Consider the following 118,725-nt stretch of genomic DNA (forward strand, 5'->3'; position numbering starts at 1 on the left):
AACCCAATGAAAACAGGTATTGTGTGTTTGGGTATGCACCCAGATGGCTATTATGTTAGTACACATGTATTAAGTTATAACCATTGATAGGTTAGATATGAATAGCATAGATACATATCATGTATAGGAAAAGTGACTTAGATCACAGCCAGAACAAAGTAACTCTTTAAAAAAATGAGAGATTTAAAATAGAATTTTTAGTAACTTGGTATCCAATCAGACGGTCCTACAATAACCTCCTTGCATTTGAAATTACATATTATAACAATAATCAGGACATGGAAGGATTACATCCATGATGGCTATTAATATGTAGCTAATCTTATAAAATGAACAATGACCAGTGTTGATACCGGCATATCCTAGATTCTAACTATAATCATTTATAAACTGTAACTGAGAAAAGATGGAGAATTATTAGATTTATAAAAGTTATGATATTAAAAGAGTTAGAATGAGATATAAAAATAAGACCTGAAACACGCTGAACATTTGCTTGATTGTAATTATTTCTATAGATGTCTCTTTGTTACAGGAATCATTATTTATTTATTATTATAAAACCACGAAAGTTTTTGTGATGTCGCCAGTTTCCTGTAAGGTTATAGTTTAGTTCTAGTGAAAACTTTCCATAGAAATATACCTGTTTCTATATTTCTTTCAGAGAATTAACAACTGCATTTTGAAACAAATATTCCATTAATAAATCCTCATTTTTAATTTAATGTTTTCGAAAGCTAAAAGAATCTCTAATAAAAATTTCAAGCAGTTCTGTATAGCTAAAGGTTAATATTAACAAAGCAATCTATGAAATGACAAATTCAGGGAAACCACTGAGCTGATTAAATATGGAAAGGTAAGGTATATCACATGCTGATTTAAATACAGTCAATGCTTCTTTTGTTTTCTAAAAGCTCTATTGTTGCAATAAGCATTGGCAGTAAAAGTTATGCATATGTAGAACATGAATTTAAATTGTTCAGTAAGGAGCTATGCTATTATGACTCTGCAATGTTAACATATATAAGTGTTTATGTATATATAAATATATATTATATATCAATACAAATTAATAAATATATATATATAATTATGTATATATAATATATATACATAATTAAATATATATATAATTATGTATATATATATATTTACTTAATTATATATATATTTACTAAATATTCTATTTTAAATCTCTCATTTTTTTAAAGATTTACTTTGTTCTGGCTGTGATCTAACTTACTTTTCCTATATATAATTATGTATATATTGGAAAGTCAAATAGCCCTATTTGACTTTCCAATATAAAAGTCAAATAGCAGCTATTTGACTTTCCAATTTATACTGCTCCATCCTATGTTGAGCACTCTGATTTTAGTTTCAAGTAGGATACATTTGAATAATTATGTATATATATATTTTTTTATCTATATATAAAATTGTTTCCTCACCTCGGTTAACCTGTATGGGGGTAAAGTCTGCTCTAACTCGAGTCTCCTACCAGAGACCTGGGAGTTTGAGCACTCACCTAAAGTACTCCCATATCAAATACGTGTTACATCTATGCTAAAGAAGAGTAAGTGTTCAAAAAAAAACAAGTGCAATGAAAAAATTTATTTTTTAGTTTATGAGAAAGTTTACAGTTTTACAATATCCTGCAGGTATAGAAGATGGTAAACTATAACCATATCCAAGACTTGGAAGGGTTATATCCATGATGGCTACTCATTAATATGTAGTTAATCTTATAGATACAGCGATGACCAGCATCGATCCATGTTAATACTATTCACTTGATAGACCAAAGTTCATTTATATTGATCAGAAAATCATGAGAAATATTCATAGACTTACCTATTTTATTCAGTTCCAAGGTAACTGCTGAATTCATATAGTACCAGTGTTATATGTGTAACATGTATTCCTCTAAGTGCTGGCTTAGCTCTAAGAGAACCAAAATGTGCTGATGTTATTGCATGTCTAATGATTCATACACAGACATCTCTAGTAGCAACAGTAAATACTAACTTTAAACAAAGTGTTAGGTAAGGTAGCGAGCAAATTGGTCAGAGGTGTCTTTTTCATTTTTATTGTCTTGCTATAGCCATGACTTTAGTATTTCGATCACACTTTCACACCCATTCTCCTGTTAGAAAATATTGATTTAAGGCGTTATCATATTTGATATACCATAACTACACGCTAATTATTTTAGCAATACGCCTACACGTTACGATGCCTCTGTTAAAATATTGTTGTGTAATGTTCAATTATTATCTATGGAGTCAAGGTCAATTCTTCTCACGCAGACATTTATGGGAAGAGCTTCGACATTCTCTCCGTTCTGTCAGACAAAAACAGTGTGATATATCACTTTTCCATCTGCACTAGTATCGACTGTGTAGTTGTTTTTGTAGTGTTTTGTGTAGTTGAAATAAATTAGGAGAAAACATAAAGACAACTGTAAAGGTTTTCAGACTTTGTCAAACAACTGTAACTCTCAAATTTTATATCATAAAGAAATTATTTTGTGCAAGTCGAATAAATTAAAAAAAATAAAACAGCTATGAAAGGGTTTAGATGTGAAATAATTAGCAATTATAATAGCTAAATTAAGTCTGCTTAGCTATAATTACAATAAAATATTAATTGGTAATAATAAAATTCATGCAAACTGAGAAAATAAAATATAAAATACATGCAAACTGAGAAAACAAAATAAAAGTCCTGAATATGCTTAATTAATAATAACTTTTTTTACATAGAATTGAGCGGAAATAAAAAATTTATTGTTTTACTAAAAGCTATCCATCAAATATTTGAATACGACGATACTGGTAATAATAAGGCCTTTGCATACAAAATTGATTTGTATGTAACGCATAACAACCTTTGCCATTCTCATTTTCAAAATACATATACATGTACCATGAGAAAAGTGTTTTAGGTAGTTGGAATACTTGTTTTCATTGGGTTGAAACATAATAATGTTGGCTGACACCATAAAGTTGTCTTTAAAGTTACCTTTCAACTACCACAGTGACATACATGTAAATATTCTATTATTCTTGACTTAGATATCTGGTTATTAGACTCGAATTTCTTTAACAAGCCACACTTTTTAGCAACAACATAACACAATGTTTCGAATTTATTGTTTGTCAAGCAACTTTCTTTCGGAAACAAATTCTAATATTGTTACTCCAGGCTCTCGTTAAACTTAAAAGCATTTTAAAACTGAGATTTTCTATAATATTTGGCTACAATCGATTTTTACATAGAGTAAAGGGTGTGAATAAATGCAATTATTACATACTGTATATAAAATGTTGAGGGTTACTTCCACATTGTTATTAGATTTTCTGGTTGCGTTTACTTTTGCACCTGTAATATATAAAAAGCTGATTTTATACTGTAGATACAATGATTCATTTCTCCTGACTATTAATTCTAAGGGATTTTTGTCACATTTTATTATTTTAAACATCAGTAAGTATTAGTGAATCAAACTCAGCTAGTAAACTATTTGAGAGAAGAACAAGAGTCTACATAATATTAGTCAGCTTTAAACTAACAAGAATATCGGTCAGACATTTTACTTACACGGTACAACGTAAGTAACTTCTATGCATAACTATATCAATAAAAATATATATAAACTAGACACGCGGATAAGAGTTGAAATACTTCCTAGAGCAATCATCTTATGTACAGACACAATGGGTTTATTAAATCTTGTAACACATACAATCATTGCAGGAATATTTAATAGTAATAGATATACATTCAATATAGAGAAGATTAGTGATTAATAATTGGCTGTCATCGGGGAGTACAGGAAAATCATGCATTACAATCCATACCATTAATTTACTGGTTGCTATGGTAACATACACAGTGTGCTTGTATATATAAAGATAGCTGAAAGTTCTGTCTGTACACAGTCTTAGATTCACTCTAAAGTTGATAACATGAAGTATTTTGCTCTCCTTGTATTACTTGTTGTCGCCATCGGTTACAGTGGTGCAAGTAAGAGATATTTACTGTATAACTCTTTTCAACCGGTATTGTCTATCAATATTTTTTCATGTCAATCTTTGACCTACTAAATCTGTTGTTTAAGAACATATTCAGACTTTTTATACCTCACATTTTTTCACCTATTATAACATATATTATGATATTTGAATTAGAAGTGAATACTGTATTCATGAGATTGTTAAACTGTTTCAGCGAGTCCAGTATATCCGATTAATGATGACCTGAGACTGTGTCCATTTGCTCAGGATTGTGATTTCACACGCTGTCCATTTGGGGCCCAGACAGATAGATTTGGTTGTCCTCTTCAAGGGTGCCCATGCACACAAAACCTCAGTAAGTGCTCTGTGGTTTACTTGTTTTACTCATTATATCTGTTATATGTATTTTCTGGCTTTTGTTTCATTTGAAAAAAAATTTAAAAATAAACAATAAATGATACATAATATTCTGTTTGGTAGTAAAATACACTGAGTGAAAAGTTACATACATGTTACCGACATCTTACAAATACAATCAAAAATTTATTTATTTATTTTAGCGAGTCCAGTTGGTCCATTTAATGGAGACTTGAGACATTGTCCATTTGCTCAAGATTGCGATATCACACGCTGTCCATTTGGGGCCCAGACAGATAGATTTGGTTGCCCTCTTCAAGGGTGCCCATGCACGCAAAACCCTAGTGAGTACACTGTGGTTTCCTTGTTGTACTCATTTTTTGTTTGTGTTATATGCATACTCTGGCTTTTGCTTCAGTTAAAAATTAATTTTAAAATAAATATTAAATGAGGCATAATGTGCAATTTGGTATTTAAATAAACAAAGTAAAAATTTACTAGTTTGTTGCGAACAGCTTAGTAATATAATCAAAAACCTATTAATCAATTTTAGCGAATCCAGTTGGTCCGTTTAATGGAGACTCGAGACGTTGCTCATTCGCTCGAGATTGTGATATCACACGCTGTCCATTTGGAACACAGACAGATAGACTCGGTTGTCCTCTTCAAGGGTGCCCATGTGGACCTGGTTTTAGTGAGTACAGCTTTACATTGTGTCTTTTCTAATATTATATATGGTATCCAAAAATTTATAAAAGTATAATTAAGGCGTTTTACAAAATTGCCGCAGTTTTTTATTTTATACACAGCTTTGCAAACAATTCACACTGATATTAATTAGCATATTCTATGGTGGTTTACTAGCTTTTTTCAGACTGTTCATACTTATATTACTTTTATATTTTTTTTACAGTTCCTCCAGACCTTTTGTGTTTTTGTTACCTTCTGATTTTTTACAGTTCTTCCAGACCTGTCATATTTTTCTTACTTTCTGATACTTTTACAGCTCCTCCAGACCTGTCATGCGTTTGTGCAACAGCTCCATGTAACTGCCCTGTAAGCTGTCCAAGACTATCATGTCCTGTAAACTGTGCTGCAGGAAATGGTTGGGTGATCGGTCCTGATGGTTGCAACACGTGTCAGTGCAGACCTGGTGAGCTATTCACATATTATAACTTTAAGACGATAATGGAGTTTATTATCCATCTACATCGAGTGGATTTGTTGTGTATGTATTATCTTGTTTTAAGAACACATGGTATAATACATAGTTCCATGTCTGTTGTACATCTTTTAATCAGCTCTTACATTTTCACTACATTTCTTCTACAATGATCATATATATGTATTTACTGTAAATCTTCTACGCAGTTCATATGTATTTACCGTATATATTCTACACATATCATATATCACGGTTAAAAAGTTGAGCTTGTTGAAAAAGTGAGGACCACAGGAGATTTTAGACCTAATTAAACATTTAATTTTTAGGACCACTCTCTATCTGCCCAGCATTAGCATGCCCCGCGAACCTACGTTGTCCAAATGGGTTTACAGCGGATGTAAATGGATGTCCTACCTGCCAATGTAGTAAGTATACTGTTTTAGCTGTCATAGTAATGAACAACTTTTCACTTACATTTAAGAGTATAATAATCACATAAATCTATCCATTAACTTCTTAGTCGTAACATCAACCTCAGAACGAATAACTATGGTTACAGACAAATAAACATCACTAAACTTATTCAAATTCACAGTTAGATGACACTCTCTTCAAGTGTTTTATGTCTGTTATTTTAGGACCATCTCCTGTCTGCCCAGCTCTGGTGTGTTCGGTAAACCTTCAATGTTCCAACGGTTTTGCACTTGACCAAACTGGATGTCCAACTTGCCAATGCAGTGAGTATGCTCTTATCATAGAGTTATATTGCTAATAATTAATACCGACATTGTAAATGTTGCCAATTCTTATTACTCAAATTCATTTATAAAGTGTGAGTTCTGATCTTATTCGAATCTTAAACATTGTACTTGTTTAAATCATACTTACTTTGCTAACATATATTGTACGAAGACTGTCATTTTCAAATTTACTCTGAACTAAATAAGTTCAATAACATTTTAGTCAGCAGATTACTGTTCTTATTATTGTTATTCTCTCATAATTATTAAAACTTACCTGTTCCATTTAAATAGAAAATAGCTCCTTTATTAAGAATTTATTTACTTTCATAGCAAACACTCTTAAATTTTAAAAGCATAAAAAATGTGCAGGCTATTATAAACCTGACATTACTTTAATTTCATAGCCTGTGGTTCTAACTTACAGCATTAAATAATCTGTTATTTAAATTATATGAGTCTACCAAGTCTTTTTTATTGTCAAGATGTCAGTCACACCAAACTTTATTGAGTTAATTTGATTAATAACGTAGAGTATAATTGTCTTCTCTTGACATCTTAAATGTTTTAGTACAGAATCTCATTTTGTCTATATACAATATATAAATGTAAATTTTGAGGTTTTGTCTAAATGCGCTGTTATTTTCTCAGGTTTTATGCACTGATTGCAGATCCAACTACCTGTCCTTTGATGAGATGTACTGGTCCGTGTCCTCTTGGTTTCCTCAGTGACCTAAATGGCTGCCAAACCTGCACTTGCAGTGAGTGTCTATTAGATCTTTTCATGGACTTTATCTAAAACTGTTGTTATGCTCCATTACACGTCAAGGAACAGTTTAGGGAACAAAGTATGAGAGAAGACAAATCTTACTATACTGTATGATATACAGACTCTTAATTCTGGTTGATGGTCTCATGCATTACCAACAATGTAGTCATAAGTTGTCCGCTAAATGTTTACCAATCTTTGCTTTAGTCCAAGGAACCAATCAGTGGAATGCTTGGGGACCATGGTCTAGCTGTTTTGGTGCATGCGGGAAAAGAACCAGAAACTGTGTAGGTAATGGATGTCTTGGTAGAGATTTCCAAAGAAGGACATGCAGAAACAGGAGATGTTAAGGTAATATTCTCTATTCTGAGCATAATGTTGTGAAAAAACAGAATCACTTTTTGTGGTAATTTTTGGGTACCTTAAAATCATATTATATTATATCAGAAGTCAGATATATATTTTTTTAATTTTCAATTGTCGAGTCACTGACATGAAAAATAATGTAATTACGCTGTGATACTGAACATTCTTGTGTTTATGATTTTAAACACATCTATATGTATCTCAAATTTCAGAGCTAAACCAATATTCTCTTATTTTGATCATATCAAGTGATGAACAAGTTAGATTAAGATTAATTATTATATTGTTTCCGATTGCCATATTCAAACAGACTGTTACTCTGCATTATTAACTTCTGTTCGCTTCTGGTGTACTTAGTTAAAAAAAATGGTCAAGCTATCTTATTTTATTTTAAAACAGAAGTGTGGTCCAATAGAAAAAAATTATTGTATTTTTGGTTGTAGCTTTCTAAAGAAACATGCTCAAGAAAGTTCCATTGCGCTGTGGTTTATTTTTGCAGGTTTGCTAAGCTCAATCTCTGCAAAATTATCATACAATGAAGATTCAAGCCTAAAGACTTCATCTGTACTATGGAAACCTCAACATGCTATGAACTGTTTGTGCAGCTTCAATAATTTCTATGCTTTCTTCATTTATATACAAAAGATGGCCAGTCATATTTATGAAATATAGAGAAATATGCCACAGTTCGCAGGTTTCATTAATTTTTTGTTAACTGATGCTGGTTGCATGTTGTTAGTTGTTCTCTCCTGTTCTTTGACAGTATGACGCCAGGTCTTTAAAGTCAGCTGTTTCTATTTGTATAATAAATTTGTTACCTTAGATGCATTAAACTACACATACTCTCCAACCAGTTTAAAGTCAATCAACCAGTCTACCACCCTGGACGGGGAGCCAAAGCTACTAGCTGCAAAACTAGTACTATACTTCCTTGAGCTCTAAACATATATATTTCCAAAGAGTTAATTAATCTTAGTAGATTTTATTATAAAGTATAGGTGATTTTCCATGTTTTGGAACTTTTGTTTACGTTTGAGAAAATCAAACTGCCAGGATATTCTAAGATTAAACGGAACAAAACTTGATCACAGTTAAAATGTTCAAAAGCAAAGTATGTGTGGAATGGTATTAAAAAATAGCAATTGCACCAACCAGCCACCATAGAACCGTTTAGATTACTAAAACCGATAGTTATTACTTGCCCTTGACCCCGACTTCTGAGAATCTATATTAGCTCGCTAGAACACCAGAGTACTATTATAAATAATATATAAATACCAGTATGTATTATATTGATAGACACGAGTATATTTTACACGAGTGTATTTGTCTTGCTTTTAAAAGTTTCATTTTATAAAGAAAACATACAATCTTTATAAAATGCTTTTAAAGTATTTAAAAAGATAGTTTTGTACGTGTACATAAGATATAATTATACATGTATATTATAGAAGAAGGCCTAAATTCTGACAAATCCCAAATAATATTGAGATGTTTTATGTAGAGGAAAGTCTCTCCTTTCAGTCAAGCAGAACTCAAACTCTCACTTTACATGTAATTTGTATAAACTCTGCAACACCAACTAAGGTAACACGATGTTGGGTTAGACATCGCATATAGATTTGTATGTATATATAAATGCATAATTTTATATATCAAATGCATGTTACATCAATGCTAGAGCAGAGTAATTCTTTGAGATAAACAAGAATAATAAAGAAATTTGTCTTTAGTTTGTAAGAAAGTTTACAGTTTTACACTATCCTGCATGTATAGAAAGAGATAAACTATAACCATATTCAGGACTTGGAAGGATTATACCCATGATGGCTTTTCATTATTATGTAGTTAATCTTATAGGTAAAGCAATGACCAGCATTGAACCATGTTAATACTATTTACTTGGTAGACCAAAGTTCGTTTATATTGATCAGAAAATCATGAGAAATATTCATAGACTGACACTTTTTTTTCAGCTAGGCGGCAATTGCTGAAATATAAATATAGTAAACCATTATTATATCTAGGTAACTTGAGTGTATTTAGTTGTTATGATCTGCAAAAAAATATAACATTACACTGTACTACTTGCAGTATGTCTTGTGAAAAGTTCTTACCTTCGAAACTTACATGCCATAAACTTTTAAGCTAGATTAAATCAATATAACTTACTAAATTATCTTAGCTAGACCAAGTCTACCTGCTCTGGCAGATGCGGGAAAAGAACCAAGATCCATGTAGATAATTGATGTTGTGGTAAATATTTCTAAAGAAGATCATGCAGAAACAAGAGATGTTAAAGTAATATTCAGTTTTCTGAGCAGAGTTGTCCGTGTACATGGTCTTACCTGCCTCAGCATACGGCTTGACCTGTACTAAGGTTCACATGGCATGGCGGAAAAATCTTATGTAGTAATATAGAAACAATAGTTATTATATAATTCAAACATTCCATGGTCAAAGTAATCTACACTTTATATAAGTGTTGTACATATTCAAAGCTAGTGACGAACTAGTATGTTAACCTTAGTAACTATGCTTACCTACAGAAGTTTTATTGTTTTCAGTATATTTAGTGGCAATGATCAACAAAAAATTTAACATTAAATTATACCCAAAGAGAAACTTTACTCTCAAGACAGACGTACGTATAACATAAATTTTATTTCATTTAATTTTAGTTTAGCTTACTAAACACGCACTTAAAGCTAAGGTTTAGTTTGTACTTTGAACTATTTGACTGAGTTTTAACTTTTTATCACTAAAGTTTTATTACTGTTCAGTTTCGGTCTTCACCTTCGCTTTAACTGTTGGCAGGCCGGTTAAAAAATTGTATAACCTAATTCAGCAAAAAAACCTGAACGATGCTGTTTCCGTAATAAAGTGGATTTTTGTTAGCAAGTTATGAGAAGTTGTCTGACTTTTTGTTTGAAGAAAATGACACTCCAATTTTGCTAGTTGTTTTAAAAGGGATGTAATGGGTTTTACATGCGATAGTTGCTGAGCTGCGAAAAATCAGTCATGTGTTTTTTTAGCCATTGTGAAAACAGTTTCTTCAAAACTTTCTAGTGTCAAGTTATTATTTCACCTATACGAAAATCAGAAATAGTCAACCTTTTAAAGAATGAATGAGATTTTTGTGTATGGGTGCATAAACTGGTTGTGAATTATACAGGAGGTGGCACACAAGGAACATGTCTTCCTCACAATTCATCAAACTAAAATAACAATCGCCCGGGCGCACGAGATTTTGAATGCGAAATAAGTTTGAAATGTTGTGCAGTTACACATGGTTACAGACCAATTTGTTTGTGTCACACCAATATTAGTATTTGACTGTTCGAGTGCCCAATCATCTCATGAAATTTGTTTTGATTATTTTAATATGATTGACTAAGTTCATATTTATATTAGCATATAAACAAACATAATTTTTCTTGCATAATTTTATCTTTATAGTAATATACCAATATAAATACATGTATATGACATTATCCTTATAAAAAAAGTTGTTATAACTTCTATAAATTATATATAGTTTAATATGATTTTAATAACAATTGTAAATGTATAATATGTATTTAAATATAATATATAGGAGTGAATCTAAAAATTGAAAAATATAAAAAATTTGTAACATGTTTTATATAAATATATACCTTAATACATATTTATTAACAAATTAACAAAACATCTATTTTGTACAAGAGGTAGTCTGCTTCTTTGTTACCACTGTTTTAAATGAACAAAAGCAGCGATTAATTGTGATTGTTTTGTAACTAGTAAAGGCTTACTCACTGAGTGGTTACGTACATTTGATGGAAGGAGTGTTTAAAAAGCATTTTAAAAACAGCAGAAACTTTTCTAACATCCAATAGAATTCTACTGTAACTTGCTGCTGCATGGAGCAGCCTGCATTTATAATTAAGAAGAACATTTATGATTTTTAGAAGTGGAATGTAATACCATTGCTCCATACTAATGGTTCTTAACCTGAGTTTGAAAGAACCCTAAGGGCTTGGGAGATTAGTCTCCCAGGTTTAATAGAGGTCTCTCAAAAATAACAGAAAAATTCAAGGGTTATGTTTTTTATAAAAATACATGCAACTTGTTGTGAGTTCATTCACCACATTGGTTTTGTTGTTTGAACAGAGAAGGGCTCAGTAAAAGCGGTAAGATTCAGTGTAGCCAACAAGATTGAGAACCAGCCGTCTAGACAGAGTACAACTTAGAATGTATGTATAGACTACAGAGTATAGGAATAATTAAACCCATTGGTTTTGAGTTGGGTACCAATTATTATTTTTGTAAAATCAGAATACAAGCTTTTTCTAAAAAGGCTTTTTTAATTATTATGTTACTAATTTATCTGATGCAATGTAGATTTTATGATGCAACAAAATGAAATTAATTTAAGCAAACATCTGACATGATCAAAATTAGAGGCACAGAGTAATTGATGCAGCAACACATGTGAATATCTCACTCAATAAACTTGAGAACCGCCTAACATCAAAGGCTCGTTATCCTAATAAAACCCATTGGTTGTTAATTGGGTACCCATCATTGTTTTTGTAAGAATTGAGTGCAATCTCTTTAAAAAGGCTTTTTCAGTTATTCCGTTTCTAGTTTATCTGTTGAAATCAAAACTTTAGTATGCAACAACATGAAGTTAATTTAAGTAAAAATCTGACATGATCAAATTTATTGACACAGAGAAATTGATGCACTGACACGTAGGAATATCTCACTCAATAAACTTGAAAGCCGCCTAACATCAAAGGCTGGTTGTCCTAATAATTTGCCATTAAAATTCAATCAATGAATATGTAAGTTTTCTTAGCATTAGAACATATTTTTTTCAATTTCAGCTCATTTGACCAGCTATAATAAGAATATAGAATACATATTAAAAATAGGAATATCTCATTCACTTGAAAGTTGCCTAAAACTTAAGGTGTGTTATAATGATTTATGAATTTGTGAATTACGCATATGCAAATAATCTCAACTTTAGAATATGTTATTTTAATTTCAGCACATTTGAACAGCTGTAATAAAACTAATCTTTGCTCTCTAAGTAAACTTTTGAACTGGATGGATAAAGATTGACTAAACTTATTTTCAGAGTCTCCAAAGTGCAACCAGTTGATTCAATGCAATGCTTATTTCTTTATTGTATAACTAGCTGTGTTCCGAAGTTGCCCATGTATTAAAAATGAGCTTATAAACAATAAGAAGTAATGAGCGTTGCCTGCCACTTGCTATTAGCCTAGCACATTGCCAATGGAAAATTTTAGTAAGCTTACTAATAAAAGCCAGGGCTTCTAATGGCGTACGCCATGACTGCATCATGGTATTTGCTTCCATATAGCGATATATATGGCTTAGTGAAATGTATATATATATCTCAAAGTTTGTGTATATGTGCGTGTTTCCTTCCAGCTATAGTTATTAATATCTTAGAACAAACAATCTGTACAACAATGCCATACTAATTTGGCCACAGAGATCGACAGACTCACTAAGCCATATATATCGCTATATGGAAGCAAATACCATGACACAGTCATGGCAAATGTCATTAGAAGCCCTAGCTATTATTAGTGAGCTTACTGAAATTTTCCATTAACAATGTGCCAGTGGAAAATATAGATATATATTTATACATATATATCTATTTATATATATATATATAAAATTTATTCATGTAAAACCTTAGATACCTTAGATATCTGGTTGGTTTGCTAGGACATGCTTGTCAGTTCGGATGTAGAAGTCCCAGAGGATCTTAGCGCGGTCATTTTCATTGACCTCACCAGGAGCTTTCCACCAGTGTTGTGGTTTATTAAGGCCATACTCATCACATAGACAATAATTATTCAATTATGTATTATGTATATACAAATAATATATACATAAAACTCAACACCTGCGACATGATTATGCCGCTCAGTGTACGCGTTTCCTGCTAGCTGCTCGCATCCACTGATGATTTGTTGGATGGTCTCAAGTGCATCTTTGCACAGTCTGCATCTAGGATCGTCCCTAGTGTGATAGATTTTCGTTTGCAGTTGCCTTATTGGGAGCACTTGCTCCTGGGCTGCCATGATTAGCGACTCTGTATTGGCCGTTAGGTTTCCTTTGTTCAGCCACATATATGTCTGGTGAAGATTACCAACCTTAAATATTTGTTGGTGGTAAGCACCATGAATTGGTTTCGTGTGCCAGTCAATTTCCTCATCATCAGGGCGTAGGTCCGTTGTAAGAGCAGCCGATTGAAATTCAGCTAGCAACTTATCTGAGATGGCCATGGAGGCTGCATATGCCTTGATGCTTTGCTCCTTTTCTTTCACTGTCTGCTGTACAATTTTGAGTCCCCTACCGCCATCTTTCCTATCAAGATACAATCTAGTAGTATCAGACTTTGGGTGGAGTGCTCTATGCATGGTCAGCAGTTTACGAGTTGCCATATCTGTTTCTTTGATGGCTTCCTCAGTCCACTTTATTATGCCTGCTGAATATTTTGCTACTGGCAGTGCGTAGGTATTTATTGCCATGACTTAGTTCTTGGCATTGAGCTGGCTCCATAAGACTTGCCGAAGGGGTTCTTGTATTCGGTAATGGCTTTGTGACGTACCTCGGCTTCGTGGTTGATGTTGCTTTGCATAATCCCCAAGTACTTGTACCCTTCTTCTATATCTTTGATGGTACCATTTGGCATTCTTAGGCCATCTGTGAGCCTAGAATAGCCTTTTTTAAGAATTAGCCTTCCACATTTCTCAATACCGAAGGTCATTCCGATGTCCTTGCTGTATACCTGAGTGAGGTGTATTAGCCAATCAATGTCCCTTTTCTTGTTAGCGTACAGCTTGATGTCATCCATGTAGAAGAAGTGGTTTATCTTGGTGCCACTCTTAAACTCCAGCATATTGCTTAGAGAGTTTAGGCATATGCAGAAGAGCAGCGGTGATAAGGAGTCACCTTGATAGATGCCTCGCTTAATTTTGACATTCGCCAGCTTTTTGCCATTAGCCTCCAGTTCCGTCTTCCATTTGGTCATTGACATATTGATGAATGCCACAAGAGCAAGATGAACATTGTACATACTGAGGCACTCAAGTATCCAACTATGGGGAATTGAGTCGTAGGCCTTTTTGTAGTCAATCCAAGCCATGGCAAGATTGGTTTGCCTTTTCCTGCTGTCTTGACAGACCGTCTAATCCACCAGTAACTGATGTTGGCTCCTCGGGTGTTGGGTCCAATTCCTTTCTAAGCACTGGTCATATAGTGACTCATGTGCTCTTCCAGTTTGTCTGCAACTATTCCTGAGAGCAGTTTCCAAGTGGTGGGCAAGCACATTATTGGTCGATAGTTTTTGGGAATCGGCGCCTGCTTTTTGCAGGGGCAACTTTTGAGGTTCACTCATAAAGTAGCACTGCATGAGGTCCATGTTATCAGTCCGAGTCCATTTCATCCGTTTTGAACCAGTAGCCCATTTTTCACCGCTTTGTCCTGGTTAGCTACAGGCAGCGCGAACTTTGTTAGACCGGGCGACGTCCGAGCCGGCATGGCTTTGGTTATTGCACTCATCTTAGAGGTTGTAGACGTTATACAAGCAAGGGTCTTGTCCAGAAAAGTGCAGTTGTTGGGGCTTGAACCAAGGACCTAATGATCACGGTCCCGATACCTTACCAACTGCACTATCTGTCCTATATATATAGGACAGATAGCACAGATATAAATATATATAAATATTTTCTTATATTTATATATATATTTATTTCTTTATATTTCTTTTAATGTTGCTAGTGTCGAATCATTGCATGATAAAGAATTATGCTGTGATACTAACCCTTCCTGTTTTATGTTTATAACTTTGAAGAATTTTATATATTGCTGTATTTAAAGTTACAAAAAAAGTTTCATTGATGATCATATTTAAAGAGACTGTCTCTCTGTAGCGTTGATCTCTTTTTACATTTGGTGTACTAAGTTTAGGCAACTGATCAAGCCATCTTGTTTTAATCTAACCTAAGGCACCAAGAACATCAACCAAGGACATGGAAATGTTGTGTGAAAACAGAAAAGTAGCTCAATAGATGACCTTTACTTCATTTATGGTTTTAGCATTCTAAAAAGGTATGCCCAATAAAGTCGTTTTCCTGTATTTTGTAGGTCTGCCAAACATCACTCCTGCAAGGCTATATTAAAACAAGGCAATTAAAACAAGATGGTTTGATCAGTTGCTTAAACTTAGTACACCAAATGTAAAAAGAGATCAACGCTACAGAGAGACAGTCTCTTTAAATATGATCATCAATGAAACTTTTTTGTAACTCTAAATCCAGCAACATATAAAATTCTTCAAAGTTATAAACATAAAACAGGAAGGGTTAGTAACACAGCATAATTCTTTATCATGCAATGATTTGACACTAGCAATATTAGAAGAAATAAAAAATGTTTGTTTAGAGTTTACGAGGAATAATATTTTTATTGTTTGGTTAGCTTTCTTATCCCTTGCAGCAGTATTTTTGCCAATGCCATTGCATTCATATACGCCTTTGCGTGTGTATTATGACAATGTTGCAACATACAGTATTTGCCATTTTCATGTGTTGCTTAGCTTGTTATCTACACAAATATAAAAATCACATCCATCTTATAAAGCAGAGACATGGTAAAGTACACGCTATCCATAATTGGCCATCACAGGGAGTGCTTTGTAATATTGCTGTTTAGTCAATGTTTTAGAGTTGGCTTTTCATGTTATGTCTCCCATGGGTAAAAAATATGTTAGAATGAATGGTTCATGTACTCGAAAAACCCAAAAGACAAACGATGGATATGCCTATTTATACATGTATTTATGTATTATTGAGTATTATTGAGTATTATTTATGTATTATCTATGCATTTATACATGTATTTCCATTATTTTTATCAGGTTGTTATACCCACAGTGATTGCAATGATGATCACCGGATGCAACAAATGTCTAGCAAAAAGAAAATGTGGGTCCCTGTTGGCTAAATGCTCATTAATCAGTTGACTCTATCTTATCCTATGCTACTCACTAATACAGTCCATCCTCGGGTTATGATGTCTCTATTTTTATGGTTTTTTGCCATACGATATGGAACACAATGTTTTTCCATTTCCTCATAACGGTTTTTTCTTCGCTGCACGGCATTAACAGAAATGCTTCTCAAAATTTAACTTTGGCAGCATGCGCTGCATGTGTTGGAGTAAAGAAGATGCCAATATTTTACTTGCTCAATCCCTCCCACAACACCTGAAAGAGATTCGATGATCTTTCTTCCCTCTCAGTTCAACATTCTTACACTCTTCATGTTTTGCAAATGTAAATGTTTTCAAGCTTTTTCAAAGAACTACAGTACAAATTTTAAATTATATATCATGAAAGAAGTTGTTTGTTGAAAAAAATTAGGAAGAAAAATAAAATTGTAAACATGTTTAAATGAAAATTTGAAATCATTAGCAAGGAATAGCTAAATATAATCTGTTTAGCTATGATAACAATCAAAAATTATTTAATAAATATGGTAATAAAAAAGTGTATTTTATTTTTTATATAATTATAATTTAGTATAATTAAGTATAATTTATTTTTCTTCAACATATAACAAAATGCCTGGTAATGCGTAAGCGAAATGAAAATTATCGAAAAGTAAGTGGCAGTGAATCTTTTTTTGTGCTTTTTAGCATTCAATTTAATATTTGTTACAAACTATAATTTAATATACATATATAATTAGATAACTACATACATAACTTTAACTCATTATCTATGGCTTCTTAAATTGATAGCGAAGTTGAATAAAGCAGTTAAAGGGAGAAGGAGAGGACCGGGGAAGAGAGAGAGGGGAAAAGAGGGAAAGGAAAAAGACCGGAGAAGCGAGAGAGGGGAAAAGAGGAAAAGGGAGAGAGGGAGGGAGAGAGAGAGAGGGAGAGGGAGAGAGAGGGAGAAAGAGAGAGGGGGAGAGAGAGAAGAGAAAGGAAGAGGGAGAAAGAGAGAAAGAGAGAGGGGGAGAGAGAGAAGAGAAAGGAAGAGGGAGAAAGAGAGAAAGAGAGAGGGGGAGAGAGAGAAGAGAAAGGATGAGGGAGAAAGAGAAAGAGAGAAAGAGAGAGGGGGAGAGAGAGAAGAGAAAGGAAGAGAGAGGAAGGGAGAGACTTTTTATATCACTTTTTTCTGTCATATAAACATATATATATACATATATATATATATATATATATATATATATATATATATATATATATATATATATATATATATATGTTAACTAAAAGCAAGTGCAAAAGCATATAAAAAGAGAACTCTATACTAAAAACCTAAATGATTATTAGTGGAGTATGAAATATTTGAAAAATTATTGCGAAAAAAGTAAACTTTTAGTATTTGCGTCGCAAATACTAAAAGCTGGAAGAGTAATGAAGCCCATAATACACAATAAGCATAGCTAGTTGTGGCATTGCGCTTGTTGTCATCGTGTAATCATAATCAATTTTTATGGGTAATTAGGTTTTATTCACTTGTTAAAAAATGTAGTTTAATTTTTTTCTTGAAGCTGGCCACTTTCGCTATGTGTTTTATAGTTTTAGAGAATTGGTTCCAAAAATGGCCTGTTGGTAATCGACCCTGCGAGGGCCTGCACGAAAAAAAGATTGTGGGAGATTTAGACGGGAATTTGAGAATTGAGTTTGAAATATTGTGGGAGGGATGTAATTGCAATAAAATTCATGATGGGCTAAAAGTATAATGCAATATGAATAGAGTGAATGGATAGGTAGTATGGATGGTGATTTGAAAAGAGGTTTTGTGTGAGTGAGGTAGAGTTTTTTGTGAATGTTCTTATCATGAGCTTTTAGATTATTATTAAATTTGTAAGATGGGTGAGAGGTTCATTGCCCCATGCCTCAATGCAGTATCAAAGTTTGGAATTAACCATATAATTGCATGATAAAAGCAGAGGTTTGTGGGTAAATATTCAGATTTGCGGTAGAGTAAGCTTGATAAGGGTCTCAGTTGTTTTAGTAAATATTCGATGTGTTTTTTCTAAGTAAGATTAAAATCAATGAAAATACCTAAGAAGTTAGTGCGATCTGTCTGACATATTGGTTTGTTGAAAATGAAAAAGGGATGAGTGTTAGCTAGATGAAATTTATTTTGTTTTTTTTTCAGTAACATGAGTTTAGTCGTATCAACATTTAGCGTGAGTTCGTTAGAAGTGCACCAGTTTTGAACAGCAGGAAGTTCGTTATTTAAACAATCTATGTGCCCGTTGATGTTAGAGGATTAGAAAAAGAGATTAGTGTCATCTGCTTAGAGTAAAGGTGTGAAAAGGTTGGTGACATGTGTTAAATCATTTATGTAAATTCAAAAAAGAGTTGGACCAAGGATGAAACTTTGAGGTACATCACATGTTAAATCTAGTATGGAAGATAAAGTGTTACCAATAATAGTGTGTTGTTTACGTTCGGTTAGATAACTTTTGATCCAGTTAATTGTGGATGTCAAAATTAGGATTGTGGAGTTTTGAGTACAATATGTTATAATCTATTGTGTCAAAGGCTTTACTGAAATCTAGAAAGATGCCAAGAACACATTTACTATCGTTTAAGGATTTTAAAACATTATTAGTCAATTTAATTAGTGCATCCTTAGTGCTGCACTTTCTCCTAAACCATATTGCCCATCGTTAAGCAGTAAGTTACCCTCAAGGTATTCCATAATCTGCTTATTTACTGCTTTTTCAATTATCTTACTTACCACTAATAGCAAACTAATGGGTCTTAGCAATGGTAGCAAACTATATGATACTTATACTATGATAATTACATATTATATATGAGTATCATTATATATAGTGTACCTCCAACTCTCTTGTTACTGGAAGTACTAGGAAGTGTCCAGTCTCATGGGCCTCCTGCTGACATCCATACAAACTAGCAACAGTCTGAAAGGAGAAATCTCATAAGCTTAGAGCTAATACTTGACTTATGTTTTAAGTTTTGATTAGATACATAAACTTACTTACCATTGAAATTGATATAAACGCTCAGAACCATCTAACAAAGCAGTTAAAAATGAATGATTGTTTGGCACGAGATTTAACTGAATGCTGTACTGTTACATTCAAATGCTAACTAATTTTCCACTGTGTAAAACCTAATAAAATTTGCTTTAGAAAGATGAAGATATCTATTTTCTTTAAAATATAATATTTTCCTTTTTCTCTTGTTATTAACAGTTGACTCTAATTTATGTATAAAAGAGAAACATTATATATACGATGTTGACAAGAATACATGCACCTGTGATGTGGGATATACTATGATTCAAAATGGCGCACATGTAGGTAAGTTTATACGTTATAGGCGTTTATGACATCCATGTATAAAAAACTACTCTTTCCAACTGTTTAGCCAATCTAAAGTTGTTCTGTTAACAATAACAGTGGCAGTAAAATGTATGTTCACCATAGAAACAGGAAAGCTCACAATTTCAATGCTACTATATTTCAAACCACATGAAAAAGTCTCCTTTTTACATTTCAATTGTTTGTAAGTCATCATTTGGCTCATTTTGTTTGTCTAACAGTTGACTGTAAGAAAAAATGTTCCGGGCATGCCTACTCTTGTGACAAAGACAGCAACACCTGCAATTGCACAAAATTCTTTGAGATGAATGATGCTGGAGAATGTAAAGGTGAGTGAAAAGTCGCTCTTATTCAACTTTGTAATTATTGTGTCAGCAAAACGTGAAATGAGAGAAAATTTTGAGTAGCTCATCATTAGCTTCTCCTATTTTTCATTTGATGATGTACGGTATATCGCGTTGCATAAGCGCAAACACCAACATCCATTTTTCTATTGTTCCACACAATGCAAAATTTGAAAAAAAATTTTATTTGACTTTACAAAAATAGTTCTCAACAAACGTCATCCAGAATGTCTCAAATCATTGCTTTCTCACTGTATTTTCAATTTTTGGCAGTACGAAAACTGCCAATCATTTAAGGCATACGCAAAAATGCAAAATAGCTGTTTTTGAATGAATCTAGTATAAGTTAGAGTAACTTACTCTACTTACTTCTTTTACTTACTTTACCACTTAATCCAAGCATTACTTCTGCTACACTAACAACCATGCAAAGCAAATCTAAAAACCTGTTTTAGCAGGTTATTACTTTATTAATTTAACTTTTTGGTAAAATTTATATTTTGTATTCTCAACATCAACTTTAAACAGGCATGTAACATTCTTTTATTGTTATATGTAATGAATTAAAGTATATAATAGTTTCATGATTTTGAACGAATTAAAAACGCTACAATGTATCTTTATAAGAATGTTTGTTCCGGCGGTTTTGACACAAGAATCAAATAACAGAATAGAAAAACACTGTATGTTGAAGTTTGATTGTACTATTTTACCCAATCAGTAGCAGTCAGTACAGAATATTGTATCAGTTAAAAACTCAGTGCTGCAGTTCTGTGTTACCGATATTATACAGTTGCACAAAGTATGCTTGTTAAATAATTTAGATGTCTAGCCACATGTAAGAAACACTTAGTAGAGAGTTACCTGCCTATCTACATTACATTTCTTTATGTACAAGACATGTCTCTATTTAATGATTTTAGTTGATGGGCTGACAACACTCGATTTCTTCCTTATTAGAAATATGTACTGACAAAATATATCAGTTACCTGTTCAACTCTAAGATGTTGTTTTACTAGTTGATTGTGACAACAAATGTTCTGGCCATGAATACTCCTGCAATGTCAAGAAAAACACTTGCAATTATGCAAAAAGGTTTACAATGAATGCTGGCGGCATCTGTCAAGGTGAGTTGCTGCATTCTCTATTTGTAACCTTCTACTGAAGGACTAATATAATGGTAGAAAAACCATCATGTTATATAATCCCTGTCACATTATTGGTCACATACACACAATAAACATTTCAACAGTTAATAGTTAAAAAATCTTCAAAGTTCTCTTGTCTAGAGATCATATTAATATATTCACAATTCTACTATATTGACAAATAAAACTTGTGCTGTTTATATTTCTTCTTTTTCCTTAAAGTCATTCACTGAGTCAGAAAAGTCAAATGTATAGAGAAGGGAACCTTATTAATGTCCATTCTGCTATTGTGTACTGTGTATATACATATGAATTCTAAACACAAATTAAAGGTACAAAAGATACAACATCAAAGAGTACAATAGCTGTAGAGGTAAAACGAGCCAAATATATCTGCTAAAATCAGGAACTTGCTAGCTTCTTTTAGATATGGACATAGAATGCGATCAAACTAGTTTTACTAAGTTGAGAACGCCTACATGTAATTTTATTGATTTCAAATATGCTTTGAAGAAAGTAGTATATTTACTAAATGTGAAAACACGCCAAGTGTTTTTATGACTATGAATACTTTGCTGGATCATCAGAGTTTTTTTATTAAGCCGTTTGTGTTTTGCGTACATACTCGTACAAATATTAGTTGGATGAGATATACTCTTTCTTAGACTCCTGTAATCCAACATGTGTTGAAACTTTGGAGACCTGTCAGGCTAGAAAGTGTAATTGTAAGAATAGTTACGCGCGAATTACAGAAGACAGTAAATGTACACAAGCCATCAGTACGTAGAAGGTTCCTTTTCTATCACTGCTTCACATTAGTACAGTGAGGAGAGTATACATTAATACAAATAATTTTTTATATTGTTAGATACAACCACTTCACGTGGCTGCTTATAACAAGGAAAAATTTCTTCATGTTTTTTCTTTTAGAGCCAGAAGAAAGCATAACTAAAGATACGGTTACAGAAGGTAAGAGTATTGATTCATCTCTACTGCAGAACTCTCTAGGGAGGAGAGTATACATTCGTAAAAATAGTGCATTATGTAGTAGATAAGGGTGTGCTACAAAATGGTATACCGAGCAAGAAGAGTACTAAAAGCAAGGGCGACTAGATAGTGTCGTGCGACAAGTGTACTATGATGATAAAAAAGGTAAAGAAATTTTTAAGTATATGTAGAATATAAACAGTATAGTTATGATGAACTGGGATACATGTTTTGGTTATAACAAATGCTGCACACAAGTCATGAATATCATATGGTTTATATCAAGTCAGCAGTCACAGCGTGCTGTGTTTAGACATAGTAGCTAGGTTAGGTTCTGGACAACAGCTACACTGGAAAGTGTATCAGTAAGCCTTAGAATCTTTCTATATTACTTACGATTAGGATGTGGTTTTATCTGTTCACAGAAAAGCCTGTGGTCTTTATATTCTGGCTGCATTGCAAACAGTATCCAAGACAATTATAGTGTATATTATGTTAAAAGGTTGCAAAACAAGCCAGTGGCTGGTGTTTGTACCTTGTAAAAAAGGTGTGATAGCAGCAAAATCTATACACTAATGAGTACAGTAATTTTGTTGAGCAGAGAACTTCTTGACATCCTGATTATTGTACTCAGTTTTTATCATTTGGAGGAAGTAGGTGTCCTCTAAAGGTGACCCTATTTGAACATTTATATGTCTTCATTAAAATTTGTTAATTATTACTCAACATAGCCCGAAGTAAAAAACATTAAATGTTAGACCTTAACCTTGAAGCAGAGGCTATATTACTAGACTACTTACTAAAGAGCTCATGTGGTTTGTGAGCTCTTTAGTAAATAGAGTAGTAATATATAAAACAAAGGAGCTTGTTGCTGAACAGATTCTCTCTTACTAGTTAATAAAACTTGATTAAGTTTGGGAGTTTGGGAGTTGCGTCGGGCGCAACGTCACGACAGGCTGCAAAATTTGTGCTCTTTCTGTTGCTTTTTATAAAATTTGAAATAATTCTGAAAAGCAATGGGTAACAAGTCAAAAAAGAGGAAAAAGCAATCTTCTGAAACTAATAAAGAAGGGCAGATAGACGAACTGGACAGTCAGACTTCTGAAGAAGAAACAAGTGAAGTATTAAAATCCAATCAGCTGCCATACATCTTGTCCAAGATTAAATCTCTTCACAAGAAAATAGATCATGCCGAAAGGACTAAAACTACCTGCGACATTCTGGGTAAGCCTGAAAACCCACAGATAGTAATAAATTGTACTGCTGCCGGTTATGAGGTTTTCAAACGTAGTTTCGTGGTTCACCTTTCATCCAACTATAAAGTGGAATCGATCAAGGAGAATATAGACCATTCTGATCTAGTAGTGCGCTCGAGTGTTTCAGCCTTGTATACTGTAAATTTGTACAACACTACGAGTAGAATACTTGTGAACAAGCTTACAAATCTTGACATCTTCTTTTCCCACTATGAACAGATATTAACCAGCTTCACAGAAGATCAAGAGAAGGCTCTTAATATGCAAATAAAAACCAAGTGCATTGATGAGCTTTCAGCGCTGTCTTCATCAAATTCTCCATCATATATTCAATCAGTACCTTTGTGTCTATCTACATTCAATCATGAAGCCTCAACAAGTGCTTCATACTCTACTTCCGAAAAAGCTACAGTAACATGTAAAAACTGCTCAAAATTGAGTACTACAGTAGAATTCTTAATCACCAGAGTTGCGGATTTGGAAACAAAAATTGACAAGTTACTATCAACATATATTTCTACAGAAAATCTTAAGGATGAATTCATCAGGTATTCATCATGGTCATCAAATCAGTTTGATAAAAAACTTTTAGCTATGCAAAAATCATTATTTGATGAGCTCAAGGAACAACAAAGTTCTTATGCTGAGACAACAAAGCGAAATCTTTATTTTCAAGATCAACCACTAAGAAAACATTCAGCTAATGCAACAGTGTGTACAAACCCAGAAAGTAAATCGTGCAACAAACAAAATACGCCGTCAACTTCTAATCTTACCCTAATGGATGTTGATCAGCGTATTCCAGCAACACCTGTCAAGAACCAGCTCAATCTAAACAACAGAAGACTGCTTTTGTTGGAAACAACAACATTGTGGTTTCAATTCGACCAAACTCTTCTCTCCATAAATCATTTAATCAAGACACGGTACGGAAAGCTATAAACAGTCAGTACGGGCCAACCATCATTGAACTCGTTACTCGCTACAACTTCAAATCAAACAATCCTAGAATTATGATTCAATTTCGATCCCGGGACATCGCTAAAGGAGTTACAGATTGCTGGAAATCTGATCTGTTTGATGGATCATCTTGCAGACTGTCCATTGATCCAGATTCTCTTAAAGAGAATGTAGTTATTGTTAAAGGTGTCTCACTCGATGCAGATGACAATAAAATACATCAAGATATCAAAGATACTGACCCTCATGCCTTCATAGAAAGATTGTTCAAAGATGGTAAAAGATTGAGGTCCTTGAAGATTAAATTCTCCTCTTCCCTATTCTACCAAAATGCCATCTCACATGGAATAAGTATACCATCAACTCATTGTTTATGTCATGCTGAACCTCTTAAATAATGGAGCTCTCTAAAGGATTTTCCATTGCTCATTTAAATATAAGAGGTTTATCTTCCAAAATGGATGAAGTTAAGTATTTGATTTTTAAGTATAAATTTAAAGTTATTTGTTTTTCTGAGACATTTCTTGGAGCTAGACATGGTGATGATTACTTTAAAATTTCTGGTTATAATATGATAAGAAATGATAGGAACTATAACCAGGGCGGCGGCTTATTATGCTATATTCATAACTCCATTAATTTCAAGTGTTTAGAATTTGCTATTAACGAAATTGCTGCTGATAGTCTTTCCATTAAAATCATTCCAGTTATTTTGAGACCTTACATAGTGTCTTTTGTTTATAGACCTACAAATTCTACAGTAGATTGGATAACAAAATTTTCAGACTTCGTGAAAGAGTGTTACAGCAACACTGAAGAAATTTTGATACTAGGTGATTTCAATATCAATTTGTTGAACACAAAAGAAAGTTCCAATTGAAAAGGAAAATATGCAATCCGCTGTCGTTAAAACAGCTGATTGGCAAACCCACAAGAGTAACTGTAAACTCCTCGACATTAATTGATCATGTGTATACAAATTTCTCTCATCACGCCAAGTTTTCTGGGGTACTTAAATTGTCTATGAGTGATCATAATTTAGTATTTATTGTGAGAAAAATTGGTGTTGCACATAAATCTTTTCCTCGAAAAATCACATATAGAGATTACTCCAGATTTGGTCCTGATAATATTTCAAATAAGTTTTCCTTCATCAGTTGGAATGATTTTTTGATTAAAAAGAACACTAATGACATGATTAACTTATTTAATCAAAAGTTTTCTACAGCTGTCAATGAGTTGGCACCTCTTAAAACTAGAAAAGTCAAGTCAGAATCTTTACCTATCTGGCTTGACAAAGAGGTACAGAAAAATATAAAGTTGAGAGAAAAACTGAAAAACTCCAAAGATTGGACTGCTTACAAAAAGCAGCGTGGTTTTGTCACAAATCTCATTAAAAGAAAAAAAACAAAATTTATCGAAGAACTTGTTAAACAGTCAAAGCTTGGTGATACGCGTAAGCTTTGGCAAGCTTTGAATGTGAAAAGTAAGAAACCTCAAAGCTGTGACACTTGTTTGTCAGCTTCAGAACTTAACTCACATTTTGTGTCTATTGCAAGTAAACTTTCAAATTCAATTTTACCGTCATCCAATCCTTATTTGTCTTGTCAAAACACCGAGTTGAAAACCACATTTAATGAGTTTCCCAAATTTACTCCTCATGATATTGTAAAATACATCAGTAACATTCCTAATTCCAAAGCCTCAGGCATAGACAATATTTCTGTAAAAATGATAAAAGCAACTCTTCCATTCATTGTACCTATTATCACTGATATGTTTAACATAATTTTGATTGATGGCTATTTTCCTTCAGCATGGAAACATGCACGAGTTACTCCATTGTTTAAAGGAGGAGATATTGGCAACCCATCAAATTTTTGCCCTATTTCGGTATTCCCTATTTTATCTAAAGTTTTTGAAAAGCACTTAAATATTCACATCTACTCTCATTTGTCCAAAAATAATATTTTACATCCTTATCAGTGTGGTTTCAGAAAAAGTCATTCATGCACTGATGCTGTTCATAAACTAATCTCAGATTGTTTGGATTTGAAAACCAGAGGTGAGAAGATTTGCTTGATGTTTTTGGATTTCAGCAAAGCTTTTGACTGTGTCAATCACAAAATATTATATCATAAACTAGAACTTGCTGGTTTGAAAAATAAATCGTTGCAAATACTTCAATCCTATTTTCACAATAGGCGCCAAAAGGTCGTCATGAATGACAAGGAATTATTGACACTAGATATAAATGTTGGTGTTCCACAGGGGTCACTTATTGCCCCGGTATTATTTCTAATATATATAAATGATCTTCTTAGACTTATTCCAAAAGGCTTTGCCTACGCCGATGATATTGTTTTTGTTAGTTATCACAAAGATGTGCAACTTCTTGAGACGAACTGCAATCTCATCATGAAAATTATCAGCAACTGCATGGTGTTCAGCAAATCATATGACAATCAATTTACAAAAATCACACTTTCTTCTTTTTTATAATACTGATGAAAACCTTCGAAACAGCTTTACTCTTAAGTTTAACAGTCAATCCATCACTTGTAGACATGAAACAAAATTGTTAGGATTTGTTTTGACAAATCGACTCTCTTGGAATAATCATGTTGACACTGTTTGTAGTAAAGTCACGAAGTCATTGACTCTGCTCCAGTTTTGCAGGCCATACATGAACTCAAAATCTGCTATGGCATTTTATTATCAGTTTATATTTTGCCATATTATTTATGGTATCCACATTTATTATAATCTAGCTCCAAGATATGTCACTAAGGATTTATTTTTGTTGCAAAATAGAGCATTTCGACTCATTGCAAATTTACATCATACGCCTGCATATATTATTCCAACAAATGATCTTTCCAAATCTCTGCGTCTTCTTACTCTGCCTATGCTAAATATTTATTTTACTTCAATTCAATGTTTCAAGATTTTTCATGGTTTGTGTTCTCATTTTTTACATGACAATTACAGGTTCTCAACTCATTTCAACTTACGTGATATGAACAAATTGCATACAATCACTAACAATCATTTTGAAAATGTCATTGCCAGCTGCTTTAACAATCTTCCACCAAATATCCGTTCTCTTAGCAGAGTAAGGCATTTTAAACACTATTTGTCAGACTATTTATTCAATTTTAATGGCTAACTGTTGCTTTTTTCCTTTTTTTTTGTTTTACTATTGTTGTATGGCCTAATTTGAAAAACATTTCTATTTGTGAAATGAAATTATTGCCAATAAAGTACTATATATATATATAAGTAGCAAATATTTACACATTAAATAAAAATATCAAGTTCTCCACTTTTAAATATGAAGTCAGCAGATGTTAAGTAGTTTTAATTATATAGGTCTATAACAGGTATAATGTATACCGCAAATAGATTGTTGGTCAAAGGAGACAAATCAAAATTTAGGTTGAAGTTTGTTTAATGCTCATCAATACCTTGCAAGTTTCTTTGTACGAAAAGGTTTCAAGCTTAGAAGGTGATTTACTAGATAAGGGTGTGCTACAGAAGTGCTATACCTAGCAGGGAGTGTACTAAGAAGGAGATGTACTAGATAGGGTTGTGCTACAGGTGTGCTTTTTCTAGCAGAAAGTGTACTTAGAAAGAGATGTACTATGTAGGGGTGTGTTACAGAAGTGCTATACCTAGCAGGGAGTGTACTAAAGAGATGTACTAGATATGGGTGTAATATAGAAGTGCTATACCTAGTAGGGAGTTTACTAACAAGAAGATGTGTTAGACAAGGATGTGCTACGAAAGTGCTACACCTAGTAGGGAATGTACTTAAAAGAAGGTGTATTAGATATGGAAGGCTATGCCTGCCAAGTTGTGCACTACGAGAGCTGTCAGAGTTCGTTTTGTTAATCTCTACAAATTGCTTTAGTCCGATACACCTTAGCACTAAATGATTAACTTTTCAAATATTTTAGTGAATTACTAAAAGTATATATTTTTCAATAAATTTGTGAAAGATAAGCTATAATGTAACAGACTGCAATGACGTTAACTAATCAATATTCTTTTCCTCAAATTTTTAAAAGTATTGTTGGTCTTTTTAATCTGTTGTCTTGATTGCATCCTTCTTCACCAAAGGCTCTGTTTGTAGGGAAGCTACCCACATACTGACACCCTATTTTCTATACTCTCATCGGCACTGCCATGGGTGTGTTTGGGTGCTTGATATACTGCAGTCGAAGGAAGGTAGCATAATTTCATTATAATCTTATTTTGTCTTCACCACCAACTCACACTATCTGACAGATTAAGTTCTTGAGTTGAACCAAGTTAAGGAGTATTCTTGTTGTAAAAATTTCTGTAAAATCAAAACAAAAGAAAACACTGTTTAACTGGTAATGATTTTGTTACACCATAACCCTAATATATAAAAACTAACCAAAAGTTGTCTTCTCTCGATGTTTTTTTATTGGAATTCTTAACAAATAATCTTAACTTTTATCACATGACAGTAGTTAGCATTGTTCAAAGTTGTTAAAAGTACAAGGAAATAATAAAGATTCACTGCCAAGTAGTATATCATACCAATTATGTTAGCCAATCAAATTATGACGGCTTCATTGACATTCCTGCCACAACATCTCATGATGGGGCTTCACAGTTTCCAGTTTAATGCTAGTCTAGCTATCAGCTATACCTAAAGCTGACTAAAACACTATGCGATACTTTTGACAAAGGCTTTCGAAAAAGGAGAGAGAGAAGGGGAGCAGAGGTGGAGGAAAGAGAGGGAGAAACAGGAGTAGAAGAAAAAGAGGGAGAAAAAAAACAGATGATAATTTGCTGTTTATATTAAATTTTCTGGACAAATTTTAAGTGCAAAACTTTGTGGTTGTGTATGGAATAAAAAAGCCAAGTGATGAAGAGCTTATCACGATCAACTTTATGAATTCCGCCTAAGACAAGCATGCGTTAAAATCTGTTGCTTGTCGGCTGGGTTACCTGACGACAGATGTCAAACAGTATGATGATACAGTACCTTTGCTCTCTTACTGCAAGCAGTGACTGCAGTATGACACTGCTATATCAGATATATCTATTCTGTATCATTCCTTTTTTAATCAGATATTTATATTGTTCTGTTCAGTTCAAAATTTTGAAAACTATAATAAAACGTTTAGTTTTAGTTAATCGTTGTTTGTATAGTTTAACTTACATTGTCATAATTTGTAATGTTTTTTTTGCCAATTGAGCCGGTGTTTCTAATGGTCTAATTATTTTAAAGTACAGGATTTTTTTACCAAAACCTATGTCATCATATTAAAAAACTATCAAAAAATAAATGCTGTTGTAGTGTGTGTAAGGTGCATCATGTAGTCAAGGTAATTTTTTATATAAAAATAATAATGGCTGTGTGTTTCTGAGAATGAAATAATTGGAACTAGAGAAGACTGCATATCATCTGCGCCTATTTATGTGGCCACGAAAGGTATATATATAGTAAAGGTGTAACACCATAATTGTATATAGGTGTTATATAAGCATTTATCTTTATATATAAGTAATGCAAATGAGTTGTGTGTACACTGTAAGTATTGCATGTAGTTGTGCATAATTGTTTATGATTCTATTTAATTTTGTATAATTTCATATAATTATTTACATTGTACATTTAAGTGAGTGTATTGTACATCTAATTGCATATATTGTGTGTTTAATTTGTACATACATGTTATGTTTTTAACTTGCTATATTTGTATATAATTGTGTATATGGTCTATTATTGTATGTATGGTAAATAATTATTTATTATTAAATGTAGTTGTACATGTATATACAATATATGTAATTGTATATATTGTATATCTAATTTTATATATAGTATATCATCGTAAATATTGTATGCCATTGCGTATGTCGTACATAACTGTATATATTGTATACCTAATTGTGTACATAGCATATCTAATTGTACATAAATTTAATATCATAACTTTATTAGATTACATGACTAATGCCTTCAGAAACTCTTTCATAATTGTTTGTAATACAATAAAATATTCTACTGATACTATTTTTACCAAAAACTACATTTGAATATAAACTACATAAAAATATAAGCTATATTGATAAGAAATAACAAATTCAAATATTTTTCATTTCCAATCATACTGCCTTAAGTATACAGAGAAACTTATTTTTGCGATAGTTTGGCCAGACAAAATAAATCTATAAACTTGTAGAAACCTGATATGGTAGAAAAGGAGATTTAAATTACTCCAACATATTTGATAGCCAGAAACGCTAGAGCGATAATTCATAACTTAGAAAATGAAAGCATACTTTGTCAGTTTCCGCATTGAATAAGCCCCCCTCTGGCTCCTTCCCTCTGTCTCCCCCATCCTCTGCCTCCCCTCTCTTACTATCCCCATCTCTGCCTCCACCTATTATTTTCGTTATCTCTCCCCCTATTTTTCTCTCCCTCACCCTTTTTCTCTCTTACCCTCTCTTTTCCTTCTCTCTTCTTCTCTCTTTCAATGAACTACAATCATTTCTGAGCATAATAACGAATTATCAGAGATTCTTGGCAAATTTGGCTAGCAAGCTGCATCCCCTACATAAATTAACCAGTGACGTCAGAGTCGTATAAATAATGTGAAGCTGTTTTAATGATGTAAAAAATATTTTCTTGACAGATAACGGTTTAGTGCCTGACAATACCAAGCTATCCCTTACCCTAGCTTGTAATGCATCAGCCTAAAGGCTAGAAAGCGTGCTGTCAAATGTTTTGCTGATGGCAACGAATGTCCAGTAGCCTTTGCTTTGAGAACTTGCAGTAAAAGTGAAAATAACTATGCTCATACAGAAAGAAGGGTACTGTCACTGACCTTTAGTCATGAAGCTCTATAGATACTTGGGTAGAAAATCCTTTAAACTTATAACAGAGGACTGACCTTCACTACCATTCTAGGACCTAAAACTAGCATACCGGTACCACCTATAGCTCATACAATGATGGGCTGCTGTTTTAGCTGCTTATACTGATGAGTTCGAGTAAGGATGAATTCACAACAATCAGCTGTAACTTTTGCACTTGCAGCACTTTGGTGACCTGCTAATCACTCTTCCAAAGGTTAAAGATGAGACAAGCAAACATATTGTTCGGGCTAAAGTGTACCAATATACTCGATCAGGATAGCCTCAACCTTTTTCTGCAGCCTTTCAGATTTTCCAGGCTTATTGAACTGACTTTCTGGTGGAATCGTAACAAGCTGATGCTGAATAGAAAACTGCCGGCTCTCTTTACAAGAATAAATACACTGAGTGTATTAGCAATGTGAATATATATTTGAGCTATATTTATACAAATACATAAAGTCAATATATGCGCATATAAATAACAACAAACAAAGAGACTGCCGCTATCTGTCTTTTCCTTTGCATCAGGCTCCTTTTATGTAGAGCCTCTCCAAGTGGTAGGCTCCAACCTCTTCGGCAGTCACGGCTTCCCAGTCCTTAGTTAATCAGCTGATATGCCGAGCTAGCTCACCTATGACTGAGTCTTCTGCTGTGATGATGAGAACCTGTCTGGTCATGACATCGGCTGTTCGATCAGCTGGGCAACCGACACTGATCTCGGTGCTCTAGTTTTACAATACTGACCAGTAGAAAAAAGGTGAAGTACGAATAATGCAAAATTTGCAAATAGACTCTGTTCATAGTATTTCAGGAATATGTAGTTTTTGATTTGATGTTTTTTAGATACCAATAGATTATTTTAATACTCAGGGAGAACTGTGTTAAACAGTTGAAAAAGCTAAAAAAGCTTTTTACCTGAATTATTATTTTCCAAATAGTTGATAAAATCAAGCCGTTTTGAAATTCTCCTGAAATCGTCAAAAAACTAAGAAAGTTTCTTTTCATTTTCTGAGAATGAGAGATACCTTGTAAAAGCAGATGCAAAGCCATGACAAACTTGATAAAGAATCAGGTACAAAGCTCATTCATTTCATGAATGTTTTATTTCTTATTTCTATAACAAGTGAATCCCCCTGAAACAATAACATAACCAATTTTGCTAAAAAAGTACAAAAAATATCTGCTAAAACATGAATATAATAAACAAGTTTAAACATATAAAACGATTGTGGCCACTTGTGATAACCATTTCATAAGAATACCGGCTTTGTAAATTCATGCTTCATAAAAATATTGCAGGTTTATTAAATGATATTATTATACTATCATATATTTGCAAACAAACATTCTCATCGATGTCAAAACCTCAAGCCTTTGTAGCTGCCAGCTAAAATGAACCCTAAAATGACTATTGGCATCAGAAAAGAATATCATAAAATGCTTTATATGCAGACAAATTTGGCGCCATACCAGTCGATGGTAAACTTACATTCACAGTTAATATTGACCAATACCTTAAAACAAATCACTAGCTAATCATACTATCGAGTCTATAACAACACAGAATTGGGTCAATACAAGGCAATAATAAACTGTGGTGGGCCAGATATATGGCTGCCATTGTTGAATAGTATATCTACAAGACTGTGATTATGGCGAAGAGTTTGTATCCGATCTACCACTTTGTACGAAAGTGATAAGGAATCAACAAAGTTGTAGTTAAATAAGGATATGCCTCTCGTAGTGAATTGATGTGATAGTAGCTCACAAGACCCTAAAAAAGTAATCAAACCTATCAATGGCGAAGTATTGCATTTAAAGTTTGTTTTTGATAAGGAGCATTTCTAATGCATAAAAATGAAATAAAACTTAAAAATAAAGAAATAAGTTCGAAAATTGAGAAAAAACTTGAAATAAAGCATAATCAAAACATAAAACAAAATATGACTTAAAACTTGTTTACGGTTTTTTGGTGAGAGTAAAACATTCATCATAGGAAAATGCTGCAAAAAATATAAACTACTTTATTCCAAAAAATGTGTAACCAGACAGTTAAGGGAGTACATTATCATTTGAACTTGGAACCGACTGATTATACGATTATTAACTATACAGTGCACCCTCAAGATACGATTACCCTGATATACGATGTTTTTTGCTTACAAAATGAAACATGATGATTTTTTCACTTCACTATATGAATATTTTTTTACCATATACACGAATTCAACCAAATTTTCACCCGAGTTCAAATTTGGCAGTGGGTGTGCGTAATACATATTATGTATTAAAGGTTGACTTGCAACAAAATTCACATTACAGTTATTTGATATGAAAAGATTCACCATGTCACTCTGTTGTGTTGTAGGTGCAAAATATGTGAAAATGTGCTTACAATCTCTTAAAAGCTCAAAAAATGAACAGAAAATCACAGCCACGCGAGATCACCATAATTTAGATTCCCTTTCCAAAACGGCTCAAATGTGATGTAGGTTTGAGAGATGGTTTTTGTTTACACTTTCTTGCAACCTTATTCGTTGAAATATTTTCACAAATAAGCCATTCACTGGGGACTGGTTCAATGTGTGTGCTGACCCGTTACAGATATGATTAAAACTAATCCTATGTGAAAGAGCATGTCAAACTTGGTGGGAATCCAAATTTTTTAGTCTCTAAACATTTCGTGGCGCTGCCGGTATCACCCCAAAGTTTGCCATTCAGGGGGGGGGGCAACTCCGAATCGAACTTTTTTAGGTTTTTTTATAACAAATATCTCGAAAACTATATCTTTAAAAATCTGAATTTTTAGTAATGTCTTCTTTCACATGTGATCTATCATTTTCATTTAAAAACTTGTCTGTCGGAGACTGTCATTTGGGGTCAGAGGTCGCTAAAGTAGGTCAGCGGGCCCTATTTTTGGCAAATTTTGTAGATTTAAGATATTTTAGCGTCACGTAAAACCCGAATTTTTTTTCATTTTTTAGCAATGTAGCTCTTGGTATATGCTTATTAATGTATTTTCTACATAAAAATAATTTATACTTGTCAGATTTCATCCTCGTGTGGGTTTGGGCGGGACAAATCCAACATGGCTGTCATCGGCAGCGATGGAAAAGGGTGACGGAAACCACTAACAATCACAGAGATAGCGTGGAAAATTATATAATAAAATAATGTTTTATACATATTTCACATGCGCTGATTCTAAATCTTGTCTCAAAATCTATGATATTCTGCTAGAAAAGAAGTTAATAGCACAATTAATTGAAGACATTTTAATATAAAAAATCCATTCAAGGCCGATTTCAACACAATAAGGCTGCCCTTTCCGGTCCAGTGTATCTGCATAGACATTGAATTCACAATTACAAATTCACAATTACAAATTCACAATTACAATTCACAAAAGGCTGGAATGTTGGCAGAGAAGCAACCAGTCAACCTAGACCCCTTCATCAACAACAACTCATTGATATCGCTGCAGCAAACATGATCATATTATATATTATATTTCATGTATAGATATATTATAATTTATTATAAACTTTGGTGTACAAATAAAATATTTCAAATACAAATAAAATTTTACAAAGGATGAACGGAGTAAATAAAAACAGTTTAGCTCATATGGCGGTTGTCTGGGAATAAAATTAAACTGATACTTTTGATAAGTAAATACTAGCGTGTAATGGTGCTCTCTGACTAACTATTTCGGTAATAGCAGCTCTATATCGCTGTCACTGTCTTGGGTAGATGTTAAAGGCGATTCTCTCGCTACTACATGGCTGGAAAGGGAGTTATCATCAAAACTGTCCTCGTGGCTTACTATTGCAAAGTTTTGCCGGCTTGCCAAAATTTTGTGCTCGTAAAGTCGTTTTTGTTCTTTTTTTAAAACAGATATATTCTCCTCGCTAGCAGCTGCAGTCATTTCTACCTCAATTTCAAGACCTCACTGAATAATTGGTGATCTAGGAATGACGGTATCAGGTCACTTACCCCCTAGCCACTTACTCCCCGGCCATATACCCCTGGTCATTTACCCTCTGGTCACATACCCCCCTAGGCTATATACCCCCAGGTCAATTACCCCCTCCCCATGATATCTTTGAAGAGTTTCTACTAAGCACTAATTATAAATGCAATACCCTTGATCATATATTAGATTCGTTGAAATTGAACTTGTAAGGAATTTAGACAATTAATTATTCTTTTGATTCAATGAGTAGAGATGTCAACCAAGAATGGGTTGCATAATAGAACTGCTTAGAGTACATATCAAATGTGCTCAATACCCTTGATCCTGGGTTGGATAGATTCTTTGAAGCAGAAATTGTAAAGAACTAAGACAGTTAAGGCATGCATATATAAGTTGAAAACTGTGTTGTACCACCAGTATTATAAAATTTATTATGGAGTTCATTACTAGTACTAAATGAGGTTCGAAGTTAGTGTATGAAGGATTCGTATATATGAAGCAGAAAAATTTAGCAAATGGAGTTGTGTCATATGAGTGTGAAATGAGACGGAATGATAAAAAATGCAAAGCTAAATTGAAAGTGAAAGGTGAAGAAGTTATTGGGAAGACCAATGAACACACACACGCCGTTTCTATTGGTCGTCCAGAGGCTCTGAAACTGCGTCAGTCAGTTAAAAAACGTGCACTCGACACTGAGGAAACTGCTCAAAGAATTATCACTCAAGAACGTGAAAATATATATCCGAGCAAGCTTCTACACATATCCCAGCCATTCGCACTATACGCAGAGGAATACGCAAATATCACCAGCATGCGGGCAACCCCCACCCAGTTCCTCAGACCCCTGAGGAGATTGTCATTCCTGAAGAATACAAAGTAACATCACGTGGAGAAGATTTTTTATTGTTTGATGGAGATGATGATGAAAACCGTACACTACTCTTTTCGACACACAGAAATCTCCAGGTTCTCAAAACTTCATCTCACTGGTTCTACGATGGTACATTCAAGGTTGTCCCAAGTGTCTTCTATCAGCTATTCACAATCCATGCACTCACTGCAGACCGCATTCTACCCTGTGTGTATGCTCTACAACCCAACAAACAGCAAACAACATATGATAATCTCTTTCGACAGGTGAACGCATTGAACCCGGAATTATCTCCAACATCCATAATGATAGACTTTGAAAATGCTATTAAAAATGCTCTTCACAATGTATTCCCCGATACTACAATACAAGGATGCTTTTATCGTCTATCACAGGCAATCTACAGGAAAGTTCTAAATGAAGGCCTCCAGGTCAAATACCAGAATGATGTAGATATAAATATGTGTATCCGTTCTATGGCAGCTCTCCATAGATATATATACCTAGATTGGCCAATAGGGAAAAAGCCTGTCAGACCAAAATAGCAAGACGCAACGTCACTGTATTGTACCTCACGCTTGACTGCACTGCTGTTTACAATGAATCTAATTGGAAGAAGGTAAGAAAATTACATTTATTTTCACATAAAAACCTTCTTGTATACATAATCCAGTAAACTAAAGCAATTCTGTGATAATATCTGATAACCACCATAGATTAAAACTATAAAAGCTATGAATTGTTGCACACAAATAATGAGCCATCATGGCTTTATTTGCAACCCTCTCTTATCCCCATTCTCTCTTTTCCCTGTTCTCCAAAGAATAAGTTAGACGGGGAAAAGAGAGAAGGGGAATGGAGAGGGGAGGGGAAATAGCCCACCCACTCAAAGAGCCAGACCTTGGCTAGGTAAATAGACTAATATGCTGAACTAAACATGAATAAATATGATGAGTATGCAAGTATGTCTGAAGTCAAAAATGAGACAGAATGATTATTTTACAGCTGGCTAGGTCACCAAAGCTGAAGTGTAATGATTGTATCACTAGCATCGTGGATGTTACCAACGTTGATGTAAACCAAGCAACGAATTCCCTAATTACAGCTAAGAATCAGGGTGGCTTGACTTTGTCTTCGCCTGTGGTGATTGAGGTTTGCAACCACAGCGAGAAAGCGACAAGAGTGTTGCTTAGTAGTGCTGGATTGGTGAAAAACTTTGCCAGGCTAGCACTAATTGCCACCACTAAGAAGCCAGTCACGAAAGGCCAATACCAAGTTATTTGTACAGTATGCAAAAGCAAGTTAAAGGTTGACTTGCAACAAAATTCACATTGCAGTTATTTGGTATCATAAGATTCACCATGCCTTACTCTGTTGTGTTGTAGGTGTGAAATATATGAGAAGGTGATTACAAGCTCTTAAAAGCTAAAAACTTATACAGTCATACTTCAACTTACAAGCTTAATGCGTTCCGAGACTGAGCGCATATGTTATTTACATATCAAACAATTAAATATATATTGCTTGGTTTCCATACTCTAAAAATGCAAATAAAACACTCAAAACAAGATATTGTAACAGAAAGAAGATGTTGGTTATTGTCATAATTTACCACATGATTTCAAAAAGCAACAATCAAAAAATAATACAAGGAAATGTGATTATTTAAAATGTAAAATTAAATACATACAATAGCAGCTAATGCTAGCATTTGCGAGAGAGGGAGATATAAGTTATCCTTCATTACAACAGTTGTCTTTGATAAATTTGAATTTTATCAATGTCTTAAAAGACAAACTCTAATGTTGGTATGGTATTGGCCTTCAATCTAGCTTTTTTCCCAATACCAGGTGATACTTGGTAGCTTTCACTAGTGAAGTGGTCTGAACAAAGTACAGAAGATTTACTTGGGGTCCACTGTTCTCGTCTCACTGCTTTAATCCAGGCATCCTTGCGATCAGCAGCAGTAGCAAAACTTAACAAGTAATAAAAGATACATACAATTAGTGGTGTTTTTTGCTCATTGGATTATTGACTTTTTGCCTTTGAGAAGTGTAGCATTAACCTTGTCAAATAATGGAAACTTTTAAGCCTGATTATAGCCAAAGATAACCATGCTCCAAGCCATGCTCATGTAGTATGTTCATGAATTCTCCCAACGATTAGCAGGGTGAATGTTTGTTATATTGTCCCACCTGTGGAAGCTTTTCTCTGGGCATTTTCTTGGATAATTGGAACATCCAAAAGCAACGCAGCAATTCTTACTAGTCCTCTCAGATGACTGTGAGCTTGATGAATAATGGTGAGATCGCTGCCAAAATAGCAATGAATATGAATTCCATTCTGACTTAGTGATTTATAGCAAGATGGTATCCAAATTAATGGCTCAAGCATCACAAAGTAGCAGTATTACACAAGCAGCTCCTTGGGCAAAGTTAAGAAAACCTTCCAAGAGAGAGTCAATCAGTTAATGAATCAAACAAGTTGAAGTTGATAGTAACTTGACAAACAATGATGTCTGCTGATTTGATTGTCTTCAATAATTTTTTCAAAGTGTCAAATATGGGAAAAATATGTCCACTATTGGTATGAAAACTGTTCTAGTTTTTACTATAAAGCCTTACAGCTGATATTTAGGAGTTCCAAGCCTATCTTTGATATTAAAAGTAGTAAAAAACTCACCTTAGTAGCAGCTGACACACCCTTCTCAGCTTCAGCCATTGTAAACTAATGATGAATCTTGCGGTCAGTCAAGCGTAAGGTACAATATGATTACGTTGCGTCATTGCATTTACGTCTGACAAGGCCACCAATGGGGCTAGCTATTATTGGCCAATCTAGGTATATATATCTATGCAGCTCTCGCATTCATGCCTATGAATGACATCGTGGAATCATTTGAGACATTTTCAGATAACATACCAGAAGTCGCCCAACCAGTTGTGGACTATTTTGAAGATACGTACATTGGGCGACAACAGCGTAAAGGACGAGCGGAACCGATATTTCCTCACACAATGTGGAGTATTCACGAAAGAGTTGTTAACAAATTGCCTCGCACAAACAATAATGTTGAAGGATGGCACAGACACATGCAAGCAAGCATCAGTGCCTACCATCCCAACTTCTGGCATTTCTTGATCATACTTCGTAGAGAGCAAGCACTAAATGAAGTCGCAATCACCCAAATGATAACTGGTGAATTAGCACCATCCCAAATGCCAAAATATCGAGCTATATCGCAGAGACTACAGACAATAGTTGCGGACTATGATAATAGACCAATTCTTCATTTCTTACGTGGTATAGCACACAATATTCAAATGTAATTCCATGATGGTCTAAAAATAAATGTCCATGCATGTACATGTTTTGCAAATACATGTAAATTACTGTCAGTTTGTATTAAAATGCAATTTTGCGATTAGTTTGTAAATAAATGCATTTATTTTTAAGTGTCTTTTTAATTATTAATTATTAACTACTAATTCAACCATGACAAATTAGCAAGTGGTTCATGAGATTTAAACCAAAAATTAACTGATTTAAGTTAAACTGTATTATGTGTTATGTGGATGTAATTGACTTGGGGGTAAGTGACCTTGGGGTATATAGCCTACGGGGGTATGTGACGAGGGGGTAAATGACTGGGGGTATATGGCCGGGGGGTAAGTGGCCAGGGGGTAAGTGACCTAAAACCAGGAATGACATCTACCACCCTTGCAGTCATTGTGCCTCAGTGTATGATGAAAAATCTCTCTCACTAAAACAAATAATGAAGCGGTAGGGATGGGAAAAAAGAAATACAGTAGAACCTCGGTTCTCGACCATAATCCGTTCCAAAACCCTGTTTGAAAAGCGATTTGTTCGAACACCGAAATCATTTTTCCCATTACAAATAATGTACATCGTTTTAATCCGTTCCAACACCCTGAATGTTTACCTTTTTAGTATTTTATACATTATTTTATGCATGAAATTGCACATTAAAATGCTGACCAACACATAAAAAGCAATGCATATCTCAGAAAATGTTAAGCAAAATGACAAAGACACAAATAACATAAACATAAATGTAACCCAGGCTAATCGTACGTTCGTGTTATCGTAATCTTCCATACGAAAGATTACGCTAACATGAACGTGTAAAAATATAAAAAAGGATAAAGAAAAAAATTATGAATAAGATTTTTAGGATACAGGATGTTCTTTTCTCTTAAAATATCTATCCAATGACACTTGCTTCTGCCTTCTATTTAGCACTTTTCGGAAGTGGTTCATGATAGTGTCGTTAAAGTCATTGATGACTCTGGTGACTGCAGCTTTATCAGGGTGGTGGAGTCCGACAAAATTCTGTAACTCGGCCCATTTGCTACTAAGCTTTGCTGCTTGCACTGAATTTCTTTGGAGGCATGATTAGGGGCTAAAACACTTCGTACACCTATATAAAACGCGAGAACAAAACGCAGCACGTCCGCATGCGACAACAGTTGGTCACAGAGAGAGCGATCTACACTCATAGGCCGCTCAGCATCCCACCCTCACGTACGCACTCACGCGTCGTACCGGCGTTCAAACTCTGATTTGTGTTCGAACTACGAAGCAAGAATTTCTCGAATTTTTTGTTCGGACTCTGATTTGTTCGAACTGCGAGTCGTTCGAAAACCGAGATTCCACTGTATTGCGTTTTACCGAAGAACTCAAATGAAATTCAATTATCAATTTAGTAAATGCCTTTGAAAAAAACTCCTTACCCACCACAAGTTGTTGGTTCATCAAAGGCTCCCAAATCAATGGATATTCGTGAAAACCTCTGAACGGAGAAAGAAATTTATAGCTTAGCATGATCGACTCGTAGTTGTAAGCTAAATAAAAACCGAAACACGCATTGTGTGCATGCGAAGGGTTAACTCTATCGCTAGCCGCAATAGAGTTTACTCTCAATAGAGAGTAATTGTGTTCACCCGCGAATAAATTAATCTGCGAATATGCATGAAAAAGGCAATTTGCGCGAAACTTAACTCCGCGAATTAATTCATCCTGTAGGGTAATATTGTTGAAGACAATGCGAAACAGAATTTGCCAAACATATTGAATACATCATACGTAGCACTGTTGTCATCTGTGATGAAATCTTCTCTGATGGATAGATTCATGAAAAGTAATCCGAGTTGTACTGGCAGGTACTTTTGAATAGCTCGACACAATTCCAACAGACTAAATACTACGTTCAAAAAGCTTTATGCTTCACTCTACTAAGTGAAAACAGGTGAGTTCACAAGCCGCCAACCAGGTGCAAGAATGGCTTTGGTTATCCTTTGCCAGAATAGGTGAGTTAACCTATTTCAACAAAACTGACGTTGTTTTGCGTTCACCATTTTGGTCAACTCATAAAACCATTCATTTTGTACTTAAATTAACTAATCGAATGTGACCAGATAATTATGTTCTACAAACTGATAATGATACTAGATGATAATGACATGATAATGACTATACATGACCTTTTGGTATGCAGTTAGTTTCACCATATATTCAAACATAGCATTTTCAAAGATGGCAGCGTGCTTATTTTGTGTAGTAGTTTCCGCTAGTTTCCGGTGTAAGTAGTAACTGAGACCTTAGCTGATACAAAGGCCGCAATGAAATAAGTTAACTTGATGACCCAATTACCGTAGACCGGCAGAATCGTAGTCGGTACTCAGATGTTTACACAGCATTTAGAGAAAGCTAATATGACAAGTTTTAATTTTTCTTATTTGAGGCGTTTGAGACATCACAATAATGTATTTGTAGCTAGATTTAAAGTTCTATTTTAGCCAACATGAAAGAAATGCAAAGTAAAATTTATGCCAATTGAGCCGCGCAGGACTAGACTTTTATTGCAATAGCTAATGTGAATACGAGAGATAGAGACAGGTTGTATCACTCGTTACATCATTTTGGGCAAGCCTGGGCATGTTTTTTGGCCTGAGCGTTTTTACCGCGATCAACTTTTTTCAATTATAATCTTCAAATGTCTTGACAATGAGATCGCCTAACACAACAAACAACATATCAACTAATAGGAAAAAAATGCTTTCATTTAAAATCAACTCAAATTTGACGCAACCACATATTTAATATGTACACAACGTATATAAAATTTTGACGATTTTTACAAGGGAATGTTTGCATTATATAACTACTATGGTTTCTATACCCCTACAAACCCTTCCCTGAAAGGAATCAAAATCGTATCCAGAGGGTGCACTTAGTACTCAACTGTATAAAAAAGAGTTTTCTGCTGATTATTATTTATTTAAAATTACATTTTCACCATTTAGTTTTTTTTATTGTAGTGTTTTAGCGATTATTTATTGCAATAAACATGTCATTTGATATCCATCTTACCAAAGTCTGATGTAAAAAGTGCTATACAACTACAAAATAAATTTTGGCTATTTTTAAAGCGGCTCTGATTGTAACTGCAGTAGGTTGAATTCTTTTTTAACAAAGTAATCTATTAAACAAGAAATCTAAACTATGTTCCAACCACGTCAACTAAGTGAATCTATAATAATTCTTTTGTTGGCTTGGTTAACCCATTATGCGCAAACTTCGCATTTCTGCGAATCTGCAATGACCCAGAATTGATAAAACTTCACATTCGTTAGATGAGCATACCTCGTTTATAAATTATTTATAAACCATTTATATATTCCAGTAAAAAAATATGGAAATTGCCTATGTAAGAGTTTTAGTCAGTGGAGACAAGTATCTAATTCAGAGTAGTAAAAGAAATGGATAACAGCAAAATAACCCCCATTCTTTCGCAAGGTTACAAACACTTTTTAAACATTTATTAACACTTTCCAAACTTTGTGACAGCCCCTTTAATCAAAGTTCCAACGCAGTATCAACCTTTATAAAACTATGAAATATTAAATGGAAATACTAGGTTTCTGGTTAGAATAGGTTGAACTGTACGTTATTAAAAGCTATACATCGCTGAAAGTTATGAACTTTAAATTTACAGTGGTTTGAAAATCTTTTCTTCATGATATGAAGTTTGAAAGTTATTTGTTTGAAAAATTTTGAAAACTTTTACAGTTGTTTTTATTTTGTTAAATGCTATTCATTTTATTAATTACCGTTTATTTTAATAGCGATATAGTATAGTAACAAGCGCTATTTCCTTTCCTCAACAGCCGAATGTTTCGTTCGTCAAATGCGTGTTTCAAAAAGTTTTCTATCGGTGCTCGCTTTGTGTATTAGCTTACACAGCTTTCCTTGTAAACCTAACCAATTAGTAATTCGTAATTACTTTCACATTTTACAACAATCATTTGTAAGATTAATGTAAGATTATCTGTAAGATTTATCGTTAGTATCAGTTATTCCTCATTCTCTTATATTCGCATACATTTTCATACTTTGAGAGATATATATAGGTAGATTTATGTTCTCTTATCACATTTATAAACTTTGTATAACTTTTGAAGTTTATAAGATAAGTTTTTAAAGTTTGTTACATTATCATTTTTATTGCAACTTGCATTTTTAAACACTAGCTGCATTACCCGTGTTCGGGAACAGATTTACGTAAAGCAATAGTTTTATTGAGAGTTGTCTTTCATACCGTAAAACAACTCCAAATATGCAATCTACTGAAATTTTTGTGCTGATCTGACTACATACACATATGCAGTTGTACGTGTTAATAATGTTGGAGAACCCATTGGAGATATGCAATGTGTTTTACAGCTAGTCTACAATGCATCAGTCTCGAACTACTCAAATCGGCATTGTCCTAATTTTGTACACAGAACTGATAATGAAATTGACATTGCTAGGCAAACTGACGCTGTTCAAACTGGCAGTATGGAAAAGTTTTACATATTTTAAGAAATTCTAGAAAATATTTTGCTGTTGCACTGCTTAGCTATTGCCAGCTTTTATTGAATTGAGACTTCTGCATGCTTGAAACACTAATCATGACTCACCAGTTCTTCGTCTATAGCCTGTGTTTTGACATTATATATACCAACTGTGCAGCAGTAATGCGGTTGTTGATAAAATTTATTATCAAGAAAATCTACTATATAAACTACATATATGGCCTCTCGCCTTTTCAACGTAAGGCGTTACATCTGGAGCAATTTTGGACATTCGTCCCATAAAAAAAATTCAACCCTATACTGTGTTGCATGACTGTAGTCAAGCGCGAAGTTTTCTGTCCATACATGGCGCCTGGTAGCAGCTGCTGTAGTTAGTGCATCTCGCTGTTGTCGCCGTTTCATCCGCTCCGAAAATTCAGCTCGGTGAGCAGCTGTTGTAGCTAGTGCATCATGTTCTTGTCGCCGCTGCATTCGCTCGGAGGTTTCTGCACGTCTGGCCGATGTAGCGGCTGCTCTGAGCCGTTTGAGTTACTGCTGGGGTCGGTCTAGTAGTCTCTGCACTTCTAGCGGCTGCAGCATCTATTCTGGCCGGCTCTCGATGTACCCGTGTTTGTTTGGCGGTTTCTGCTCTTCTAGCAGCTGCAGCAGCAGTTCCGTTTCGTTGTGGGCGTAGCTGCGTTTGCTCTGCAGTTTCTGCTCGTCTTGCTGCTGCTTCGCAAATTCGATCTCTCTCTACGGGAATCAATCTGTTTTTGCGTTTGGGCAATAGGCTTTTTGGAAGGCATTGTACTGCTTCAAGCATTTCTAACATCGAATGAGATGGTGTGCTTTTTGTAATATACGCTGCTCGCTTTCTTCTCACCGCTGCCTATCGCCAGGCTCGGAGTGCCCGTGCAAGTTCTGTAGTTTCTGTAGTTCTCGTAGCTGAAAAAAAAGTAAAGGTAACTCAGCTGCGGAAGGAAATGAACATGTTTATTATCACAAACAGTGGCAAATCCAACGTTTTCAACCTTTTCACTGAAGTAGACTCCCTCATGCGTTTTCTATGGTCGACCGCCATAGACACATTTTTGCGACTTTCCCAGCAATTGCTAGTAACTGAATTTTATTATTCGTTGGTAACATAACCAACGATTTTTAAAACTTGTATGAAGTGACAATGTTGTCCAAAGATTTCTCTATAAAATTAGCCTAAAATTTAATTTTAAATCTTTGTTTGAGAATTCCAACTTAACCACTTCGGGTGCATGCACCGCTATAGCGGCTTTGAGTATATTCTTCTCAAGTTCATTAGCCAGTTTTTAGGCTTTGCGTAGTTGCATTACTCATTCATCTATATTTAGAGCCTGCTTACAGTTACACTCTATCTACAAAGCTAAGCATGACCTTCAGACATGTTTGCAGACATCGGACTGGTCAAACAGCTATGGTCAAATGAAAGAATTTCGAGTAATTTGGGTTCGAAGTTCAACATCTCGATCAGTTAGTAACAACGCGTAGTAGTTAAGTAGTTGATGCCGTAGTAGTTAGTAGTTGATGCGTATAGGCTTCAATTCAGCGATAGAAATGGCAGACTTCCAGTAGAGTGGTGCCGAAGATAAGTTAACACCTATGGAAGAGACTGTAGATTGCATTGTATACACAGTATGTTTTATTCGTTTGTTATTATATATAGTTTTATACATTTTCATGCTACCCTTATTAGTTGAAAATGTTCGTAGAACACGAATTTTAATAAAACCGCTATTTCATGCTACTTTCAATATTAATTATTTTTAATTTTTGAAATAAAGATAATACGATCAGATACAGAATTTTCTTTGCTTTCCAAGAGTATAGGTGTTCTATGTAAAAATGTGAGTGCTTCTACGGTTAAAATGACTTTTGTTGACCCATGTCATAATCTGTAGAGCATCATGATTTAATTGTACCTGAACGCGAAATTGGATTATGCAATTGTACCCGAAGTGGTTAAAACAACCATTTTTGTGTAAGTTTTGAAAATGCCATCGAGTTAGAAAACAATTACTTATGTTGATGACATAGCTGATTCAGATTTTTGTGATTACACATATAATTAAAATAGCAATAGCAGTAATAGCAATAACATAGTAAATAGCAATAACATACAACAATACTAACCTTTTCGATGTAGAAATTTAGTAGGTAAAACGCAGTAGCAGTACCCGTGCAAGTTCTGTAGTAGCTGTAGAACTCATAGCTGGAAAAGAATAAAAGTAACTCAGAACGAAGTGAACATGTTTACTATCACAAACAGTGGCAAATCCAACGTTTCCAACCCTTTCACTGAAGTAGACTCATTTATGCGTTTTCTATGGTCGACCGCCGTAGACACATTTTGCAATTTAACCAGCGATTGCTAGTAATTGAATTTTATTATTCGTTGATAACATAACCATCGGTCTTTAAGACTTTTATAGTAGTGACAGTGTTGTCCAAAGATTTCTCTATAAAATTAGCCTAAAATTTAATTTTAAATCTTCCTTCGAGAATGTCTAACTTAAAGCGAAGATTTTTTGTGCGAGTTCATTAAATGCGTCCGAGTTAAAAAAACAAATAACTACTTATGTTGATGACACATGACAGATAATTAAAATGCACAAAAAATAGATACAACGATTTTTTGTATAGCAGTGCTTGTTAAAATGTTGGCAAAATAAAATATATAACCAAAACAAACAGTATAGATGGAGTTTGAAATTGAAAAAAATATCGTATACATATTAAGCAATATCGGCAAAATGGCTGGCAGTAGGCCGATAGCTAAATTTGTACACGGACGCAAGTGAAAGGTTTATGTAGTGGAAGTGTGGCAATTCATAGACAATACAACATTGATTAAGAAATGCCTACCTTTTTATGTAGAAATGTAGTAGGTGAGAACTGCGTTTTCCCGTGACCGCAAGAAATCAACATTCGTGTGACCTTCTCATTACTTGTTGGCAGTAAATATTAATCGCATGTAAATTACTATTCATTAATCTATTTTATTTAATGATTAGTACATTTGTATAGCTGTATAGGCTGCCGAACTCAGAACGGTGCTTTCTCGCACGGCCGCAATTTAGCTGTTCCGAACGCGCCAATGTCGTTGGGCGCCGTAAAGAGGCACGCTAACCAGATATGGCGTGCTCTGTGTAAAACTATGAATACCGTAGGTTATGTATAGTAGAGGCGTGTACTAACCGGAGAATCCCGTTAACGCGCCCTAGATACCTAGTAGCGGCTAATAGTCGGAAAAGTACGGTACTCTATAAGGCGGACAATCAATCAATCAATCACTCACACACACAGACAATGATTGCCGTTTATATAGTAGATAATTTGAGTTTACTATCTGTTTGAAGTTTAACCATTATTCATTGTCCTATCACTTTTACCTATTATTACTAAGTTAGTTTCTAACCTGTGTTATTAATGTTGATTTTTCATTTAACCATTTTTGACGGACATCGTTCTAATAAAATTTCAACCACAAAATACTACCATGTTCTGTCATATTTATTTTACTAATCTGTTAAATACATGTATTTTCCGAAGTCACACATTGTCTAATACCTCCAAAGAAAAGAACCTGTTCTGCACAAAACCATTCCCTCGTGATATAAAGTTTGAAAGTTATAGTTGTTTGACAAAGTTTGAAAACTTTTACAGTTGTTTCTATTTTCTCTCCTAATTTATCTCAACTAAAAAAACACTTCTCTCATGATATGTAGTTTGAAAGTTAGAATGGTAAATGTTGTTATATGTTAAGGACAAATCAAGTTTCTGTTCAAAGACTTTTTATTACCCAGGCAATGCCGGGTGGTACAGCTAGTATATACTATATATATACTATATATATATATGTAAACTATATATATATATATATACTATATATATACTATCTATATGTATATCTATACTATACATATACTATATATATATGTATACTATATATACTATATATATACTATATATATACTATATATATATGTATATATATACTATATATATGTATATATGCTCAATAAGCTAACTATTTTTATTCTTACATTGCATGACTACTTTATTCGACTTGGTTTATTATTTGGCATATGCCATGTACAACACTTGATTCATCTATTCTCCCTTTTCAAGCTAGGCTATGAAAAATTATGTTCTGATGGTAGATTGTGTTTTATCAGAATTATTTGTATTGCAATCCAATGGAACCACAACAGTCACTTTAATTTAGATAAGTAAAACCATAACTAAATGTCGTGCACAGTACAATTTCAATCACATGTAAACGGTTCCAACATCTGAAACAGCCTGTGATGAGATGTTATCTACCATTGACCATTCTTGTTTGCAAGTTTCACTCTGTTTAGTTTATTGATTTTATTGAACTCACCAGTTTCAATGACTTCAGTGCTAAGGCTTTAAGTTTTACCGCCTTCAATTAAAACTTTGCGGTGATTTTGCCCTGAATTCCTAGGTCACCCTAGGACCTATCCCTAGGACCCGCCCTATGTCACTGCAGTAGGACCTGCCCTACGAATGTAGTTGTACAGCCCTGTATCTTTTTTGATGGACTTACTAAGTGAGACCCAACGATTTATCCGTTCTTTGTTGCAATGATGACCTGTCAATTATTGTTAGCCATGATAACTTGCAAATTTTTTCAAAGGATATAACAATAAAAAACATTCAGAAATTGTTTTAAGGTCACACGCTTACTCAGCCAGCTCTAAGCAAAGTTAATTAATCTTTTTTTTTCTCTTCTTCAACGACTTCAACCTTCTTTTGCTTGTTGATTAAGGTAACTTGTGCAGGTTGCTTTAGAAGTGATAAAAATGTGGTTGTTTTTCTCAGATATTTGGAATTGTGTTTCATCAGCTAACTTTGCTGCAATAATACATTTTAGCTGAAGTCTCATGGATAAAAGTTGTTCTTTTGTATCCGATGGTACCACATACAGACAGATCAGGGATTATCTGCAACCTTTATTGCTATTGCCTAGCAGAGTTGCCAAAAGCTTCAACCATGAGTTTTATAATCTTTTGGAGTACTTACCGAAATAGAACTGAACTCTGTTTGTCCATTATCGATAGAGTAAGCATTTTTTCTCTTCATTATTACCATAGTATAAGGTACGCCCTTCTCACTGCAATTTTGGAATAGAAAATGATTATTCAATTAGGCTGAAGCAGTGTTTACGAATAGTTAAAGCATTACTGAAACGATTGATAACCCATCAAGTTTCAAGCAATTTTCATGTAAAGTTAGTATGGGAAATAATTAGTCAATATCTAAATGATAACATTATTCACAGGTATTTTTCCCATTCACAGCGCCAGATGTAAGTTTGGATCCATATAAAAAAATTAATATAAATGCCAACAAAATCAAATGCACAATGCTTTACAAAAGCCTGTCAATCAACTAATATTCAAAATTTTATCCTAGATTCTATAACGCAAAGGCATATCGACTACCAATTCACCAAAACATCATGAACAATCGCCAAAGAGTACATCCTCAAACAAATCTGTAGCAATAATTCTATCCAGTTCATAGTTGAATAACACTCTATTCATGTGACTCTGGTCTAAATGCCCTCAAACAGTGATCGTCAATACCCTCAGTCTAACTAGTACATAAATAACTACAGCGTTAAAGGTTGACTTGCAACAAAATTCACATTACAGTTATTTGATATGAAAAAATTCACCATGTCTTACTCTGTTGTGTTGTAGGTGCAAAATATATGGGAATGTGATTACAAGCTCTTCAAAGCTAAAACATGAGCAGTTAATCACAGCCACACTAGACCGCCGTAGTTTGGATTCTCTTTCCAAAACGGTTCAAATGGGACGTAGCTGTTACAGGATGGTTTCTGTTTATACTTTCATGCAACCTTATTCGTCGAAATATTTTCACAAATATACTTCTCGCATTTAATAAAACCATGTCTATTGTTGTTACGCGCCTGTTTTATCGTCATTGTAATGCTGTCACTTTTAGCAGTGATATCTTATAACTTACCGTAAAAATTCATTTAATTTTTTAACCTTACCTCGAAGGAGTACATATCATTGTCTGATAATCCTGACGAGCCTGTTGGTCACCTGTGATAATGGAAAAATGCTGCAAAAATTATTTGCAAAGTATTGGGTCACATGATCAGATTACGACTTGACGATTAGATAATGCCGAAACAAAACTGTAAAGTTGCAAGCATCTATATTTGATAAGGGGTCTTCGGTAAAACCCGAAATGTTTGTCATAAACTAGTGCTACAATAAGTTTTATATTGAGCTTTTTATTGGCCTTTCAATTCATGTGAAAACATCACGTGACAAGATGATAACCAAACTGTAATGAATACGCCAGAGAAATAAACAAATTCCAATCTATGGCGGCTTTCGTTTTTGAGCTTTTAAGAGCTTGTAATCACATTTCCACACATTTGTCACCTACAACACAACAGAGTAAGAAATGGTGAATCTTTTGATACCAAATAACTGTAAGGTGAATTTTGTTGCAAGTCAACCTTTAAAGAGTACTCAGCAACAAACTGAACTTTGCATAACTATAAAACTTATCTATGTTCATCGAGTCAGTCACTTTAAATTCTTACAAAACTTTAAGAAGGTACATGCATCAGGATTACTTTGAAAGAAAATAAAGCAGTATGTAAAACTTGCTTGACATCAACAGCGTATGTTCCAGGTGAGTTCCTCAATTCTCTCACAATAAATAAACCATGCAATTCTTTGTGCATTTTGAGCATCGAAGTTGCTTGTTCGATGCTGCACAATCCAACAAACCTGTTTGATATAAAAAAGATAACAACGCATAAATTTATTGGATATCTCCTACAAGATTGTGCCCCAAAAACTTCAAAAGAGAGGTAATTATTAATAATAATAATTTAGATGGTTTACCAAAGTTTGAACTTGACATCTCATTAGTTGGATGATTGTTATGATTGGTTAAAGTACTTGTTTTTATAGTTTGGAGACAGAGAGGATTAATCGTAGTTGCAAGTATGGCGACCGGTAAACGAACCCGGCTTTTATATTGTAATCTCTAAACCAAGATGCTAACAGAAAAGAGTACGCTCATAAAATATTATACAGTAAACAATAATCAATGCATTGTAATTATTGAACACCAAATTAGCTTGACGTGGATAAGGTAAAACATGTAGATAATCTCAAACATAATGTCAACAGATGGCTAGGAAGATTACTATTTTTATTTGTAAATGAACATTTGCTTAATGACACATTTGCAATGTGGTGTAACAATATTTCGTATGCAATTGCAAAAATTCAATTGAAAAAGTTGCACATATTGATTTGTATAAACCGATGTTTTACAAAAATTGGTTTTTACCAACCTATTGTGATAGTATGTCAAGGTCAAGACAGTGATCATCGCAGGAATGCCATTGAATAGACTACAGCGCAACTGAACGAACGGCAAATCAATGCATGTTTATCCTTGACTGCTCAACGACTCACAACTAGAGGTGAGAGTTGTTCAGACACTACTGCATATTATCACATGGTGTCAGAATTAATAGCTATGCAGGGTTAGTGGAGAAATGTACTAAAGAAAATGAATATATATATATATATATATATATATATATATATATATATTGTCTACAAAATGCAAGAAGCCGGCAGTTAAGCCGGTGAATGAGGCTGTATCAGAGCAGAGCATTGTGTCAGAACTTGCCGATGGCTTACTTTTGGGGTCCGAATCTTTCTGACTATATGGATTTAATGGGCATACACTCGCAAGCATACATGAAACCTGAAAAACATGGTATTGCGACCTGAGCTCAAATGACACCAAAATATGTTTTAAAGTTGACACAGAGGCCTCTGGGTCAGCTCTCCCGGTGACATGATCTAGAAAGTTAGGAGTGTCACTTCAGAAGGCAACCAAGAAGCTGAGAGCAGCAGGTAGCCATGAGTTGAATGTATGCGAACCTGCCCAGATACCACTAAAGTATAAATCCAGAAAAACAGTAGAAAACAGCTACATTATTGAATAGTTAGTAAACTGGCTATATCAGAATTACGAATGATAGAGTTTATTGATGAGATCTTAACTGATGGATGAATCAAGAGATATCCAAAATTGCTTAGTAAACTGGATACTATGGAAACCTCAGTAAACAATACATTAAAAAGGATGCTGAACTGTTCGCTCAAGCTGTGCCATGAAGAGTAGCTGCAGCAAGAAAGGAGCCATTGCGTCAGGAAATACAGCAAATGAAGACTAAGAGATATCGAAAAAGTTGAAACTCCCACATAATGGTGCACACCTTGTATTGTGATCCCAAAAAAATGGAAAAATCCGGGTCTGTATTGATTTCACCAAACTGAACCAATCTGTACTTTGGGAATTCCACTAACTTCTCACTATGGAAGACACACTCAGCAACTTAGGGAATGCAAAATACTTTAGCACGATGAATGCAAACAGCTGGTACTGGCAAATGAATCTAAATATTACGTGCCAAAAAGTAACCACATTCACCACGCTATTTGGTAGATATTTTTGTAAACGCTTGCCCATCGGAAAGTTATCAGTCCCAGAGATTTTTCAAAGGGAGTTGCAAAAAACATTTATGGGTTTTTAGAACATCATCTGCCAAATGAATGACATTTTAGTGCATGCTCCAACCAAAGAACATGACATGATACTGAAAAATGTATTGGTGAAGTTGCAGGCCGCTTGAATTATGCTGAGCTCAGACAAATGTGAATTCAGCAAGCGGAGTGTCAAGTTTCTTGGACACGCTATTGATGAACATGGGATAGATGTAGACCCTGAAAAGACGGCAGCTTTACAAAAATTACTCGGCACCAAGGAACAGAAAAGAACTAAGGCGATTCTTTGGTATTTTCAATTATAAAATTGGGAAGTTCTCTATTTCATTAGCAAATGACACGTTTGCCATGAGAGAATTGCTTCTGACCGATAAAGAGTGGATTTGGGATGCAGATCAGGCAAAGCAGTTGGCAAGACTAAAGGAAAAACTGGCATCATCAGTCACCCTCACACCTTATAGACTGGAGGCAGAAACAATGGTAAGCACGGATGCCTTGTCCTATGGCCTTGGTGGTGTCATAATGCAGAGGGTTGGAGATGCCTGGAGACCTGTAGCTTACGCGCCTCGAACCATGACTCCCGCTGATACCAAATATGCCCAGATAGAGAAGGAAGCGCTCGCAATCACTTGGGAATGTGAAAAATTCGACTTTTATCTGGCAGGAAGAAAGTTTTACATCAAAACCGACCACAAACCGCTCATTTCAATTCTGGAGAAAAAGGAATTAACCTGTCTACCGATTCAAGTTTACCGATTCGAGTTCAGGGTTTTCATCTAAAACTAATGGCATACGATTACGATATTTCATACACGCCTGGTCAGAAACTGGTTTTGGCGGATGCCCTGTCATGCTAACCCCTGCCGGGTTATACAATGGATGAGAACAATCCCATTGTGAATGAGATGGTAAAGGTGCTTTCAATTTCTCATGCAAGATTAGCCAATTTACAGGCGTCAACGTTAAATGACAAGGAGGGTAGAGCAGCTTCAGTACATCACCAATGGTTGGCCAGCCTTTCACAAAGTGTGTCCAGATTTACCAAAAATCTATAGCAAAAAATACCTGACAACCATTGAGGGTATAGTGTACAAAGGTGATAAAGTGTTCATACCATCATCAGAGGGGCAAAGAATCTTAGAAGACAAACATCGCGGCCACCAACGAGAGACCAAATGTTTTAGTCGAGCTAAAGAGGCCGTGTGGTGGCCAGGAATGACAACAGTTATTCGGGAACAAGTGAAAAGCTGCCTAAAATATATTGAGTTGAGACTAATCCCTAAGGAGCCGCTGTGTCAGACACCCCTACCAGGATGCTCTTGGTGGAGGATAGCAGCGGATGTGTGCAAGAAAGACAAAGTTATTTGGTATTAGTTGACTACTACAGTCGATACATTGCTGCAGAGAAAGTGAAACTTCTGAAGCAAAAAATTTTTGGACAGTGCTGCATAATGTCATATGCTTGCTAAGAATTCTGCACACATTGGTGACTGATAACGCAGGTTACTTCAAAGGAAATGAATTCCAAAGATTTCTTAAATTTGGGGATATTGAACATGTCACGTCTGCGCCAAGGTAGCCACAAAGCAATGGAGAAGCAGAACGGGCTGTACAGACTATCAAGAGTTTATTGGACAAAAACTTTAATTTGCAAACAGCTTTGTGTAATTACCGGCAAAGTCCTATAGCGCCTGAGTATTCTCCAGCTCTACTGATGTTTAACTGCGATCTTAACTCGATGAGCAACTCTAACAACCGTTCTGTTGACAAGCAGAAGTTTTTTTCGTAGAGATACAGTTTTCAAAGCTCGCCAGGCACACAACTGTAATAGTCGCCATCGCGCTCATGACAGGAGTCCAATACATTTGCTTAAACCAGTAAAGATTGTTGAAGGGGAAAAGAGGAAGCCACAAATGGCCACAATCGTTGGGTCAAATGGAAGAAAAGTTCTAGTAGAGAAAGATGGAATCATTCTTCGGAGAAACCGAGCTCAGATATTCAAAGTAAGTGATCGTCACAAGGATTGTAGTGGCACTACGGAGCCTGGTGTGTCAGCACCTGCCACGGGTAGTGAGTTTACGCTTCCATTTCACTCAACAGTTGTGACAGCAATCAATCTTGTGTCAGTACTAATACCCACCAATGTGTCATTAAGAGTGTGCCAGCACTGTCATCTACTGGTGTGTCAGCACCATCAAAATGTAAAGTGTGGCAGCACCAATTTCATTGTCAGTTGCGATTGCAACCAGAGGGGCACTAGCATCATCATCAATGGTCGGTGGTCAGCACCACTCACATCGCCAGTTGCAACAGCGACCAGAGGTGTGTTAGCATTTCCTCCTACATTATTGGTTGTGACAGCAAATGGGAAAACAAAAATGACAACAATGCCCTATAAAACTCTAGAGCTGGGTGAACAAGTCAACCTCCCCATAGACTAGATTTGTAATGGTAAGTCATTTCTGATACCCTTGCTAACCAGTAGTGATATTTATTTCTGTACCATTGACATTTCTGTTATAGATGACTGTGGTGTTGGGTAATTCTAGTGTTATACAGAAATTGATATTTATTTTAAGATCAAATGCTTATGGATGGTCTACACCCTATCGCAGCCACACTCCAAAAATGAAAGGCAAAAATTTTGAGGGTTATACGTCTCATATAAAAAATATGGTATCTCTGTAGTAATGCACTTTATGTCCTCTTTTTAGACCTTTTCTTGTTCGTGTCTTGTTTTCTCACTTTCTTATGTTTCACCGACAAGTTTTATTTTGGAGACAAGTATATTTGCTATATGGAACTTTGTTGTTGCTTCTAACTTGATGCATGATAGCACCTGTTGGGAGTATATGTGCTTGGAAAGGAGGTGTAATAGTATGTCAAGGTCAAGAGAGAGATCATTGCGGGTACGCCATGGAATAGACTGGGGTGCAACTGAACGGACGGCAAATTAACGAGTGTTTATCCTAGACTGTTCAATGACTCACCACTAGAGGTGAGAGCTGTTCTCACAGTACTGCAAAGTTTTACACCAATGTTTGGAAAAAATTATTAATTTCAAGTCATACTTTGCTGACTTTGCTAAAACAATTCTCATAAGTCAGATAAATTATTTTACATACAAAATGTATAAACAGTGACAGGGACACCTATTTTATTAGATGTTGCAAGATACAACTCAAGTAAGAGCCACAGATTATGTTTAAAAATCATCTCAACCGTTAGCTATGCTTGTTTATCTTGTGAGTTGTTTTTAATTGATATGATAATATTTGAACAGAAAGTGATGAGTTTTTGCAAACTAGATAGAATGACAAATATGTATGAAAATCAGCTAGAGGTGAAGGCGAGTAATAATAAGAGAAAAAACATTGCAAAAAGCGCTGAATTCACTGAAGCACAGAGAAAGGACTGAATTCCAACAACTATGTTAATTACAATAATTACCATCTTTATGCAAACACATATACACAACACAATTTAAATTTTTCCTTCCCAATGTCCAATCAAGTGAACTGTTTTAGTTCTGAAAAACTCTTAACTCTTTCGCTACCGCATTAAATTTGGACCGAACCATTATTCTGCCCAAATTAACTCAAACGGATTTTCGAAAAACCAATATACCGCTAGTATTTAAGCAATATCTCGAGAATAAAAACAGATATCGTTTAACTGTAAAATTCATCATATTAGAAAAAATTGTTTCGTAAATCTCACTCTTGCAATTTTTCCGATGCTTTATTTGCGTGAACTAACGCAGTGTGTTTTTTATTGCCATGACGATAACGATCTGGTTTTACCGTTTTGAAAAATAGTTAGAAATCGAATTACTGAGTCAAAATTTTTTATATTGGTTGCACAAGATTGGCAACAAGGTTGTTTCGCTGGAGACAAAATTTGATTAGTTTAGCTAATGTGTAGGCTTCGTAATGAAAAGAAAAGTGAAACTGTATTGATAAGCAGATACATCGGCTTATGGTCTGTACTTATATTAATGCAAAAGCCGATACACCGGCTTGCGGCAGAGAAAGAGTTAAATAATAGACAATATCAATGGTCAAATAAAGGCTACTCTGCCTATTTCTAAAAAATTGCAATATTTGAGATCCAGGTTGGTACATAGTGAGCCCATGGATATGGACTCACCATATACCAACCTGGAGTCCATGGAGTCTATAGCTATCCATGGATATGTCAAGGTTCATAGATACCTATTTTGACTTCAGTACAAAAGCATATTCTATTAAAAATAAGGAAGGAACTTACCAAGGACGCTCAAGCAGGTCTCGCCTTGTTTCCCTCACAATAATTGTTGAGACTTCATCCTACAAAGTAGAAAACAAAAGACTTCAATGCATGAATGAATGTTATTTCCAATGAACCCAATCAATTCTCAAAAAGTGTCAACATGGCATGGTGATATTTAAAAAAAGTTGTTTTATAAAATAGACTAAAACTTAAAACAGTCAAGTCAGTAATAGAAGCAATAGGTGACCATAAAAAATTATCTCGAGTGGGCCTTTTTTATTCAGCCCTACATGAATGCGGATTGATTTGAATTGTTTGTTCAATATAGCAATATTTTTAGCTTGATGTTGCAAAAAGCCTTGAAATTGGAACATTCAAGTCTAAATTTGTTGGGCAAAATGATTAACTACATGTAAATCATGTCGATTTGCTGCCATTTTCACGAACCCTTACTAGCCAAGTTCACCCTAATTCGCCAACAAAGTGTCATTGGTAAAAACATGCGATTTCTGTCACATCAAAGGGTTGTATAAGCTACATTAGTTTATTTCAAAAAACAGAATCTCTTCTGCTGAATCTATCAAACCCAAAGAGCTGAATAACTATGATGGTATGATACTTCTGAGCTGTCTATATACTTACGTCTTGAGTTGATCTACTGGATATCCGCCTTCTTTCTTTTATCTTGGCAAGGTCTACATTTCCTGAACAACTGGGTGCTCGCGTTCTTTCCTCAATGTCAGCATTCTCCACATTTTGCTCTTTGGAAATAACATTATACAAAGATACATATTTTATACAGGCATTTCAAACCCATTTTAAATAATTTCATTTTTAGCCTACTTTAAACTAGCAAAATTTTTTTTAAAAAACAAATGAAAACTACAAAAAAGTTGAAAAATAACACATGTATAACTTATTTTTACCTTTTACATCATAATTTTCATAAATAAACTGTATCAACACCATTTTAGCACCAGGTCTTGTTTCTTCTAAAAAGTTTTAAAAAGGACTGTTGTACTAAAGGTTATGAAAGCCTATCTAAATTTTTAATGATGGCGTGTTCAATTTCTGTAAATAAAGTTATGATCCATGATAATATGTCTGTAAACAGCTTTACAGTTGTACCTCGTCATACGAGCTTAATGCCTTCCGGGAGCAAGCTTATATGCCAAAATTCTTTATATAGGCTAACTAAATACAACTTATTCCGTTCCCATCGTCTGACAAAAACCATTTAGAAACAAGATGTTATGATGCAAAAACAAGCGTTTAAACGCTGTAATTCACTACCTTCACTCACAAAGTAACAAATACCCATCTAATGGTTATACTCTGCAATAAAATGTAACATTACTATGTACCATATTGTATGGAGTTTCTCCCTTCAAGACAGACAGTAGCAGAGATGTGAGAGAAGGTTGATGGCAGCAGGTTCGGTACGCTATACTTTTGTGGCGCTACGTAACATACATCTAATTGAAACTTTAAATTTCAACTTGAAATGAATTTAGCTAACATGGATTTAGCACACACATTTAAAAGTAAATTCCAATCCAACGCTAAATTTAATTCTATTTTTGTCTTCATGTTTAGTTTTTTATAGTCTTTTTCCTGTCTGCGCTTTTCTCCTCGCTTTTACTGCCACTTTTTTCCTCGCTTTTACTACCACTTTTTTCCTCGCTTTTACTGCCACTTTTTTCCTCGCTTTTACTACCACTTTTCTCCTCGCTTTTACTACCACTTTTCTCCTCGCTTTCACTACCACTTTTTTCCTCGCTTTTACTACCACTTTTCTCCTCGCTTTTACTGCCACTTTTCTCCTCGCTTTTACTACCACTTTTCTCCTCGCTTTTACTACCACTTTTCTCCTCGCTTTTACTACCACTTTTTTCCTCGCTTTTACTACCACTTTTCTCCTTGCTTTTACTACCACTTTTCTCCTCGCTTTTACTACCACTTTTCTCCTCGCTTTTACTACCACTTTTCTCCTCGCTTTTACTACCACTTTTTTCCTCGCTTTTACTACCACTTTTCTCCTCGCTTTTACTGCCACTTTTTTCCTCGCTTTTACTGCCACTTTTCTCCTCGCTTTTACTACCACTTTTCTCCTCGCTTTTACTGCCACTTTTCTCCTCGCTTTTACTACCACTTTTTTCCTCGCTTTTACTACCACTTTTCTCCTCGCTTTTACTACCACTTTTTTCCTCGCTTTTACTACCACTTTTCTCCTCGCTTTTACTGCCACTTTTCTCCTCGCTTTTACTGCCACTTTTCCCCTCGCTTTTACTGCCACTTTTTTCCTCGCTTTTACTACCACTTTTCTCCTCGCTTTTACTGCCACTTTTCTCCTCGCTTTTACTGCCACTTTTCCCCTCGCTTATACTGCCACTTTTAAGAGACTTTCAAAACATTTTCAAACTGATATAACGAAAGACCAATCGATGTTGAGCTGAAAATGGCATCTCGAATACTGACGTCTCGAGCTGACTCGTATGCTCATTTCTCAAATTTGTCTCGGATCTCAAGGCAAAACATAGTCAAATTATGCTAGTATCTCAAATTTCTCGCATTTTGATGCAGTGGTATGTTGAGGTATGCCTGCACTAGCAATGGTATTTTATTTACAAAGGTATTAAACCATAACTGTCACATACAATTTTTATCGTATTTGCTAGGTAAATCAGACATGCTGATTCCGATTTTGTACTCGAAATAATGATTGGTCCACTAAATTTCAGAGTACTGAAGGCTTTTTTACAGAGTTTTAATATCGTTCTCGAAAACAACACGATCAGCAAAACAAGCTCCGCCCATAAACACGTGACGTAACCTAGCTTCTAAGGAACTGAATTAAGGAATGTTTAGACCGATCTAGAATAATAGATGGGTGTTTTAAAATCCATTATTATCTAAATTCAGTCTTAAAAATAATCTTAGTCTTTTCGGAAAGATAAATAAGCTATTTAACATTGCATATTTAAAAATGAGCTCAAAAAAGCGCGATAACAACGCTAGCTTGTGATAAAATCGCGCTTTTTTGAGCTCATTTTTCTCGGCATTCAGCTCATTTAAACATCATGTAACAAGCTACGAGCAATTTTAAATAGTTTCTTTACCTTTCATAAAAGACTGAGATTATTTTACTGAATGGATTTAGTTAATAATGGGCTTAAGACATCCATCTCTATTATTCTAAATCGGGCTAAACATCCCTAACTTCCGTTTCTAAAAAAGCTAGGTTTTGTCACATATTTATGGGCGGAGCTTGTTATGCCGATTGTGTTGTTTTAGAGACGGATATTTAAACCTTTAAAAAAGCCTTAATGACTTTGAAGGTTAGTGGACCAATTTTTATTTTGAGTACAAAATCGGAATCAGCGTGTCTGATTTACTTACAAAATACGATAAAAGTTTTACGATACAGTTATGGTTTAAAGGTTAACTGACCACACAATTTATATCGTATTAACAACAATAATAGATAACATTACAGATTGAGGCCTAAATAATATTTTTGTGTAATTTTGACTAATTACCAGGTTTAATCAACATTCTCAGATCATGAGAATTAACAGAAAGACAAGTTTGTATACATATATTCAAAGCGTTCATTCTTATCTAGAAATTCAAAAAATTGTGAATTCAAATTCCTTATTCATAAAAGCAGAGCATGCGCTAACACGGTTTGAGACATATGTTTTCCAAGAATAGCGAGCATATGAACAATTGTCTTCAAGTTTCACCTAGCATGAAGAAAGAATTTCTCACTAGCACACACCACAAGATGGATGCACAAGCTGATTAGAGTAATTCTATAACCACTGCTCAACGTTAATGCAGGACCTATAAATACGACGCAGGTGTTTTGGTAATTGCAGAATCTCTTTGACCTTGCGTTATAATTATCTGCCAAGTTGGATAAATAAAACACATAGCATTGTGACTAGATCGAAGAAACGTATTAAAACGGCAGCTAAAAGAAGTGTTTTGTCTCGTGTTCACGCATTGGCTAATTATCAGCTTTGGTATTGCATATCAAACGTCAGTGGTTTGCTAAACAAATTGGCATCGTTGTCACAGCTAGCTTTCATCGCAGTATTTTGCCTCCAAAACTATTTTTCTTCTTCTTACATCAAAATCATTACTGACAAATTAAGTATCGTGATTATACTGGTTCAACTAGATGTAATTTTAAAATACTGTCAGTTAACCTTTAAAAGCCTAAAGGAATAAACTATTTTCTGCTTTAAAAAAAATGAGAATTTCTGGGCAATGTGCACTAGAAGCAGCATGAACACAACATAACAAAGACTGATCTTTTTAATTATGTAATGATGTTTTTATATAAACAGTTTCTATGGTTACTACTACATAAACAACCTGGTCGCGATTGCATCTGTTGCTGTAGATTGCTCAGTTTCTGCTCCAATTCCTTGATTCTCATGATAAACACCTGCTCCTTCAAAGACCACTTTTCTTTTCCTAACAACAATTGATTGACACAATGGGTGGCCAAGGTACGTTTCCTACCCAGTAGACAAAATCAATGCATGACGTAGTATTTTATTCTTTTTGATTTAAAAGGAAATTGGTCTATCTTTGCTAGTACCTGATATATTGGTAATTGTTTTTTCAACCTGTCTATAGTAAAGATCGCTAACATAAAAGATTATTCATACCAATGTATAGTAACCTAGATACATGTATGTAGAATTTGCTCCTATCTACGCAATCATTGTATTATTTTATCATCTAGTATCTAAAGCTGTACACTATATTTATTATATTTGATTGCAATAAAATCAGGCACAATGGCAATGCAGGACAATTTTGACATTGTGTACGCCTTGAGTACAAAAAATGCTCTAGGTAAAATCATTAGTCGACGGGTTAGGCACCTTTCAAGTAATAAGTTATTTTGTGTTGAAATTGCAACAAAAAAAGTTTTAATTAAAAGCATTTATTCTAAAATAAAAACTTTTATTAAATGCGCTAAATTCGCTATTCTGACCAAATTAATTCAAATTGATTTTCGAAAAATCGATGTACTGCTATTATTTATGCAGTATCTCGAGAATCAATGCAGATATTGTTTTACTGTAAAATGCGCTTTATTTAGAACAAATTTCGCTAAGAGATGAGTATAAAATTGTTTAGTGAATCCCACTCTCGCAAAATTTCTGACGTTTCCTTTGCATTGAAACTCGGTGAATTTCTTATTGTCATGACGATAGCAATCTGGTTTTTCCTTTTTGAAAGATAATTAGAAATGGAAATGCTTAGCAAAAAGATTTTCGATTGGTAGCACGTGATTGGCAACAAGGTCGTTTCATTGGAAACAACATTTGAACGATCTAGCTAATATGTAGGCTTCGTAATAAAAAGAAAAATGAATCCCTATTGACAAGCCGATACATCGGCTTACGGTCTGTACTTTTATTACCACAAAAGCCAAGACATCGGCTTATGGTAGCGAAATAGTTAAGCTAGTTTATAGCCATGAAAAGTAGTACCCGTTGCAAAAGTGTTGATCTCTGCACTAAAGCTGCATCCAATTGTAGATTTGATGTTGAAAAAGAGATCTTTAATATCTTTTGGCTGAAGTTGAGCGTACACACGATCATCATCACAACTTCTAAGATGTTCATAAATGGTCATAACAGTATTCTGGTGCAGATCTTCTAGAATGTTCTTGATGTAAGAAACTGGAAAAATCATAGCTTCATATTTTCATTAAACAAATCGTAATAGATGAATAAAGCTATGTAAAACTATGTGAACATAGTTTGTGAACGATATATCAAAGTGATCAATAGAGAAATTGGTAGGGTTTATAACTCCCCAAATATTGAAGTTATTGCAACTCTTGGCAAAGATAAATACATTTGTATAAAACAAACTTTCATTAGCCAAAATTCATAAGAGTAAGAATAAGAACTCTAACAACTCAACTAACCTGTTATTAGTTTTTTTCCTAATTTAGCTTCCGCAGTTTGTATTTCCAGGTCACTAATTCTGTGCATGCATAACTCTTCTCTTTTGGTTAACTGGTATTTCCCTTGTTCATGAAACAATAAAAGGAATATGAGATACAAAAGAAATTATAGCTACAATTCTGTCTGTAAGTTTGAAGTCTTTGTTTATGCCATCGAGAATTTGATGTTTAAGAATTGTGTGTAACATCGTTAGCAGGAAAAAGTTGCAAAAACACAATCAATACTTTCAACCTTGCAAGGATTTGCATGTAGATTGATCTAACGCAGTATGGCATTGTGTAGGTCATGCTGAACCTACAATATATTACAACTTAGTTGTGATATATTCATGTAAATGATTAATTCACTATATTTTATTAGTGCAAACGCTAACTTGTTATTTTAAATAAATTCCAACCTTTTTTTTGTTTTTGTGACTCATTGATGTAACTCAGCGTTTTGGTGAGCGTTTTGGTGACTATAGCAGCTCACCACATTGAACTAGTTAAATGCTACAAATAACTGTGTGTGCTATCACTATACAAAACCCGCTTCTACAGCGTAAATAATTCGTTCCAGTAACAGAATTTACATTATAAGAACAGTAAAATACACGTGAACTGCCTAATCCGCTCCAAGATCTTTCTAAATACCCCCTTTAGGTGTACAAAAAGGAAAAACTTGACTTGACGTTTTAATTTGTGGGCTGTACAGAAACTGCAGCACTATTAGTTTGGATCAACAACTTTTCTCCTTTCTATGATCAGTCTCGCTGGTTTTCCTACGACCAAACACGAGCAAAGCGAGTGTTTGGGAGCTTTATGATAAATGCATATGTGCACACAACTCGCGTAAATTATTCAGCAACGGCCGTCGCAAACCCTTGTACCAAAATCTCATCAACAAATTTAACTATGTTTCGATGGAGTCGTTTAAGTATAATAACGATACAAAACACATATAAACCTATTTAAATATGTTACCAAGTCTTTGAAAAGGGTATAAAATATCCTAAAACTTACCCATCTGATCGGATAATACATAACTAAACAGATTAATTTGACCTAAAGTCGCCATTAAAACCTGACAAGCCTTTCTTAATCAAAATTAAGACCAGCCAAAAAAACGCCGAAAAGCCGTGCAACAGAGAGTAGAACCATTAAGTTGTGCGCATTTCACGAGAGAAACATGCACATTTCACCAGTCTATGGCATTGCCCAATTGCCGAAGGTTTCTATAATTAATGTAGAAGTACTGAAAAATAATCATTTCTTTTTTGCCGTTTCTAAAGATAACTGACATTTTGGACACTTATAATGTGTAGTTACGATTAGTACTTACGATTATGAGTACTCATCGAGTTTTCTAACGATTTTTATAAGATTATTACGATATTTAATTATCAGAATAATTATTCGATTTAATAAGATTATTATAAGATTATTATAAGATATAATTATAACAATAATCATATGAATTTATAAGAACGAAGTATATAGTGACCGATGGTGTTTTTAATATCAAGCCGTTTTTAATATCTGCAAAATTAAGTTATAGGCCTACACTTTCTTATAGATATACAGCTATTTTTATGACAACCAACTAAAATCTGTCTAGGTTTTTAAATTCAGCATAATTTTTTGCATATAAATACAAAAATCTAGATAAATATCACAACTTCTTGATATTGTTTGCTATGAGGTTTTGAAATGTAAACAAAATTGTGCATTGGTTTTTGTTTCTCAAACTTTAACACCAGTTTTCTCAGAACTATGTTTTCGCATCAATGGTAAACATGCATTCAGTTTATTGACCATAAAATCTGCTGCAATTAAGCTGCAATCAAATGTTTTTGCAAAATAACTGAGAATTTTCTCCTTCTGCTAGTGTAGATAACTCTAAATCTCACACACCTGACTTAACCATGGTTTCTGTGATCATGACCCATTTCTTCATTATGGTTACAGATCGCTGTCAAAACCATTCTGCATTCAACACAACCAACTTTCAAACTGTGTATATTACACAGCAGCTTGCCATTTTTACTTATAATATTGCATTTCTCCTATTGCAGGGGAGAGATATAAACATATAATCTTTTCCTTTCATCGTTGCTGTTTGTTGTATATAATAACACTCAGTACATTACAGCTACTATTACAGCTACCATCACAGTTATCTTATTGCACTGCATTGCCATTTGACTGCCAATATTGCATTTTTCAACCGGCAGTACCCGTTCTTTTTCCAATACCACTTTGATCGTGGGCTGTATGACAGGGGAATTTCTAGTACTAGAAATTCCACTGTCATACAGCCCATGACCAAAGTGATATTGGAAAAAATAAAGGGTACTGATGGTTGAGAAATGCAATATTAGCAGTCAAATAGGATAACTGCAATGGTAGCTGTAATGTACTGGGTGTTATTATATACAACAAATAGCAATAATGAAAGGAAAAGATTATATGTTTATATCTCTCCTCCTGCAAAAAAGAAATGCAATATTGGCCAATATTAGAAGTAAAATGCACTGACATTAGAATAACCAATATTATTTATATAGTAATAATAAAAAACCAATGCACAATTTTGTTTACATTTCAAAATGGCATAGCTAACAATATCACGAAGTTGAGATATTTATATAGATTTTTAGAAAATCTGTACTACGTAGTCATTGTCCTGTAGTCATCCAAACTTATAATTAATTATTGCAATAATCTCATTAGAACCGTTAGAAAAAATATCATCATCATGCCTTTACTTACACTGCGTTAGATTTTTAGAAAGTCTGTACTGCGTAGTCATTGTTCTGTAGTCATCCAAACTTATAATTAATTATTGTAATAATCTCATAAGAAACGTTAAAAAATATCATCGTCATTTGCTTTACTTATACTGCGTTGGACATCAGTTAGAATGGGAAAGTATTCAAATGTGTAGGCAAATGAAAATGAAAAAACTGAAATCGGCAAAAATGAAACGATTTCTGTACTCCTGTGTTAATTGCCAAAACCTTCGGCAATTCCGACAATGCTATAGACTGGTGAAACGTACACGTTAAATTTTCGTGAAATGCGCAAGACTTCATCGTTCTATTATCTGTCCCTCGGCGTTTCAATTTTCGGTCTTAACTTATATTAAACCACACTTTTCAAGTGTCTTGTGGCGATTTTCGTTGAAATTAATCTGTCTATTTGTGTATAATCCGATCAGATGGGTAAGTTTTAAGATAATACCGACGGTTTACAAAGACTTGGTAACCTATTTAAATAGGTTTAAATGTACTTTGTATCGTTATTATAGTTTAACGACTTTACATAACGATGCTTAAATTTGTTGATGAAATTTCTTGACGAGGGTTCGTCTCATTGTTGATGAATAATTTTCGTAAGTTGTGTGCACATGCATTTATCATAATAACTCCCACACTTCACTCCGCTCGTTTGCTCGTGGGATAAATCATTATTGCGGTTATTCCACCATGACTTGATGGGGAGCCCACATCTTTAATGCTTATCTACAGTGATTTGTTTAGGTTTCTAAACAGTAAGCTGTAATCTGCAAAGTAAAACTAATAACGAATATTTTATATGTCTACAAGAAAGCAAAACAACAAAATATTTTACCGAAAGCGGTAATACCTGTTCATCATCTACCCGTACCTAAGGTTCAAGGTTAGGATGAAAGAGAACTTTCGAGGTTACTCCAACTCATGACATTTGAATCGGTGGACCGACGCTGTAACATCAGCACAAATCGATCGCCTTTGTATTTATGAACGATGCGCGACTACCCTATTTTCTGTTTTGTCGACACATCTGGTGATCTATCACGATGAACTAGGTTGTTGCAAAAGTTGTATATATAACAGGTATAATGCTATATGGAAGTCGTTTTATTTTTTAACAGTGCGGCGAGAGAGATTAACATTCAAATATATTTTGAAAACTCGCCTGATTTGGCACTTTACGTTTTATAGAATTTTTTACATACTAGGAAGCACAAAAAAACTTAACTTAAAGTTTTTCCATCATTTGTAATTTCAGTTATAGGAGGTACACATTAAAGGGGCTTCTACTGTAGTTAAAGGTTGACTTGCAACAAAATTCACATTACAGTTATTTGATATGAAAAGACTCGCCATGTTTTACTCTGTTGTGTTGTAGGTGCAAAATATGTGGAAATGTGAGTACAAGCTCTTAAAAGCTAAAAAACGAACAGTTAATCGCAGCCACACGAGACCGCCGTAGTTTGGATTCTCTTTCCAAAACAGCTCAAATGTAAGGTAGTTGTAGGAGATGGTTTCTGTTTACACTTTCAAGCAACCTCATTTGTCAAATCATTTTCACGAATATGCTTCATGCATTCAATAAAGCCATGTCTATGGTTCTTACGCATCTATTTTATCATCATTGTAATGCTGTCACTTTCAGCGCTAATATCCTATGACCTACCGTAAAAATTCATTTCATTTTTTAAACTTAGCTCGAAGGAGTACATATCATTGTCTGATAAACATGACGAGCCTGTTGGTCACCTGTGATAATCGAAAAATGCTACAGAAATTAATCACGAAGTATAGGTCACATGATCAGATTACAACTAGACAATTAGATAATGCCGAAACAAAACTGTAAAGTAGCGAGCATCTATATTTGATAAGGGGTCTTCGGTAAAACCCGAAATGTTTGTCATGAACTAGCGCTACGAGAAGTTTTATATTGAGCCTTTTATTGGCCTTTCAATTCACATTAGAACATTACGTGACAAGACAATAACCAACTGTAATGACTACTTCAGAAAAATAAACTGATTCCAATCTACAGCGGATTTTCGTTTTTGAGCTTTTAAGAGCTTGTAATCACATTTCCACATATTTTGCACCCACAACAGAGTAAGACATCGTTAATCTTTTGATACCAAATAAATGTAATGTGAATTTTGTTGCAAGTCAACCTTTAAATTTATCAAAAGTAAGAATGTTTGTTAGTATGATAAGCCCTTCTCGCCAACTTCATTCGTTCATAATGCTAACCATGAGAACCTTTTTAAGGTCAACTATTAACACAATGATAGCTTCTCATAAGATGTGAAGTTACCAATGTGCTAATAATTAACCTTACATATAAAATCATTTTCATCAATCTGAGTAATTTTTGGTTATTGCAAAGGTGTAAACAAAAGATACCGCATTGAAAAAAGTTTCTAGAAAAACTCAACAAAAACAAATTAAACTAATTTTAGAAAAGCGAGGAAAAACAATTAAAAAAATCATTAAAAAAGACCTCTAAGAAGTGTGAGAAAATTTCTTACAAGTGAAAAAAAGAAGAGAGAATAGGAATCATGTAGATTTATTAGCATAACTTCAAATGGATGCCATTATACAACGAACACTTTGTTCAATATTCCAAATGAGGAAGAAGTTTCTTCAGCTCTACCTTGTAAGAATGACTATTGGACAAAATGCAGAAATTGTGAATAGGTTATCACAATAGAAATTGAATAAGCAAAGCTGACTTGTAGAAAAACCTTTTTTCTGTAAAAAAATTGCCTTGCCTTGATTCAAACCCTCGATAAAGACTTTCTAAAGTTTATTTTGACTTTATATTGTAATTATTATTTTTTGAGATGATTGTATTCCATACTTGCATTACTTTTTTATGTTATTCCATAAATAATTAACTTTGAGAGAAATGGTGAATAACATAACGAATCCCTAAGAACATCATGAAAAATAGAACTCAGTCAAGTGAATGATGTTACCTATGAACAAACATCGAAGAAAATACACAACAATTAGACTATAAGCACCTCATTCAGTGATTGATCTAAACACTACATACATATGAATTGATATGTTTTCTAACCTTTGACCAATTTCAACGCGAGATAAACTAAATACCTTCTTCTGGTGTATCAGTGTGAGTGTAATCCAGCATGTCTTTATATACCTCAATAATCAGTGATGTATATGAATGATCCTCGTCATATAAACCTACAGTCACAAGATTTAAACTTAAGAGAAATCCTCTGGTTGATAGCAGTCGCATCCAAAATCAAACATTGTTGCCATGAGGTTTTTTATGAGTGGCTTTAAATTTTAATTTTTCACACTGGTTATGCACCAGTGACATAAAATATGTTCTATTTGCTAGCTCAGACTGCTCCACTACTAAAGAGTAAATTTAAATTGTCTCAAGATGGTTTTACACCCTACATTAAATAACCTACCTAGGTCAGTTTCAGTTTTTGTACATAACCTAGTAAATATCATGACTTCCTTAAGTTGGCTGATTTGAAAGTTTTACCTTTTCTTTCCAAAACTGCCCCTTTCAATGAGATTCATCTTTGGTCAATGGGTATGTATTCAAATACCTGACTTTAAAAGTTTCATGTATGCGCTGTTTTTCTTCTCTTTTTCTTTCCTCTTTTTGACATCATTTTCGTACCCGGCATAGAAAGCATCGGTATAGTCTTCTACATCTGAATAACGGTTAAAACTGATGACAAAAGACCATGTGAATCATATAATTAATAATCAAGCACCTACTAAAAACTAAAGACATTCACATTCATTGGTTGTTTTAATACAGCTTTAATACTGTTCCGCAGCACTCAGTGAGAACATTGTAACGTTTATGCAATATTAGTTTTTATATGCCTTTTTACCAAGCCTTTGCTCTCTTCACTAATGTCTAAAGATCTAGTTTTAGCAACAATTTCTTCACCCGGTCCCAGTTATGACATTAAATTCACATATACCTGTGGCGTAAAGATTATTACATTAAAAAAAATGTTATGCTTTTTTAAAAAAATCTTTCTCATGTTCAGCGTCTCCTCGATTTAAATCGCTACCAAATTAATTTCTTTACCAGAACATAATAGCGCATTTGTTAAAACCTAATACTTGACCAGGGTGCAAATGTTATGTCATAACTTTTTGACCACACAGTCTATAAAAATATTTTGGCACTAAATTATTCAGGGTAAATTTTATATTGACTTATGCCATAAAATGCCACAAATGTGTTGCAAAATGAGCTCGAACAACTTTTCACCCTTTTTCCGATGATCATGAAGATATCCAAGCCAGATGATTTATCAATATTATTACAGTTTACGAGTATTTACAATTTACGACATTATCATCACTGCTATAAGTTAAAAATAACAACTCTCATTGGTATAAATTTTCATTAAAATTTCACCCAAAATTCATAGATCTAAAATTAGTTAAGCCTTCGTAGTTTTAATGAGTCTGACACTACTGGTCATTGCTAAGAAGAAATTGTGATAAAAATTCAGTTTTTGTATATAACCTAGTAAATATCATGACTTCCTTAAGTTGGCTGATTTGAAAGTTTTACATTTTCTTTCCAAAACTGCCCCTTTCAATGAGATTCATCTTTGGTCAATGGGTATGTATTCAAATACCTGACTTTAAAAGGTTCATGTATGCGCTGTGTTTCTGCTCTTTTTCTTTCCACTTTTCAACATCATTTTCGTACCCGGCATAGGAACCATCGGTATAGTCCTCTACAACTGAATAACCGTTAAAACTGATGACAAAAGACCATATGAATCATATAATTAATAATCAAGCACCTACCAAGAACTAAAAATGTTCACATTCATTGGTTGTTTTACACCAGCTCTATGTATTACTGTTCCGCAGCACTCAGTGAGAACATTGTAACGTTTATGCAATATTAGTTTTTATATGCCTTTGTACCAAGCCTTTGCTCTATTCACTAATGTCTAAAAAACTAGTTTTAGCAATAATTTCCTTACCCGTTCCCAGTTATGACATTAAATTCACATATACCTGTGGCGTAAAGATTGGTACATTTTAAAATCTTTTTTATGTTTTTTACAAAAAATCTTTCTCATGTTCAGCCTCTCCTCGATTTAACTCGCTACCAAATTAATTTCTTTACCAGAACATAATAACGCATTCGGTAAAACCTAATACTTGACCAGGGTGCAAATGTTATGTCATAACTTTTTGACCACACAGTCTAAAAAAAATATTTTGGTACTAAATTATTCAGGGTAAATTTTATATTGACTGATGCCATAAAATGCCACAATTGTGTTGCCAAATGCGCTCGAACATTTTTTCACCCTTTTTCCGATGATCATGAAGATGTCCAAGCCAGACGGTTTATCAATATTATTACAGTTTACGAGTATTTACGATTTACGACATTATCATCACTGCTATAAATGAAAAAATAATAACTCTCAGTGGTATAAATGTTCATTGAAATTTCACCCAAAATCCATAGATCTAAAATTAGTTAAGCCTTCGTAGTTTTAATGAGTCTGACACTACTGGTCATTGCTAAGAAGAAATTGTGATAAAAATTCAGTTTTTGTATATAACCTAGTAAATATCATGACTTCCTTAAGTTGGCTGATTTGAAAGTTTTACCTTTTCTTTCCAAAACTGCCCCTTTCAATGAGATTCATCTTTGGTCAATGGGTATGTATTCAAATACCTGACTTTAAAAGGTTCATGTATGCGCTGTGTTTCTGCTCTTTTTCTTTCCACTTTTCAACATCATTTTCGTACCCGGCATAGGAACCATCGGTATAGTCCTCTACAACTGAATAACCGTTAAAACTGATGACAAAAGACCATATGAATCATATAATTAATAATCAAGCACCTACCAAGAACTAAAAATGTTCACATTCATTGGTTGTTTTACACCAGCTCTATGTATTACTGTTCCGCAGCACTCAGTGAGAACATTGTAACGTTTATGCAATATTAGTTTTTATATGCCTTTGTACCAAGCCTTTGCTCTATTCACTAATGTCTAAAAAACTAGTTTTAGCAATAATTTCCTTACCCGTTCCCAGTTATGACATTAAATTCACATATACCTGTGGCGTAAAGATTGGTACATTTTAAAATCTTTTTTGTTTTTTACAAAAAATATTTCTCATGTTCAGCCTCTCCTCGATTTAACTCGCTACCAAATTAATTTCTTTACCAGAACATAATAACGCATTCGGTAAAACCTAATTCTTGACCAGGGTGCAAATGTTATGTCATAACTTTTTGACCACACAGTCTAAAAAAAATATTTTGGCACTAAATTATTCAGGGTAAATTTTATATTGACTGATGCCATAAAATGCCACAATTGTGTTGCAAAATGCACTCGAACATTTTTTCACCCTTTTTCCGATGATCATGAAGATGTCCAAGCCAGACGATTTATCAATATTATTACAGTTTACGAGTATTTACGATTTACGACATTATCATCACTGCTATAAGTTAAAAATAATAACTCTCATTGGTATAAATGTTCATTGAAATTTCACCCAAAATCCATAGATCTAAAATTAGTTAAGCCTTCGTAGTTTTAATGAGTCTGACACTACTGATCATTGCTAAGAAGAAATTGTGATAAAAATTAAGTGTTTGTACAACGAAACTACTCAGGATGGGTTGTAAATATATTTTCTATTGACTCAACGCAAGCAGAGAGTTGCTTCTTTTCGTTTAAGTACAGATATGACATGCTATTTAATTAACTACTATTAATCAAAAATGGCTCAAACAAAGCCTAGTAAAGCTGCATCACGTCAGCTTTTTGCGATATGCAAATGCTTTGACGAGCTGTACTATGCAAATCATGGTAACGAAAGAGTTCAAGAATAATTTGAATGATATTCTGACTGAATATCGAATCAATAGTCTGAGCATAGACCTATTAACTATACTATTAACTATTAAGTATAGGTAATAGGTCTATAGGTCTGAGACAAACTAGTACAATAATTGATTAATGCATCAATGTTTAAATGTTTTAATATAACACTATGCGTTGTTGTTATTTTTAATTAATATAGTGTAATATTTGATGCCTAGTTATACGAAGGATGTGCAAGGATGACTAGCTAACATCTCTCTACTTTAGTCACCCAATATTTGTCACATATCTGATAAGTAGATTGTGTTTCTAAATTTTAGTTAATAAGCTTCATATACCTGATGATGAAAGACTCAAAAAAGAAGTGCTTTCGCCTTTTTTTTCTTCATTTTTGTCATTTTCATCATGCTCATCGCCGCATGCCCTTCGATCTATTGAATCGTTGAGAACAATAATAAGAAAGAATAAGAATAATCATAACATTGATAATTACTATTTAGTAGTAAGACACTAGACTGAGTAGAGCGTTAAAAACGCTTGTTAAAGATGTGGTTGCGTCAAAAAATTTGATTTAATGAAATTAAGACCCATAAAAGGCTAAAACATCAGCTACAATTTGATGCCATTTTTGTCTTTGTAGACCAACCCTGTCCAGGGATATATGCGTTTGAATGAGGCCCTCTTTTAAAAAGCTCACGTTCCAGCGGGTGCTTCTTTCGTAACGTCACAAGCAATACATCTGAAAAGAAACCACGAGCGATAAATATGAGGTCGCTCCCTTAGCCAATCATCAGCGCGAAATTTTTATATAGGCCGTAATCAATGTTATCACTAGTAAAACGCGTTGTCTGTGATCTCAATTTTAGGGATTTTACTCTATTATTAAATCGCATAGACATCGATGTTTACTAAATTAATTAACATTGTTACTTTAATGAATTAATCGATCGACACATTTTATTGGCAAACAACATAATTGTAAAAATTGCTGTGAAGTTACTGCGAAGGTGACTGAGGTGTTCTTGGCATCAGGTACTTAAAGTTCTACGGAGGAAGATCGGAGAATGGAGGTAAATTTATCTTTTACTTTGAGTCTCCTATAGAGTTTCCTGTTGAGTTTACATTCAGATTATATTTCCGTTTGAGGCTAAAGTGTAATTTCCTGTGCATGCGAGATACGTATGTACAGTGAGTTCTTGACGGCTTCTTTTTAATCTTTATCATCTAGCTATGTAATGGCTTAGATTGATGAATATACTATAGGTAATATTTTAGTACTCATTAATACATGTACTAATTAAAAAAATTATAGATTTTTGCTATCACTAATCATCGTTTTATGTTTTTTTATCGGTTCACCTAGCTACATTTGCTTCAAAATTTCTGTGGCAGTTTTATCTAGTAAATTACATTTCTGATTTGACTTTAGATGTTCACTTTTCACTTGTAGAAAGTGAAGAAAATCTATTGATCAATGCAAATATTTAACTTCCAGAACCACAGCTTCGAATCATTGGCTTGGCGTATTGTGCCTTTGTTAAACATTTATTCGCTTTTAAAATTACACTCGCAATCTATCAAACTCCCAATTTGAAAGCTTTCAGTAGATACGCTTTAGAATGACATATCGATGAATGACATATATTTATTGCATCAGTTTTACTGATTACAGGATGTTTATGTCGTCCCACCAGCCGAAGCAGCTTTGTCAGTGTGGAAACTGCCATAAAGGGGAAAGAGAGACTTGAATGTGTGCTGCATAAACCATGTTTTGCTTGAGTTTCTTGCAGTAGATGAATTTGTCTTATTGTATCAGCTAAAATTAGGTGAGTGGCCACGACTTGATGAATATTTTTAATAAAAGCTTTATGCCGAGATGAAAATCTTTTTGCTTGTAAAAATTGTAATAAAATTTTATTGTTGAAGATAATGCAAAACATGATTTGCAGAATATTGTAGTGAATTGGATACGGTATATGGATGTCCGGAGAACTGGAGAATGTGAGTTTAAATCCAGTTTGCAGCACACTTCTCATCCTTAAAACTCTATCCCTATGTATATTCTTTTCAAAGACGCAGTTTGCTTATTTTACTTACGGTAGTAAGAAACTAGTTTTCAATGTGGGCAATCATATACAGCACCGCCCCAAGGATAGGCGACGGACATAATGTGGACGGGGCTTTTGGGAGGCAGTATATCGTTAGTGTGGGTAGCGGCAGAACTGTGCTGATACAAAGACCCTATTCTACATAGTTTGCTTGACAGAATTACCGTAGACTGGTAGAATTGGTAGTCGGTACTCAAATGTTTTCACAGCAGTTGGAGAAATGAGTAAGACAAATTTTCAATTTTCGTTATTTGAGGCCTTTGAAACATTCATAATAATGTATCTGTAGCGGGGTTTAAAATTTTATTCTAACCAACATGAGTAAATACAAAATAAAATATATTCCAATAGAGCCGCATAGGACTAGACTCTTATCGTAAATAGCCAATGTGAATACGAGATATATTGACAGATAAGTCACGCGTGGCATCATTTTGGGCAAGTCTGGGCATGTTTTTTGGTCTGAGCGTTTTTACCGCGCTCAGATTTTTTTCGATTTTAACCATCAAATATCTTGGCAATGAGATGGCCTAACACAACAAACAGCGTATCAACTGATAGAGAAAAGAAAATGCTTTCTTTTAAAATCAACTCAAATTTGACGCAACCACATCTTTAAAGCAATGTAATAAGTGTGTTATGATGAAAATCAAGATATAAAAACATCATGAAGTTATAATCTTCTTCTATACGATACCCCAAAGACATTTTTAATTTTAATGACATGCATTTCTCAAACCGACTCCTTTATGTGGTAGTATAAGAAGCGGGTTTAATAATGCGCTGTGGGATGTCTTGAACACTAGCAACATTGCATAAGTTACTTTGGTTATGCCATGCTTGTATTTTGCAAAAGTCAATTAAAACTACATTTTTAAACTACTGTCCTGAAGCTAGTCAATGTATAGCATGCCAAACTAACATACACTTGGTTAAGGGCGCTATTGCCAAAGCAATGGTATATATTGATCTTCTCCACTGCCTCACACACAAAGACGTTATTTTTACTTGCCACATACCCAACTTGAGAAATCTAGCTCTCAGGATATGCATCATATTTTACATGAATTGAATTTAGTTTTATTGCAAAGGCCTGCTTAATTTAGTTTGACTTTGGAAAAAAAACCATTGGTATAGCCCTTCTTGCTTCATGGAAATATTTTGTAGCCTGTCAAAATAATAGTAGCAACTATTCAGAGCTTTGTAATCAAATAAATAGCAGCAACTAAAATATTTGCTGAGATTGCAAAAAGCAAGATATCAGGGGCACTAATACGCTGATTAAAAGATACAAAGGCAAACATGCACTCACAGAATTGAGAGTATCTGTCAAGAAAACCAGTTTTAAGTAATGGCTGCATTTGTTCTATACTGGTATAAGGTAGTGAAAACTACAAAAAGACCTTGCAAAGCCCAAAAATTAACATAAAAATAATCAGAGACACTATCATAGGTGATGAACTTGGTGAATGCAATTCAGAAAAATAGAAATACTACTCCTGCTTGATATGCTCTATTGCTTCCAATTCAACACTTCAGTAATCATGTATTTTGCGGTTTAGCTATTAGCAAACATTTTGGCTGTGTTGGTTCTCTGCTACCAATTACACTGGATTAATATGTTCAGCGTTTTTATTGGTCTCCATTGTATTTTTCAAGTGCTATGATATATGTAGCCCAGACAGTCAGAATGTACAACCGTGCTAAAACCACATTTTTGAGTTATTTAAAGATTTAAAATCAGCAAATTCTGAGGATTTTAATGCATTTAAAATTTTTTAAATCGGGTTATTTATGCCCAGGTTATGCAAGATTCAGTAGAGAAGGTCTTGTGATGAACTAAAATTGTTGTTTTGAGTTTAAGCAGGAAAAAGTTGGTGATTCATGAATTTTAAATCGTGGTATTTGTTTACGAATCAAAATGTCATAGCAACCGACCACTCAATCTCAACCTATATTGATGAAACCTGGCATTTTCCACAATAAAAACATGAAAAAGATGATCGTTGCATTTTTATTCCAATTCGATTGACAGTTGACCTCCCCGATTGACGGTTGACCTCCTAAAGGTCATGGAAAGGTTAACAATATATGTAGCTAAAAGCTCACCGTCCTGGAGATATTCATTAAAAGGGAATGCTTCAAACTGGGCACTTCTCATCAAGCTATATTGCTATGACTGCATATAATGACAGTCCAACAACTTAACAAAGATTTGAAAGTGTATTCAGAATTGTCCACCTATACAGAAGGTCGTGGTAAGGTCAACAAAAAGTGAACACAGAGGGCATCAGGATGCGGAAATATCAACCCAACTCATCAAGTGACCATTCAATCTAGATCTCTTTTTATGTAGTTTACCACTCACACAGTGTAGCACGAGTACGCTGCAGAAATTTATTGTAGCACATTGGAAGGGTTTGTTTGTCATGCTAGTGGCAATTTGTCCCAACACAACCATATCTAATGTTTCCTTCGGTAATCCTTGATACACGGTTCTAATGAGGCTTAATTGTTCAGATGACATAAAACTAGCGTATAATTCCCTACATTTGCACTCACTTATTAGTTTGATGTCAACAGCTAGAATGGGAATGTTATCAGCAGTGATAGGCTGATCGTTATTCTCTGTAATTTGATTTAATTCATTCACATTATCGTTAGCAGCCACATATTGCGTAAGCAGCTGTATTTCTAAGGTTGCCCTAATATTACAATCTTCATCATCGCTTTCACAAAGATCTGAGGCAGCTGACTCAGATTCTAAGTAGAAATACTCATCTAGCATCAACTAGCCGTAATTTTTGCTATGATTTTATTTTGTTCTATCCTGAAGCATTAAAACAGGAAATAGCCACATACATGCGCGCACCCGCAGTTAGAGCCTATATTTATGATCTTGGGTTATGAAAAATTCCATAGCAACCACCGATATGGGCATAGTTAAATGGCAATTCTGGTTTTATGATTGGTCAGACACAAAAATAAACAAGACCATGTGAAAGAGCAGGGTTGAATGCACTATAAGCACCTGTTTACTAAAGTAGTGAGGGTGAGTCATATAATAGCGTAAAGCACGCTTAGCGCGCTATTGTGAACAATGCAATTACCGCGTGATTGTACATTCTGACGGCCGGGGTCACATATGTATTGTCATGTTGCATCGAATGGTTTTAATGTAGTTGCATTTTATTTATCGTTTATCGTTTATTTCATCATGTTATTTTCATCAATTAGTGTAACTCCAGCAAAAGCCGTTAATACAGACTCACTATATCCCGTACGATAGCAGACTGTGCATATACTAGCGCAACCCTTTAATATAAGCTGTTTAAGTTATTAAAGAAGGTGTGTTATACTTGAATAAATTTATTAGTGTCATAGTATGTCTCACCATGCTAACCAAATTCCAACAGACTATCAAACGCAAAACCAACTGCTTATATAAATGAACAGAAACATACTCAACATATTGGTGGTTACGAAGTATTTGAAGCTTCTAGGCCAAAACAAAAGTTATTCTTTAAAAGAACAAACGTTATTTACTGTTAAATATACAATATAAAATATTTTCTATACTTGTGTAATACATTAAGTAAGACGAGAAGAGAGTCAATGATAAAACAAAGAACCGACGAATATTCCTTTTCTATTTTTGGAGAAATTTCTGTTGTAAATCCAGGGTAGCAGGTGCCTTATAATCCGTTAAGCGGGTGATTCTAGCCTGCATTTATCCCAGCAAGCGCCTTAGTCTCTGTTAGCTGTTAAATTGTGTCATGATTTGAATCCTCTAGTCGGGTAAATATGCCCAGATTGATTCGCTAGTATAGTTGTAGCCAGTGCTCCCATCCTCTCTTCGGCTTTTCTCAGTGCCTCCAACATCTTATAAGAAATTGTCCATTGCATTGGCTTTAATGGTGGTACGCCTTGTTCATAATTTCTAGGCTATTTTACGACACAGTGTACAACACAGTTTTGAATAAAAAACAACCATATATTGTAAAAGAAACCCCCGGTTTCCTAAACTTTCCACAAGGCAGTCAACCACCAATACCGGGTTTTAAGTCCCAATGAAATATATATATTTACTAGATAAATATATAACTTTACATGCAATAAACCACATTCAAAGCTCCAGAGAGGGTGCGCAAACTGCTCTGCCAAAACAATCGAATCTTCTTTTTATAATTTTACTTTCATTTCATGCTCTGCCCTCTACCTTTGTTCCATGCACGGTTTCTCTGCCACAGTCTTCTCGGTTTCTTCTCTGCCTCTCACTTTTTTCTCTTTGTAGCCTGTGTGCCCTAATGGTGGCTGGGCCTCCCTAGGTGTCTCAAAGGTTTGGCTCTATGACCGTTGTGACCAAGAGGCCTATGGCTACAGCCTTAAACACAGCGCTCTGCCTAACTGTTGTAATATCCTTTACTGCTATGTCCAAGGTTACTCGGCAGCTTTTTTGTTTACGCCACCCCAGTACGTATTACCGCTAATCGCGGTTATGTTTTGCCCTTATCAGTTTATGCTGTTCACTTGTTACAGAATAAACGTTGTTCAGATTCGTCTGTATATCGCTATCAAGATCATACAACATGGTGACCAGTACGAATTATATATATATATATATATATATATATATAACTATGTGTACTAAAAAACTACAAGTTTTGTTAAAACATTTTATTACCTAACGTTTCGTGCGGTAGGCTTGCACTCTTCAGATAAAATCTGAAGTGTGTATCTGAAGAGTGCAAGCTTACCGCACGAAACTTCAAGTAATAAAATGTTTTAACAAAACTTGTAGTTTTTTAGTGCACATAGTTTTATATCAGCTCTGTTTTTACTCAAAACATTGAGCACTCTTTTTACTAATGTGTATAAATATATATATATATGTATGTATATATATAGAACTATATTTCCCAACTAGGAGGCTTCTATCAATATATAATCCATGTTAGGAGGCTCTGAAAAATTAGGAGGCGTCCAGGGAGCCTCCTAATTCTAGCAGTGTTTATAGTGCTTAACAACCCTATAGAAGTATTTTAAACATGATTCCCATAATTGCCTTATATATCTATATTCATATATATGGAAAAGAGGAGACAACTCCAACAAAAGTGTGTAATTTTCTATCAATAAATTACAAACTCTAGGAGGCTCTTATATATGGAACTAGGAGGCATATATCAATTTTAAAATATTCTTACTTTTAAGTGTTTTGGTATCGTTTCAGTTAATAGCACAATCTGTTTAAAAACATATTGCAATAAGCTTATGACTAATCATCAGCCAATACAAGGAATTAGAAGCTATGTCGGATACAGTCAGTTTTGCTAATATTCATGATAGCTTTATTAGATTTGAGAAATAAAGTTGTATATTAACAAACTTCAATACATTACAATTTATTTGCTGACCCTCTTTATGGTTTTCAAGACTGCCATTTAAGCACTTCTTTTTTTGCACGGTTTCTCATTGATCTGCTCTTTTTTGTGAAAATTCACAATAATTGCACATTATGGTTTCCACTGATGTTTATGCATGGCTGTAGTAAAAGTTCAAATAAGTCTATAATCAGTACAATTCATATTTTTGCTGCCGTTGCATCCAGCCACAAAATAAATCTTTTTTTGAAACTTTGCATTCGAACGCAATACCTGAGAGATGGTTTTTTAGTCGAAGAAATGATTTTTTAAATTTATTGAAATAAAGTGGCAAAAGTATAACCACAGTATATAACAGCTAGCGAGATGTGGCTGTTATAATGTTGATGTGGCTGTTAGGACTATTAGTTCTTCACCCATGTAGTCTCCTACAGCTTGGTAGCAGCAGAATAACTACATGTAAGGGAGCACGTCACATTTGGTAAGTTGTTCATGTTGTTTTAGTCAATTTACAGTTTATTTACTTGAAACATACAGTTGTAGAAAAGCAGTATAAATTTTATTTAATATTAAAAATGGACTAGCGTGAAAAAAGTATGTTTCAATTATTATAATTTTTAAGGAATGTAGCATAGAACACGTTTGATTTTTTTTTTACACCCGTTTATGTCATCCAACTGCTGATATTGTTCTGCATAGAAAAGTCAAGAAAGTTCAGCGTTATAATACCATAAAGGAGAATATCAAAACTTTTTGTAAAATCCTAATTTTGGACTTTATTATTGTTACACGAATGTTCAGTTTTGTAACATCAACACAGACACGCCAGCTGACAATTAATAGTTATTTTAGTGAATCCGTTAATTCTCTAACTTTAATCTATTTTCAGTTATTAATATAATAATTTTTGATGCTTTTTTATAATGATAAGTAAAGTTATTAATGTGGTTCTACCAACAGTCAAAACTGTTATTAGAATAACATGGTCATTATGTTATTGTAATATTGTTACCTTGAATAGTGAGAGTTTGCGTATTTCAGTTATGATTTTGTAAGTAATAGTAGTACATGCATAGGCATAAGCAAGTCAGTGGGGTATATGCAGCCTTTGAATTTTAAAACTTTTAGTATTTAGTTTGAATCTTGTGTAGTAATTGTGTAGTAATTAAGAGCTTAGCTGTTTTATAGAGCTTCAGTAGTAGGAGGCAGACATTCAAGTTTGCCAAAAAAACCTAACCAGTGAACTAAAATGTGTATTTTGCATTCATTTTGGTTTGTATATCTGTTTATGCTATTTGAATTATCTATTCATTTTTTGTAGAAACTTGGTAAGCATTATTGCAAGTATATTCATCAGATGGCAGAGATTATTAGACAAAGTTGGATGTTCTTTTCTAGAAAAGGTATGTTGCTAATTACACGTTGGTTTGCATAAAAAATGTCAAAATAATCAAGGTTTCATCTACCGAATTTTATAATATTTTTTAACATGTACATAATTATAGATTACAAACTATAAAACATTATATCAGTAAGGTTGTATTTTGAAATGTAGTAAGGTTTGACGTTTTGGCAAAGTTACTATGATAAGCAAAACTTTAAATTCACCAACACAAAATATATTGTACAAAGTTTTACTGTAACTAGCAAATGTATACCTGACGTAAAAATGTAACAGCATACCCAAAAGTAGTTTTTCTTTGTTTAGTTGCAAATAATCAATGACGTTTCATAATCAAATTAATCAATTAGTTATAGATAACTGCTGGATGAGAAGCATTGTTGGCCCACACCAAAGACTGATTTGCAGACATCAAATTAAAGGTATGCGATATTGCAATAAGTTGCTGTAAACTAGCACAATATACATGCGACCCAAAAACTAGTGTGATAATGTAATATAGCCATAGCTTCAGTAAGAAAAGTTGTCAATTTTTACAGGCATGGTATTATTTCAAACACTTACATAAACCATTATGCCACTTTTGTGTTCTATTCATCTATTGTTGGCAAATTACATAATATAAATAGCCCAAACCAATCAAAGGAATGTAGCATAGCAAAGAGATTTAGTATTGCTCTTCTTTTAGTATTCTCTCTTCTTAGTCTTTATAAGTCATGGTTGCAATTGCTTAGCAATTGCATAATTATATAAAATGAATAGTTTTTTATGGTTACCCATTACCACTTATAGTTACTCAGCCAACACTGAGAGTAATTATCAGATTTGAGATATTATGTTTACAGGCAGGAGATTGACAAATATTTTGTTGGTTTTTACTCTTACCCTACCATATGCGAATTTATGCTAAATCTATCAGCAACTGCCGTATGCACATTTTTGCGAATTTTCCAACAATTGCGTGATCCCCCAATTTTATTATTTGTTAAAAACATAACGGATGATTTTAAAACTTGTATTGTATTGTCAGTGTGGTTCGAAGATTTCTCTAATAGATTAGTCTAAGATACCCAAGCAGTTTCAAATTTTTTTTTGAGAATTTCTAAAATAAAAATGGACATTTTTTGTGTAAGTTTTGTTAAGTATCGCGCAAGTCAGAAAACAGATAATTACTTACATGTATGTTGATGACATTATAGCCAATTCAAATTCAGATTTATGTGATTACACATATAATTAAAGTAGCAGCAGTGACTCTGATGATAGTGAAAATAATAGTTTTGTAAGTGTAAGGGACATTGTAGAGCATCGTTTTAGCTTCGTAGCGATTGTAGCTTCACATAGCTTTAGCAATGCACAAAGTGAAGGTACATTGATTTTTGCATAGCACTGTATGTTAACATTTTAGCAAAATAAAATATATTACAAAAAGTTTCTAGATAAACTTTGAAGTTGAAACAAAATAGTATACATGCTTCATGTACATATCATGAAGCTAAATTGGCAAATTTCGGTGAAATGGCTGGCGGTAGGCCGGTAGCTTAGTTTGTACATGGGTGGCAGTAAAAGGGTAAAGCTATAAAATAATTAGAGATACAAGTGTATGTATTTCCCTTTGAATGATTTAGTGAACTTTGATGATTCAAGACAATGAGTTTGGCGAATGATATATATGTATAAGATGCTGCTGAAGTTGCGCAATTCAACTCATGACTTTTAATTATTACCTCAAAATGTTGAAAACACGCGATAGGAAGGGCCAGAACACTACTAAAACTCATAGTTGCTCAAACCTGAAACACAGTAGGTTTTATACAAATTGCTATACAATAACAAAACTGCAAAACTATTGGTAAAAATATAAATAGCAATATATATTATTATTTTTGGCCTTCGGTATCGGGCAGCATGTATGCAGTTTGTTTGCTGATGTTAACAAAAGTTTTACTAATAAGCTACATAGTTTGCTCAATTATTTGTGTCAACTTTAAAATTTAAAACAAATGTAGTGTTAGCACTTTTAGAATATACTACAAACAACGCAGAGGAACTTTTTGTGGCATATGACTTAAATTTAAAAGTTCTCTGAAAATGCAACTTGTATTTGCCCATTTTAATACTTTAAAATGTCAGAGGGAGCTCATAATGAAAGCAACTTTAATATAATTTCAAGATGCTCAAAGCGGTACGGATGTTATGTTGACAAACATTAAAAGGTCACTCCGTACTATGGCTAGTAAGTATTTACATGTATTTAGATTTTGCATTGATGCTTTCAATTAGGTAGTGTAGGAAATCTCTTTACATTAGCTAAATTACCAGCATGTGCAATACCCAGCTTTGTTTCCTATCCATCCCAAACATTTTGCCAATGCTTATAATAATTCATTGCTCTTTTCAAATCTGATTTCTGAACCAAAGGTACTTTTAGCAGTATAAGAACATATACTTCTCTTCCTATGGGTCTACTCACTGTTTTGTAGCAGCAAAGGCCATTGTTTTTAAAAGGTCTGTAAGAATTGTATTACTTATTTTGACTTCCATTGGTGCTCGTAGCAAATATAATTTCAGTACAATTTGCATCAATAAAGTTATTATTACTTGTTTGTAAAGTATTTGGAGCAAAACAATATTTTATGTGCACAACAAACATTTTTGTTGCAAGCTTACCAAAACAAAACGTTTATTTTTATGTTACATTTTAATTAAACATCATGTTCTATTCAGTTATTGCTGTCAGTACTATGCAGTTATTGCTGTCAATGTTCTTTGTGCATTCTTGGCACACTTTTATGTTAAACTTCCAATGCATTAAACACTTTAGAAATAAAGTGTCCAAACAAGGATGCATAACATGAGATTTGTCACTGTCTTGTTTTGACCTATATCTAGCACTCTTTAGCCAAAGGTGTCTAGCTTTACTAAAAAATTTGGTAGTGAAATTGTACATAAATTCATTGCCTGCATGCACGTCAATCATGATGCCTATGCTCTTATTATGTGTGTTCTACTATTGCCTGCTTAGCTAATTCACTTTCTACTTCTCAATAGCCTCAGCCTCCGAATGAAAGCTATTGTTGTTATTCCTATTCTTTGTAACTTTATAATGAAGGAAGTTGTGGTTGGGCAGCTCATTTGCTTTTCACTCTATTAGAAGTATTGCAGCACAAGTATAACTGCAGTAATAAAATCTGCACAGAATTGCATAATGTGGTCTTATTCTCCAAGGTCTTCTCACTAGCAGAAATGACCTATGTACTTATGCAATTGTGGTTTGTGCTTAAAGTGACTCATTCTCCTAATGTGGCATGGCTTGCTATCTTCTTGCATGCTAGTCAATTGATTAAATAGATTGTAAGAAACAAGCCAACCTCTCACTCCTACACAACCTAAAGACTTATCACATAAGTTCAACCTTCTAGCGAGATTGTAGCCGCTAAACATTTTGCTTTTTTCACGCGTCTAGCCATTTAGGGTTTTGCAGCAGCAGAAGAACAGACTAATCATGTCACAATTGGTATATTTGTTTGTCACATTTGTTTTATATTACTTTTGCCAATTTTGTCATTGAGTTAATTGTACCATATTATGGTGAAAAGGCATCATGAAAAAGTATTTTACTTCGCCTCAATACCAATGCAAAAGGTTAGACCGGTAGTGGCCATTTTTGACCTGTAGGGCGAGCCACTTTAAATACTATATCAAAGCAACTTACTCATGTCATCAAATTGCGACGGCAAACAACAATGCATAGGTTTTCGCAGCTAATTTAGATTTGGATTTTACTGCCTTAATTGCAAGATCGTAATATTGTCAAGTTAAAAAGGTCAAGAAACCCCAACTTTATAATGCTAAAAGAATGAAATTATTACTAATTTTCATAAAATGATAACTTTGTAATTATACACGAGGGTAGCTTTGTGAGATTAACCGACACACATTAAAATAGTTATGGTAACATATAGCACAGTAGCCAGCAATTGATGAATATCTGTGACTCTGTCGATGCTCATAACTTTTGTAACTTTTTAAAAAGCATTAAAATAATTATGGATGCTTTTTATTCTGATTAGTAGTGTTAGCTGATTGATAGCACCAAACAGGCAGAATTATTAGTAGCCTATACTTTACTGCCCTGAGCAAGCAAAACGCTGTATCTTGATATTTGTAAATTGTTCAGCACAAGCACAAACGCGTTTTGGTCGAGCCTGGCATAAGTATTAGCAGTATTTTAGTTGTTTTTTTTATTTATTATGGTGAGATATCCAACAATCTTTACCGAATTTTTTTTTTTGTGAAACTTTAAAATCAAAGGAGTTATTTCACTTAGGGCATTTTGTTTGCTTAAATTGACAATTTACTAAGCTGGCACTAGGCAATCAAAACGCCCTATCACTGCAGATAGGGCCTTTTGATTGCTTAATTGGACTGGTTTCTCATTGTTAGTTTGCCACAAGACCATTTGCCATGACTGGATTATCAAAGGATTACAAGTTTAAATTCTGATATTAACCCGCAATTAGTCAACAAAATAATATATGTTGCAATTCCTATTACTCATCCAGTCAACACATGGATTAAAGCCCTGTAATAGCCATATTTAGCTCAAAAGTTAAGAGATGATCAAAGATCTAGGTATCCTTCAAACCTGATGTCATGAAATGAAAGGAGTAAGTAAAATAGTAGTTTAAAAAAGATCAAACGCTTTTATTGAAAATAATTTAAAGCAAACAACTGAGTGCAATAATGTCAGTATTTTAAAAAAGCAAAACCTTCCAATGGACATGTAATTAAAACAAATTTTTCATCAAATCTCTGAGTCGGATCTTTAAATCGAGACTTTTGTCACTTAGATATCGTCCTGTCATAATACATATATTATGATAAAAAATATAGCAATAAGATGAGCACTTAGAAGTGCACTAGCTTGTATGAGCTGCCTTAAAACAACCAAATATATATGCTTCAGTTTCCCTTCCCTTTGTTTATATACTCTTTGATTACATAATGCTGCTCATAATGTCCAACTTTGTGTATGTTCAGGCCAATCAAAACGCTGTATCTGCAGATAGAGAGCTTTGATTGCCACTTTATGTGTGGTAAATGTGGATAGGGCATTTCGCACATTGTGAAAAGTGCTATTTCTGGTGGTCTCAGATATATGAAATTTTGAGACATGTTAGATCTCAACCTAAATTACATATAAGCACAAAAAAGTGAATTTTGAAAAATTTTTCAGATAGGGCGTTTTGCTCGCTTAGGGCAGTATAAAGTTATGATAATGTATTATTTTCGTTGTAATTAACAAGTTGATGCATTTTAGTCGTAATTTGATACGGATTTAAACTAGAGGCTGAGTCATAAGTAAGTGACTGGAGTAAATGAAATCCTTTAAATCGTTGAAGCTTTAAAATCTATGTTTCAATTTGGTAGAAGAATATCGCAAGAGATAAAATATTACTGCTTCATAGAATTTTAGTAATGGGAGGTAGGGACACGGATTTGCTGAAAAACCTAAAAACATCAGGCATCTTTTGCATCAATTTTTAATCTGCATAACATCTGTTTGGGCTATTAAAATGGTTTTGCTTATTTTGGTAGAAACCTGGTCACCGCATCCAAGCACTATATCCACCAGATGGAAAATGGTACGAAGCACAGCTGGACGCTTCCTTGAAGGGGGTATGTTGCTGATTAACGGTTAATTTCCACAAGAGCGTACCACATTAATAAAAGTTTTATTTCAAAAAATTTATAAGAAATAATATTACTATAAAATCTATGTTTGAATGCCATGGCACTGCATTTTTTAACCCTTCCAATTATAGTGGCAAAAATTGTCGATTGTGCTTCATAATATATGTTCAATCTTTATTAGCTTCAACTCTATCTAAAACCTTTTTGTTATAGATTTTATTTTTCCAACACGTTAAAAAATAGTACTATTCAAAAAACTTAATGCATTCCTACTTCGTGCATTGCTAATGCTATGTGAAGCTACGATCCCTTCGAATCTCGAAAAACAATGCTCTACCATGTTCCTTACTCTTACGAAACTATTACTTTGACCACCATTGGAGTCACTATTGGAGCTGCTACTTTAATTATATGTGTAATCACTAAAATCTTAATCCGTCTGTCATCAACAATCATCAATATTGTTATCAACATAAGTAATTATCTGTTTTCAATTCTGGATGTACTCGCGAAAGCTATAATAGCACTAAATATTTCGAAAATCAGAAAGAACAAATGTTTCTTTTTATGTTGAAAAGTCCTAAACAAAAATTTAAAATTGCTTCGTGAGTTTAGGGTAATTTTACCGGGAAACTTTTGGACAACACTGTCAATACCATAAAAAGTCTTAAAGACTGTTAGTTATGTTGTCAACGAATAATAAAATTAAGTTACTACGCAATTGCCAGGAAATTCGCAACATGCACATATGCCGGTCGTCCATTGATTTCACCTAAATGCGCATGCAGCGGTGAAAGGGTTAATAAAATATTATGTAATCTCTAATTGAATCCCCATTCATTTAAACGCCCCTCTACTAGACCTGTACTATAATAGATGACTGTTAAAGATAGAACGCCACCGTTCAAGTGAACGTTACTTCTTTTGAAAAAAACACATAAAAACTATATAACACACAAACTAAGCTGTGATCCAGTGATAACATATACACTGGGCGTTGAGCTTGCAAAATGCCATCGTTAACTGCTTATTCTAATGCTGTAGCATGTGCAAGAAATTTTAGCCTCAAATAGTAGTACAGATGTCATCATATTTGCTAAACGGTTTTTTCATATATGCCGAACTATCAAGGCCGCTTAAACAATAAAATTATTATCAGCCTGATAGAGTTATTAATTATTTCCACGGTGCTGCTTTCAAAGCTTCAACGAAAACACTGTAAAGCTTGGAAGTTAGAAAACTCGCTTCAATATGCATTGACAAAAGTATTAATTGCTATTGTTGTAACTGAGTCATTGTTAGTAAAAATTTGTCAACATTTTTCTATCCATCCTGTCCAAAATCGGATCCAAAGATCAAAGAATGTTGAAGTCGCAGTCAGCTGGATGTGGTTGTCAATTAAAGGGTGACACTCTAGTTTTCAAGAGTAGTTTTCTAGAGTAGCACTCAAATGAACATGGCCTTCAAATTAAGATTCTACCTTATGTCAATTTAGCTGTATTTCAGAATGTTATAATATTGGAGTTTTGGGTCAAGGTTAATATAGCAAGCATAACTTTGCAAATATCGACGAAAAAAGATTTTAGTTTTAAATAAGGCTCTGCTTTCATATATTTGCAAATCACTAATGCATGAATTTAAAAAAAGAACCCAAGGGTATATTTCTCTTTGTGTAGTAGCATCTAATCAAAAATGCATTGATTTTAAATAAGTGCAGAGTGACATACATGGATTATCAACACCGAAGAGTGATTTTCAGACATCAGATTAAATGTGGGTGATGCTATGATAAGTGGCTTTAAACTAACACAATGTACTAGGGAAACAAGCGTGATTATTTTGCTGTAGCTCAAGTGGCGTAGAAAAAATAAAGGCGTCTAACCTTTCAAGTATTTCAGTCAAATTCGTTGCCTACATAAATGCTGACACTAGTTTTTGTGTTCTGCTGCTGTCAGGTTACAAAACATAGCTCTCCTAGTCAGAGGCATTTAGGTATCTAGAGCAATCTAGGCATTAGTGGTTTCAATGAACACCTGAACAATGCGTGTTTAACCACAGTGGTTGACCCCATAGGTCAAGTATTAGCCTAATTAACTTTTAATTTAAGACTAATTTAACTTTTGAATGGAGCTGAGCAATGATATGTGATTCATCAAAGCCATAGCTTATCAGATTTTTATAAATGATAATTCACATTATTTACTATTTCAGTCAGCAGAAAACGGTAAAGCGCAGAGGAAATAGCAGAATTTGACAAGCACTGAACTGAAAAATCAGGCAAACTGCCAACAAGATCAGTGTTGGATGCTATACACTCAACGCTGCCTAACAGAAGTGTTATAGTGATTCGGGCTCGAGCCAACAACTTGCTAAAGAAGGCTGCGAGAAAAAATGCCAGCTGAATTTTTTATGTTGTTGAACCTTCTTATTATCATTGCGTTGTATTTGTCAATAAATGTGCTCTTTTTGAAGACTAAAAGTGACCAACTCCGCAGTAATGCACTTGTATAGTTATTTTGTATCAAGCAGTCTTAGCTATTATTTTATGTACAGAAAATGTGCATAAAACAATGACTATGATAGATAATACAATACCGACAATAGATATTATCTGTTGTACTGCACTGTACACTATTATGTATTATTCAAGAAACAAGCTCTAAGATAAATTATAATAATTCTTTTAAAGAAAAACCAAATATAAGGAAATATGCCGCAGCAGCCAGTCTACTGACAACTTACTGTCAAACCGACAAGCCCAAAAGATTACTTAAAACGCTGCGCTTGACTAAAAACAATCAGAAATTCACTACACAATGAGAAATATATCTTTTTGGGTCATTTTCCAAATTTAAGTGAATGTGTCTGAGTAGAATGTTCTATCAATTTCTTGACAGTTCAGGGCATTATTATTACTGGTAAAATGTGAATAATAGCACTCAGTATTACTATTGATCAATAAAACCACCCAAAGTCAAGATATCTAAAGTTAGAAAAAATTTGGTACTGTGCTGGGTCCAGCCCGACTGATCATTGCTAACAATAAATTGCAGTAAGAAAGAAGTTTTGAAAAGCGAAAATGCCCTCAAGATAGAATGTTATTGTATTTTTATTGGCTCTCTATGTGACATTAAGTTTTTCCCTGGGTTCTACATAGGCACAACGGGCTTGTTTGGAATCTACCCAATTTATGGTGCTGTGGTATTGCGCAGGTTTTGCAACCTGAAACTCCATTCCCGAGTGGGGAAATGTTTTTACTTAACGTTCTAAGAGTGGCTTAAGATGAATAGAAAGACATTACTGTTATTGTATGTTAGATTGAGTAACTTAGTATGTTGTGCAAGTAATTCATATTATTACTGTAGATAATATGCACAGCAAGCAAAGATGTGTGTGTTTCATTTTAGCAATCACAGTAACTGAGTTGCGTCCATGCATTGTTACGAACTAATTTTTTAAAGTTTTTGTATGCAGTGCAGCAGCGATATGTGACTGAATAAGAAACTATAACATAGACCATATTTATAAATATTGAGTTAAATTATTCGTTTATTTTAGTGAGCAGAAAGTTATGCAGCCTAAAAGAAAATTGAGAGTTCAAAAAGCCATGATCGGAAGATTGAGGCAAACTACCAAAAATGCCAGAGCTGTATACTGTTAAAAGAAATTGGTGTTTGAAAATTATAATGATGACTTATGCCCGAGCCCACAACTTACTCAAGAAGCTGCAAAATTAAACTGGCAGCAGGGTTTTCTTGTTGTTGAGGCTTTTGTAATATCGCATTAAACTTGACGTCTGAATAAATTTACTCCGTTTGGTGACTAAGCAACGACCATTCTATGGTACTTGACTAGTTGAATTTTTTAGTATCAAGCATGGTGGCTGTTGTTGTTTTAAATACAAATTTATTGATTCCTACGTTAAAGTTTAACATACTATACAATATGTAAGTTCTAACAACAATTATTGTTGTTTTATACAGATTGTTGTTTTATTGTACAGATTATAGCAGACTCTTAGTTGATCTATAAGTGATAGCAACATCCCAAATTATGTGTAAGCCATGGCACCTCTGCATTGATATGTAAGTTATAGCAACCTCCTAAATGATATATAAATAACAGCAGCTTCCTAATTACTATATAATTCATTGCAGCCTCCTAACTGATATATAAATAGTAGCTACCAACTATATGAAATTCAAATTATAGTAAACTCTTTTGTGATCTACAAGTCATAGCAACATCCTAAATTCTATGTAACCCATAGCAACCACTGCAATGATATGTAAGTTATAGCAACCTCCTAAATGATATATAAATAGCAGCAGCCACCTAGTTAATATATTATTCATAGCAGTCTCCTAACTGATATATAAATAGTACTGTAGCTACCAACTAGATGAAATTCAAATTATAGCAAACTCTCAGGCGATCTATAAGTGATAGCAGCATCTTAAATTATATGTAACCCATAGCAGTCTCTGCAATGATATGTAAGTTATAGAAACCTCTTAAATGATATATAAATAGCAGCAGCCTCCTAATTAATATATAATTCATTGCAGCCTCCTAACTGATATATAAATAGTAGCTACCAACTATAAGAAATTCAAATTATAGTAAACTCTTATGTGATCTATAAGTCATAGCAACATCCTAAATTCTATGTAACTCATAGCAACCTCTGCAATGATATGTAAGTTATAGCAACCTCCTAAATGATGTAAAAATAGCAGCAGCCTCCTAATTTATATATAATTCATTGCAGCCTACTAAATGATATATAAATACTAGCTATCAACTATGGGAAATACAAATTATAGCAAGGTCTTAGGTGATCTATAAGTGATAGCAACATCCTAAATTATATGTAACTCATAGCAGCCTCTGCAATGATATGTAAGTAATAGCATCCTCCTAAATGATATATAAATATCAGCAGCCTCCTAATTAATATATAATCCATAGCAGCCTCCTAACTGATATATAAATAATAGCTATCAATTATGGGAAATTCAAATTATAGCAAGGTCTTAGGTGATTTATAAGTGATAGCATCATCCTAAATTATATGTAACTCATAGCAGCCTCTGCAATGATATGTAAGTTATAGCAACCTCCTAAATGATATATAAATATCAGCAGCCTCCTAATTAATATATAATCCATAGCAGCCTCCTAACTGATATATAAATAATAGCTATCAACTATGGAAAATTCAAATTATAGCAAGGTCTTAGGTGATCTATAAGTGATAGCAACATCCTAAATTATATGTAACTCATAGCAGCCTCTGCAATGATATGTAAGTTATAGCAACCTCCTAAATGATATAGAAATACCAGCAGCCTCCTAATTAATATATAATCCATAGCAGCCTCCTAACTGATATATAAATAATAGCTATCAACTATGGAAAATTCAAATTATAGAAAGGTCTTAGGTGATCTATAAGTGATAGCAACATCCTAAATTATATGTAACTCATAGCAGCCTCTGCAATGATATGTAAGTAATAGCAACCTCCTAAATGATATATAAATATCAGCAGCCTCCTAATTAATATATAATCCATAGCAGCCTCCTAACTGATATATAAATAATAGCTATCAATTATGGAAAATTCAAATTATAGCAAGGTCTTAGGTGATCTATAAGTGATAGCAACATCCTAAATTATATGTAACTCATAGCAGCCTCTGCAATGATATGTAAGTTATAGCACCTCCAAAACAATTTATAAATAGCAGCAGCCTCCTAAATAATATATAACTTATAGCAGCCTCCTCACTGATATATAGATAATTGCTACCAACTATGTGAAATTCAAATTATAGCAATTTCTCAAGTGATCTATAAGTTATAGCAACATACTTTATTATATGTAAATCAGAGCAGCCTCTAAAAGAAACAAGTTATAGCAAACTCCTTGATGATATAAGTTATGGCATCTTACCAAAGTGTATGTAAGCTATGCCATGCTATGTAATGTTTCCATTGTAACTATTACATAAGTTACAATGGTAACATTCTAATTTATGTGTATTTTGTAGCAATCTGCTAACTGGTAATCATTATTTTTGCTTACTCATTGAGTTATGAATTATTTTACCTTCAAATTGATATATAATTTACAACAACCATCTAGACATTCTCCAAGTTTTGATAGCTTTTCTAGTATGCATATATACAAAGTATGAAAAGGCAATGAATATATATTGTATGATACCACATTCTCCTAAAATTTCCATAAAAATATATAATAATTAGGAGGTGAATAAATATATATATATCTACAATGTAGATAAATTAGACCATATAGGAGGCTTACCCAGATATATTTGCGTTAACTCCTAATCCCTTATATTCCGAAACCTCCTAACTGGTATATATTTATTCAACTCCTAACTCTGAAATATGGGTATATATATATATATATATATATATATATATATATATATATATATATATATATATATATATATATATATATATATATATAAAGTGCGCTATTGGGAACAGCTAAGATCTTGAGGCGAGTGCTCAAACTCCCAGGTCTCCGGTAGGAGACCCGAGTTAGAGCAGAATTTACCACCCATACGGGGTATCCGGAGTGAGGAAACAATTTTATATATATATCCCGAAAGACTTAGGCTGGCTTTTGTATCAACATAGCCAGATTTAACGCTTCTTTTGAGTTTGACTTTGTACCAGAAGAATGGTTGGAGTCGATAACGCGTTATGAAAAGTCACTAGTGGTCATTAGACCCGAAAATGAGTCTGGAGGTTACCAGGTCAAAACTTTGCTTTATTGCATAGGGAGTCGTAGTAAAAGTATATTTAACAGCTTAAACCTCAATAAAGAGCAGCAAGCCAGTTATGCGGCAGTAAAGAAAGCTCTCGACAAATATTTTTCCCCTTAAACGACGATATATCATTTTTAAAAGGGCAAAGTTTTTGCCGCAGAGACCAGCTACTAGGTGAACAAGCTGAACAGTTCGAGTCTTGAATGAGATTGCCAGTCAATGTGAATTCAAGTCAAACAAATCGGAACAAATGAGGTATCGTATTGCTGTGGGAATCTCTTAACTTATCAGTCAACTGAGAAATGCAAAAAATGGACATTGATGAGTTATTAGAGGAGGTTGCCATTGACATGGCTTGCCAGGCAAAACAAGTTGACAAAAAATTGATGAGCTTAGTGAGAAGAAAACTTTGTTTTCTAAAAATGAGGTGAAAAAGTCAGTTCAGCGTAGTAGTCACAATGACAGTTCATGTAAACATTGTGGCTATCGCCTACACGTGAGCAGTAAAATTCTTTGCTTTGGACACCAGCTGCAAGTGCAACAAAAATGACCAAAAAGATTGATCAATTCCAGATAATAGCATTTCAACTTTAGTAAATCATCCTGTTACAGATTATAACAACTAAACCAGTGACAGTGCAATTTCACAAACAACTCGTTCGGATCGGGTCGTAAAAGCACCGCAAAAGCTCAACTTCTAAAGCTCAGTTTCAGCTTCCTGAGTTGCTGTTCTACCAATGATATAAAAACCCCACAAGATAAGCGACGGCTATTATATGGGCGGAGTTTAATGATTGAGGTCTGTTGGGATTGTGCTAGCCTGGGTTTCAGGGTTAACATAGTTCTCGTGGGGCAGTCGCATTGCCTTGTTAGGTTTTTGGGTATAGGTTTTTATTGTAGATATGCATCGATCGCAGATAATAAATCATGAATCAGCAAACCTTGAATTTCCACAGTGTAGGGGTAATACCTAACCAAAAAAATGGATCCATGGAAAATAAAACATTTCAAATTACCAATTTTTACGAATTTTAAGATCGGTAAGAGTTGTAGTATAGGCTTAAAGTTAGATATAATTTACCCGAAATCACTCGAACAACGTCCTTTTTTCCCTAGTTTGATTAATATTTTGCCACCTCCAATATAAAATGACAAAGTCTTTCATCGTTGTCCCATTGTTTGACCTGGCCAATAAGATGGGACAGCAGGCAAAGCTGTGCAGTGTAGTTTTCGTACTCAAAATCTAAACATAAAACTTAATTTGGGCCATTTCACAATGGCGACTATTAAGATCGCCAATGCTTGTGAATGGCAATTTACTGATCATAACGGTGACAATAATGGGCAACTATATTTATTTGGCAGCAAAATGAAACCAACATCTCAGTAAAATAACGACCATTGCTCATATTATTTGTAAATTTACATGGGGCTATATTCAGCATATTGTTTGTTCTGGTGCTATGTTCGGTTCATCTCAACAGAGCTCGATCATTAAACCCCGCCCATATGATATCTGTCGCCTATCTTGTGGGGGTTTTATATCATTGGTTCTACCCTATGTTGCTCTTGTATGGCTGTCTGTTCAAGCTTGTATGTATTAAACCATTGTGACATTTTATCAGTGTGTTATAATTTGTTTTCTGTTTTGTATTCACAACTGTAAGCCACATTCTTTTGTTTGAAAACAAGGGAGATATTGTAATATATCTTACTATGTCTACGGTAACATGGGCAGCTTTTTGGTTTACCCCACCACAGTACGTTTTACCACTAAGCGTGGTCAGTTTTCGCCTTAGTCAGTTTATTATGTACACTTGTCAAGGAATAAACACTGTTTACAGGCCCGTATTCCCTAGGGCGACTAGGCCCCCAACTTTTTAGTGATTTTTCGGCGGCTAAGTACTAGGAATTGCAGTCTAAGTTCATTCACTTGGAATTTCCAAGTTAGAAATTCCAACAACTGTTGGAAATTACAACAACTATTTTACTAGCAACTAGCGTTCTATATAGTCTCCGTGGCGATTTCGCCAAATGAGTGATCTTGTGAGACTTTGTTAAGACTTGGAAACTGAACTTTATTCTTATAGTGGGGTGTGAAGAAGACCCCCAAACTTGCATTTCTACTAATTTTCAGACTCACTAATCTAGTATTGGTTTTGCCTGCCACTAATGCAGTGAGGGAAAGGTCCTTTTCTGCATTGAAGCGAATCATAATACTGATGAGGAGCACTATGGGACAGGCTCGTCCAAATAATCTTCTAATATTACAAATGTATGTATAAAGGTGCTGAAATAAATACAGAATCAGTTGTCAAAGATTTCTGCCATAGACACATTGACAGAACGAGAGCTATTGCAATAGAAAAAGTAATAGCTCTTGTTCTGTCAATGTCCCTTACAAAAATCCGTAGTGTCATGAGTTTTATATTGTTCATTGAATAAAGAAAAAGTTATGCCTACCATGAACCATAAACAATATTGTTATGTAGATTTTGATGCATGAAATTGATTGCATTTATGCATACTTTGAGGGTTGTTGATGCTTAAAAGGTCCAGAGCTTCAGGGTACTGCCCTGAACTCTGTTGAGGGCTTACACCGCTCCCTAAACCCCCTGGTGTTCCTAACTAGTGGCCTAACATTTGCAGGCTCAACTTGCAATCAGGGAAATGTTTATATTTGTCTGTATCTCAATATCAAGATCTTACAACAGTAACAATAATTATATTAAAGTAGGATATGGAAAAACAACTATAAGCTAGACAATGGTTTGCTTAAAGTTACTGGCCAAGCATGAACTCGCACAAAAAAATTCAATTTTGATCAAAAAAAAACCTATGCATGTACTCAAGTATGTCTTTTGAATAATAAATATCAGAATTTTTTTTTTCGTAAGCTGCAGGATTTGACATGTAACAGCCCAAAAAAGTGCACAAAAGATGGCGATAACGGTGAATTGCGTTGTTGTATGGAGATACTGTGAAAACAAGATACCAACAGGTAATGTAACCAGACCACAGGATGAGCATATAATACCTACAAGCAGCAAGATGCCTAAAAGAAATCAAATGATTCGATAATTGGAAAAGTCAAAAGAAAATTATGAACTTCAGAATTGGAAGAAATCAATCATAGAAACTGCGTCAACACCAGATGGAGAACTTGCTAAAAGTAAGTTGAAGCAATTAAACCTACCAAACACCATCATCAAAACGCCCCTAGAGAAACAATAAAAAAGAGTCAAATGAGTCACATACAGATCTGCCACTTCTTTCAGACATGACCTAGATACCAAGAGTAAGTCACGAGCTCCACCTAACATGTCAACATCACGTGCACCAGCTGAAGACTTACGCAAACAAGATATCTTCAAACGCCTGACAGAAAGCATTGAACCTTGAAGCACATCAATTACACAAGTAATGTTTCAGCTTATTCAGGTTCTTCAACATCTTGGCTTTCAAATGAGCCATTGTTTGACATGGCAAGACAGACATTGGTTGATGTTTATAGGATTTCCCCAAAGCTCTAACGCAGAAATGTTCAATGGTATAGGCTCGGAAATTGTGAAACCATAATTTTCATATTCGGTGTTGTGTGCTCTTACCGCTTATTTTTATCGCTTACTGCTTATATTTATAAACTACGATAATGACGCTAGTTGCAGGCAAGGGTAGGAGAACTCCAGAAAAGCAATGAAGATGACAAAGGAATCAGTGTCATTAGCTCTCCATGTACAGATTATTTTTATGAATAACTCAGATCCGAAGCAACATTATATTTTCCCGATGATATTATGCACTAGCCCTCTCTTTTTTATAGTGATGTTGAAGGGCACGACTGAGGCTAATTAATCTCAAGCATTGCGTGATCCCGCAAGAGTGCAATCTACATATAGTCCTAGGGCCACGCCACTGCAGGTCACAATTTAATCGATGTGACATCATTACCTTTACCACCATGGGTGGATAACAACCAGGTATGTTGTTAGTAGTCATTTCTGCTTTTGTTCAATTTTGTTGAAGTAAATTGAATTAAATCAATCGTTAGGGTTGACTTCCTGCACTTCGGGATTGTTCAAAATAGAGAAGCCTACTGTAAATAACTTAATCTGCCTATAAGCTAGTATTATACACAAAGTGATTAATTTAACTGGCCAATACACCTGTTTTCTATTTTCAATATACTGTAATTTATTCGAATATAATAAATATTTTAATTTTTATAGTTTTTCTTTTTGAAATTTAACTACTAATTAGTTATTAATCAAGTTTTTAATCTTTTTTGTAACGGACAAACAATGTCATCATATAAAACGATGTCATAATAATAAATATAAATGTTTAAAATGAACGAAAGGATAAAAAAAGTTCTAACAATCACCCGAAATCTATTAACCCAGAATGTGTTTGTATTATGATACTCGGGCATTGTTGATTATCTAGAATGCCAGTTTATAATTAGCACTCTCTGGGTTTAAGAGCACCGATTGTCACAGATAAGCGCAGCCTCAATGGCAGCGAAAGGAATCGATGACCTAAGGCTAAATGATGATTATGACATCCATAGATATATAAACCTAGATTGGCCAGCAATAGCTATTCCCATCGGTTGCCTTGTCAGACTTAAATAGCATGACGTAACGTCATTGTATTGTACCTCATGCTTGACTGCACTGTTGTTAACAATGGAGCTAATGGAGAGAAGGTGACAAAACATCATTTATTTTCACATAAAAACCTTCTTGGATACATAATCCAGTAATCTAAAGCAACTCTGTGATAATATCTGATAACCACCATATATTAAAACTAGAAAAGCTATGAATTGTTGCACACAAATCATGAGCCATCAGGGCTTTATTTGTCACCCTCTCCTATCTCCATTCTCTCTTTTTCCCTTTTCCAAAGAAAAAGTGAGAAGAGGAAAAGAGAGAAGGGGGAAAGGAAAAGGGGTGGGGGGCAAATAGCCCAGCCACTCAAAGAGCCAGACCCTGGCTAGGTTAATAGACTAATATCATGCTGAACTAAACATGACTAAATATGAGTATGCAAGTATGTCTTAAGTCAAAAATGAGACAAAATAATTATTTTACAGCTGGCTACGTAACTGGTTAGGTCACCAAAGCTGAAGTGTAATGATTGTATCACTAGCATCGTGGATGTTACCAACTATGATGTAAACCAAGCAACGAATTCCCTAATCACAGTTCAGAATCGTGGTGGTTTGACTTTGTCTTCGCCTGTGGTGATTGAGGTTTGCAACCACAGTGAGAAAGCGACGAGAGTGTTGCTTAGTAGTGCTGGATTGGTGAAAAACTTTCCCAGGCTAGCACTAATTGCAACCATAAAGAAGTTGCTGAGGTTCAACATCATGCTATTGTTTAAAGGTTGACTAACAATAAAATTCACATTCCAGTTATATGGTATGAAAAGATTCATCATGTCTTACTCTGTTGTGTTGTAGGTGCCAAATATGTGGAAACGCGATTACAAGCTCTTAAAAGCTCAAAAACGAACAGTTAATCGCAGCCACACGAGACCGCCATTGTGTGGATTCGCTTTCCAAAACTGCTCAAATGGGACGTAGTTGTTACAGGATGGTTTCTGTTTACACTTTCATGCAACCTCATTCGTCGAAATATTTTCACAAATATACTTCACGCATTCAATAAAACTATGTCTATTGTTCTTATGCGTCTGTTTTATCGACATTGTAATGCTGTCACTTTTAGCACTGATATCTTATAACTTACCGTAAAAATTTGTTAAACTTTTTAGCCTTAGCTGGAAGGAGTACATATCATTGTCTAATAATTATGACGAGCCTGTTGGTCACCTGTGATAATCGAAAAGTGCTGCAAAAACTATTTTGAAAGTATTGGGTCACGTGATCAGATTACGACTTGACGATTGAATAATGCCAAAACAAAACTGTACAGTAGTGAGCATCTATATTTGATACAGGGCATTCGGTAAAACCCGAAGTGTTTGTCATAAACTAGTGCTACGATAAGTTTTATATTGAGCTTTTTATTGGCCTTTCAATTCACGTGAGAACATCATGTGACAAGATGATAACCAAACTGTAATGACTACGTCAGAGAAATAAACAAATTCCAATCTACGGCGGCTTTTCGTTTTTGAGCTTTTACGAGCTTGTAATCACATTTCTACGTATTTAGCACCTACAACACAACAGAGTAAGGCATGCTGAATCTTTTGATACCAAATAACTGAAATGTGAATTTTGTTGCAAGTCAACCTTTAAGCTACAAAGAAGGGTCCACCTCAATACTATTGAGGCATTTACAACAAGGGCATCCTGAGGAACTTAAAAGCGCATCTAAGAACTTTCAATTCAGCAAATTTGTTTTATTTTTAGTTTTATTCACTACCAGAAGTTTTAGGGAAGTGATGGATTTTTGCTTTCCACTATGCTGGGTTATCTATTTCTATATTTGTAAAGTATTTCTTAACTTATCTCTTGTTGATTGTAATAGCAGTTGAAAATAAAATCTGTAATAAAAACACTAGCCAAATCATGCCATTAATCTATCACCCATTGAATAGCATTGATCCACCAATGTCTAGCCATAAATTGTAGATTGCATCTATAAACCAAGCCACAAAATATACTGATTGGTGTGATAATGGTTTCTTTTATCTTAGTTTATTGATGTCACAACATTAGGCTGTAATAGAACTTAAATGAATAAAAAATCACGGTGCTGACCCGGTCCGACCTAATCTTGGGCCTCATTGCTGACCCTGAGTCTGGTCCGACCCTGCATTCCTTGGTCTCGTTCAAGCTCTCGCTAAGAAAGCCATTGATTCCATTTCCCTGATCAGATCAAAACTTCACAGGCTCATCCTATTTATTCATGTTTAGTTCAACATGATATTGGTCTTTTACCTAGCCAGGGTCTGGCTCTTCGGGTGGGTGGGCTATTTGCCCCCCCCCCCCTTTTTCTTTCCCCCTTCTCTCTTTTCCCCTTCTCACTTCTTCTTTGGAGAATGGGAAAAGAGAGAATGGGGATAGGAGAGAGTGGCAAATAAAGCCCTGATGGCTCATGATTTGTGCGCAACATTTCATAGCTTTTATAGTTTTAATCTACGGTGGTTATCAGATATTATCACAGAATTGCTTTAGTTTACTGGATTATGTATACAAGAAGGTTTTTATGTGAAAATAAATGTGATTTTGTCCTCTTCTCCCCATTAGCTCCATTGATAACAACAGTGCGGTCAAGCATAAGGTACAATACAATGATGTTACGTCATGCTATTTAAGTCTGACAGGCTTTTTCCCTATTGGCCAATTTAGGTTTATATATCTATGATGACATCACATTGTGGGAACCACAAGCAAGTGTTTTTTATTGCAGGACATACTTTTGACACCCTGCTTTTTAGTTTTATTATTCTTTGTGTATTGAATATAAACTCATTCAAAAGCAAAGACTCTGAGGTATTGAAATATTTGATAAATGTACTTATGTAATTGATGTGCTTTAACACTCAACCTACACCGTCAGGCTAACCATCCCACATATCAGACATCTATAAAAGAGAACAGCTCCAATGACTCAGTATCTCTATCCCCATCTCTAACTCCAACTTTCTCTCTTCCAGAGGACCCCCTTGGATGCTCTCCCCTATGCCTGCTGAGGAGCATTTCCCTTGTCCCTGCTTATGGAACCTCATTCTCCTTCATCAGCTAAGCCTATTCCGCACCACTACCTCAACTACCTATATCTCTTCATAAAAGGACTGCCATGACTCTCATCTGACTATCGAGACTCGCAGCAGCATGGACCGAGCCCAGCGAACACGGACGACCGTTCAAGTAAGGGTGTAACTTTTATTAGCTATTTCAACCTCTTGTCATTAATATTGTTGTTCAGAATTTTGTTAGTTGTGTATTTCAATTGTTGAACTTACAGAATCAAGAATCAACTTGTACTGGTAGATATCAGTATTGCTTACATCTGCTTAACACCTTCACTTGTACCTGAACCAGTAATAATCAACTAGTTCCCACAAGCTAAGCAAAAGTCCACAAACTAAACATAGTCAAAATAGAATAATATGACATGCATGGTCAACACTGACTGTTACATCTTGCAGTAAGAAGCAAATAGCAATGTAACATTATAATTAGATAGCTTTATTAGTAACTGAACCACAGTTAACACTAGCCAACTCAACACTAAAGCAGGTTAGCCAACCAGCTAGTAAATAAGCCAAAAGATAAAGGATGACTCATCCTAAGCTATTAATAAAACATTAGCTGCACCTGCCCGGGCGGGAACAACACTGAGCTCTACATATCACTGACATTGTGCGTGGATTCGAATTAGTTATGCATAACATAATTTTGTTGAGATTCATGACTATAAACAATGTGCAATGCTATACTACATGTGCAATGCTAAATTGGAGTTACATACTCATGTATTACTGTTCGTTATTTTATCCGTGCTAAAGTGACCTAGTTGACTTGATACCTCATTGGTTACTTTTTACTGCTTCTGTTTCTTTCGTTCTCAAAAATTGTTTCTGAAATACAGATTGCAAAAATCAAATATCTCTAAAGAACATTTATTTCTCAGCTACTAGAACTGTTACCACTACGGCTAAAATACTACTTCTGGAACAATAGAACCCGGTGAGACCATTCTATTATTAATCTTACACAGCTTTGAGTTAACCAGGTAAAACTGGGCACACTAACAGCCAAGCTTCCACTATGGCTACTTCAACAGGTTATGGGCCCAGTCCCAGTGTATTACACTCACAAAGACTGTATTTTAATGGAGACATTAACTCATATGATATCTGGGGAAACCAGATTCTTGGCACATCTGTATACACAAAACGAACGTGTGCATATTGCCATTCTACCGAAGGAAGATGAAGTAGACGATCACACAGATTTTGCAAAACACAGCAAAACAGCATACGCTAAACTAGTCCAATACCTTGATGAACGATCACTACAGCTCATCATGCGGGATGCCGCTGATAATGGACGCAAAGCGCTCAAAATTTTTCGCAGTCACTTCGTGTCAACAGAAAAACTGCGAGTACGAACCCTTTACGAAAACCTTGCTACCATTCAAATGACAGAGTTTGAGGACATTACAGGATATTTGATCCGTGCAGAAAACTATGCTACAGGACTGAGGTCAGCTAATGAGACAATCAGCGACAACCTAGTAAAAGCAATGATTCTGAAAGGTTTACCCACTTCATATCAACTATTTATTGTGGTACATACACAGCTGGATAAGACCCAAATATTCAGTGGATTGAAGTCTGCACTCACAAACTTTGACCAGCAGCAACAAAGACAAGAATCAACAACAGCTATGACTGCGAGTGCACGAAGACACCAAAGAAACCAGCGGCCTGCTAAAACACACAAACAAACATCCTTAAATCCACACTCAAACCACGAACCTTCCAAAGCCAAATTTGTCAGGCATGTGGAAAGAAAAATCATTCAGCCTCGCAATGTTACTCTAGAGACAAACTCAAATGCGAATACTGCCACTTTGAAGGACATGCTGAAATTGTTTGCCACAAAAAAGGAGGGAGCAAATCCAAGTTTCTACTTCAAACACTGCTCATGGGGCAAATTCCTTCACATTCAAGGTTGATACCTGCAAAGCAATCAAATCACTGTCTGACAACCACAAATTCAAACTGATGGTTGACTGCGGAGCGACTAGCCACGTTATCAATGACAAAGACACTTTCATTGACTACGATGAATCTTCCCAACCAACAAAACACTTTATTGAAATGGCAGACGGTCACCAATCAAATGAGATGGTTAAAGCTAGAGGAACAGCACATATCACAGTTCTTGACAGCGAACAGAAAGGACGGAAGATCTTGCTAAAAGGTGCATTATGTGCTCCTAGCTTCCCACAAAGTCTCTTCTCAGTTCGCGCAGCAACGACAAATGGCGCACAAGTCACATTTTCAACAGAAAACAACAAACTGACATCGGAGACCACAGAGTTTCCTATTATCACCCATGGTCGGCTCTTCTTTCTTCACACTGTAGACGAGAGCTCAGATACTGCCAGTGTTACAAGATCACTTGATGAATGGCACAGAATTCTAGGACACGCCAACTGCGAGGACATTATGAAACTCCAGGATGTGACAGAAAGAATGCAGGTTAAGACAAGTGACGAACAAAACGTCATGCACCAAAAGTCTGGAAACAAAAATCACTAAACAGCCACACAATCAAAACTTACCGGCTGGACCAGCCACAAAACCACTCCAAAGTGTTCACTCCGACCTTTGTGGGCCAATCAGTCCACTGTCAAGAGAAGGTCACAAGTACACAATAAACTTTATTGATGAATACTCTAGCCTTATGCACATCTAACCACTCCGTAACAAAAGTGACGCAACAACTGCTCCAAAACAGTACATTGCAAATGTTGCCATAGTGGGCAAAGTTCAGGAGCTCTACACTGATGGTGGAGGAGTGTATGTAGGTGAACAATTCACCACAAAAATTGAAAGAAAACAGCATAAAACACACAACCACGGCTCTCTATTCCTCATACCAAAATGGAAAAGTTGAACAAGCTTGGAGAACGCTCATGGAGAATTCCAGAGCCATGTTTAAAGAAACAAACATATTCAAAACAGTGTGGCCATATTCATTGAGACATGCGCAGTACATCCGGAACAGGTCCTACCAACGTCACACAAAATCGACAGCTTTTGAACTCATTACGGGCCAGAAACCGAACATGCGTAAAATACACCAATTTGGATATGGGCTGTACATACTACACGGAATGCCACAAGCAAAAACTACAAGACCGAGGCTCACCCGGTAAATACCTTGGAGTCAGAGTTTTTGTGTTCTTACAGCAACAGGAAAAGTGGTGACAACCCGTAACGTAATGATCCGTCAACAAGATGAGCAAGATATAGTCTTCTACAACCCAACACATAACGAAGAGGCAAACACAGTCCAAAGAGATAAGAGCTCTGATGAACAAACAGTCCACGAAGATACGGCCATCACAAAACAAGAACCTGCCGAAACAAAACCAAACAAAGGCAGATGTGGAGCAAAAGACTCCATACCACAAGAACCTGCCGAAAACCAGGCAAACAGACTTGTAAGGTCAAAGAACAAACCAAAATATCTGGAAGACTACGCTCTCAGCAGTGGCAAAGTGACAATCGATTACACCCTCAGAGCAGTCTACAATGTACCCCACACCTACAAGGATGCCATGGAAGCAGCTGAAAAAGCAGACTGGCAAAAGGCAATGGACACTGAAATTGCCACTCTAGAGGAAAACTCTACATGGACATTGGAGTCACTGCCATCAGACAGACTTGAAACAAAAGGACGATGGGTCTGCATTGAAACAGGGTACCACACCAGATGAAATCAAATCCAAAGCCAGATATGTAGCCAAAGGCTATTCCCAAACACAAGGCCTGGACTATGCCGCGACTTTCAGCCCAACAACCAGATTTACGTCCATAAGAATAATGCTACAGATGGCTGCCGATAAACCAGTGACCCTACAACAGATGGATGTCAAAGGCGCGTACCTTAATGCGCCAATTGATTAGGAGATACTGTATATCTGCAACAACCACCCTGATATATCAAAACTGACAAAGATGGCAACAAACTCACATGCCGTCTCAACAAATCCATCTATGGCTTGAAACAAAGTGGTCGCAACTGGCACAAGACGCTAACAGACTTTCTCACAGCTGAGGGCTACAAGCCAAGTGACAGTGACTCTTGTGTGTATCAGAAAACATCGAACATGAGAGAAATCCTTATTCTCTTTTGGGTGGATGACATCATCATCACATCTACCGACGAGAACAGCGCAAGAGAAGCAAAAGAGATGTTTCATGCCCGATTCAGGATGGACGACCGAGGAAAACTAAAATGGTTCCTTGGTATTCAATTTGAAACAGATGGGCCAAATCACATCATGTCTCAGAAAAGATATATTGAAGCCATTCTAAAACAGTATGGAATGGCCGACTGCAAACCAGCTACCACACCAGCAGAAAAAGATCCGCAACTACAAAGAGAAAATGATACTACTCAAACAGCTTTTCTCTACCGACAGGCAGTGGGTAGCTTGATATACCCGACCAAAGCCACACGGCCAGACATAGCCTAAACAGTGTCAAGACTCTCACAATTTCTTGACCGGTACGGACCAGTTCATGTTGCGGCGATGAAACGCCTTCTGAGATATCTAGAAGGAACAAAGCACTACAAACTGGAGTATAGCCCAGGTAACAGTCAACTGGTAGGATACTGTGAATCTGAATGGGCAAGTGATGTTGAAACCCACCAGTCCACATCCGGCTATCTGTTCAAGATAAGCAGCATTCCGATAAACTGGAGATCTAAAAAACAAACAACTGTAGCGCTATCGTCTTGTGAAGCGTAATTCATGGCTTTAGCTGAGGGCCCAAAGGAGATGATATACTTGAGAGCCTTCTGCAACAAGATCAGACTCACACAGCCTCCGAAAACAACCATGTATTGTAATAACTAAAGCGCCATAGTACTCACGAGCAAACGGTCTAGACAAATAAACAGAACAAAACACATCGACATGAGATACAACTTCATCAAAGAGAGAGATGATGTCAACTACTGCTACATCCTTACTGATGACAATGCTGCAGACATTCTCACAAAATCTGTCGGACGAGTTCGACACCAACACCTGCTGAAGTATATAAACATTGACATTGAGGGGAGCGTAGATATTCATGACAATAAACAATGTACACTGCTATACTACATGTTCAATGCTAAATTGGAATTACATACTCATGTATTTACTGTTCGATATTTGATCTGTGCTAAAGTGACCTAGTTGACTTGATGCTTCATTGGTTACTTTTTACTAGAGCTACACAATGATCGCGTTAATTAAACGATTAACTGAGTTGGGCCAATTAATCTTCAATTAAAATGCAACCGACGTGATGATCTTGATGTGGTTCCTTTCCTTTGTACTATTTAGTACCATACGTTAGTAATACCAACGTAGCGGGTTACTACCATTTAATTTACTAGCAAATAAATATTATGACAAGCAACACTTTCTTACCAATAAATTAAACCACAATTATTTTGCACTCGACAATGAAAACACAGTGAGTCCCTAACATTAAACTTCTTTATACAATACATTGCACAAGCGCCGTGCCGATCTAGCCATAAGCGGCCATGTCGTTAGTTGTTAGAACATGTTTTTAGGTAATAGCAACAAAAGTGATTTCAGTATTATTTAATATCTTACAGTTTGTTTTGGTTTATTTTTAAAAACTTTTTTAGGTAAATTATACATGTATTATCATTTTGCAAAAAAATCACAATCATATTTCAGCTTCAGAATATTAGTAATATAAGATTGACACTTTATTGGAACATGAAAGCAGAAAAATGTCTTCCGCCCTAGGTAGCGCATTTCTGTAAGTTGTTGGAAGCGTAAACAAGAAAGCGAAGTGCAGTATATGCTAGAAAGAATTTGCTTACCACCACAGCACATCATCATTAAGATATCATTTAACTAATTCTCATCCTACCGCTCAGAATCATCACCAGCTGTCGCAGACAATAACTAATACTACTGACTACCGGCACTCCTGTCCCCTGTGAGCGGCTAGTCTCTAAAGCTGGCAATATTGTATGTAGGAAGAGGGTATCCCTTTATTCAGATAATGTGAATAAACTGTGCTGCCTCAACTCTTGGCTGACTTAATTATAGACTTTCATAGACATTTTTCAAACTCATAATAATTATTACATTGTAACTTATATACATTGTACATAAAATGTACTACTGCTAATAATTGTTTAAAATATAATTATTCTATATGTAGCTGTATTATTTGTTTTTGAATATGCAGGTTTTTACTAGATTAATTCTAAGATTAATCGAAGATTAACTGGTTCAGACCAGTTAATAATCGCGATCAATTTTTATAATCGTTGTGCAGCTCTACTTTTTACTGCTTCTGTTTCTTTCGTTCTCAAAAATTGTTTTTGAAATACAGATCGCAAAAATCAATTATCTCTAAAGAACATTTATTTCTCAGCTACTAGAACTGTTACTACTACGGCCACTACGGCTAAAATGCTACATCTGGAACAATAGAACCCGGTCAGATCAGATCGTTCTCACTGAGAGCCTTTGAAGGCAAAAAGACGTGAAAACTCAGTTTCAAGAAACTTTTTAGTTTATTTTTTACTTTTTTTCAAATTTACTTTTTTTATTCTTTATTATATATTTATTGACATTTATACATGTACAAATCTTTCCGGTTAAATCAAAGAAACTAAACATCTGCACACTCGGCATCCCCTCGAAGATCTCTAGCTGTTTTTGGCCAAAAGGAGTGAAAATATTGCCCTGATTTTATAGATGGCATGTACAATTCCCTATTTTGTCTTGTATCGTGCGGGTTATTGGGAAGAGTAAAAGTGTTTTGAATAACACCAGAACTCAACACTTTGCAATATAGTTTTATTCGGGCATCTTTTCTACGTTCTTGCAATAATTTTATGTTAGTGCTTTCCTTAATTGTGAAAAGCTTACTGGTGAATTTATGAGGTAAACAAATTTCAGACATTTATTTTGGATTTTCTCGATTTTCTTGATATCTTTTTTTAAATGTGGGTCCCACACCTGGCAAGCATATTCAAGGCCTGATCGTATCAGAGTCTTGTATGCCACTAATCTTGTCTTAGTGTCAGCTGTTTTAAGACCTCTATGTAACATTCCAACTAGTCTGTTAGCTTTTGATGTAATTTTATCTATGTGTTTTTCCCATTTTAATTTACTACTCAGCTCAACTCCTAAATATGGATTAGAGTCAACATTTGTTAACTTTACATTACGTAAATAGTAGTCTTGCTGAGATTTCAGCTCACCGATGGAAAGAACTGAACACTTTGAAGGATTAAAAGAAAGTTGCCAGATGCGGGATCATTCCTCGAGAGCCATTAAATCTTCGTTTAAAACTGCACTCTCACTTCTTAAATTGTACACAAGGGCACCATCTGCAAATAGACGACATTCCGATGTTATTTTCCCTAGCAAGTCGTTCACATAAACAAAAAACAGAAACGGGCCCAAAACCGATCCCTGAGGGACCCCAGAGAAAACATCGCAAAAATGTGATTCAACACCCTCCACTGAAACAAATTGTTTCCTACTAATTAAAAAATTTCTAATCCATGATATAAATATAGGGCGAACGCAGAGGCTTTCTAACTTAAATAGCAATTTCCGATGATTTACTGAATCAAAGGCCTTTGAAAAGTCCAGTATCCAAACATCTGTGATATGATGTTTCTCTTTATTTAAAGCTAAATCATTGAAAGTATGGATCAGCTGTGTCTCACATGATCTGTCTTTACGGAAACCATGCTGAGAGTCACACAATATTTTGTTTTTATCAAAAAATTGATGAATGTTGGAAGCTATTATGTGTTCCGGTAACTTGCAAGAAATACAAGTCAATGAGACAGGCCTGTAATTGTTTGGTTGCTTTCTATCGCCCTTTTTAAAAATTGGTTTCACCTTGGCAAGCTTCCATATATCTGGAAGAGAGCTCGAGGTCAGAGAGTACTTAAATATTTCAGTTAATGCGTGAACAATACAAGCAGAAAAAGTCTTTAGAAGCATGTCGGTTAGATTGTCTGGACCACATGATTTAGCAACTTTAATGTCATTGAGAACTTTCAGAACACCTTCCTTTTTTATTTCAAAAACAGAATCATCTACATTATATTTCTCAAAGTCAGTTGGCAAAGGTTTATCGTCGTCAACAACAGACACTGACTGAAAAAGCAGTTAAGCAAATTAGCTTTTTCTGTTGATGACTTTGATGTAGATCCATTTAGAGTTAGGTTGGGTATAACATCACAACCGTTGCTCTTTGCTTTTTTAAGGTGTCTGTAAAATGCTTTGCTATCCCCTGACAGTAACGGTTTATAAAAGGTTTTGGATAGATGTCTTTTTAGCTTGTAACATGAGCCTTCTGTTATATTTCCGTGTATTTTTGTACCTTGTAACATTATAGTTAGTTTCATGAGTTCTCATTAAACTATAAAAAAGTTTATGTTTTTTATAGCATTTTACAAGCGTTTTGTAAGCCATGGTGGTTGTTGTGTAGTTTTTCTTGTTCTAACTGGCACACATGTTTGGTTTAATGCCTGCATACCTGCACAAAATATATTGTAAATCTTATTGATGGACTCACCAGCTTTAATACAACTAAGTATATTTGTCTCACACTCCGCAAACACATCGAAGCCTTTTACAAGATCAGCCTTGTTGTAGGAAAATACTTGAGTTTCCCTGAAAACCTCCTGATTTTGTTGTGTGAGATCAAGCCTAATATTTATCAAACTGTGGTCACTATATATAGGGGTAGAGACAATCACATCCTGAACAAAAGACTTGTTGGCAAACACTAGATCCAACGTACTCCTTTTGTTATGGGTAGTTTCGAAGATGTGTTGTTCATAGGAGAAATCAGCTATTTTTGATAGAAAAGGATTATTGATATTAGTCTCCATTTGCAACAAAATTTACCCAATCAATATTTGGCATGTTAAAGTCACCACAAATCGACAGAGTTTGATTTCTAACCACACTATCAACTTCAGAAAGAAGTGATGGAATAAGCATTGGATCTTGATTGCTTGGTGGTCTGTATACTATGAGCAAAAATATAGGGAATGTGTTTGTCAAAGAGAATTTTATCAACAAGGATTCAGAAGAAGACTGGAGAGGAATAATATCTGAATGATAGTCATTACGAATATATGCAGCAACTCTTCCTCCATGTTGATTTCTATCATCTCTATGCGACTGAAAGTTTTTAATTTCTAGCTCTCCAGTATGAATATCTGATCCCAAATGGGTTTCAGTTAAGCAAATCGAAAATATATTTGGTGACAGCTAGAGCTCCCATTCTAGAAAATGAACCTTGTTGCGGAGTGAACAAATATTTGTGTACCTACAGAACATGCATGCTAATATCATCATTTGCCCCAATTTTATACCCTCTTACAGAGGGTGTTAAAAATAAGCCTATAGACTCATTAGTAATTCTAGTAGTAAATTCATTAGTAAATCTTTAGTAAAAGGCAAAAGATTTATGCGTGGATATGAAGAGAAGCCAGAGTTGAGACCGGTGAGACCATTCCATTATTAATCTTACACAGCTTTGAGTTAACCCCGTAAAACTCGACACACTAACAGCCAAGCGTCCACTATGGCTACCTCAACAAATTTCTCCAATACCACCTATAACAGCGTAGTACTAGGTTGTGTGGTTGGTCTCGTTGAATTAGTGAGAGGCCCTGGAAAAAAACTCGTTGATCACATTTATAATTAACTAAAAACGTTAGTACCACTAGCTTTGCCAAAGTTATTACCAATTTTGTCTTCGATTTCTTCGCTAGATTCTAATTCCAGTTCCATGGTAACGATAAGACATTAGTTCAGATACTCCAAAAGTTCGCTTCAAAAAACTGCGCTACGGCATGCGAATTTTTTCCCAAACAGGTTTGCATACGCAGTGTGGAATAGTTTCACAGTTTATAGGCTCTGTGCAAGCGGCAGTAAAGTCTTGGCTCCTGATTGGTCGGTCAGGTACAATGGCAGTAGCTCAATCCTGGTCAAATTCTGGGTCTTTTTTGTAGGGGTGCGGCTTAATCCGGACGCGTTAGGGTTTGATCTGCACTAAGCGATAAGGTTTTAAGCCATGCAAACGTTTAGTTGGTGAGAAATTGAGTTGGTAATCTTTTTGTTTTGTTTAACAAAACAAAACATGTATTTTCAAGCAAATATTTTATTGAAAATATGAGAACTTTCATCAAAGTACTATAACGTATTTACATAGCTGTTTATCGTTGTTTTTTTCGTGTTAAGAATAAATGGTAACGCACTCATGAAACAGAAAATCTTTTTCCTAAAACTACATCATTAATAAAAGGTTACATAATAATTAACATAATGTTAAAATAATACATAATAATTATTATTATGTATTCATTCATATTTGAAAAATATGTGACCTCTCGCGTGAAAATCGACCAAAAGTCGGCATTCCCTATTGTTAGTAATGGAGCTTCGAAGTTTGCATTATAGTCTGGTGGCCACACGGCATTATCGTCTCAACAGGTGGCAGAAGATGGGGTCTATGGTAGCTTGACACTTTTAACATGTTTCTAATTTATTAATTATTAATTTAGTTTCCTACCGCTATTTTAGTTGATAAGCTAAGAGTAATTGGCCATTAAATGGTGAGTAGTTATACAAAAATAATTTTTTTCTTACGCCGTGTGCAGTCAGTCGGACCAGCTAATCAGAGCCGTAGACCAACATTTACGTCATGTTATAGTACGGGGGTATCAAATTATCCCGATATCAATTAGGTTTGTACAGAGCCATCGAGTGTAAAAGTTATGCCACCAACAACTTACGGGCGCCATCTTAGTTCCACTTTGCGCAATAGTTTCATTTCATTGTTATAGGCAATGGTCTTTGCTAGCTAATAAAAAGTCACGCAAGTGAATATTGGCCAATAGATTTGCATGACAGGCAACACTTGCTAACATATGATACTTCAGTTAACATGATATGGTAACTTTGACTGCCTTATTGCCTCTAATCAAGCAAAAAAGTGAGCACGAATCCAAAAAAACTGAGTTGAGGTTTCTACACATGCACATATATTTGCAAATACAATGCATACGTCTACATACTTATTTAAATTCAGTCAAATTAAACAGACAAATTACATATGCCATGTGGTTGGGCAAGGGTTTGGAAACAACATAGTTATATATAGTCAAATAAACCAAATATATCAAGTATATAATATATACGGTCGATTTAATGAAGTTGCTAGAAACACATATATAATTATTGTTAATACGGGTTTGTTACCAATTAGCACCTAGTAGTGGAGCTCCTAGAAGCCTTCATCCTAGAAACACAGTAATGTCACATACATATATAAATTTATAGCAGTTATTACCTACTAGTAGCGCTGCTACAGACACTAGGTTAGGAAACATGAACCGAAGTAAACGTATGGATGATTACTTTGCCTTTGTGGCCATTGACCTTATGAATGTAGAGCAGCTCCTCTTGGTAGATCCTACAGTTTGACTTTGACCTAGTGTTTTTGTTTGGTCTTTACAAAAATACCTAAGCCTAGTGTCTATAAAAGTGCTAAGCAACTTAGATGGTAGGTCATGACACTTGAGCACAATGTCCTCTATGCTGGCAACCCTACCACAGCCATCGATCAGAGCTCTCCGGATGTTTCTATGTGATGCTTGTTCTACATTAGCCCTGAAAATCTTTTCCCATTTCAGCATAGCATTATATACGGGTTCAGCAACACGGCATAAAGCCATGTAAACTGCAACGGTAAAGCATAAAATGAAATAATTTTGTCATTGCAAGCTCAGTATACTTAGGTGCTTTAGTTAAGTTTTGATGAGTGGAAGATAGAGGAACATATAATCACAAGGTGGTTATACAAATTATGAGTTCTGTTAAGTTGTTCATATTAGGATTAGCAAAGTGTGCAAGTTAGATGTGAAAGAAGGCACACAGAATAATTAGTAATGCATAGAGGTAATGGTTAAGTCCCATCCAGAAGAATAAATTAAATCCCAGCACTCCTTACACGCATTTCCACTGACTATACTTACTTGCATGATCATCGCAAGCCTACTAATAGAAAATGTTATAAACACATATTACTCAAAATAAATGTAATTGTATGTCAAAGCAAACATGAACAAAACAAATTTGCAAACCAGAAGAAGATGGTGCCTCCAGAACTGAAACATTAGGTTCTTCTTCAGGTGTTGGGCATGGCTTACTGCTTGCATAGTCGTAGTCAGAGAAATAAGCAATCAATGGCCCTGAGTCATCCGCAACTCGTATTAAAGGTGGCTTTCGTCTTTTGGGAGCCGAACGATGTGGAAACAGAGCGGGATAAGCAAGATGCCGAAGTTTCTTCAAGCCATCTTTGCGGTTAGGCTCATACATCTGATCTTTAAAGTGTGCCTGAAAAGTAATACCTGTATATTAGTTAGGCCTATATTATGTCTATGCTGGTATTTATAGTTAACTTCAATAAACAGTCAAATCATGCGGAAGCTATGGTCACTATCAATGAATTCTGTAAATATAATACTTATATGACAAAGTGGGATGAAGAAGTGATGGTACTCTCTTGTCTCACCATTTGTATCCACTTAACTCGCAATGTGGCATCTCTTGGGAAGCAATGCATTGTGTAGCCATGCTCAGATCTGTTTGTGCATCCTACTGCCCAGCAGTTAACCATTTTTATCTAATCTAATGCCAGAAGCAAGTTGATTGAAGGAAAGTTGACTGCTGCTACTACTAAACTGCCAACCTCTAGTAACCTCTTTGTTGCACTTTGAGTTCAACACATACCGATTACACTGAGATATAAAATAGTAACAAATCAGCATGATCAATGTATGAATAGGTGTTGTTCTCTCTCAAATAATGCTCAAAATTGACACTTAGCTCCGCGTTTAAACTATGGTAATCACTTAGCATTTCAATGATAAAACATTAGGTTTAGATGAGGCTGAATGAACTAACAGCCATTAATTTCCACAATAACAACTGAAATCCTAATAGAACAGTACAATCAAAATGATAATTATAATAAATATCGTATATTACTTTGAGTACAATACGGTAAGTGGAACTAAGATGGCGACCATATGGTCACGTGATCAATTTTTTTGCGTTACTAGCATGGCGCAACTCTTACACTCAATGGCTCTGGGTTTGTAGTCCGTTTCCTGTCTCGCCGAGCGACCGTCAGCGTATGTAGTAATGTTCAAAAACTTTAATGTACTAATTATACTGATTTCCAAAGCTAGCTGTCATGGATTACATAATTCAATATAATCAACTACCACATTCTAAGATAAAAGGTTGTTCAACGCACTAACACGCTCAACACTGCATCTTTATGGCAAGTCTGATTCTACAAGTGAAGCCGACGCCAGATACAGGTTGTTCTCATCAAGGACATTTTATGAAAAAAATCTTCCACCAAAAGGGTTCTCTCCGTCGGCATTTAATGAGGGTCAATTACTAAGCAGCAATACAGCAGCGGAAAATTCAACCATTATTGGTGCCCCCAGATCCCACAAACCATGTCTGGAGTAAAGACGATGATGAGATTTCTGGGCAATGCTTTCCTGATGAGCAAAAAGCTATTCCTAGGCAGCTTGTCCAATGAACCAGTTGCTCATGCAAAAAGAATTTGCACAAGTCTATGCGGCTGTATCGAGTGCAGTAATGAAACGACTGACGAGATTGAAGATGGTAATCAATTAGATGGTGATGATGAGGTTTAAGATTATAATTATGTAATAGTTTTATTAAATACTTTGCAATATGCTTTCTAGAATCAATTAACAGTTTTTGATGTATCACGATAAACAGACTATGTACTTTGGTGAACATGCTATATAATAATCATACAAAGTACTAAAATGCCCATACAAAGACATGATATTAATTAATCATCCAGAAAGTTGGTTGTCATCGAACATACTGCACCATACATTCCATCATACTGGTTACATTCAACATTTCAACCATACATGGTTTCAAAATACTGCATGGTTTTAACATGCTACCAGTACAATAAATCTAAAGCTAAGCCAGAAATTTCGCATATAAATGTGAGTTAAATAAAAAAGAAATAACATGTCTCAACGGAAAGTACTAAGATAAGCATAATAAATACTATATGCTTGTCACGTGCTGCCTAGCAATATAATAATTTCATTTAAAAGATTAAGTTTACATTAGATTCGTTAGTTAGACTGCGTCACAACTAGTGTACCCAATGAGATATACAGTATAGCCTGTCAATCAGTAGTTGTACAGGTATCGATGTAACCAGTATGAAGAGGGTTTCTGGCAGATCAGTGGCTAAGGTGATGGCGAGAAATGTTTGTCATATCGAGTTCCTGGCGGCCGACTACAATGTAAAGAATCGCATCCATTACAGACAATGAGTTCAAAATACAAAATGATCATATAGACATATAAGAGCTGACATACATTTATGGTGCAATATTTATCGATCATAACCTACCCAAAAAACGATCTATCAAAGCATGTAGCAATAAATTTAAAACTTGAAAATAGGAAGAGCTACAATACTGATTTGAACGTGTATGCAATGTGCATAGCCCTACATAAAAGTAATAGATGTACCCCCTTTAGTTTTAACCACAACAATACTTAGTTAACTCATACATCGCATACTTCTGTAAGGTAATAATTGATATGTGAGCGCTATAACAATACAATACAATTGATTAAAATACAACAAAGTATGTATTATTATATATAATATCACACAACATAATGCCACATATCAATCCTATAACACAATTCAAATCAGTTCAATACAACATAATGCAGCTATTATAATACAATAGAATATAGTGTAATAACACAATAATACAGTACTGATAAGTTCTGCATGACACAATATAGTAACTTAAAACTAACCAAACCATCAGTTAAATAACAATCATACATTCGCATGAAGGTACTACACTTTGTGTTGATATAGGTTTGTCGTTTCGAGAGCAATACAGTCTCCAATTTTGTAAATAGGTGAGCTAAGTCTTAACAAAATTCAGCAGAGGCATGCTATATTACAAATAGTCCAGTATGACTGGTTTATTAAAAAAGTACCCAATCTAGGTATTCTATTTATGAAGCCCAATAATATAAGTAGCTTATAATGTTATGTAGTGCTACCGTCCAAGCCTAAAAATTAAACAAATTGAATTAAGCTATTGAGTGTATGAAACACTGAGTGTCTAAAGACACAGCAACAATACCTACGACAGAGAGTAGTTTATTGTATAGTTTGTAACCAATATGTAAATTCTGGACTGAGAAGTTTGACTTTAGAGTTTGATTCATTATAATCAACACCTATCACTCATTGATTCAACTGACTACAGTAAACAGTGAAGGAAACGCAAGATTTTCAATAAAGCAATTCATTTAAGCTTTGATTAATTAATCATAAATATTAAGTAAATGAGTTTGCTATCATCTCACCTTGGTTTTTTTTCAGGGGTTTTGAGATTCTTTGCAACTTGAGAAGCTCTTAGTTATTTCGACTCACTAGCAATCTTCCTCAAGCATTCAGTGTGGCATTTACATACGACTAACACTGCGAGTTGCGATCTGACTGTTTGTAGATGGTGCTCTACATCTCATAAAAACTTTGGATTATTGCTTTTTTCCATTAGTAAAGCTTGGTTGACTTCTTAGCATGTAAAACTTGATTATAATGAATTATGTAACCGATAATAGCTAGCTGTGGTAATCAATTTAAATAGAAGATACTAAATTTGCGCTACTACCAACCAACGTAGACGGCAGTTTCTACTGTAAGAGGGAACAGCGGAAACAGACTAAGGGCACAAATATTGTCGGTGAAAGCAAATACGCCTCGTATTAAACAAATGCATAGATTTATGTTTACCTAGCTGATTGGCTAATTTGGCTAATTGCGCATGGCGCAAGGGAAGTCTCATTTATGTATTTCTACCAATCTTTTAATGGCAAGTAATCACTGCTTGACAGGAATAATTCCGGTAGGTATAGTTAAAAAGTTATGAGATGCTTTATTCTATCCATTAAACCTAAGATTCGTTATACCCCATTGTCGTGCCACCTTGGCAAAAAAAATGACACAAAAATGCCCTGTGGCCACCAGACTATTAGGTTTATTGGGGAGCACATGGCTACTTTGTCTATTATTTTACCCTAGACCAATCAGGGTGTGAGGAATTCATTTCTGAAGTCAAAAAATGATTTCATTGGCTCCTTATGCCGAAATTTTGCGATCGTAGTCGTTGCTATGCGATCGTGATGTCATCAAAATGGCGACTTGTGAAGATTCTAAAATTTCGAAAAACTTTTTTCATCTGAGGAACTTGGCACATTGCTCGATAAAATTGATGCTGAATATGGAAAAACAACGTCTAGAGACCCAGATTTTTATGTTACTGATGATCTGCAAGCTCGGATGCCCGATTTTAATGACGATGAAGAAGACGATGTTGAACCTACCGAAGGATTAACTGTTATTCACTCGTATAGTACTCCAGTTATTGACTCAGAATCACCTGCTGCCAGCTTACCAACTCATCCTATGGTGTCTGATGAACCTATTAGATTCAGTTGCAAGTGTGACTGCATCAACAAATTTGATAGAACTCTGATTATCACTCAGCTGACTTACAATAAAGGATATTTATAGACAGAGTTAGATTTGGTTATCATGGGCCGAATTTCTACTTGTGTGGATGATGGGAATACCACAAAACCTTTCGAGCATAAGGAGAAGATCAGAAAAAGGTCAAGATGCAACTTTAAATACAGTAATACTTCAACTTAGGAGTGCTCCAACGTACGAGAAACTTGAGATACGAGCCAGCTTTTAAGCAAGTTTTAGCACTAACATATGAGCCATATTTGAGATACGA

The 118,725-nt window shown here is 34.7% G+C and overlaps 1 protein-coding gene across 2 annotated transcripts; it reads right to left on the reverse strand.

Annotated features, from left to right (window-relative positions):
- Window positions 1-32,556: 32,556 nt before the first annotated feature.
- Window positions 32,557-111,689, reverse strand: LOC137394683 (uncharacterized). 2 transcript variants are annotated; one of them, XM_068081441.1, is made up of 13 exons: window positions 111,562-111,689; window positions 71,501-71,608; window positions 70,434-70,541; window positions 69,375-69,482; window positions 68,902-68,994; window positions 62,975-63,076; window positions 62,532-62,723; window positions 61,399-61,500; window positions 57,658-57,776; window positions 57,034-57,092; window positions 50,839-50,961; window positions 49,205-49,295; window positions 32,557-33,193 (listed from the first exon to the last, which is right to left on the reverse strand). In XM_068081441.1, the coding sequence occupies exons 1-13, from the start codon at window positions 111,605-111,607 to the stop codon at window positions 33,095-33,097; spliced, it is 1,350 nt and encodes a 449-aa protein (XP_067937542.1). In that variant the 5' UTR covers window positions 111,608-111,689; the 3' UTR covers window positions 32,557-33,094. The 2 variants fall into 2 exon arrangements, with proteins under 2 accessions (XP_067937542.1, XP_067937543.1); XM_068081442.1 differs by having other exon boundaries at window positions 49,205-49,291; window positions 50,835-50,961.
- Window positions 111,690-118,725: the final 7,036 nt, after the last annotated feature.

This window comes from Watersipora subatra, chromosome 4 (genome assembly GCF_963576615.1).
Source record: "Watersipora subatra chromosome 4, tzWatSuba1.1, whole genome shotgun sequence".
Lineage (NCBI taxonomy): Eukaryota > Metazoa > Bryozoa > Gymnolaemata > Cheilostomatida > Watersiporidae > Watersipora > Watersipora subatra.

What these genes read in the sequence shown, in the direction of transcription:
- LOC137394683 (XM_068081441.1), bottom strand. Translation starts at nt 111,607, where the DNA reads ATGGAACTGGAATTAGAATCTAGCGAAGAAATCGAAGACAAAATTG. An exon ending in ACAGATGCAATCGCGACCAG is followed by an intron (nt 57,777 to 61,398) that starts GTTGTTTATGTA and finishes TTATTTCCAAAG; the next exon opens with AGCAAAATGTGGAGAATGCT. An exon ending in GACCTGCTTGAGCGTCCTTG is followed by an intron (nt 50,962 to 57,033) that starts GTAAGTTCCTTC and finishes TATATCAAACAG; the next exon opens with GTTTGTTGGATTGTGCAGCA.